Source organism: Polyodon spathula, chromosome 4 (genome assembly GCF_017654505.1).
Source record: "Polyodon spathula isolate WHYD16114869_AA chromosome 4, ASM1765450v1, whole genome shotgun sequence".
Lineage (NCBI taxonomy): Eukaryota > Metazoa > Chordata > Actinopteri > Acipenseriformes > Polyodontidae > Polyodon > Polyodon spathula.
This window is the reverse complement of record NC_054537.1, coordinates 73,606,196-73,750,374: the sequence shown is the minus strand read 5'-3', so window position 1 is coordinate 73,750,374 and position 144,179 is coordinate 73,606,196. Positions and strand designations below refer to the sequence as shown.

The 144,179-nt window shown below is 36.7% G+C and overlaps 2 protein-coding genes and 1 long non-coding RNA gene across 6 annotated transcripts in view; 2 read left to right on the top strand and 1 right to left on the bottom strand.

The window, feature by feature from the left end:
- The window catches only part of atp9b (ATPase phospholipid transporting 9B), a 189,814-nt gene extending 178,778 nt beyond the window's left edge, over positions 1–11,036 (top strand). The window contains 4 exon segments of the mRNA XM_041248556.1: positions 4,714–4,771; positions 6,374–6,577; positions 8,506–8,538; positions 9,383–11,036. Of these exon segments, the coding sequence (XP_041104490.1) occupies positions 4,714–4,771; positions 6,374–6,577; positions 8,506–8,538; positions 9,383–9,519 (432 nt within the window). The 3' untranslated portion in view covers positions 9,520–11,036.
- An 18,521-nt stretch (positions 11,037–29,557) lies between these two features.
- Positions 29,558–31,392, bottom strand: LOC121314842. Its single transcript, XR_005950165.1, has 2 exons — positions 31,309–31,392; positions 29,558–30,814 (listed from the first exon to the last, which is right to left on the bottom strand). It is a non-coding gene; the product is annotated as an uncharacterized LOC121314842 (long non-coding RNA).
- LOC121314840 (nuclear factor of activated T-cells, cytoplasmic 1-like) lies at positions 30,809–138,103 on the top strand. 4 transcript variants are annotated; one of them, XM_041248553.1, is made up of 11 exons: positions 30,809–31,241; positions 48,768–49,821; positions 54,495–54,654; positions 68,823–69,025; positions 74,615–74,787; positions 76,865–77,005; positions 87,146–87,201; positions 90,359–90,491; positions 106,664–107,043; positions 107,140–107,338; positions 135,521–138,103. In XM_041248553.1, the coding sequence occupies exons 1-11, from the start codon at positions 31,106–31,108 to the stop codon at positions 135,574–135,576; spliced, it is 2,691 nt and encodes an 896-aa protein (XP_041104487.1). In that variant the 5' UTR covers positions 30,809–31,105; the 3' UTR covers positions 135,577–138,103. The 4 variants fall into 4 exon arrangements, with proteins under 4 accessions (XP_041104487.1, XP_041104488.1, XP_041104485.1 ...); XM_041248554.1 differs by lacking the exon at positions 107,140–107,338; XM_041248551.1 differs by having other exon boundaries at positions 106,664–107,338.
- Positions 138,104–144,179: the final 6,076 nt, after the last annotated feature.

The window sequence follows — 144,179 nt, the reverse complement described above, 5'->3', positions numbered from 1 at the left end:
TTTTTTGTTTTTTTTACATACCTAAGGCCAGTTCATTAACATTGGCAGTTGCTTAGTGCAGTGTTACTGTACATATTTGGCAGTGGGAATTTTTTTTTTTCTTTTCATTAATATAGCAAATGGGAAGCAAAGGTATTTACAGATGCTCTTAGTTTGTCAATTTGCAACAGCTTTACAGAACTTGTGTCTGTGTAAGCAGTATGCCATGACAAACAAAACTGGGGTCACCTGCAGCTATGCTTCAAGTCGAATTAAATCTGCTGAATAATGTTACGTTAACAAATTGAATTACATGCCTCTTTGTAGTTTTCCATATACATAATAAAAAACTGAAAATTTTGAAAAATTGAAAAATGTGACATTTTGAAATCTAATGTGAAATACAGTACTATTATTATGGCTTCTGATAGACTTTTGCAGTATCATTTTGTATCATGAAGATCTGCTACATCCAGTGACTACTGTGAATAGTGCAGCTGGCAACAAGGGAAAGACCGCATGACAGCATGGAGAGACAGCTGACAGGAGGAAAGAGACCCCATTGGGGCTGACAAGGGTTAGCTACCCTGGTCGGCAGTATCCAGCTCTATGTTTTCAAAGGTAAACAGGATTCTGGAGACACCTGCCCAAGGCTTCTAAGAAATTAAAGAGAAAAATACCCCTAGAGTCTGCGAGAGCGGGGGCGGAAGATGACTCAACATTGGATAACACTGTTAACAACGTAGGAATGGAAACGGATATGAGAATGGAGAGTACTTCACAAAAGACTAGTTCAAGATCTGCAGTTAGCAAAGACATGGAACTCCACGTTTGTATCTGCAGCTGGAGCAAGGCGACAACGGTCAGGGGTTTGAAGATTCATCAAGGGAGAATGAAATGCTTGAGGGAGAAGGGACAAGGGCCTCTCATTGATCAGTACTTCTTACGAAGTCAGTCAAGTCAGTCGAATGAAATCCAGCGACAGGAAGCAAACCACAGTTCGCAGGATATCAGCACCCCTGTCATAGACGTGAGGAGGACTTGGATTCTAGTGGTGAATCTAATGATCCTTGCGAACCCGGTCAGACGAACCAGCGTAAGAGAGAAAAGAACCTCAGAGGACACAAGCCTGGAGTTAAATGGCCAAGAGCTTGTGAGAAAACTGCATGGGACACAGTAAACATGGAAAGGTTAAATGGAACAGTTGAAAAGAAGCTGGCTAAATTTGGGGACATCATCTACGCATATGGAAGCGGGAGGTTTGGGATTGAAAAAAGGAAGGAAAAAGTACAAACTATTCCTGGAAAGTCTAGGCGGCAGCAGGAGATTGAACGCTTAGTTAGAGAAAGGAGGCAGTTGAGGACGCAATGGAAAAAAGCAGAACAAAGTCAGAAGGAAGGACTCCATCTGTTAGAAAGGGTCATAAAAGATAAGCTTGCAACATTGCGCATAGCTGAGCACCTACAGAAACACTACAAAGCGAGCGAGAACTAACTTTTATAAAGAGCCATTCAAATTTGTAAAGAAGATATTCACCAGCGAGAAAAATGGCACACTAAAATCATCTAAGTTTGAGCCGGAGAGATATTTGGAGGAAACACATACAGATTCAAAAAGGCAGGAGCCTATGTCAATTTCTTCAGATATCCCACCTATCAATCCACCCGAATACCAAATGGAGGACTGTGCACCTAAGTGGAAAGAAGTAGAGCAAGCTATGAAAAAAGCAAGGGCATCATCATCTCCAGGGCCTATTGGAGTTCCATACAGAGTGTACAAGAGTGCTTCTGGAGTTGTTCGAATCCTATGGAAATTGCTGAAAGCGGCATGGGAAAAACCAAGAGCATGGCGCCGAGCAGGTGGAGTCTTTATACCAAAAGAAAAGGATTCTACAAGCATCGGTCAGTTTCGTCCTATTTCCCTATTAAACGTAGAAGGCAAGATTTTCTTCAGCATTATCGCTCACAGATTGTCAACCTACCTATTAAAGAACTGCTTCATTGACACTTCAGTACAAAAAGCAGGCATTCCAGGTTTCCCAGGATGCTTAGAACACATCAGCGTAATCTGGCAACAAATTCAATCAGCAAAAAAGGAAAGGAAGGAGCTCCATGTGACATTCCTGGATTTGGCTAATGCATATGGTTCAGTGCCACATGAACTTCTTTGGGCAGCATTTTATTTTTTCAGCGTACCGATGACAATAACAAATTTGGTGAAAGCCTACTTTGGAGAGTTACAATTTAGTTTTTCAACTTCAGAATTCAGCAATACATGGCAATGCCTAGAAGTTGGAATAATGGCAGGATGTACCATTTCTCCACTTTGTCTTTTACCATGGCAATGGAAGTAATTATAAAATAGGTAGTGGGAGGAGAGCGCTTGGCTTCTGGAATGCGACTACCACCAATTCAAGCATACATGGATGACATGACAACAATGACTACAACAGTAGCCTGCACTAATCGGTTATTGGGCAAATTAACCAATAACATTGAATGGGCACGAATGCAATTCAAGCCCACTAAATCAAGAAGTATCTCTATAATTAAAGGTAAAGTAGTAGATAAAAGGTTCTACATTAATGGTGAGGCAATGCCAACAATGTCTGAGAAGCCAGTGAAAAGTCTAGGGAGATGGTACGACAGGGATCTAAAGGACACAGTTTGTGTGGGAGAAGTTAGACAACAAGCAGTAGAAGGGTTGAAGAGCATAGACAGCAGTGCTTTACCAGGTAAACTGAAACTCTGGTGTTTTCACTTTGGTCTACTGCCGAGACTGCTGTGGCCACTGACTGTGTACGAGGTTTCCTTGACAACAGTTGAGAAGCTGTAAGCTTTAATCAGTTCATACATCAGGAAATGGTTGGGAGTTCCACGCTGCCTCAGCAGAGTGGGACTTTATGGTAAAGGAATACTGCAGCTGCCAATCTCTGCTCTAACCGAGGAGTTTAAGTGCGCTAAAGTCCAACTGGAAATGGCATTAGTAGATTCACGTAACAAATGTGTAAGGGAGGCAGCACCTCTGTTGAAAACTAGAAGAAAATGGACGGCAAAGAAAGCTGTGGAAGATGCTGAGATATTTGGGGCAAGTTCAGCATGGAAAAGGAGGTTTTGGTCTCAATTTAGCTCCTCCTACATGGCACAAGGCGACCCCGGCTCAACGGAGGAAGCTGGTAGTCAATGAGGTGCAAAAGCAGGAGGAGAGGATGAGGTGTGTAAAGGCTGTTTCCCAGGCGAAGCAGGGAGAATGGATGAGATGGGAGAGTGTGGAACAGCGCAAGATCGGCTGGCACGACCTATTGACAATGGAACAGAGCAGGATCAGTTTCCTCATCAGATCAGCATATGATGTTCTCCCATCACCACAGAACATAAACCTCTGGGTGGGGGAGGATCCCTCATGTCCTTTTTGTTCATTACCTGCAACATTAAGGCACATTTTGACAGGATGTAAGGTGGGTCTTAGCCAAGGACGGTTTACTTGGTGCCATGACCAGGTGCTGCGATGTTTGGCCTTAGCACTGGAAGACAAGCGTAACCTGACCAATAAGTTGCCACCAGTTCCATCAAAGCATTACACACAAAAGACAATATTTCTCTGTCCAGGAGAGCAACCACCAAGAAAAGGTGTTAAAATCAAGCCTCGCTCAGGACACCTGGAAGCTGCTTCGACCAGACATTGTCTTGTGGTCTGGATCAGCATGCCTTGTTCAGCTGGTAGAGTTAACAGTGCCATGGGAAGATGCTGTGGATGAGGCATATGAGAGGAAGAAACTTCGGTATGCTCAACTAGTTGCTGAAGCAGAACAACGAGGATGGAGTGTCCGAGTTTACCCAGTGGAGGTGGGTTGTCGAGGATTTGTGGCACACTCTACAACCCGGTTTCTCAGAGATGTCGGGTTCAGCGGCCAGGAATTGCGTCGCACAGTGAAGAACTTATCTGAAGCAGCGGAAAGGAGCAGCAACTGGCTGTGGTTGAGACGGAAAGATTCTGGATGGGGATCTCAAGCACAATAGAAAGAAAGCAACGCTGATGTACAGGTAAGTAAGCTGGGCTGAGCTGAGTGGGGGATGGAGGGGGGTGATGCTGGGATGCCAGAGTCACTGTTGAGCCCTCTTGAGGTGTCATGGGCTAGTCAACGAAACACTGAGGATGGAAGGTGCCCACTTGAAGACCCCAGAGATGTACCCTACTTAGCTCAATCGAGACGTTGTCATGCTGGTGCGCTCGAGAGACCGCGCTGGGTTGATCCCCGGAGCCAGCATCGGAGCCGTTGTGTGTGCTGATGCACTGGGGAGGCAAAATAAGCTGATCCCTGGAGTCAGCATTACACTTCAACAATCAACACCAGACAGAAGGTTATCTACATCATCAGATGGAAAACAACTCAAATGGATGGAGATGCAGATGGAATCACACTAGTTTACTGCAAAGCTACGTCTTAGTTGGTGCTTATCTTCGCGAGAGCCGAGTTCAAATCAGCATGAAGTTCAACATCTACTCTCATGTAATGGAAATCAAGTAGTTTCTTTGATTACGTGATGTTAAATAAAGTATCAACATTTTGTTCATTTAGTTGTTTTCTAAATTGTGTCAATAATAAAATTCTAGGTAATGCAAAACTTTTGCCCATGGCTGTGCATAGCAATAGTAAACATGCTTTGCAAATCCTTGATTATAATGTTATTAATAAAATTTCTTTGTTCTAAAACCTCTCCTTTTATTTCCTAGGGTCGATCGTTATCATTCAAGACTTTTCTCATTTGGTTTTTAATTAGTGTGTACCAAGGTATGTGCAACTATTTTTCCTTTGATGTTTTTTGTGTCTTCTTTTTAAATTTGGCAGTAATATATCCTAACAATTATTCAACCATTTTTGTCTGTAGTTTCTCAGTAGCTTAAATTTCCTCATTTCATCAACAGTTGCAGATTGCTTTTTGTCTATTGCGTAAATCGATATTTTAGCCTATAAACAGACTTTTGCAGTGAGGACGTATTTTTATTGATGCGTAACATATCAACAGTTCTGTTTTTAATTAAAGGCTAATAGTAAAAACATTTAAAAAAGAAACAAAAAAGAGCACAATTTTAAACGACCTGCCTATCAAGTTTCATTTATTACATAGTGTTTGCCTCTCTGGAATGTGTACAGTGTTCGAAAATGCAATTATGTGATCAGTTAGAGGCCATTAAGCACAATTTATGCAATGTTATAAATAAATGAAAGACTGTCAAAATACATTAAACATCATACCAAGATGCATTTGGTGGAAAGCTTGGGGCTGCATTTTCTTTCAAATTCTTAATTGCTGGGATCACATTTCCCAAATTTCTTGTGTCCCGGTGTCTATTGCCAGCTTGGAAGGAAACGATTGTCAGAGTGGATTTTAGAGCCATTTCTTCTACGTATGAAAAGTTCAGAACCAGACAGATCTGTTTCTTCCATGTTGGGTAAAGTTTTAGGGCTTTTGTTAAAAAATAAACATAGTCAACTTCAAGCCACACCAACTTTCATCAAGGTAAGTGTGGTTATATATATATATATATATATATATATATAGATATATATATATATATATATATATATAGATATATATATATATATATGAAAGATGACAGTACTGTATATTGTATAGCAACTGCTTAGGTCTCAGGTATGCCTTTGGGATTCAGTTAACTTTTCAGGATAATTAACTGCATTTTGGAATCTTAATAATTACCCTATAGGTTTCTGCTCAAAGAGCCAACTTCCCAACGTTTCAATATGTTTAACATACCTTATACACACACATTAAAGGGTTTTACTGTTCACATCTGTTTTTTTGGGTTTTTTTTTTTTTTTTTGTTTTTTTAGTACAGGCTAAAGAATCTTACAGAGTCAAAAACAGAACTAAAATTTATAACAATTCAGTGTGCACTATGGTTTAATTATTATTATTATTTTTAATGGTTATTGTCTTATAAACTCATGTTGAATTGATAAGCTTTGTAGATGTTTCAGATTACATGCATACTGGGTCCTTCCTGCTTCTGCGTGTAGTAGCAAGGGCTTGTTTGTTTAGTTTACAAGGTAATGAAGTGGCAGGAAGGCTTCAAGAAAGGAGGGTTTACCTTCTTTTGAAGCTACACCTTCCTCCTTTCTAACCACACTTACTTTTCAGATAGTTGCGATTTGACTTACATCATAAGAATTATCCAGAGAATACTCTTACTTTTCAGTTTTCATTTTTTCAGTTTGTTACAGTAAACTGAAAATTATGTTTGCAAATATTTTTTACATTTTGGTTTACGAAACAACACTCTTAAAGTTTCTGATGTAAAGAATCACTCAGGAATGATATGATACTATAAAATAGAACATGAATACCTTGTGTTTTTCTTTTCTTACCAGGTGGTATTTTAATGTATGGTGCGCTGCTGCTGTTTGAGTCAGAGTTTGTGCATGTAGTGTCCATTTCCTTCACTGCCCTGATATTGACAGAGTTGCTGATGGTTGCACTGACCATCAGGACGTGGCATTGGTTAATGGTTCTCGGAGAGTTCCTCAGTCTTGGCTGCTATGTGGCCTCCCTTGCCTTTCTCAATGAATATTTTGGTAAGTTTTTACATAGTAAACTGGAGTAAGTTTATCATTTATCTGTGTATTTGTTGTGAATTTAATTTGAATTATAGGTAGTTACATTCAATATTTTGTTAATCACGTATGCACGATAATGCATTTATTTTGTCATTAAATGTATGTATATAGCCACAGGAAATGGCTATACCATGAGGTTTGGTGCATAAGTCAACTTTCCAGAGGATTTTCAAGTTTCAAGTTTATTTATTTATTTATTTATTTTTAGAAAATGGGGGACAATATATACTGATACCCAGGAAACTGCAGAATAAAAAAAAGAACATGACCCACAACACTTCAAAATGTGACCCACAACACTTCAGAACGTGACCCAAAACACTTCAAAACGTGACCAACAACACATCAGAACTTGACCCACAACACTTCAGAACTTGACCCACAACACTTCAGAACGTGAACCACAACACTTCAGAATGTGACCCACAACACATCAGAACCTCACCCACAACACTTCAGAACTTCACCCACAACACTTCAGAACATGACCCACACCATTTCAGAACTTCACCCACAACACTTCAGAAAAAGTTATTCCATTGATAATATAACGCAAGGATTAGGTTATCTAAAGAAAGTGTAATTCTGGGTTATCAAGTTTTTCCAGGAACCCCCTAAAATCTGTTCATTGCAGAATACTCTTACACATCAATACTGTTTTTTTTTTTTTTTTTGTATATGTTTCTGTGTATTGTTCATGTACTAGAATTGACTTAATGCTTATGTTTATTCTGAAATTGGAAAGGAAAAGACATTTTACTTTATAGTTAATCAAAACTGGCAGAATTTCATGGAAAGTATTAAAACTATAAAACACAGACCTGTTTTGCAATTTTAAATAAAATAAGCTAATTCTCTCATACACATTTGTCAATAATATATACCAGAAATCAGGAGCAGGTGCAAAAACAAAAAAACAACATTCCCTCAAAACCTTAGTTTCATAAGAATACAAGGTTCTTGTTTGAATAGTTAGATCCCTGACACTTATAAAAAGTGAACCTGGGCTGTGTCTTGCTGCTTAGAATGTGCTGCATGATTTGTATTGCACAGAGCGCTATGTTTCTGCTTTCCTTTTTACAGTTTTTCTTTTCCGTTTCTTAAAATCTTAATTGCTTGTACATTCATTTCAAATATGAAACTTCTTCAGTGCTGTCTAAGATAATTACGCAATATCAAATTCAAAATCTACTGTTTACTATGAGTATACAGAAATGATACCAAAAAAAATAATAATTTTGAAAAGAAATATTAAAGTGGCACAGTCTGTTACAGCATTATCAGTACTTACTGTTACTGCCTTACATTTATTTTTTTAAGTGCTTTGATAGAATCTCCAGCTCCCATGTAAATGACATATAGCTGCACGTTCCTCTCATCATTGTTAAAACAGAGAAAGCAGCAACGTGGCTAAGAGTCTGATTTGGATAAAAAGCGGGACATTTTTGCTTGAACTGAATGGTAGTTTGTGAAATGACTTGAAGACAGCAGGAGTGCAGTAAAGATCCCCACTGCATATCAGTTTCAACCATTATAGCTTTTATGTAGCTTTAGTGGGCAGCTTGTTACCTTTACACATGATGATAAATTAAGTTAATATTAAAACCTGTAATGGATCAATCTGCTATACAATAGGACTATCAATGGATAGGTGGATACATATATCAGAACACTTGTGATTTACATTATGGTGCAACAACACATATAGTAATAAAGTATACTAAAGGCTGTAACAGTAAGTACTGAGAAAGTAAAGAAAGGGGTGTTTCCTAATGCTTAAACAGTCACAGTAGGTGTATAGACTGTGTAGATCTATTGCTACAGCAACTCTTTTTAAATCTATCTTTTTCTTTCATGCTTCTCCTTGCCGTTTTACCATTGTAAAGGTATAGGCAGAGTGTCATTCGGAGCTTTCTTAGGTAGGTGGTTTTATAAAGGAATGCTTTCTCGTTTAATGTTGATAAATTATTGATGGGGAAAAAGGTAGTGAAGCATTCTTTGAAAAAGGAAAGTTATTATGGTTCTTTTAGGTAAAAACGTAGTTAGAACTTTATTGTGTACTTGTTACATACAGCTATGATTTTCGAGCAGCCTATTTAATTTGCAAACCATTACCATTTCAAACAGTGAAACACAGTCATTTTAATTAATTTAAAGTCCGAACAGTTTGGCTTTACTGTTGAACGTCATATGTCAGTTCTACATGCTGAAAACATCTTAGAAGTAAGGTTGTTCAGCAACTTTACCTCAAAAGAGCAGTTGTTCTTTAGTTTTACTCTAATACCGTGGGATGAAAAACCGAACTCCAAAAATAAACTGTGGAGTCTGTGTGGTGAAATGGCACTGTTATCAACGTGTTATCAAAACTTAATAGCAGCTTGTGGATAGTCAATTCATTGATTCTTCTTTCTCTTTTAAAGTGATGTATTCATTTAAGTTGCGAGTTTAAGTCAAGTTTGGTAAATATGGCCATTTTCTCTTTTGTTTTGTTTGTATTGTTTTATGTTTTTTTTAGGCAGTCAAAGAAAATTGTATAAAGTAACTCATACTGTACCATATCTACAGTTTAAAGTGTACAGAGTTATAATATATGAACAAATAGTCTCTAGTAAGATATATTGGTAGCATGTAAAAGTGGTTCTTGATGCCATGAGCTAGGAATATTTTGTTGACAGTAGCTTCTTTTTCCATCTTCATTTGAAACGGCACAGGATGATTTTGCATCCACATTTACTTATCCACCATGTCTTTCATTTTTCCTAGATGTCGCCTTTATCGCAACCCCGACCTTCCTGTGGAAAGTGTCAGTGATAACTGTTGTGAGCTGTCTTCCACTTTACATTCTCAAGTACTTGAGGCGCAAGTTCTCCCCTCCAAATTATTCCAAGCTTACCTCATGAACGTGACAAGTTTCCCTCTTCATGCCCCTTCAGTTGAATTAAGACTCGGCACTTTGAGAAGGCACCATAATGCAGGGACCGCTGTTGTCAATGGTCCATGGACCAGGACTATGGAAACCAATGAAAACATGTAAACAGAGCACAAAGAGAGAGAGGGTAAAAAAAAAAAAAAAAAAAAACAAACATGCAAGGCACTTCGAATGGACAGGCACTGCCGACATTTTTTATTGCCTTCAGAATTTCTGATTTATCACCAGTGATATAGTTTCTACACAACTTTGTCAGTTCATCGACATTATTTTTTGTACTTAATTCTTCCATTGAACAAATCTTATTTTCAAACATTTTTTTATTGCTAAAACATTGATTTCGGTAGATTTAAGTTGATTTCAGATTCTTTCCATTGTTTTTTGTCAGTGAACTCATTCCACGATTCCATTGTAAATAATGATTCATAACCGCAGCTTATTAATGTCTCCAGACTGTATACTTTGTACAGTAATTATTTACTGTGAACATCATCTGTACAATAGCAAATATTAACAGTAATGCACTACTAGAATTAAGTGCAGACTTATTGCAGCACAATATTATTTGTTCTGGGAACAATTGTTTAGATTGCTTTTCCCAACACTGTCCTTCGTATTCCGATTTAAAAGTAGAAGAACTTGTACACAAAAGCCAAGTTGCACATACCGAGTAATCTATGCTTCATTTCTTTGCAACAATGACAAACTGAACTCATTTTAAAAAGCCTTTGCCCGTAATATACTGTAGTTGTGTTGGGAAATACAGTTTATGTGTACAGCAGTTCTAAATTTGATAAATGCTTCCAGGCTAAGTAAGAGCACCACATGTACCTGTATATGTCCCATAAACACATAACTGAATGCTTGCTTTGTAATTTAAAAGCCTTGAAATCCCTGTTTACTTCTGTTACTCAGGTAAATTACTTATTCTTAGAAAAAGGAAAACAAATCCCTTTACAAAGTCAATGGCTTCTGGACACAAAACATGCCTAAATGCATATATACTGTGTAGAAACAGCCTGAAACTACAGTACTTCATTCAGGATGTCAACATTCAATACACCACAATCCAGTACAATGTATTACAGATGTCTAAAACATGTATTATGCTTTTAAGTGTGCTCAGTAATTTCTCTGGACATCTGAAAGCTCTCAGCACTTTTTCCCATTGTACAATATTAAAAGTAACAATCAGCTTTAATGGTTTAGTTGGCTATGGTCTACCTTTCTATAGTGTGTACCTTATTAGTGTATTTTAGACAATGTTAGTTTATACAATCTTCCACAATGTCTTTGCCAGCCATTCCTGTGGAGCATCAGACCCCAGTATAAAGATGTCTGAACTGTGCAACACATATCCTTTCTTCAAGATCCTCGGTTGAAATTGTGCTACCATTTTAAGATTGTGCTATGCTTTATTTGCTACATATTTATACCATTCATTCTTGGTTAAAGAGCAATAAATAACATTTTTACAACAAAAAAAAATGTGTTTCTCATTTACTGATATATGAGAGGTTGTGCCTGCCTGTATGTGTTGTGCATGTGTGTACAGTTGCTTCTTTTGAACTACCAGCTTGTTTCCACAAGGCGTCACTTTTTCTCATTTCTGTAGTCAGAGGCAACTTTGAAAAAGCCAAACTGTTAACACTATGTTTACCTCACTATGTTTTTTTTTGTCTGACTTAGAACAAATGTGTTGAGGCAGTCGTTTGTTTGTTTATTTTTTATTTATTTATTTATTTATTTATTTATTTATTATCTGTATTGGTTTATTTTCCATTAATTTCTTGGTTATATAGTAGGTATACGTTTTTATTTTTTGTGATTTGTTTTGGGTTAAATGTTGTATTGGTAGCATTAAAGACTGTATTCCTTTTGTAATATATTTTCTTAGCATTTCATATAAAACCCCCTTATTTCAATAGTTCTACTGATTTCCAGAAACTGAACTAAAGATCCTCAATTTTAAATAATGCTTTAAATAGTCAGCTGAGACAGAGGAGAGAAGGATTATATTCTGTGAGTCACTGGTATGCAACACAGGTACACACATGAAGGCACTGTACCTGCAAAGGGGATTTATTATTTAAAATGTGTCCTATTCAGATTCTATTTATGGTATAAATGTATATTCTTCCCTACTAAAAGTGCAAATGGTGGAAGTCACCATTGCAGAAACCCATTTTTGGGGGTAAAAGAAAGAATAGATATCCCACCCATTTCACTAGTAGTGAAAGTGGAGACAGTTATCTGTTCATGTTTTTCTCTGAATAACATTTGATGTACCACTGCACTTATGGGATGTGTTGCTTTTTAGTGTATAAAAGTGGGTTTACACTATCTATGGATATTTGGCACTTGTTTCTTTCAAACCTTGCTTCTCTTTTAGATGTAATTGGTGGCAATAAGGTTTCAAGAAAATTCACTGATCTCTCAAAATAAAGTTTTGATAATGTCTGCACTATAGTTATCAGGGTCCTTTTTTGCCATAGAAGTAACATTTTCCCTGTGGAGAAATTCACAACTTTACCAGCAGATGGCACTCTGAACCTGCACATAAAAAATGGGACAACTGGGTTCTCTAGACTTATTCTTCCAGTTTGATATTATGCTTGCTTATTAAAAAAAAAAAAAAAAAAAAAAAAAAAAAAAATCAATTAAGTGACAGAAATCTTTCAACTATTATTAACATTAATATTATTCTCAAACTCATACCATCGAGCGAGCTACAGGCCTGTGTTGGACAAAGGCCAGCCCTGCAGGTGTCCGCTCTGAGCTCACTGGGTGCCTGCCAGCAGGGTTCACTGAAACTAACCAATAAAGTATAATACTACAGTTATACAGTCGGCGCTGTCTAATCAGATACTGGTAATCAGGATTTCTGTTTAAATGGGTTACAACTCGGGGAGACGGTTCTAACAAATGTCATTTATGTTGTTTAATTGGGACGTCACTTTGTTCAATTGGTATACAGTATTTTCAAACGATGAACGGAAAGCGCTTCTCAGAGCAAGACAGGTCGCGTCGCATAGTGCATTGAGTACGTGAGTGCGCTGTGTAGTCATAATGTGATGTGATTTCGTTTTTTTTTCTTTTCATAAGAAACAAAAAAGTGACAGGTTTTCTCAACTGCGTTGATGGATTTTCTGTTATGGACTGAAGCAAAAACTTTAAATCACTAATGATTGATTTAAGGGTGGCTGAGGAAATTACTTTTTAATAGATGAAAAGGTGACAGATCTGATGTACTGCTGAGTTTGAAAGCATGGGACTGACTCACTGGCACAGCATTGGTCTTTTGTTATGATGAGTAGTCAGGTAACACTGTGTGTAAAGTGAATGATTTTGCGCCTGATAGCTGATGTGTGGTTAGTGACACAGTCATTTTGGTGATGGTACTATGACCACTAAAAGGTCTCACTAAAAAAGTCTATAAATGGATGCTGTCACATTATTCTTTCCTTGAGTGAACTGTTAGCAACATAACCAAGAAATGTGATTTCATCTTTACAACGTGATAGTGTGTTTAATAATGCAATAATGTGTAAATTGGGAGCACAATTGAGATAAATAAACCAGAGCATGCACAGTCATGGGGTGCTCCTATTAGCGTAATAATCGCACGCAATATTTGTATTATTTGCAACAAAATATGATTTGAAACATCTATACAAGGATGACGTTTTATAAAAGTTTGGTGAAGATGAGTGCCAAATTAAGCAGTTATAGTATTTACCATGTACAGTATGACAGATTGACAGGCATGAGCAGAGCATGAGACTCTCCCTTTTTTCGTTTTTAAACAAGGCAAACACTTTATCAGCAACAACAAAGAAACAAATCATTGTAAGCATTTTATCCTGCTCTCTCTAAATCTAAATGATCCTTCTGTATATTGTCATTTACCTATCGATATTAATTCATTTTTAAATAATAACATTTTTGTCATATAACAGGTACCAAATGATCTCCGATTGTTATGCAGTGGTTCTGTACTATGGTACAATAGTAGTTCAGTCATTTGTAGAACAACATTTTCAGATTAAAACCAATCATATAACTGGTTATTGAGACAGTACTAACATCAGTTAACAATATCCTACCACTGCTCCTTATGTGTGCTAAATGTATTTAGTTACAAATGGTGTAGTCTACAAATGGTTCTGCCTGAGTTTCTTCATGATATAGTGATATACTAATGTTATATAAAGGTGTCCCAGTGGTATTTCCAAACACTGTGCATTGGCTGATTGTTACAAAGAGAAAATTGAGTTCCCTGCATTTTGCCAGTCAAATCTGCTCTCCCAGTATTCTGCACACCCAATCCATACACTTCTGTGCATGTATATTTGCCTTTAAGATACAAGGAGTCACTATCATTTTGTGTTTCTTTCACAAATATAAAGGATGGATCTTCATTTGATCACAGCATTGAAACCTTCATGTAGTATACTGAGAATGCAGTTAATTAGCAATGTTTGATTACATCAGAGAAAAGGCTATTCTGTCATGGCAGGCTGTTATTTCTTCATTTGGATAAATTCAAATTATACAAGGTCATTTAAAAACCCTACTATATCCTCAACAGCTGCATTGATTTATGAAGCTGCACTGTCTGTTTAGCTGTTTTAAATTTTTTTATTCAAACATTTTTTGCGGCTGTGCTATTGAACCATTGAAGTCTCCTACATTTAAACTGGGACTCTTCTGTGTCAAGCTAATAAAGATCTTTACAGTAAACAAATATATATTTCCAGTGTTAGAAACTATGTCATTTCAAACTCAAACTATTTTTTTTTCAACAAATCAGACTGGGTTACTTTATTAATGTCTTCATTTTCCTCTGTCATGTCTTGAGTAGAATAAAGTTTGCTTGAGTTTTGCAGTTATTTGCAATAACAATGGGTTTTGCTTCAATTTTCAAAATGAAGGGGGGAAAATGTCTTGCATTCTCACCCTTTTTTTGGGCATAGTAATGATCAACCAGCACTTTCGCTTGAAGGGTGCAACTTTCTGACACTTTTTTGTAATAACTATAGTGTATCATCAAAAAGTGGAATTAGCTTTCTACAGTTCCAAATAAATTACCATATTTACAACAAATTAATTTGTACTTGGGGATTTAACTGCTACTTTAGGCCTGTCCACAATATGACTTTAAACCGTATTATTTGCCTTTAAACTGGATTAAAAGTGCTCAGTACGGTTAATGTACTCCATACTCGAGACCACCTCAGGGTAGTCTGGTGTCTGCTTCTAAATTAGATCGCATCGGGTAGTGCAGGTTGTCAGAAGTATGGATGCTCTAATGCCAAACTACATTTTTTGTGTATCGTCCAATATCCCAAAATGCTTTCTGATATGTTTTGGTGTGTGGACATTACAAGTACAGTACTCAGAACAGGTGCATGAAGGAGTTGAGAACGACTATCAATACTGCTGAACCATTTTTAGGCTTATATTGTAAAATGGTGGATGGTGGAGCAACGTGGTCAGATGCCAAAATCAAGGCACTTATTGATATCTGGAGCGATGAAATTGTTCAAAGGAGAACTTCAGAGTTCAAAATGAAATGCACATGTTTATGATAAAACGCAGGCTTTGAAAGAACACCTAACCAGTGCAGGAGGCTATGCAAAGCTTGCCTATGGCGAGACCGTTGCTGCCTTCTCCATCGCTGATACCTTGTGTTTTTAAGAAACAAACCCATAATGTTCATGCTGAGCAGCGTTATGTTTTCTGCGGGCATGGGCTCCATATTTGCAAGATTGTAAACAGGCAGTGCATGATGGGATACTGTCGTATTAAATCCCACAGTCCATTGCACTGCTAGGAACTGTAAACAAACTATTTTAATAGTGCTCATTAAGCCCCACTAAACATGAAATGTTACTTTAGTGTGAGTGCTTTGAGCTGGATTAATTAAAATGTTTTTGAGTGCGGTTCTCGAGATCAGTAATGTATTGTGGACAGAGTTATCTATTACCATGCTTATCTGGTCATTATCATGTTGGTCTGTGCTTTAACCAACCACTATGGACCAAATCCTATGCATTTGTCATGGTATACTGCTTTTAACTTTTATAGGAATTAACTTTGATAATTTTTCCTTTTTATAAAAGTAAAATAACCTGTACAATAACATACCCTCCTCTGTAAAAAGTTAAAGTAAGCTTATACATATCCATACATTATCTAAAAGGGAAATAACCTATTATCTAAGTTTGTGACCTCTACTTAACTACTTTGAGGGTTATAACTAGTTGAAACAATTAAATGTGCTACCTACCAACAATTAGATGTGCAAACTTAACAATACCCAGCCTTTTTCTATATTCTATTGCCTTTACAATGTAACAAATTGAATTCTGTACCCATTCTTAATAAAAAAGAATTTAGTGCAATGCTGAGCAGCTTAGCAACCAGCAGCATCACAAATAGGCTAGACAGGCTACATTCCAATGAAATAAAAATAAGTGCAGTACAAGTCTTGTATTGTTGATACGTATACTCTCGTATCGTTAGGTACACAGTATAATATCACGATAGGCTAGACAGTATATTGTAGGTTTCAGAACATATATATATATCATATATGATATATCATAATACATATATATATGAATACATGTACATATCATACTGTAGTGTTGTCACTGTTTACACCTTATATCCCTGTATTTTGCTCCCTACTTAGTAATTTACGTGGATACTAATATCTCTAATATGGAACTGATATTTATCTCTCTCTTATGTAATATATTTTTCAAATACATAGAATCCGATATTATTCTTGGTGTTATAGAGCAGGCTACCCTTAACATGGAATGAAGGAAGTAAGTATCACAAGTAAGAAACATATATTATGAAGAGATCATTTTTTTAATGTACCTGTACTGTATGTTACAATATTTACTTCCCATCCATCTAGAAGAAACATCACTGCTCATAAGTGCAGGATACAAAGACTGGTGCCCAAATGTTTCTTTTACAGCAATTTATCATGAGGCAGAAATGATACTAGCTACTCAGTTACTCCTGATCTTAATTAATCACAGCCTAGAGGACTTGAGTCACCTAATTTCTATAGTCATGGATACTTTGATCCACCCAAACCACACTTGACTTACACAGATTTGAGCGTCTCTCTCTTCAACTCCATTCTGAAGATTCCTGTTGACAAGAGGCATTTACCCATCTGAAAAATGGGACTTGTGGTTCTCTGCTTGAAACTCCTGTTAAATGAAACCATCTGGGATAGCTCATTCTCAGGTTTCTCTGATTCAATTAATCACATCAACATGCCAAATGGGAACCTTTTTAAAATTGATTTTAAATAAGATATAAAGGACAGACTACTGGGGTGTGTAGGTTTGTTGTATCCACTGCTGTCAGGTGTGTTGCCAGACCTCCAATAATACACAGACAGTTGGCTAGTGATGAGGGAATAAAGGCCATTGAGTTTCCCAGAAGTGTAATAATCTGCAGACCACATTCATGACGCATCACACGACTGAGTAAGAGGCATGCTGGCACCTTGGCAAAGGGAAGCAGGGTACTGTATTCATCTAGAAGGTGGAACAAGTGGGTAAATTCAGAGAAGACAAGGAATTATAAACTTGGTTGCTTTCTGGAAGGAGAATCTGCACCTCACCAAAATGTCATCAGCAAGCGCATAAAAGCTCTATATGTTATTCTTTCTTGTCGCTTCTTTTTGTTTCGGCTGCTCAGTCAAGCGCTGGGAAGCCGAAACAGAAGTAGTTAACCGCTTAGAGCCTGGAGGAAGGGCTGTCCTCAGCCACAGATTTCCTGAGGTTTCCCCCTAAAAAATAAAAAATATGTGAGTAGGTGGTTTTCCCTTATCCGAGTGCTGAGCGGTTGGTATTTAGTTCTGTGGAGTGAGTTGTCGGGGCTGGGCTCTCTCCTTCGGTGCAGTCATGCTCTGGGGGACGGGCCATGTCTCAGCTGCTGATTTTCATTAAATTCAATATTTGGGGGATAGGTGGCTGAGTGCCACTGTGGGACGCATTAATTATTTATTATTCTCCATTCATGGTTTGGTGGCCTCGTCTTTTCGGGGGGAGGTGGCCACAGCCACTTTCAATCTTCGGCACTGGGATGCATGTAACTGTTCATGTTTTTATAGCCGGCCTCGTGCAGGTAGCAGTTGGGCACCCACGGAATTTATCTTTGACTCGGCCCCTGAGTGCCCTCAACTGTTCATAAATCATCTGCAATTGCAATCATCATCATTCATTCATTGCCATTCATTCATAGCGGATTCTCCGTGCTGAATGCCTCAATGTGCTCTTTTTTTCCATCCTTGAACCAATCCCCACCATTTTGAAACTTATCCTAAACAAGCAACAACTTTAAAATAGTATCAATCTGCCCCATATTGGGTAAGATCAATGATAGTACTGTTTCATTAACACATGAATTAGAAACAGACTGGAGTAGATGATTCTAGAGGTAATGGGGTTAAACGTGGGGTATAAAAAATAAATGACCTTAACTGTACAGAAATGGCCAAAAGTTTTGCATCACCTATAATTTTAAGATTGAGACATAATTAAAAACAGAATTATCTTTTATTTAACATCATGTACAATCTGGAACTACTAAACAATTGGTTTTGTTGTAAATATTGTTTTTAAATCAATAGCCTTTCAACAGACATAACTTAATTGTTTGTTTCAAAACTTAATTTAAAAATCCATTATGTTTTTTTTTGTGTTTTTTTTTTTAATTGGTGCTGTTTCAATAACTTGAAGAGGTGGCAGAAGCTAGACAAATACTGTAATACAGTCAGCACTCGGATATCCATTACCCAGATACACGTCAGTCACGTTTTACCGCCCTTGTATTAAGAATAAAATCACATATATTACATTACATACTGTATATGGTATCGTGCACGGGTAAAGGCAGCAGCAGGGCTGGTAGGTGACATAGGCACACACAAAGACATAAGCCCGATATACGCTCCTTGCAAGGGAGCCGGCTCTTTTGTACAGCGGTAGCTGCGCTACACTTTAATCGGAGAGGTCCCAGGTTCCGTCACTAGTTTTCTGATACAAAGCTCATCTATTCAATGTTACAATTAATTATCCATCACAGCCCGCGTTTTTTTTCTTGCATGTGCAAATCAGTCTTTATTGTGCATTTACACAACGCTGCCTTCAGTTATCACCTGACGAAATTGCAGCCAAAACAAAGTGAACAAGACCAGCTATGGTAATGTAAAAGTTAATCATTAAACAGTTTTAGATACTGTGATGAATCTGTCATCTTTAGTTGCCTTTTTGTTCATTTTCATTTGCAAGTGCACTGTGACATTAGGGCCTACTGACTGGATACTGTTTTAACTCTGAAAACTGTTGCTATTTTCTTTTTTTTTAATCTTTTGTTAAATTGCACTGCCATTTATGTTTTACACAGTTCTGTGTATGGGTAACATTTTGATTTCATTTTGCTGTTGGGTTGTTAATGGAGAGTTTTAGGTACTGCTACAACGTAACTAGATGTTCAGAATCATATAGTTCTAAATCAAAATACTATTTCTGCTGAAAATATAGTACTGTACCAACAAAACCAACTGCAGTACTTCAAATAGTTAAACATTCGAGACAGATTGCTGTCAATAGCCTACCCTGACTCTGCTGAATCAAGTCTTCCATGAACGATCTACCATCATCATGCTCCATCTCTTGGGATATGTCAGATATAAAAAAATAAGAAAAAGAAAACGGCAACAGTGCCAAAGAAAAGAGAAATACTCGCTACAGTATACTTCTCCCTGTACATTTCCTCAAACCCATGTCATATTTTTTATTTCCGTATGAAATGTGTGTGTGTGCAGGGCAGGGGGTTGTTTGGGTGATAAGGGGCAGGTTACAAAGTGCTCACCTACATACATGTCGAATCAAATGAAATAATCAGATATGCATCACTCTCGTTTAACCGTCACTGAAGTCAAAATTTTATAGAGGCTGATATGTGACAGCTTACCTACAAATAAAGCAGCTTACCTACAAATAAGGAAAAGGTTTGATTTGTCAGCTGCAACTGCTCTTGACGTTTACGCTACAGCTTGCTATGTCAATGACAATTCTATACTTCCACCAGAATAGGGCATTGTGATGTGGTAGTTGAACTTTTGTTTTGTTTATTTAAGGCCCAATTTTGAAGTGTATAAAGGAAAGGGGTCTGACAGATGAGAATAGTAACTAAAAGTAAATGGCAAAAATGAAATATTAACTTTTTAACATTTTGAAATGTTGCAAATTTTTAGGTAATATTTTCCCGGTTTGCATCATTTGTTTTTTTCTGTGAATATATCTTAAAACAATTTTAGTCCTCATTATGTCGTAGAGCACTATGCCTATAGAAAGTCTACATCCCCTTTCAAAATTTCACCTTTTGTTGCCTTATAGCCTGGAATTTAAATTTTTTTTTTTTTTTCATTTATCTACACATCCTACCCCACAGCTTTGAAGTGAAAAAAATATTCTAGAAATTTGTAGAAAATTAATTAAAAATAAAAACTGAAATAGCTTGGTTGGATAAGTGTCTACCCCCCTTGTAATAGCAATCCTAAATTAGCCCAGTTGTAACCAATTGCCTTCAAAATCACACACCAAGTCAAGTGGCCTCCACCTGTGTTAAATTGTAGTGATTCACATGATTTCAGGATAAAATCAGCAGTTCCTGTAGGTTCCCTCTGCTGGGTAGTGCATTTCAAAAAAAGACTCAACTATGAGCACCGAGGCGCTTTCAAAAGAACTCTGGGACAAAGTTGTTGAAAGGCACAGATGGATGGATATAAAAAAATATGAAAGGCTTTGAATATCCCTTGGAGCACAGTCAAGACCATTATTAAGATGTGGAAGGTGTATGGCACCACCACGACCCTGCCTAGATCAGGCTGTCCCTCCAAACTGGATGACCAAGCAAGAAAGAGACTGATCAGAGAGGCTACCAAGAGGCCAATGGGAACTTTAAAAGAGCTACAGGCTTTTATGGCCAAGACTGGTCAAAGTGTGCATGTGACAACAATATCCCAAGCACTCCACAAATCTGTCGTGTATGGTAGGGTGGCAAGAAGGTAGCAATACTCACCCATCTTGAATCCCGTTTGAAGTATGCAAAAAAAAAAAACAAGGAGATTCTGTAGCCATATGGCAAAAAGTTTTGTGGTCTGACAAAACTAAAATGGAACTTTTTGGCCTAAATGCAAAGCATTATGCTTGGCACAAACCCAACACAGTGCATCACCCAAAGAACACCATCCTTACTGTGAAGCATGGTGGTGGCAACATCATGTTATGGGTATGTTTCTCATCGGCAGGGACTGGGGCACTTGTCAGGATAGAAGGGAAAATTAATGGAGCAAAGTACAGAGAAGTTCTTGAGAAAAACCTGCTGCCCTCTACAAGAAAGCTGAAATTGGGACGGAAGTTTACCTTTCAGCATGACAATGATCCAAAGCTCACAGCCAAAGCTACACTGCAGTGGCTAAGGAACAAAAAGGTAAATGTCCTTGAGTGGCCCAGTCAGAGCCCCGACCTAAATCCAATCAAAAATTTGTGGCTTGACTTGAAGATTGCTGTCCATCAGCGCTCCCCAAGGAACTTGACAGAGCTTGAACAGTTTTGTAAAGATGAATGGTCAAATATTGCCAAATCTAGGTGAGAAAAGTTGGTAGAGACCTATCCCAAAAGACTCACAGCTGTAATTGCTGCCAAATGTGCTTCCACCAAGTATAGACTTATCTAATTATGATCTTTCAGTTTTGTATTTTTAATATATAATTTTTTTTCTCAATAAAAAACTCTTCCATGTTGGTTTTGGTACAGTTTCTTTCTTTACTGACAGAAAGAGTTACTTCCCAGTTGAAACTCCACAAAACACATGCTGTGTCATCCTGCTTTACTGGAGCCGTGAGGTTGGTGAACAAAACATTACATCATTATAATTAAAGTAGTATCTTGTAAGTGGGCAATATGTAGATCAATATGTAGTTGCTCTGTACGGTTGTGCCTCCAGAGATGCACAAAGGAAAATGCATTAGAAACTGTTGGAAAGGGTTTTGATGCTTTTTAAAGGTAAGGACATAATTGTAAAGTCTTAGCTACTGTAGCTTTAAGGAAACTAGGTGGTGCTTTTCAGTATCACGTGGCATGTGCCATGCATCGGAGAAGGGCAGTACTTCTTGTGAATGGGGTGAAAGGTTGCTTTCTGGGGGGCACTGAAAAATACAAAAAAAAAAACAAAAACAAAAAAAAAACAAGCAAGCCAGTGAGCTTTACATGACTGAGCCAGCTGTCATTTACCAGACCCTTGAGGAAGGCAACAGCGACTGCCATACTTGGAATAATTCAAGGCAAAACCCCTCTGTAAACCTCACCATTCTTTAACCAACAGGGGATTCATATTAAGCATCTCTCAATTTGTATATTAATCTGTATATCAAATATTTAAATATGATTTCTAAAAATAGAGCATAAGTCAAAGTTTGTATAGTTTAAAATAAAGAATAAAATGCAGTAGTTATTTGGGTGTATCACAGCATTTTTGTTCTAAATATAACCCTATTTTTTTTTTTTTTTTGTTTGGGGTTTTTTTTCTGTATCTTATTGCTCATTGGGTTTCAAAACTAAAATCCAACATAGGGGCAGACGACCACAAGTAGTTTCAGTTACAAACTTAAAAAAGAATAAGAAAATGGAGTGCAAAGGCTAATTGTTGTGTCAGAAGCGATTGGCCTAAATAACAACAGCATCTGGAGCTGTGTTTGAGAGAGAATGTGAGGAGGCCGGTGCTATGAGACTCTGGGGAATTGGTGCTTCAGAAAACTCCCTCAGAGCTGGAGCATTGCCATGGTGGTCCAGGCAACGGCATTAAACATCAGGAAACAGACTGGGGATTCCGTCATTTCACTGGAGAGAAAAAAGGAAAGCATTGAAGAGAGACAGGAAAGGAAAGTAAAACGAGAATGGGCCCTCCCAATCCTCCTCCCTGATCCCCTCCTTGTGCGATTAAAAAAAATCTAAAACTAAAATGTACAGTAAATAAAAAAGAGTTTCTTGTACACAGCCCCGATGACTCGTTTTCTTTCTTCTCTGTTTCTCTGCACTGTATTACTACAAGTGAATAGTTAATGGGATAGACCTGATAGATTGTCCGGGCACTAGCTACAGTCTTTAACATTTGCCTGCTGTATTTGCAACAATATGGAAATGCATTTACACTCTATTGGATATCTCAACACTGTAATCTGATCTGCACTGAAAGCTTTTTAGCAACTGTCAGTCTTAGAGCTTTCACCAATATGCTTAACCCTTTCATCTCCTATGTGGATCTAATTGTATGTCCAGAACAAAGCCATTTAAAAATGGAATAAAAGCTGTATCAATACATTTTATTTAGTGTCTATACCTTAGAATTATTCATTGAGTGTTTTTTAGAAGTTTAATAAGGACAAATAAATTAGTGTGCACAGAGGAGGTTTTCAATGGGCAATTTCCATATATATATATATATATATATATATATATCTATATATATATATATATATATATATATATATATATATATATATATCAGTTCCCCTTTATTCAGTTTCATAGTCAGACAAATACATTTATATGTAAACTGCCTTGCCACTGTATAAGGACCCATCTACATGACTGGATTTGGCATCATCCTGCTGTGGGGCTCATGGTCTCCTGGAATAATCCCGGTTCCTTGATTACTCTGGAATGCCAAACGAATGCCGTAGCTTCGAGTCCACCCAGCACTGCTGCACTTGATGGCGCTATGAACTTCCAAGAAGATAGAGCTCCCACCATGCCAGAATTGTGCGTGAACGGTTTGAGGGAAATGACAGAGACATCAGGCATCTTCCATGGCCGTCAATCCCCAAATCCAATTGAACACGTTTGAGAGGAACTTTAAAAACCTTGAGAAGTCTAACTCGTGTCGAGTCAAGGCTGTGATCAGGGCAGCCGATATTAGATACAGTACAGGTCCTAATAAAGTGTTGATGCAGAGACTATAAATGTATATACAATACAGTATGTAGCTGCAAATTACAATCAATTTGTCAAAAATTGCTATCAACACTCAAGAACATGCGTTTCAATTAAAACAAGAAAAGAAAAGGACAGTTTGTGAATTTATGCAGCAGTATCAATTTAACCAGTGAATGGAAGTTTTGATTTTTACTTATAACATCTGTTATAACATGAGCAGTTTGTTATAACAAGAGCAGTTACTCATCAGTGGGCAAATAAAAACAAATGATACTGCAAATAGGTTTGTTTGAATGTTGTATATACTGTATTTATATAAAATAGCATTTTAAAAACATGACTCATAATAAATATTTGTTTTTAAAAACCACAATACATGTAATTGTTTATATATTGGTCAGTTAGTAATAAGGTCCCACAGATAAAACTCTGTCACAACTGCTATGGTACAGATGTACCAGGCGACATAACATATGTTTAGAAATTCACAACACAGCCCTATAAAAGTTTCCCATGGCAAATGTGAAACTGTAATTTTGCAGTTTTCCAATGCTTTTTCCATGGCTATATTATACTTTTACCATAGTTTGCCATGGTGTTTAATAAACTCTTTACTATACCCCTCTGGACTGTACAATGATTGCCTATGCTTTACCATGCATTCACTATCTTTTGTTACACTTTGCTATGTCATGGGAAATCTCTTAAAAGGGAGGAAAAGGAAGATTGGTACTGATGAATTAAACCATCTGAATAAAATATATATTGCTCCACACAACGAGCCTGTAATGGTAAAATGGTTTTGGATTTCATACAGCTATCGCCAAAAGTTTTGCTTCACCTTATAAAATTAACTCATTTTGCTTCATAAAGTCAATTGAGATAAAAATAAGAATAAAAAACAACAATAAAGGTCGCTCAAAGCATAAATTGAACCTTTTTCAACAGGGAGGACCAAAACAAAATTTCCATTTTAATTGCTCAAGGTACAAAAAAACAAAAGAGCAATTCACAGTTTAGTTTTGCAAACCAACTCTGCATCTTCCAAATATTTTTTCTACAAATGACATCACTCAGGATTCATCAATCAAGTAAGTCCGCAATGTTTTAGTTATATTCAGCTGCTTGCCTCATGTGCTGCGTATGCTATATTACTATATTATATTTCAAATACGAATAATGATATAATAAAAGAATAATTAAAATTATTATGTCACTGTGTATATATATATATATATATATATATATATATATATATATATATATATATATATATATATATATATATATATATAGACACACACACACACACCAGTACACCCTCGATATAACAAACCAGTTGGGGTCCAAGCCTTTTGTTCGTTATATCAAGGGGTTCGTTATAGCGAAAAAACAATCGAAATGAACGATAAACTATTGGAGAAAATAAATGAGATGAGATTGTGAATACAAGTAGAATTACATTTACCTGTTTGTCTCATGTACGCAGTATTCTGTCATTGCTTTACCCTATCCATTACTGAATTAAAATCCAGTACAAAAAAAAAAAAAAATACAGAACTGAAGCTGAACTTTTATTCCAAATCAAAGACATGAAAAGTTTGACAAGAAAAGTTAGAGCCTCAAGTTTTTTGTCATTGTTGTTGTTTTTTAAAATCAATTTTGCTTTGCCGCATGGTTAATATATTTAATATAAAATAAAATCAACCAATAGAAGATTTGTATTTTCTTCAAGGCAGTCCAATCATAAGTGAACAGAGGCAGGACATACTGTACACCATTGAAGGTATTCTCCATTTCAGTTGAAGGTCTTGTGAGTTTAAGCAATGTGAAAGCCAAAGATCTGCCCTGGTTTTGCAGCTGTCCAATCATTACTGAGCAGAGGTGGGTTATAAATATGCTAGGGTATGCGGTGTAAGAATAGCTAAATTTCACGCGACATTGCTATTATAGAGACCTGTGTTGAGAATTATATTGAGAATTTCAAAGTAATATTTAGAATTGCTTTTTACAAATTAAAAAAAAAAAAATGTCATCCGACAACTGAGACATTGTAGTAGATTTGGTTGAGAATCCATTTATAAGAAAAACTCAGAAAAATTGGAGATTGTTAAAAGGAGGTATACACCACAAATACTTGAACTGACACAGGAAGGGAAGGGATATACTCGCCACTTCCAACATTCAAATTATGAAAGGTATCCATGGCTTACCGGTACCTGTCAATTAAAAAGGGAAACATGCCAACAGTTCTTATATGATCAGGACAGTCCCGATATCCTAGCAAATGTCCCACATCCCAATGCATAGGAAGAAAATCCCAATAGTTACCCATAGAAAAATAAAAAATGTATTCTGCACAGTAGAGTTAGTGAAAACCACACGCTGTGCTCTTCGTGCGGCTGACCCATCTGCTGATCACTTACTTATACAAAGGTAAGAACACTTCATTACGTCTATTTTTATTGTCATGATGGTCATGTCAAGTTGGAGGGGATACGTTTATTATAGAAAACGATATTCTTCAGACACCCCATATTAGTTTGATGTAATAACATTATGTTAAAACATTTACTTAAATTAAACCACTAATAAACCTTTATTAAGTAAGCACTCTGTATTTTGTATGTTATAAACAGACGTGTTGTGGCTGTTTTCGAGTGATGCCATTTCACCATCTGAGGTACTATAAATGATGTCTCTTGGGAAATATGTTATTACATGAAATTACAATTATTGCTGGGATCCTGTATGTATATAATAATTAGCAAATGCTTAGTCTGTGGAAGAGTACTGGATTGAGATGCTGTAAATCTAAATCTATTTTAACACATATATGAGTATAAAAGAGTAGTTTCATGTATGCTCCTGCCATGCCACTTCCTCTAAGATATGTGCCGGTAACAGAGCCCATGTTGTTTCCTGCTTTAAACTTTTCCTTGTACATAATTGTTGTTTGTTTTCCTAGAGCATATAGGCATTCTATAATGTTTTAGCACATTATCACAGACCCACACCTTCAATTAAAAAAAAAAAAAAACCACCTCAAGTGCTGTGGCTTTCCTGTTCTGTCCCACACAGTGTGTGATTTATCAAATTTCCAGCGCGAGGGATAAAATAGACAAACTTCAAAACATAATGGCAACCCTTGAGAATCACTAAGTTACTTATTTAGACCGAATCAACCGATAAAACATCTTTAGGTATAAACACATTCTCCAAATCTGCCATCATGCTGTATAAGCGCAGCTATTACTATTTTTATGAATATGCTATCAAAAGGAAATAACACGGGGTCCCAAATCTTGAATTTTAGAACAATACGAGCAGATTACTAAACTGCTAGAATTAGCCTGTAGCCAAGTACAGCTTGCCTTCCACTTCTCAAAGCGAGTCTGCCCTACACAGCCTCCAATTAACACTGCCTGCTCTTCCAAGCCTCCTGAGCTCTCCAGTGTAATGTCGGTACACGTGGTCAGAGGGTGACTCTGTGGGTAACTTGGCAGGTAAAAGTTCCAGTCTTTGGCTGTTTAAAATAAGCTACTATTGATTTTTAGTGTCCTCTCTTGATTTCTTTTTATCTTTAGTATAGCTGCACTTTCGATTAATAATAAATAATAAATAATAACGGTTTGAAATCCCGCAACTGAATGGCATTGCCATAGTTGATTTTCGTTGGTTAATCTGCCTTGCTACAGTGCGTACAGCACTACTGTTGGATGACAAATCCGAGCCTGATCCACTTTATACAGCCGAACTTCATGATTCAGCTCCAGTGAAACCTAACTCAGTTTTTTTTTAAATCATTTTAATACAATGTGCCACTGATCTTACGGTCTGAAGTGTTTAGATTCAGCTTGTGCAGAAATGCAGCATACATTTATCATTTTTAATATCAGATGTTTAAAGTAAACTAAGAAAGTAATTGGGTGGGGGGGTATCCCCCTCAGGATGACAAATGAAAGTGCAGTGATAGGGATAAAAAAAGCAGAGCCAAGTAAATCCCCCTCCCCCAATCAAACCATAACCTGGTCCCACATCATGGATCGTTACTGTTGTGTTACCTGTTTGACAATGTGGGCAATAATCCTTACACTATCCGTGCACTAAAGCGGCTATTTTGAAATTGACTATTAAGGTATAAGTTTAAAACGTTGTCAGGATGTTAACAATGAAAATATAAATTACAGGTATGTTATTTAAACAGTTGTAGCAACACATGGGGACATGTATTGCTATATTTCTCGAAACTCTGCAACTTACTCTATAACTGCAAAAACACAGGCTTTCAGGCAATACTGGTGCCCTAACAAATGCAACATAAGAAGTGAAAGCATGAAGCTAGAAGTTTATTAATTTAAATCAATCAATCAATGAATAAATAAAATAGAAAATGTTGAGTCTGTTGTGCTAGTTAGAACTTTAAAAGTGTGCTGTAGTTATACGGATGCAAATTAAACTAATGATGCAAAAGTACTGAAAAAAAACCAATAAGGTAGTTGAGTTCCCGAACAAGAGTGAACCTGGCTGGAGAAATAGGCAGTGAAGTGAACGAAAATACAGAACAAAGAAAAGAGATGCAACAGACATTGTCAACCTCATCCTAAAAACAACCCCATGTAATCTGAGGAAGACCGTGTTTACTACCCGGTTTAAGTCTTAATGCAAATATCTGGAAGCTATGTTACAGTAAATCAGGCCAGTTTATTTGTACTAAGCAAGGGCGATGTCTGATTAACTTGTTTTCAGATTTGTTTTCTAATCCGATTTTGAAATGAAACTGAGTAGTATTAATACAGTTAATGTACAACAAAGAAATAACAACATATTCTGACTGGAGCAATTAGCCTATTTTCATGTAAATTGTAAGTGGTACTGTAAACATCTACCATTAAAACTATCGCCATGATATTGACTGATTAAACATTTACAGTACATATGAATATCTGAAGCTGTAAGTGTCATACCCACCCATCCCCAGCACACGATTTCAAGAAATGCTTATAATTTTGGACGGACCCTTAAGCCAAAGGAACACTAAAGCAGAAGGGAGCAAGTTTTCTTCCAGGACAACCTTGTACTTGGCTTGATTCATGCCAAAGCTGCCCGATTCCAGCCTTGCTGAAGCACCCCCAGATCATCACCGATCCTCCACCACATTTCACAGTGGGTGCGAGACACTGTGGCTTGTAGGCCTCTCCAGGTCTCCGTCTAACTATTAGACGACCAGGTGTTGGGCAAAGCTGAAAATTGGACTCATCTGGGGGTGCTTCAGCAAGGCTGGAATCAGGCAGATTTCTCTTTGTGAAGGGCGCGTGAATCAAGCCAAGTACAAGGTTGTCCTGGAAGAAAACTTGCTTCCTTCTGCTCTGACAATGTTCCACAACTCTGAGGATTGGTTTTTCCAGCAGGACAATGCTCCATGCCACAGAGCCAGGTCAATCAAGGTGTGGATGGAGGACCACCAGATCAAGAACCTGTCATGGCCAGTCCAATCTCCAGACCTGAACCCCATTGAAAACCTCTGGAATGTGATCAAGAGGAAGAAGGATGATCACAAGCCATCAAACAAAGCCGAGTTGCTTGAATTTTTGCGCCAGGAATGGCCTAAAGTCACCCAACATCAATGTGAAAGACTGGTGGAGAGCATGCCAAGACGCATGAAAGCTGTGCTTGAAAATCAGGGTTATTCCACCAAATATTGATTTCTGAATTCTTCCTAAGTTAAAACATTAGTATTGTGTTGTTTAAAAATGAATCTGAACTTATTTTCTTTGCATTATTCGAGGTCTGACAACACTGCATCTTTTTTTGTTATTTTGACCAGTTGTCATTTTCTGCAAATAAATGCTCTAAATGACAATATTTTTATTTGGAATTTGGGAGAAATGCTGTCAGTAGTTTATAGAATAAAACAAAAATGTTCATTTTACCCAAACACATACCTATAAATAGTAAAACCAGAGAAACTGACAATTTTGCAGTAGTTTATTTTTTCCAGAGCACACATTTTATGCCAGCTGCCCTGATTTATTCTACGACGTAATGTTGCGTCTACAAAATCAACAGTCCTTTGATACAGTTGCTTGCAAGGCAGTTGCCTTAAACTTGTAGCTTGCAGGTCACTTTCTACAAAAAAAAAAGTATCCCTTTCTACATTTTTTTAGCAACATGTAGACTACTGTCCCCTAGGCATTATATCCACATAATTTTCACTTTATTCTTAAATATGTATATAGGATTGTGTTGGTAATATTTATCATTACCCTCATCATTTTTGTTGTGAATCTGTTATATGCTAATTATGCCAGGTGAGGATTATTTATTTATCTTTCTACAAATAAGATAACGGTATCTGTTTAACAATATTTCAAGTTGCGTCTGCCGAACTGCAATGTTCAAACGACTTTAAACAAAAAGTAGGACTCATTTTATCCATTACTAGCTGTATCAAATGTTAATATTAGACTATAATGCCAACACAACATTATGTTTAAAAATGTTCATAACAGTTTTTTTTTTTTTTTTTTTTTTTTTTTTCCCAAGGAATACAATATTCATAATTGTCGACTTTAATTCCGATCCACTACATCTCGTGACATTAACTGACAAATTGGTCATTATCTACCAGGATGGACCGATTAACACGTATTTACTTGCCTAAACCATCTGTAAAAATAAAAATAAAAATCACACTGTCTCTGCATTTCTCAGCCATTTTTCTTATTTTTTTTTGGGCAGCGAAGAAGGGTCACATGATTTTTTTTACATCACTTTCATTGGCTGATTTATTCTACGCTATTACGTTGCTTCTACAAAATGAACAGTCCTTTGATACAGTTGCTTACAACTTGTAGCTAGCACGACACTTTCTGCAAAAAAAAAACTATCCCTTTCTACATTTTTCAAGCGACATGTAGTGTCCCCTCGGCTTTTCTTTCTCCAAGGACCTAAACAGAAAACATTTTAGTAATAAAATAAACTGTGACTATATAAGGTGGCTTGGCTGGGGTTGCGGTAGTTTTAAAGCATCAGTCGCATTGTCATCTCTTGCTCTCAGTGCAGAACTTAATTGTGCGGCATTTTAAAAATCTGTATCCTCACTCTCATCACGGCGAGGAGCTGGCAGGGTGTGGGTTGCGTCACCATGAGGGCGGAGGGAAGGTTCGGAGGTGTTTTCCAGCTTTAAAAAGACAGGAGCCACGAGTCCCGCGTCAGAGAGAAACCCTGAGTAAATGAAAAATTAAATTACATTACCATCAGAGACAGCCAAAACACCAGCCATTCACTTTCTGTAAAGAAAGAGAGCCAATCATTCATCTAAAACTTATCTTATGCACACACATCGTTCCTTTCTACCATTTCAGTCAGTCACTGTTACTTGGACTGCTTCTTACAACTCAGAATAAACACAGTTGAATCTTCTTTTTTCTGCAAAGGAAAGCAAACCTTTTTTTTATTTTTTTTTATATAGATATATGTAATTATTATCAAGTAAGGAGAAAAGCCGTTGGTTGAATGCAGAATAATAATAGCCTTAGTGTCTCAAAGTTTGCATTTGGACCATTGGTTTCTTCAGCTCTGGCAAAGGAATTGGAAACTTTGGAATTGCATTTATTGTCTTCCTTCACCAACATGAAATCTGCAGAAGAAGGTAACTATTTTATATAAACATTTTGCATGCATTATTTTTATCGGTTCTGGCGGCTGTAAAGTAATACCATTTTGTGTGTAGAGCTGTTTGTAGCAAAAGGCACAGGAATTAGCTCGTCAGCCGGAAAACCACTGATGTGATGTTGACTCGAGTCTCCAGCAGTTTCCCAAAGAAAGGTATCCCTGCAGGTTACTGCCAATAGGTGTCCCCTCTGCATGTTGTGCTTGCTTTATTACATTACAGTAAGTAATTCTCAATTCTGCGCAGTTGCACAGATTAAATACTGGCACTGTTCTACTGTACACCACATGCCCTTACCCTTTCAGTCAAGTCGTATTTTAATTAGTATTTTTTATTTTCATTTTTTTTAAATTGTATTTATTTGTTTGTTTGTTTGTTTATGTATGTATGTATGTATGTATGTATGTATGTATTTATTGTAAAAGTACGTTTCTGCTAAAATTGAACCAGTCCAAAAGTTAACACAGAGAAGCGTTATAAAGTCGAATGTTACCTTTAGGGATAGTGGGTGTAACTAAGTGGGTGTAAAAACTTTGCTTTGACATTAAAGTGAGATTTTGTCTTTTTTTGTGGAATAAAATTGAAACAATAGTTAATAGCCTTGTAAAACTGATAGCTATTGAAAAAAAAAAGTATCCGTTATATTGACAAGATTTGTTATACACTTGCATACCGAACTGTTTGTGAATAGTCTGATTTATAATTTTAAGTGACTGGATTGAATGCCAAAGCATAAGAAGTACCTGGTCGTTTTTCAAATATCAACTGGAAATGAAACCATGTAATAGTTTCAGTGCACAGTACACCTGTCAGCCAACTCTGAAACATTATTCAGCCTAAGTAAATCTAAACATAATATAAACTGTAGTTCTTTTTGTGTAAAATCTTGGGGGGATTTTATGTATCCATTCTAGGAGTAAACCAATTGCTATACCTGGATAAATCAGGTAACTAGTCCATTCAGTGTGTAAAATAAATAAATAAATATGGTTACTCACTTACCAGTTTGTATTCTGAGCATTACTAAAATCACTCCCATCATGCCATAGCCATACCATGGTATGATGTGGCAGTTGTAATTATATAACATTTGACTACCTGCCAAAGAGTGATGTATCTTTCAGCTCGATAGTGGCTCTTGATCATTTCAGATTTAGAAAGTCCTATAAGATGTCTTCTTGTGTTAGGTTGCATTTATTTAAAAAAAGAAAACATTTTGACATGGAAAAAGTAATTTTGATGAATCATATATTTTTCAAGTGTTCTGGATATTTGATTTTTCTCATATAAAATACTAAACAAAGAGCATATTAATTTCAACAACCAATTAGATACCAGACTTCCATAAAAGTGTGTAAAAGAAAACATTTCTGATATACATAATTATAGAATTTACCAAAAAAATATTAATAAAAAAAATGTCAAGTGACCTCCACCTGAAAGCTTGCAATTCCATGATATACCTTGAGAATTCACTTTTGTATATGAATTCATAAATTAATCTAGAATTACATATACATCATTTAGAAACACATGTGTTATTGTGTCCATTTGTTAACAATATTTATTACAGAAGTTGCTGTAATGGGCTGGTGGGAGAAACTTGTTATTTAAAATTTCTTAAATATTGCCTTATAAATCTTCTAATTGATAGCAGATTGGGGAACTGGCGGTTGTGCATGTACCCTTAGTTGACTGTTGGTAACACATAACATTCTTATATTACCAGTGTGCTGACTCTAGCAAAAATGCTCATCCCCATTTTTTTCTGTGGTGACTTAAGGCTGTATGAAAGCCAAACTTTGGTGGTTAATCCTGTCCTACAGTCAATATTGTCAGAGCTACAATATCTGAAAGCTAGAATCCCACTTAAGTCAGAAGATTCCTGTTGTTCCAAATCAGGGATAGTTTAAAGCTGTAATAATGTTGTAGGTCATTAAGTGTAATGACCGCTCTTGTGATTCCTGTTTATTGGCAAAGTCGAGCTTTAAAAAGTCAGTTCAGCAAAAAGTATTTAAAAAGCTTGGTGTAAAGCACTACGTCACTGTGGAAAGCAAATAGCCAGAAGGGGGTGCCACTAATACATCATAGTGAATCGTAGTCCATGTTGGATGGTATCTTATGGTCATTGTCGTGTGACTTGTCCTACGACAGCTTGGAGAACTGCCTATTTAGTTTTTACTCATTCCATACTAAAGTTACTTTAATTTATTTAGCAGTTTCCTGAATAATAACTGATTTACCCATCTATTTCTAAACTGTGTTTCTGTGCCTGGGATCACCAATTTGTTGAATACCAGGGATTACCATCTTCATCAGTTCTTGTTCTGCAGAAGTAACCCCAGGCTTTTAGTGTTTCCATGTGATGATTTGATTAAAAAGGCATTTATTGGAAACCAAAATTACTAGTACTGCTATGGTATAGGAATCTGCTTTCTGGGCTCAAATAACTTGGTGGAGCCATTACATTATGTTCAGTGTTTCTCACAGTCCCCCATTAGGAGTCATACCTTATGTGGGATTGGTATTCAGACTACCTGTGTTTAAGAAATAAAAAAAATGTCTATTTGTGTTTGCTTGTGGAGGCTAGTTCAGACTTAATGGTGTGCTCTTGAAAACCCTACAAATGAATAAACACAAAACAAAGCATGCCTATTTTAAGCTGATTATATGGAAAGTATTATTAAAAACTATATTTAAGTAAACGTTTGAAAATCTGGCCTTTGTTTTTTTTTCAAAGTCATTCCAAAATATTTCAAAATATATTCATTGTGTGCAATGAATTGGCTGGGAATTCCTTCCCATTTTTGCATCACATAATGACAACATCCAGCCAACTCAATACTCATATGAGACTTAAACTCGGTGAGGTATATCCTGACTACGACCACTAGAAATAGGTTTTTACAGCCCTTCTTTTGTATCAGACATAATTAATAAATGGACTGTTCTGGGTATAGCTAGTAGGAACAGTTGTGGCTGCTCTTAGCGGCATCTGAGGTTTATTCATATCATAGATTGTTTTAAACCAGTGATCACTTTGTACATCAAAAACTCTTACCTTGCTGTGCAGCCTACTTCAAACGCCTTTCTTACAGTACGAATCTCAGGGATTTATCTGAATTGTGAATCTACTTGAAGAGCATACCGCTGTTGATGATCCACAAATATCCAAGTTTTAGTGATTTATACCAAGATAGTCTACTGTAGTTTGAATTGCACTCTAAAAAAAATCAAGCTGCCAAATAACTGCTTCCAATTCATACTACAGTACACACAGAAAAATCTAAACAGTACATATTAGGATATGCAGAATCATTTAAATTACAGGATTTTAAGATTTGGTGACCTGTTTTTTTTTTTTTTTTTTTTAAACAGTGTGCCATGAAAAACAAAACGAAACATTTTGAGTTAATATAAATTAATCAAATAATTGAAGATGTGTGGTGTACAGCAGCTGTTCAAAGTTGAAGGTGTAAAAAAGTCTAAAAATCCACAATGACACAAACTTTAAGAAAAGATTACCTCCTTTTCCAGTTTTTGAACAATTTATATTTTAAGGCATACTGCAGCCAGCTGGCAGAGTGAAAGCAATGTATCAACATTTTTATTTTTCCTCCCAGGTCTTGTTCCATATTGCTTTCTTGGAAAAAATGGCCTACATTAAAGTGGGGCTATATCTACTGTACCCTGTAAAGGTTTTTATTGGTACACTGTCAAACTAGTGTAACAGCAATTAGATATCCTAAAGACCGTCATCTAAAAAATAATCTGGATGGTTGAGTGAAACTTATATTATTTTTCCATTGTCCATTCTTTCCAAATTATTATGTTTTCTGTTATGGACACATCAAGTCCAAAAAACCCAAACTAGTGTTGTTACACACAGCAATTTCACTCGTCAGTCAAATGAGGCAAGTTTATTTAAGATCGTACCTCTTAACCATGTCTCACGGCGCATGTATGAATCTGTTATTACAGAATTTTCCCATTGAACCCACAAATAAAAGTACCGTAATTACAGTATACACTCCCCTCCTGCAAATGTTAACATATTCAGTGTGGTTCAGGGTTGAGAGCTAGGCTCCTCCCTAACCTTTGATCTCTTGTCATCAATCAAATCTACTTCCTATTTAAACCATTAGTCACACCCTATACCTCCATCTTGTGTTTTTTCATTATGGTTCTGAACCTAAGCAGATTGCAAGACCCCCAGGGAATTTCCTTCAGTGTAAAGATTAACCCTTAGCAGTCCATTTATTTAGCGCTTGTCAGGTACACCAAGTCCTATTTATTTTCACACGCGCTGTTTAAATTTGTTTTTTTCAGGGTAAAACCGGTTCAAAAGGCATTGAATCACAAAAAAACATTCAGTACTGTATCTACAGCCAAGCCCCACCCCTTGTTCACGGTATTTTTCACATACCTCTTTATAGACGTGCATACTGATAAATCCTCTCCTGATCACTCGTTTTATCACCAAACCTCAATAATGTGATCCAAGTCATTATTTTATTACTATAGCATCTCAAAAAGCTCTGCAAATGTCTGTGATATTCTTTGAGGCCTGGATGCAGAAGCAGCTACCTCCTTTTTTATTTGTGTGTCTGTAATGCATGGGGCTATGAGAAACTGCCTTTTTTAATTTTAATTTTTCGGTTTCATTCGGCTCCAATTGGTCTCACTTGGCCGGGGGAAAAATGGCTAGAGACCTGTGTTTTATATCTTTTGGACTAGAAAGAGAAAATTGTAATGTCGGACCTGGTCTGACATAGTACCGCAAAGGGTTAAAGAAAAAATTAAACATGGAGTACTTACCTCACAGCTCTTCCTTGGATTCAGAAGTTTTCAAAGAAAACTTCTTGTCTGGATCAGAATATTCTCCGACAGCTTCAACCCGGTGTCTGGTCAGTCCACCATTCTTTCCTCTATCTGGAGTCTCCACAAAATATGAGAAGGGCAGCGAGATCCCAGCAGGGAGCAATCGGGAATCTGTTCATTTTTTATTGTAATTCCATCTCGGCACAAACAATTTATCCACACAAGAAAACACCCCAACCGTGCTTGGCTGTTCAGCGGCCCAGGTCAGATAGCAGGCAGAGGAAGCTACTTCTGCAGCCAACACATCAGGCCAGTAGGCAGCCGCAGCAGTCAGCGAAACTCAGCAGGAACATTCTCTGTTTTTTTATGAAGTAAAAGCATTCATGCAACCATTCACAGATACCTTATCCTCAGTCAGTACCAAACTCAGCAGCTTGGATAAACGGATGTCCAACATTGAGCAAGAGAAGCAAGGTTCTGCAGTTACAGTATTTTCCTCCGTTCCTGCAGTAAACTCAGCCATCGCTCTAGCAGCTTCCACCAATACCGGTTTTGTACTAACCCCGGTCCCTACAGTCAAGCCTCCGATCTACAACCTTTCAACAGCCACAGAATATGGTTCCGCCGCCTCAACCACGGCCCATCGTCACTCAATATCCCCTATTCAGCGAAACGTAGTCGAAGATTTCCAGATTTCACTATCTGGTTCCTATAGCTCTGCCAACTCTAGCAGTAACACCCCAGTTCAACCAGCTAATTTTCAACTGAACCCAACTATCAGTGGACAACTCAATACAGCACAACAACATGGCTGCAGCACTTGCTCCTTCCACCAGATCCTCTTATTCCACTGGCTAGACCACTTATTTGACTTTCTGATTAATCCAACCCCATTCAACCAGGATTGGATTATGGCTTTTGTAGTAGAAGCAACTGACCCATTACATCTTGCACCAGCTCCCAACAAATCCTGTCTGTTAGGAATTCAATACAAATTTTGCTTGATGTCCATTACCTCCACTCTCCTATCAATACCAGCTGTCCATCTCTTCCTGCGTGGAATCCCTACGAGCTCTCCGACCACTTCTCCTTCTCATCTGCCTATCTCTGTAGATATTCTGGGCAATTTGATTTCAGTCATCTGCCAAGACTGTTTCTCTACATTTGATGACCTAACAATGGAAACTATATGTTTAACTGCATTTTTTTTTTTTTAATATGCAGTTCCTTCTATTGCCAGCTTTCCTATGTTGGGTATTCACTGCATGATCTTAGATTTCCACTTTATCCTCTTCCTGCGCATTTCCAAAACAGATCAGCGTCGGCAAGGTAAATTTATTCAGCTATCAAAAATTGACAATGGTCTATGTCCATATGCTTCCATGCAGAAATATGTCACAAAACGCAAACCTATTTTGAATTCTGACCCCCTGTTCAAACAGGACTGTTATATCCAGACATTGGTTCACATCTCATCTGTCCTCGTTGGTTTCCAGAGAAGGACTTCCTACACAATGCTATACTCCTCGTTCATTCAGAATTGGAACAGCCACATCAGCAGCAAGAGCAAAGATTAACCAGCATCAAATATAAAATATGGGGCGCTGGTTCTCATCAGCAGTTGAATCATATATGTTTTTCCCCATCTGAGATATCTTTTGCACAACAGTCTATTGTTAGTATGCCCGGAGTGGGGACGACTCTACCGCCCTGACCACCAAAGGTTTCCCCCTAATAAGAACGTTTTTTTTTTCCTTTCCACTGAACGTTAGTAGTTAGTAGGGAGCCAGTTACTAACCTTCTTTGTTGTGTAAAATGTTTTCTTTCTTTCTTTGTATATGCATTGGCAGTTCTTTTGTTTGTCTGCACTCGTAGGACTCTTTAGCGGGGAGCCAGGTGGTCCATCTTTTGTGGTGTTAGTGAGTTTCACTTCCCTAACCTTTATGCAAGCTATGCTTCTTTTACCTACCATGAGTCTGAGGGGACCCCCGACCAAACCCGGCCTTTTAACATCTCATGGGCTATCGTGCCCCTCGCAATCTGTGGATCTAAACTTATTCTAGCTAACCTCGCAGAAGGAGCTGTTCTTTCATAACACAAGGCTCTCTTCTCGTTTCAGCTTCTCTGGGGGTGCCTCTCCATCCCAGCTTTGGAAGTCTATAATTCACTTCATTGAGGGCAGCCTTGAAAGAGCCAGAGTTCCACTTTCTTTCTTCCTTTCAGGTTCTCAAACCTCTATTTATGTGCAGGGTCCCCAAACGAGGGGGACTCCTCTTTCGTGTGTCTGATCTCCCAAACAGCAGAGACCTCTCCTGTGTGTCGGATCCTCCAAACGGTGGGGAGCCCCTTCTATATGTTGGGCCTTTGCAAACCGCAGACCCTCTCCTTATATGTTTTCAATCTCCTTCCTTCATTTTCCACGCTATGCTGCATTGTAAATCATTTCGGGAACAATACTAATTCTATGTCCCTGAGGGTGCCAGGCACTCAGGAGATAGCCGATGGTTTGTTTTTCATTTTCATATGAAAGCCGTTTTAAAATGGAGCCGCACATTTTGTGGGTGTGGCGGTTGTATGTAGCCCGAATTCTCGGCGATTCTAGTGTTAAAACACCACTTTTTGTATAATAATGTTGGTGTACTTGGGTCCCTTTTTAATCATGACCTGAAATAGATTGTAACACCAACATTTTTTAACTAATTCTGTATTTATAAAGAAGATAAGAAGATTTATTTATTTACACACCTGATTAATATATTGCTGCAAAAGCAAAAATAAAATCTCTGACACATAACCTAATAATTCCTTTCTTTCTTCATCAAACACTCATTAGTTATTCTCAAACTGTTTGTATGTATAGTTTACTGTAATTGGAAATTAGGCTACAAGTTGCCATTTCTGGTAGATCCTAGGTATGTGAAAATGTTTATTGGTGTGTCATCAAAGCATGCAGAAACTAAATTGATTACATCTAATTTTCTCAGTCACTCACATTTACTAACCATTCTTGCAGGGAGGGACTATCACTGGAATAACATTCTTAATTTAGAACAAACAGATTCACACAAAAAACAGAATGCATTTTAAATCCTAACAGCAACCTAGAAAAAAAAAATTACCTAAATATTTTTGGTTAGATTCAAGCCTTAAGACTTTAACTCTTTGCGACCAGGTCTGACATTACAATTTTTCCTTTCCGGTCAAAAAGACATAAAGCACAGGTCTCTAGACATTATTTCTCCAGAAAAAGCCAAGAATAGCTTTCAATGGCCGCATGAGGCCGATAGAATCTGAGAGAAGCCGGAAAAGGTGGATCTGAGCAATACTCATAGTCCCTTCACCACAGACAAACAAGATAGCTGCTTCCACATGTATACAATTATTGAGGAGTTTGGTGATAAAACGAGTGATCAGGAGATGATTTATCAGTATGCACTACTATGAAGAGATATGTGAAAATACAGCGAACAAAGAGTGGGGCAGGGCTGGTGATGCAGCACTCAGTGTTCCGTTGATATGCAGTGCCTTTTAAACCTGTTTTACTGTGAATAAAATTACTTTTAAACAACGTGTGTAAAATAAACAGCTTGTGTGAAAATAAATTAGACCTGACGCACCTGACAGGTGCTGAATAATTGGACCGTAAGGTAACTGTCATATCAAATGATAAAGAGCAATTCCTGTGACTGCATCAATACTTTTATTGTGCTTATTACTAAGCCCATGTAAAGACAAATTACTGAACTGGCAGAACTATTGTCTGTATTAGTTGTTCTTGTAAATAATTAATTGCTAGAGAGGCATGTGGTGCTCAAACAGTCAGTAGTAAATACAAAAGATATACAGACCAGCTTTCCATGATATGTCAAAAAAAAAAAAAAAAAAAAACAGGTATTCAAAACCAATATTAATTATGCATGCAAGTACTCTGAGGTCTTCATGCAAAACAAAAAAACACTGAAAGACAAACTTGTTTGTACCTCACCAGGTGCAAGGGAGAATTTGCAGTCAAAACTAAAACACATATTGCTTTTTTAAATTATTACAATAAGTAATATTCATTTCAGTTTCCTATCCTGTAGTGATCTTGTCATAGGCCTGTTGTGCATGCCGGCTTATTTGTTTAGGCTCCGCTGTAAAAATTTCTGTCCACAGACAGAAACAAATGAAATAATTGCAGCATTTTTTTTTTGTAGCTTTAGAGACTGTGCAGACCTACATTCTAGTGCAGGTACAGTGTTCTTTATTCCTGTGATTTAACCATAATAAACAGACCCACAAAATGTAGGAATGAAATACATTAAATAAGACAGAGATTCCACAGACCTTTAATGTACCAGCTAAACAACTGAGCTTAGAAAGGAGTGATGATTCCAATATGTTTGATTAAACTACCAAGTATAGTGTATTCGTTGGCTCAGTATTCCTCTGTTTAAAAAAAATAGAGATTTTAAGCAGATTACACAGTTTATTTATAGTATCTCTGTCATACTAAACGTTGTCCTTGTACAAAAACTATACCACCCCTGCTTCATTTATTTTTTTAAGGATAAGATAAGAAACTGTTAAACACAAACTCAGTCAAGGTAGTGCCATTATAAGTGTATATAATAACTATTCTTAAAACTTTCAAACTGAAACCAATACTGTTTGGCGTTCCATAATACAATATCTAATACTATTTCTCTTGGTTTGGGGGGGTGGGGGTGGGGGTGGGAGTAGAGCTGTTGTGTGGGCCACCATAACAGTGATATAGATTTACTCAAGCTATGAGCCAGTAAACCAATTCCTGTTAACCATAAATTAAATAACTCAAAAACGCTTTACCTAATTTAAGAATTAACATAATCACCTTGTTTCTTATTAGTGCATTTTGAACTGTACCAAGAATTGAATAATTTCACCAGAAGTATTTATAGTTACATATTATTCATAGACCGTAGAGCTCAATGATTACATATTCCTATATTTAGCATGCTGCATAGGTTGCAAATATATTTGTATTGTAAAATTAGTAAACAGATACAGAAAACAAAAGTGCCAATATTCGTTAAGGTAAAACACAAATAACGCTGTCTCCAATTATGGACCACAACAACCGTGTTATAAAGAGGTAGTAGTATACTTTTAAACATACATCCATTTTGTTATCTGATTGCAGTAATAATAGAGCCTTATAGGTAATTAAACAAAAGTAAATAAAGAGTGACTAACTAAATACTAAGTATTCTTTTAGTGTTCAGTGCCTCTCTGCCATCCATGTATACATCGGTTGAGATGATGTCTTTATCTCTACCTCTTTTTTGCTATGTGCTGTCTTTTGTATTCCTTTAAACTTAAAAAAACTGCTTTTCCATTCATTTTATCTAAACAGCAGATATGTACAGTTGTTCTTAGTTTTTATTTTTTCTCCTTTCAACTTTCCAAAAGTAATGAAAAATAAAATAATGAAAGCATCAGTTTTCTATTTGACTTGAAGAACACCTTCACAAAGTCTTCCATGTTTAGGCTCATAGTGCTAGCTTTTTCATGAGCCAAAATAACTAAGTTTCTCTTTCTGTCATGAATCATGGATCGACGAAAAGGGGTAAGTATTCGTGACAGAGTGGAGAAGGAATTTTCACATGAAACTATAGATACACCAATTATTAAGACTGACACATACATCTTATTGAGCAATGGAAATACATCTGCATATCCATGCAGAAGTTTACCAAAAGTGGCACAGTCTACATCTTTGTTGAGAGCTTTTTCAGCAACATAGCTATGACAATTTCACTGGCCATGTAATTTTTGTCAACAGCTGCTACCACATGAAGGGGCTCTTACAGGGTAGCATCAAGACATGTACTGGATCCGGGTAGGCGGCAAGACAAAGCCGTCATTAAATCCGATTATTTTGAGAAAATCTGTTTTCCGTCTCTGATGCTGCTCTGACTAGAATATTGAGCATAGGTCAGACTGTCGTCAGTTTAGCAGTACTTCCAGAGTCAGAATGTCCTAGTGTTGAAAGCACAACAGAATCAGCTGGCTGCTTACTCATGGTTCTCTGTCTCTTTGTATCATGCACATCTACAGCTACACTACAGTGCTCAGTCTGGAAATCTTAATCTTTACTGAGATTTTTCTAATTGTCTACTGATGCTTTTATCACCTAACCAGAAGATCAACAGAGTATGATTGAAGAACAGCTTTTGCTGGCTTTAAAATACCAGGAATATGGACGAGGAACGTTCCAAGAACAAAAAAGTCCAGATGCTTCTGTACATAGATCTATGGAAGCAAAATCTTCCTCTGTGACATCTAACAGTATATCAAGAATAAGATTCTGATTATCAACATTTTAGTGAAGAGCCATGTACCTTTGAATAATGTAGTGGTGATGAAATAATGCATACAAAGAATTATAAAGATCAAAAAATCTCTTTGCACAAGGTTCACTTTGAAATGCATGCACTACTACTAAGTGCAGCTGAATGCACAGTGTGTGTGGAATGTGCCTTACTGGTTTTCTTTGCAGCAAAGCCTGCACATCTCCATTAACTCCACTCATCACAGATGTACCATCGTAGCACTGGCTGATGATGTTGTCAGCATTAAATCCTACTTCAGAGAGGTGTTTTTGTATCAGAACTGTAATGTATTCTGCATCCAACTGATGTAATTCAACAAAATAATCATATGTTCCTCAGGTATAGAATCACAAACAAATCTTACCATGATGGACAGATTTTCTACATTGCACTTAACTCATGTCCCATCACTTTTGATACAGTTCCCACTAGATTCAGAATGTATATATTTGTCTTTAATTTGATTAAGTACCATTTTACTTCACCGTCTCTGCTAATGTAGGGTCTTTCTGTAGAGTCCATTAAAAAAACTTTAGGAAAAGCCCATTTGTAAAACAATCTACATCCATTTTGTCACTATCCCAACGAAGAGGGATTTCACTGACAACGAGAAAATGCTCAATGTTTTTACATAGTATCTGTTTTTCTCCACTTGTTTGGGGCCTAACAGAGAACCACTGGTTTCTCCCGTTGCCTGTCTCTGTTCAAACTCACTATAAGCAACAATAGCTTGTAAATGAGCACAACTCGTGACGTGCTTGTGAAAACCCCTTTCGCGTTCAAGAGAAGATTTCCAATTGTTAAACCCACATACTGGAAACACCATATCCCTGTCATTTATTATCCCGAAAATACGATGAGGAAAACAAAATCAGGCATCTCTTGTTACAGAATACTCAAGCCGAGGAAGCGTTTTATACCAACTAGCGTTTAAGCTTCTCTCACACTGTTCAAACATACATCAACGTGGATAGGACTTTAAAACAGGCTGACTTGGATTACACCGTGTAACAAATTTTTTATTTTTTTTTGGTTCCTGGGTAGTAAGTGTTATTTCCTAATTGCTTATGCCTCAAAAGTACAGAAAATGGCTATTATTCCCCACAAACTTTACTTTTGTGACCAGGACAGTGATATTTTGAAATGTACCTATTTTCCAGAACATTCCAGATAGATTCAGTGCTGAGTAAACCTGGAGTAACTTCTAGAACTTTGTAGAACTTTCCAGTAATATAAATAGTAGTATAAATACAGGGGCCTTAAGGCCACCAGTTCAGTTTAGTTCCAGCTGCCTAAGTGGATACATATCTGCATTTTTCTGAGATGGCATCAAGAGGCTGCAATGGTGGCATTCCTTAATGGGTCTCCTAGGCAGTTTTACCAAGTTTCCCTGCTATCTTTGCCTTTGGGACAGCAGGGACACCAAGGCGCATTACCACAGGCAGGACTGGCCTCAGTGGACCGAGTTCTCTATGGGGAGGAACAACGTCAAGTGGGAGCCACTGGTGGACCGACGGAAGGTGCTGATGCCACCACTGCATATCAAATTGGGCCTTAAGAAACAATTTGTCAGAGCTCTAGATAAGGAGTCGGCAGCCTTCAAGTACCTTCAAGACTTCTTCCCTAAGCTGTCTGAGGCAAAGGTCAAAGCCGGTGTCTTCGTCGGACCACAGATAAAGAAGATCCTGGAGTGCAATGAATTCCCCAGGAAGCTCAATAGTAAGGAGAAAGCGGCTTGGAACAGCTTTGTCGCAGTGGTTCGGGGCTTCCTGGGCAATCACAAGGCCGAAAACTATGTAGAGCTGGTTGAGACTCTGGTGAAGAACTACAGCACAATGGGCTGTAGGATGTCCCTCAAAGTCCATATCCTTGATGCTCATCTTGATAAATTCAAGGAGAACATGGGAGCATACTCGGAGGAGCAAGGCAAGCTCTTCCACCAGGATATACTGAACTTTGAACGCTGCTACCAAGGACAGTATAACGAGAATATGATGGGAGACTACATTTGGGGGCTGATTCGTGAAAGTGATTTACAGTATAATCGTAAATCCCGAAAAAATACTCACTTCTAAATCTTTTGTAGTCATATTTATATTACTTTAGTATAAATACATGTTAATTTGGATTCATATGTTGTTTTTTTCTGACTTTATGTGAATGCAAAGACCGTTTTCTCATTGGAAAATATCAAAATATCACTGTCCTAGTCACAAAAGCAAAGTTTGTGGGGAATAATAGCCATTTTCTATACTTTTGAGGCATAAGCAATTAGGAAATAACACTTACTACCCAGGAACAAAAATTGTGTTACATAGTGTTATCTTTATTAAGATCATCAGCAGCAGTTGCACAAGAACTAGAAGCAACAGCAGATTTTAGTTTATTTTCCTCAGTTTCTTTTTGCGACCGACTTTCTTTGTCATACCTGTCAACTTTTGAAAATACACAGTCGGGAGGGGATGGGGTGCAATCTGTGAAACATTTTTATTGTTTCCCCTGTAGAGTGGCTGCAGTGGCGGCACAGGTACGTGGCTAATCATGTGATCTTGCCTCATGCACTGAATGCATGCCTGCCACAGGGCTCCCCTGGGTCCTAAAACCTCCTAAGTACAGTCAGGCCACACACCGGCCATGACTTTTTCTGACATAAGGGGGTTTAACAGTACAGTTTTGAGTAAAATATGGAAGAAAATCTATCCCAGGAGATATGGGATACTCCTGGTGAATACGGTAGAGTTGACAGGTCTGCATTATCAGTGCTAGTGTGAGTCAGAGGCTCTTTTTCTCTAATAAGAATTGTGATGCAGAACTACGGTAAGATGGGGACCCGTTGTCAGCATTGATAGAACTAAACAAAATGAATGGGTGGCAAAAAATATGTATTTCCTTAGCAGGAATTAGAGATCATTTCAACTGTTGTACAGATCTAATTTACTATCCTTTTTCTTCACTCTTCGTTAACTTTCCTGAACTACAGTACTCTCTCTCTCTCTCTCTCTCTCTCTCTCTCTCTCTCTCTCTCTCTCTCTCTCTCTCTCTCTCTTTCATTGTAACAGCTTCTTAAACCAGATGAGAGCCTTTTAGTTTGACATATTGAAACAGAGTACTTGGGTATTTTTGGATGAATTTGGTGTGATTTGCGAGTATCTACATTCAGGCGTGTCAATCAGAAGAAGTATTTGTAAATACTGGTGACAGGTTGAAAAATGTATCAGGTAAAATTAGAAAATGAAACAAAGAAGATAATATACACTGTTGGCCCACCCAAATTATTATTATTATTATTATTATTATTATTATTATTATTATTATTATTATAATATTAATAAGTAAAATAACAAAAATTGCTAAGGAGATTGAACTTGGGTGGGCTAAAGGGACATTTGGTAAACCACCACGTCCCGTCCCCGGGTGGGGTCGTTGGGGGGGGGGGGGGGATCGCGGCCGTGATATCCATTATAGGGGCATAGTTTGAGTATCTATAAAAAAAACTTGTAAGCATACAATGTGCTTTGTGGTTAACAAGCATGAAAGTGAGGGAAAATGGTGAACAAAAATAGGACTTGAACTTATGCCATTTTTCTTAGAGCGCCTAATTTCAAAGAAGAAAGTTGACAGCTGACAATAGCAAGCAGCTTGCTAGTCGTTTTTTCGTTTCTTTTTGCAAACAAGGAAATGTGAACTTTTACAGTTTTAGAGATGGTGGCAGATAGTGGTGTGAATGAGAGTCACAAGAGTGAGTGTGGGTTGAGACACACACACCCACCTAGAGAGAGCGAGAGCCTGCATCGCACAAATACATTTTAATTAACCAAATTACCAACAGCCATTGTGCTTCCTCTGCCACGTTGTTGTGCCTGAGCTGTGTCTGCCTCTGTTTGAATCTGATCCATGTTGTACGAAAGGTTTAACAGGAGGATTTACCCATTTCTGGCATGACAGGTTTGCACAGTGTGTTGAAACGTTCTACAAAGACTGAAACATGAGCTCCTTAACAGAAGAGCAAGAATTTGATTTTGATTTTCTATTTGAATACAACCAAGGAGAAGACTCCACCAGTAATAAAGGTTTGTAATACTGTGTCATCGAGATGGGAAGTTGGAACCATGTTTATACAATTCTAAATTAAAATAGTGATTTCTACAAAGCAGTAACGATATTTAGAACTTTCTGTGGTCTAAAACGTATTTTTCAAAGAAAACTAAAAATATTCATTTTAGTTTTAGAATAAATAAGTTAAATAAACAGTACTGTAAAGTTATTTTACTTTGTAATGTGTTGGTCTGTATTTTATATGTTGTATATATACTACAAGCACATTTCTTACATGTTATTAATTCTAATCTAATTTAAAAATTGATACAAACTGCTTGGTGGCTGATTATGTTGGACTGGTGGGGAAATGGTAGCATGTGAACTATCTAAGCATTGTAAAGGAGACTAGTAACATATCCTGCTACATAAAGGGTTATGCGAGATGGACTTTGGTATACTGTACTTTGCATATGGCTGGTGCATGATATTGGTTTTTACTGTAGACAACTATATAACAACCTTTGTAGTTGCCATTCTAGAATATTTTTGTGGTCTGTTTTCAAACAACAGTTTACTAACTATTGTTCCATATACAGACCCTGCCCCTGTCACTATATATATATATATATATATATATATATATATATATATATATATATATATATATATATATATATATATATATATATATAAGGGTGCTGTAAAGCGATGAAAATGAATCATGATTAATCTTGTGATTAAAAATTGTAATCTTAGTTAATCTTGGTTTTAATCGCATATTTAATTGATACAATTACTGTATCCATCTAATTCATTTGTTTTATTGCTGATGTTATTATTATTATTATTATTATTATTATTATTATTATTATTATTATTATTATTATTTTTAAATTTCTTATTACCTATAAGGCCTTAAATGGTCTTGGACCTTCTTATCTTCAAGATCTGCTGACCCCATATGTCCCTAGTAGTTCCCCGAGATTGGAAAATGCTAATCTTCTGACAGTCCCTAAAATTAGTTTGAACTCGGTCGGAGCCTGGGAATTTAGTAATAATGTCCCTCATCTTTGGAACTTGCTCCTGATTCATATCAGGAATGCTAGCACAATGTAATCTTTTAAATATCATTTAAAAATAAATGTGGTTATTGAAATAAAACAAATCTACAATGGTAACGAGTCTGCAGTCGGTAGCTATCCAGTAGCACTGTTATACTTATCGTACTTCGCTTAATTCATGGGTTTGCAGCGATCCTGAATTTCTAAAAGAGTACTCTGTCGAAACTGATGGGTTTCATTTGTTGTTGCACTGTTGCTGTCTGTAGCAGAAAAAGTATTAGTGTATTTTGAGAAGTGAAAGTAAGTTTAGCACACAGGTGGTACAGCAGACTAGATGCACTTCTATGATGCTTTGCCAGTAGATTCAAGTAACCCTCTCTTTCTATCCAATGAACTGTCATGAAGTTTAAAAAGAAATAAACATCCCATTCACAGGTACTTCAGTTTGAGTGCTTTGCTACATAGTGCGGTTGCATGACTAATTTTGTATAAGCCAAGTGACCTTGGAGAACAAAGAGTATACACAAGACAGACCGTTTGCATTACCATGTTTTTTTCCTGCCCTGTGTTAAATTGAAAAGTAAAAAACCTGTAAGCTTAAAAACCACTCAATTTACGCAATTTTCTCTCTGTATTGGTGCATCCAGGGTAGAGGAGCATGATCAGTTTAAATAATGTATATGCTGCTGCTGTTTTTGTTGTTGTTGTTGTCTTCAACATCTTATATTTAAAAACAATACATTAATAAGGAAGTACAACTACATACTTACACAATAGTTTACTGTAAAAAATAAATATTGTATCACTGACAGGTCGCAGGCACAAAAATAAACAATGGCTGCTTATTATGTAGAAACAGATTCTAAAAGATATTTCAAACCGTGTTGGTCAGGTGTAGATTTACTATAAAAGTCAAAACCCTTATTAATAATAATATATTGGAAGCAATAAATGAACTAACATAATTGATTGAAATCCCCATAGAATTTTGACATTATTATATTGTTATAAGATACATGTACATATGTATAGCAAGGAACTTTTTTTTTTTTTTTAATGGAAATTGTGATATCAATGTACTGGGATAGCACCAGTTGTTTACTTGGCCTTAAGCATCATATGACTGATCTGAATATGATTTATTTTTTGTGTGCCGTTAGCCATTCAGAAATCATAGCCCATTATGATGAAATATGGCTGTATTTAAACATGTTGATCTCTTTTGCTTGCAGAAGCCTTCAACTATGCAACACCTAATGTTAGCATCTCCCTGCCCCTCAACATGGGAAACCCCTGCTTGTCAACATACCACAGCATCCATTCCAGCCAAGTTATGTCTTCCAACCATCAAGCCGGGTATATGGACAATGGTGCCTCGGGCTACTATCTGTCTCCTAACTTCAAGCCAAATGGAGCCCCTACCTTGGAAAGCCCCAGGATTGAAATCACTCCTTACATCGGGATGCACCATGGCAACAGCCAGTACCCCCAAGAAGAACGGATTGAAGAAAGCATCCCCAGTGCTAAGAGACCAAACTCAATTGTCACCCTGACCTTGCCCACTGCAGACAACTACAGAGATCCCAGCTGCCTTAGCCCAGCCAGCAGTTTGTCTCCCAGAAGCTGCAATTCAGAAGCCTCTTCCTATGAGTCAGGCTACTCATACAATTATGATAACTCCCCACAGAACTCTCCCTGGCAGTCACCTTGCGTTTCCCCCAAGGGAACTGCTCCAGAGGAAGTCTACCACCGCAGGCTGGCAGCCTGCACACTGCTCACCTCTCCAAAGCACTCCCCCTCCACATCCCCCAGGACCAGCGTCACAGACGAGAACTGGCTTGGCACACGCAACTCCCGGCCGACCTCTCCATGTGGAGGGAAGAGGAAGTACAGCTTTAACGGCGTCCCCTACAGACACCCCTCCTACTCCCCACACCATTCCCCGACCCCATCACCCCAAACCTCACCTCAGCTCAGTGTGACCGACGAGACCTGGCTGAACAACACCAACCAGTACACCAACTCCGCCATTGTGGCGGCCATTAATGCTCTGACCACCGACAACATGGACATGAACGACGGCATCCCTGTTAAGTCCAGGAAGACCAATGTCGACCACATGAGCCTTAAAGTGGAACCAGACGAAGAGGAGCATAGCACAGTAGCCCTGTCCTCTGAAGACTTTTCCAACCGACAGATGCCCTTCAAAAAAGAAAACTTCTGTGGGGAATTTTTATCAGTGCCACAGAACCCCTACTCCTGGTCCAAACCAAAGTCCTACATAAGGTAAGATGCCTTTTCTTTCATTTCACGCTGTGTTAGCACATTACAGAAGCCAATCAGACAATATCATCTTGCCAGAAACATCCAGAAAAAGCACTTGACAGACCAGTATACCAGCAGTCTAGCCTTATCTAGCATGGATTAATCCAATGGTTACTGAGAGGTTAGTAGAGGACTAAAAGGTAATGGGTTTGGTCTTCAGGCTGGGTTTAAAAAAAAAAAATTGTGCCTGTCTCAGAGGACCACTCCTGTTTGGTTTGGAAATAAGATGTTATGACATATAACTGAGTTTGAGCCACCAGTATATTTAGGTTCAGATCTGTGATGATTTGAAGTAGACTGATCTAAAAAGGTTATTGTGTGACAAAACCAATTCACCTTGCTGAGAACACCCAGCATATACAACTCTTGTTTGCTGCAGGTGCTGCTTTGTATACAGTGTGCTACACATTTTATTTGGAAATCTCATTTCCTCATTTTCTCTGTGCACAATCAACACCTTGTTTCCTTTACGTTTTCTCAAGCGCATTGGTGATGATAATGAGAAAACATGGAAATATTATAATTTCTTTTGAAGTTGGATTTTGAATCCTTTTAAGTCTTAAGTCTTTCCCAGCATGTATCTGATTTTATCTTGATGGAGTATTTTCAAATCTAATAGATATATTATTTAATATACTATCCTGAATTTCAGATAAGTTCATTTATTTATATACTGTATATGAAATCACATCAAATTTAATTTTGAACAGCAATATCTGGCATATTTAATCTCAACTACGGCCAAGTAAATTGTGGCAGAAGTACATTTTGTTAGTAACTCATAAAAAAATAAAATAAATAATAATAATAATTCAAGGTTACCAGTACATTTGTCACTTTCATATCAAACCACACATTTTAATTAATCACTAGCAAACTCTTATTCTAAAGTGTAGCCACGCCTTTTCACATTTTTTATGGTAACTACATTTATTACATACTGGTATCTCAAAGACACAACTGCCATGTATGTATTATTTTTTCTTACTACTGAAGACCTTTAAACAGTCAGCTGCAAGTGCATATTGAGTTGCCTCTTGAGCCAGTTGGTTATGAGCACCTTACTGGACTACTGGGTTATTTATGGCCTTGTTTCCACCTGTCATGAGGTAAAAGCAATTTTAAATCGCCCCTATTCTTTTCCATCAGCAGAAGAGTGATGTCAGCATGATTTGAACTGGGACTCTGATAGTACTGTATGAATTTGGAATACAGACTGAGAGAATCTCTTTGGGCCCAGTTGCTCTGATGGAGGAATTACTTGTAATCTAATGAATGCTCCCATGCAGAGGATGCCAGAGGCAGGTTTTAAAATGATGAAAAAACATGTATGATAACAGAGTGCTGTGGTTTATTTAAACTGTAATATTGAAGGAAAGTTTATTCATTTATAAATGGCAAACATACAAAATAGTGTAGCAGTTTGTCATTTTTATACAGGTTGGAAATAGAAAGAACTAAAATAAAAAATCACCAAATAAATATTTTATCCTGGTGGTTATAGATGTGTCTGGCTGGCTTATCAGCATTTTTAAAAACACCTTTTTTTTCAGTCTATTTGAATTACAGAGATTAACTCTAGCATAAACTAAATTACTAATTGTGCTGGGGGGTTTGCGATCCAGATTTGCACTACGGTTTTTGGCACGGAGTATTGAATAATGTGACCTAGATCACCCTTTTCTCATAGCCATTTTTCCTAAATATAATGTTCATCTTATTTATTTCTGTAACATAAAATGGACTTGATCTTCAAAGACCTGCACACCACTAAATCAATTTCAGTTTCTATGAGCTTCCTTGATAGTTATTTTTTTCAAGAACTTGATTTATCAAATGCTTTCATATTTACACAGTAGCTTTTTTTTTTTTTTTTTCCACTGGCACATTTTCCTTCAGGAAATAAAGTGTTTGATGGAGATAATCTTAAATAGGAAATGAACTTGACAGCCAAACAGAGGCAAACAGTTAGTGGAATAATTGTAATGCATTGTGCTTCAAAGCTAACATGTTATTGCTGTTAATGTGATGTCATACTATGGATATTGTGATTGAAAGGAATGCAAACTGGAAGTGTTAGGTTGGAAGAACAATACATGCTGGGGGTCTAGTGGTACATAATGTAATGTGTATATTTAGATATTTTCCAGGCTTAAGTGTTTGCTTGGGATTGACTAGTGGTGTGCCCGTTGGTGTAGAAACAAGTATTCATAACGAGTACGGCCAAATTGTAATGTTGTAAGTACTCGTTATTGGGAGATTTAAAAAAAAAAAAAAAAGATATGTACAAAAATGCATTGAATCAGCTCCTGGCTCCAATAAGGCAATTTCAAGACTAGCGATAGAGAGCCAGGAAGGAGGGACCAGTGTGACACAGACTCTATCACACAACAGAGCTAAGAGTCATTCACTGTTGTGTGAGGTCAGGTAGCTGGAATGTTCGGCTCATTTAATAAAATACACTTAAAAAAAGTCAAATAAAAAATCTTATTCTTTTTAGTTCATACTGGATAACTTGCCCTTTTCAAGACTAGTCCTTCACTTTGTGCTCAACGCTGCAAATAATTGTATTTTCATTTAATTTTCATCTTTTTTTCTCGCAATAACAACTAGCACTATGTTAATATTCACTGTATAGATGTTATTTATACACACGGTTGTAGTCAAAAGTGTACATACTTCAATGGAAATCTATAATTTCTAGAAATTTCTTGAAGGTAAAGAATTTTAGGAAAAATCTTTTGTAGCAAAACTTTTGCTTTTGTGGATGAGGAAAATAAAGTTACACGAAATAGATGTCTACAATGATTTTTTTCAGCAAATTTTATTTGCAAAAACTCCAAAAATTCTAATCCAAAAGTATTCATACCCTTTGATACTTTGATAGTATTGTCTACAAGGTGCTAGAAATTTCAATATGATAACGCAGAACCTAATTCAAGAAAATGCTGGAAAATAGGTGAACATTCTTAGAGATTATAAAAGGATTAGGTATAGGATGATTGCTGTCATTACCAATAAGTCAATATGGGAAAAAGTAAAGTGCTATCTGGACCTCAGGCAAAAAATGGTTTCTTGTCATAAAGCTAGAGAAGGATACAAGAAAATTTCCAAGCATTTGAGTATCCCAATTTCAACTATTGTTTCTATTATCAAGAAGTACAAAACTCATGGTACTGTCACAATGCTCCCTCGGCCTGGAGAAAGAAAGTTCTTTCACCAAGAACAAGTAGAAGAATTGTGAGGAAGGTTAATAACAATCTGAGATTGACTGACAAAGATATTCAAAGTGAATTTGCTGCAAATGGGACTGGGGTTTCCATTACAAGCATAGGTCAGGTATTGCATGGTGAAGGTCTCAATGGTCTCAAGTCTTAGGAAAATATCACATGGACAATTGCTTAAAGTTTGCAAAATGGCATTTGAATGATGGATATCAGTTCTGGTCAAAGACTTTGTAGAGTGATGAAACAAAAACCAAGCTATTTGGTCACACTGATACTTGTTATGTTTGGAGAAAGTCTGGTGAGGCGTAAAAAGAAAAGAACATCATAGATACTGTCAAGCATGGACGTGGTAATATCCTTCAATGGGACTGTTTTTCCTCTAATGGCACAGGAAATTTAGTTCCAATATATAGTAAAATGGATTCGATAGCATACCAAAAGATACTGGCCAATCATCTTAAACCCTCTGCTACAAAACTTGGTTTAAAGTGCAACTGGACGTTCCAACACGACAACAACCCAAAGCACAAGTCAAAATCCCAATCTAAATTCGACGGAGAATCTTTGATATGAGTTGAAGAAGGTTGTGCACAAGAGAAGTCCTCGGAATTTGAATGAACTGGAACAATTTTGCATTGAAGAATGGTTAAAAATCACTAAAGAATCATGCAAAAAGCTCATTGACAAATATCCTAATCATTTAAAAGATTGATTATTATTGCTAAAGGTGCCTCAACTAGCTATTCATTTCATTTTCCTTGTCAGGGTATGAATATTTTTAAATTTTTTAAATTTTTTAAATAATAATGCTGAAATAAATAACTGTAGACATCTGTTTCTTGTAATTTTTTTTCCTCATCCAGAAAAGCAAAACTTTTGCTACAAAATATTTTTTCTAAAATTCTTTGTTTTCAAGAAATTTCAAGAAATTATAAATTTTCATTAGGGTATGTAAACTTTCGACTACAACTGTATGTATGCATTAAATATTATGTCACCTTGCCTACATACTATATGCCACATCCCTTGTTTGCTGGGCAATATATAAATGTGAACATTTATTTGTAATATTGATACTTTGTTCACTAACTTTCTTGGTAAGCAGTTGTAACTGTCCATAGCATGAAGACAATATGGGCTGTATCATTTTTGTATTTCAAGCAACATCTCGACCCTTGTGCTGCTAATTCCTTTGGCCATTAATCTTCATAACACAGCCACTGCTTATAACAAGGGCTTTTAAATTACTTATGTCATGGTACAATCATTATTGATGATATTGCAAATGTTAGATGGTGAAGGATGAGCAGCGATTCATGGTCTTGAAAGTAATAGTGCCATTCTCAATTGTGGTGTATGCTAATCTACTTCTCATGAATGTTTAATTGGCACTCCCTTCCATTACAGTCCTTCTTTGCCTGCACTTGACTGGCAGCTACCGTCTTGCTCGGGACCTTATGAACTTCAGGTTGATGTGCAGCCCAAATCCCATCACCGCGCTCATTATGAGACAGAAGGAAGCCGAGGAGCGGTGAAGGCATCTGCTGGCGGACATCCTATTGTGCAGGTACCTTTAAAAAAAAAGAAAATCTAAATCACCATTCCAGCCTGGTATATAATTTAGCTACGCTTTTTCTGAGACTCAAAAAGTATGGTTCATTTTTTCAGTTACTATATACTAGAAAAACTAATCACACACTCAGACAGTTTTGCTGTGTGACTTTCAAAACATACATAAAGTAGCCCCGCAACATAAAAAACACACCTTATTAGTAACTTATCATCCATCTTTCTTTCTTTTTTTTAAATCTGTAAAGAAGAATTCTTTCTGCATGACTGCATGAGTCTGTCACAGATCCTAGCAGAATTTAGGTTTATGACTGACTTGACAGGGGTGTAAATCGGTTTAAAAATTGGTGCTGAACAAGCCCCTCTCCCCCTGCTGTTTGCGACCAGTTTCTGCAGTTAAACTTCCCACATGACACAAACCTTTTCTTCTGTGTGGGTGAGTCATTTGAGTAGTCCAGATACTCAATCAGAAGAAGTTGTGACTGGCTAATCTGACTTTTAAATTTTATGAATGAATCATGAATTATATTAATTATTTCGAGTTGTATGTGCATACTTGCTAGCAAGGTGCAAATCATTGACTAAAGATTTTGGCTAGCTCTGTCTAAAGCTGTGACATTTGTCAAATTATTGTCAAATTCTTTTAATGATTTTTCTCTTAGTATACGTTAATGCACACTTACTACTTGCACTGCTTAATAATAATCTTAATAATAATCTGGCTGTTATGCTGTATAATGTTGAACAGCTCTCTACATATAGGAAGTAGGCCATAATGTTTAGTAAGTCAAAGGCTGATAAAGTTTCTGACTTGCTTTATTTACTATGATGAGTGCTGCTTTATTCATCTGAACAACGCTTACCTAAAACAGTTTAATATTTGTTTTTAACTACAACTTGGACAGTAGCCAGCTTCATAAAAATGTAATATTTATTCACATAAATTATGCATTGTTAAAAGATGTAGTCTGTCATAAGGATGTTAATTGTCTACTTAAGTGATAACCTTTGAGTGGTTGAAGATAAATGGAAATAACCCACTTGAGATGTCCAATGAGGGATTATTTTCATTTATTTATTTATTTTAAAATTGGAATCGGCAATTATTTTTCTTATTTTCTCCCAAATTTTTGTTTATTTCAACACGGCTCCCCGCTGCCACCCCCGTGCTGACTCGGAGGGATGAAGACAGACACCTGTGTCCTCTGTAATGTGTGCCGTCAGCCGTCCGCTTCTTTTGCAGTCACTGCAGAGTTACAGCACCAGAGAACCACTCAACTCTGGGCAACTTACATGCAGGCCTGCAGGCGCCCGGCCAGTGTACAGGGGTCGCTGGTGCGCGGTGAGCCCAGGACACCCTGGCAGACCTAAGCCTCCCCCCATGGACGGTGATTGGTCAATTGTGAAACAGTGGCATAGGCCCCAATTCATAAAAGTATTTTCCGACTGCCTTAATGAAACACATTTTGTTTAAAACTAACAGAAATCGTCCACATTGATATTCATAAAATCTGAGAATGAATGGGCATATAGTCGTTCAAGAATGGAAATCCGCCTCTTATTGATGACTTCATCAGCATTATTAATGTTCCCTGGTTGCCATTGGTAGCTGTTGCAAAAAGAAAAACGGAATCCACCAACAGCCTACTACCCAAACCCGAGTCTGCAGCTGCCAGTCACACGCAGCTTGCAAAACCTGATTCCGATGCCCCTATCACGTCTGCCAGAAATTCAAGACATGTCATATTTTCGAAAAAAAAAAGAAAAAGTATTTTTTCAATAAATACTGTGTATTTTCGTTTTGTTTGGCAACGCTGGTAAACACTTTTCCAAACACACACACACATAAGATTATTAACTGCAGGACCTAAATAAATAAATAAATAAACCAAAAGCACTGTAGGAGGACGTTTGAATAATACTAATAGGAATTCAGGCAAAACAGCCAATTCACAGATAAAAGCTATTTGCAATATTGTAGTTAAACAAATGTAAACAACAAACTTTTCCCAGGTTTAACATTCAGTTCATACCTAATTGGTCAATTCTACAAAATGTTATCCAAGTCTGATCATCAGTTGTTACTACTGCCGTGACAATGTTGAAAACGGAGAATTGGCTTGGTATTCTGTGATCGTGATCTGGAAGTCAAAAGTCAAAGGTTCATCACAATCCTTGTAGCTGACCTGTGTGACAATGACCTCCATAACCTACTTTGCGAATTATGCGAAAAGCACAATTTTAGAATCTGCTACCTGCAGGTAATAAACTGTGCAGATTACAATGGTTATGTATAGCAAGACGTGGAATGTTTTGTATTTAAAAAGTCTACTATTAAGCACATATAAATGTAGCTATATACTGTAGCTCATGAATCAAACCTTCTGCAGGATAAACCTTATATTTCATGACATAGGGGATGACTGGTTTGATTTGGTGGATAGGATGTTGAGCTTAATAAAGCTTTACATAAATATGAATTGAAAATTAAAACATACCCAATACAGCTACAGTTTTTGTTGTGATAAAAAAAAAAAACTCCCACCTAATTGTAATAATGAACTAGATGAAACACTGTACTGTGAACTGATGAGGTTACTGTATATGTTTACAAAGTGAAAGTGCAAATAGTGGGTTCTTGACTAAGAACAAAGCAAAAGGTATCAAGAAATCAATAGCAAAGTGTAAGTGCAGTGCCAAATAGAGTTTGAGACTCAAAATGGATCAAAAACACAAGATCACTGGGGGATACTACCACAGACCTTTTTTTCTGTGGAGAAACATGATAACTCCCATATGTCTTAGAATAATTAGTTCCAGGTTATGGGTGCAGCATATGAGAAAACAAAATTACCAGAGAAGGATAAGCGATGTGGTTGTTTGCTCTGGGGAGCTTGTGAGTTCATGGGTACACCTGTACAGTAAGTATATAATCTTCACTGATTCATCAAAATGTATAACCAGCAGCCCAATCAGGGAAACCCAGGTCATGCACCTGATGCATATAGTGTTTCAGACCTTGCTGGAGTCCGCATGGCACAATCTTCAAATTTACTCATTTGCAAATAATTATTTTAAATGTATTCTGATTTGTAATAGAGTTTGTAGAACTATGCATGTCTATCAGGAGCAGTGTATGTCTAGTAGAGCATGTGTATTAAGAACACTGTGGAACTGTGACATGCATGTTTCAACAGCTAAATCTGAGAAAACAGAACTATAGAAGAATGTTGTAAAAAGATACCAATTCTATTTCAGTATGAAATAGAACATGATTGTGGTATATTGCAGTTTTAATACTGCATTGAAATCCAGCTTTCTATCCTTACCCACTAGACTGGATTGTTAAGATCATCAATCTCCATCTCAAAAGCTTTTTTGCTGGTGTAATAAATATTTTGTTAGATTCAACATGATGTTTTTTGGGGTTTTTTTTTGTAACTTATACATAGATATACCATATGTAATTTTTAACTAGTTTTAAGTGAGCTAAAGAAGACATGTGTGCTTTGTTGAGAAGTTACATTGATTTCATTTCATGCAAACTAGTGGTACTGTATATGAAGGGTAATCTAGGATGCCCTGCAAATCTTAAAGGAGCAACAACCTGCTCCGCAGCACAGACACACAGAAAAGGCGGTGGGGGGGGGGGGGGGGGTTGGCCATTTGCTAATTTTTGGTTCTGCAACATAGTTGCAACCTCTACAAAGAAATGTAAGATTTAATTTGGTGCATTCAGTATACAATTGTTAAAATTGAAACATCTAAGGGAAGGCCCCACAGTCTACAGATTTCTGGTATAGAAAGATTTCCACAATAATGACTTTTCAAAGTTTCAAGCTGCATTAAAATAATACGACGAAATATATTATATATATATAATATATATATATATATATATATATATATACTATATATATATATAGTTTTTTAAGAATTTATCATCCTATAATTGTAGTTGTTAAAAAACAAACAAACAAACAAATAAACAAAAAAGCCAACTAATTTTATCAGTAGACTTTTGAAAAAGTAACTTTCTAGTCCGATGTTGGACCCTGTCCGACATCATCAAAAAGACATTTAGCACAGGTCTCTAGGCTGAAAAAGAAGGGACGGGTCTGAGCAATAAACATAGACCCTGCACCACAGAGATAACACAGAAATAAACAAAGACTATCACAGACATTTGCAACGCTTTTTGAGACATTATAGTAATAAAATAATGACTTGGGTCGCATTATTGAGGAGTTTGGTGATAAAACGAGTGATCAGGAGAGGATTTATCAGTATGCACGACTATGAAGAGGTATGTGATAAATACAGCGAATAAGGGTGGGGCTTGGCTGGAAATGCAGAGTGTCCTGTTGATATGCAGTGCCTTTTAAACCTGTTTTACTGTGAAAACAACAACTTTTAAACAAGCATATATAAAATAAACAGCGCATGTGAAAATAAATTGGACCTGACGCTCCTGACAGGCGCTGAATAAATGGACCGCTAAGGGTTAAAACTTCTCCTTTTACCATAGAGTGGTACTACTTGTACTTTTCAATGCCCCTCAATCCTGATACGAAGGATCATCCCCCTACTTTAGTTCCAAGAACAGACTTCCAATTGTACCAAATTATTCCAAAGTGTGTCTGGTTTTTATATGTCTACTGAGGATTAAGATGAGATCACCACAATAATTTCACTTGTGACTGAACCCAGGCTTACAGAGGTGAAAGGCTAATGGTTACCCCCACTGCACCAATTAGCCTCAATAATGATATGACAGCTGGATGTGACTGGCAGGGTTTCTTGCATGTACTCATTTGTTTAGATTTAAGCTTGTGATGCTAAATTGGGGTCTGAGGATGTCAAAGTGCTTACCCATATTGAGTTTTCTTACACCTATCCTGACATACCGGTACTATTAATTTTAATTTGAAGATTGGAAACAGTTATTTTTTTAATTATTGGTAATTTTAGCATCACGGTTCAGTTTATTGCCAAAACTGAACTGTCTACATAGTTATTTCCTCTTTCTGGACACCCAAAAGTTTTGAATTAATTAATGAATTACCAGAGAATTATTCCTGCACTGCTTTAACCTGACCTGAACTATTTCAACAGAAAATCCTTTGAGATTGCAATTTTAGTAAACTAATTCCTGTCTATATATATTAGAATTAATGAATTATAATCTGATAAATTTTCCATGGTTGCCTCTAATCCTATTACAACAAAGCAACGTACACAAGAAAAATTTACATATCTACAAAACAAGAAACCTGCAATTTACCCCCTTTTCCATGCTAGAGGTTAAAAGCAGCTTATTTGCAAAACATCTGCTGATGTGGTTTTTATGACATTTTCTGCAAAACTGCATTACATTTTCACCACAAGTACCACATGTTTGTTCTCCGAAACCATTTCACCATTACAACAGGCTCTTTGTGCAGCAAAATAAGTTTTATACATGGACTGTATCTCGACTGGCTGTCAACTGTTGAAACTTCATTATACATGCAATAGGTAAACTTCACCTATCCCAGACTGTTGTTCTGTTTTACTTTGGCCTACACCATAAGTATAATTGCTGACAGGTGGTGTGTTCACACAGTGGTCTTTATACTAATCTCAGTTACGCAAGTATATATTGGTTGTTATTTTGTCCTGTTGTCACAGAGAAATAAGACCTCTTGTATTCAACCTGGTAATGACAACTGTGTTGGAGTTACCCTGGGATACATCTTCAAAGGTAAAACAAATTACGAGACATAAAGAGCTCAGCAAGAGTTGCACTCAACTGTGGTTGGTAATCTGCATCACAGCAAGGAGAACATGTTACTGTCTGCGCAATGTATAATAGATTTGTGGTCCTTGAGAGGGAAAATACTGATACTTTACAAAATTAGCCAAGGTCTGAGAGGCACAAAAAAGGTGAGCAAGCACTTGCTCTGTGTGGTCATGTGACAATCCCAAGACTAGTGTTTCAGCTTTTGGAACAATGATAAAATAAAAAAGGTAGTCTGGCTGATTTGTGAGTGTCCGCAATTTGCTGTACCTTGTAATCTGGTGGTTTCAATGGCTCTGCGGTTTGTAAAAAACTTTTACTACCATCCAAACACAACAACAATCTTTTGCACTTTGCCAAAGCTCATGCGGTTAAAGAAACTCTTTTTGGGATTAATTTCTACAGAGCAATGAGATTAGGCGTACAACTTTTTCATGGATAAAATAGGGCGGGGGGATTCAAGAATTAGCCTGTTGTCAAGTCTGGTGGTTGAATGAAATCCAAGTATTTTGGAGAGTTGGATCTTGGTTCAGGACAAAACAACATCGTCGTATGCAATAACACTCAAGATTGGATTCGGTTTCTTCATCTGTCTAAATGAAAATGTATTTGATCAGAAAATATTTAAAAGAGCAAACCGAACAGTGTTTATAATTTGTTGTAAATAGTTGTGTTTATTATTGTTATATAAAAACAGAACTATAGAATACAATTACACCTATTTAATGTGTGACTTTCAAAGTGTGTAAAATCAAAAGTGGTATGAAAAGGGAAAGGTTGTGTGTCTTTTTTTCCTATTAAAAAGTTTACAAATATTTACCATAGGAGGTCCTAAAATTGCCCTTGGAGAGATTTGTTTCAAAGGGTGGATAAATATTCATGACTTGTGATCAGCAGTTTTTTTGTTGTTGTTTTTTTTAAACTCTAGCCATACTGAGAACATGTAAAACAATGCTATTAATTTTACCAATACTCTATACAATATATTTTACATAATTCTTAATGTTTTGTATAAAAAAGTGAGAACTAAATGACAAAATCCAAAAGAATGCTTGGTCTTAATAGTAATTGAAATATAAAGAAGACAGATCTGTAGATTGGTGTTAATACATACATTTAGACACGTATTAGTAAATAGCAGAAAGTCTTTCCAATAAAAAAAAAGTTCCAATATTAAGTAAGTGCACCAGATGCTAGTTTATGCCCACAGAGTATCATTTTCATACCACCAGACACACAAGCTCTGAAGTTTAAAAAGAAAAAGAAAGATTAATCATAGAGATGAGAATCAAAAAGGCCATTGCATGGGTCTACTTTATGAAGAGAAAGCTATGCAAAATAATCTGCGTAAACTTGTCTGATACTTCAGGAGGAGGGAGAGCCCACAGTACATGACACATGTTCATTAGCAACCCATTGCCTTTGCCATCTCTGCCTATGTAGTCAGTATAGCCCATTTGCAGTGGAGGTGTCAGTTGCCTTGTCCAATTGTCAGACAATAACTCCCTGACCAAACAGATTATGACCTAGTTTAAATATAACATAATAAATCATATACATCAGTTAATACCCCTTTTTAGGTCTAGCCATTAAGCCATACTTCTTCTATAGAGCAGCTTGCTGCAAAGTACTGTGACGATCCACTACTGCATGTTCCCATTTCCAAGGTTATCCAGGCTTGTTATCCATTGGGCTGTTGAGTTCATTGAGTTAAATTACAACTTCTAACAATCAATTTTAAAACAATGTTAAGATAATCTGGTCATCTACATGACAGGCGTGAGTTGGGTTGATTAAACTGAGGTCACTGCTAGGGTTAGAATCCATTTAATTACTGTCATTTGTCTGTCTTCAGATAATTAATAATATATTCTCTGAATAAAGTTACACAGGACATTTTTGCACAATAGAATGTACTGTTTCTTGTCTAGTGTACTTGCTGAAAGAATTCATAAAAATAGTTTCTGAGTGACTATATGAAAGCATATATGTACAGTATCCTAAATAATTACTCTTTCAATAAATCCAATAACACTGGACTGTGTTTTACTCACTGCACTTGCTCACTGAGTCAAGCCACACCATGCAAACTGGTGATTTGTGGTTAAGATGAGGCTAACTAAGCATTTTTTTTATATTTAACAATAATTAAATGATCAACACAATAATAATGTATTTGTGTCTAAATTGTATCTCATTTTTCACACACAAAACACCAACTTGCACTTGAAGCTAGATCCAGCGTTTCATCTTTGTGATAGCAGCATCTCCATGGTACCAAGGTTGTGCTACATTTGTAGTGGCTGTGAGAAGCACCTGGAATTGTTGCATTACCGGTCATTAACAATTGCTGCTGCTTACTAGATTAGAACAAATACTAGAAGAATTAACTGACTATCCATATTTAGACAGAATGACGAGCAAAGGAAACGTTAAGAACACCATCAACACATGATGGCGATTGCTTGTCACCTAGCTAGCTTTCCATTTTGAAAAATAGTCAACGCCACCATCTTGTGCACTATCGCATTAGCCACTTAAGATTTTGATGAACAAGGTTTTTTTTTTTTTTTTAGTGTAGTTTACTGTACATACTGTAGATGTATATTCCAAGACATGCATACCTCTACCTTACAGCGCTAGCACCAGTCAGCACCACTCTAAGCCACATTAACATCTTTGCCTCGTTCTGACCAAACACCATGACTGGGCATTTTTAAAGGATCAAGTTTTTCACAACTAGGCAGGTAACAAGGTCTTCATAATATAGTAAAAAATAAATAAATATAGCGTTATCTTCCACAGAGTTGGCATAACATTCTATAATTAATACCATATTTATTCATAATAGGGTTTCGTGTCTCTTCAGAAATTTAAGGTAAGATTTCAAAGTCTAACTCAACTAATCTGTAATCATATACTGTAGAGTATATATGTGTGTGTGTGTGTGTGTGTAAGATCATTTGAGGACTGGGTTACGCACTGTGTTGCACAAACTATGAGTGCCTTGTTAGAAACCAGCTAGTAGGAAATAATAGCATTTGGATACTCTGTTTCAACCTGATAAGAATCAACTTGATTGTAAACCTGATGACCCAAAAACTTAAATAAAATCTAAATGTAAAGGCAATAAATCCTAGGTACAGAGATCAGTAAGCATTTTCTGCTCTTTCCACAAGTCGTAAAGTAACATGTTTTGCTTTTGTTGAATTTTACCCTTGCAAACAGACTGGCTTTGTTAGTTTTGAAGCTTATTAAATATTTGCATACATGGAATCAGATGCTAAAATATGGCAACCACAATGAATTATGCAATTGCCTAAAATGTCTGAGTAAAGGAAAGACCAGGGGTCATTACCTGAACCCATTGTAAAACAAATTATACAGTCTCCTGTATTACCAATCATTAGGCAGTTAGCAAATTAGCAGCCGGTAATTGTCTCGATGATAACTATGTGATTTAGAACAGGAAATTATTACATGTTTTTTTTTTTTTTTTTTTTTTTTTTATTTAAATTGAGAAACCTGAGACCACTTGCTAGGTCACTTATTTGGTATGCATGCATGCACTATATATTGTACAGATTCTCTGCATGCTTTAGAACATACATAATGCTTCCATTGTTGCAAAAATGCCATCAAGACTGATTAATTACTAATTGTATTTTTGATAGGTCTTTCTATTTCATTGCACATACACATTTTATGCTATATACGGTACTGTTTACGGCAACATAAAATTGCTTTGGTTAATCAGGAGTCAGAAAAATTGGTGATAGCTGCACAGTAAATTTTACATACAGAATACAAAATAGAGAGAGAGGTGGATAGAGATATATGTTGGTTGATTATGTACCAGTCTGGTGAGCAAGAAAACACACATTTCAGTAAGATATTTTCTATGGCCAATATAGATTGCCACATTCCCTGCCCAGATGGTACACATTGGCCCCTGTGAAAAAGGGCAAAGTATCAAATGTGGCCCCCATTTTTTCGTTCAGAGGAAAACCACACTCTACGTATTGCCGAAGTCCGGATTTTTTATTTATTGTTGTTGCCCTGTCTACAGTATCAGTTCTGGGATACAAGCTGGTGATATTTTTTTTGCATTCTATTTATATAACTTATACAGAAGGGACAGCAGTGCAAGCTACATTTACAATGTTTACCTGCTGATCAAGCGCTGTTGCAAAGTTTTTAGCCATGCCTTGTATGGAGCATCCTCTGTTAGGAGAAGTGGGTGAATGGTGAAGGGAAATTACTGCTATATGTATTTTATACATACATTTTGCCTTGGTTAACTTGTATGTCTTTTAGTATATCTTCTGTTACTTAACAATAAAAAATGTCTGGAGAGTGAGATTGCGCAAAGTGTACTTTGTGGACGACGGACATTCTTACTGCTGACTATATGGAGGCCCCCTTCTAACACAGGACAGATGTAGGCAGGAACAGCTGCATCAGTGGTGACTTTAAGTAAAGTGGTTATTATTCAAAGTCATACTGCTGGTATCTCAATTTGTTTTGGAATAACTTACAAAGTTAATAATTCAGGAGACAGACATATATTAAATACATGGCTTTGAAATGGAGGCACTTATCAAAAACAAGCCCACTGACACCTTTACTTTTGAAAGCGGTATGGTTTTGAAAGAAACATTAAAGGCCCGAGAAAGAAATCCTGCACACATTTTCAAATAAAAAAAAGCATATTAAAAGCGCATTTGAAACAGGTTTTTATCCTGCTGGCCAACTGATCAGAGCCTTACTAAGTAAATAGACACCACTTATTATTTACTTACGGCAAACATCTATTTGTTTTTTAAATTAAGTTTCGTTGGTCCTCCTAAAAGAACTACATGAATTTCAGCTTCACTCTCGCTGTGTTACTTTCACTTTTATCACAGAAAAGCACAAGGACCACAAAAGTTAGTGTTCATTTGCGAATCCGTAATAAAAAAAAGGGCTGCTACAGTATCTCACTTGGAACAGCAGCTTCATGGACTATTGTGTCTTTTTACAATCCATATGCCAGTGACTTGGTTTGGGTATTGGGTGCTATGAAACATTGTGGTATTCTTTCCAGTACCCTCCCTTGTTTTGCATTTCCTGAAATGTGCTTGCATCTGACTTAATAACTGAAGCATCGACTGTGCAAGATATTTATCAGAGTGGTGTAAATTAGCTGATGCTCTTGTTGCTCCAGCGCTGACAGATACAGTTTTCAAGCCAACACATACATGAACAATGCTTACCTAATTAGTATCTCAGCTGTCTATTATGAGACATTTTAATGAACATGTCTGAGATCAATCAATCTTTATTTTATATAGCGACTTTCATAGTGGACCCCCATCACAAGGCGCTTTACAAGATACGTGCATAATCCATTAAATACAGTGAAAAGCAATGCATAATACATTTAATACAAGGCTAGAATGTGAAAATTCTAAAACATTGTGGATGAGTATGTCATATAGAATCATAAGACGATACAGTGAAATACCAGAAGTAGTAAAGACAAAACAGCTAATAACAGATATCAGACCGAGTGGGTTTTGAGAGTTGATTTGAAGCGAGCGAAGCACCAAAGCTAGGAGAGAGTTCCAAGAGTCATAGCCATGAAGCTAAACGAGCATTCTCCAAGTGTGGTGCATTTTTGCTTGGGGATAACAACACCTTATTGTAGACTCTATTAACACTCAATGTATTTATTTTTCATTTGTAACATAAAACTTTCAATACAATGTAAGTAAATTACCAATATTCAGAATAAGTCCTATACTGTTGTAGAGTTTAAAGTGTGATGTTTTCCCACAGTGACTTTAGGATCTTTAAATACATGTTTTTCATCTTCTTTTGGTTTAAGTTCAAATACAGATGTATAAGTGTGTGGATTTTAACAGAGGCTTAATAGTGGTATAATGGGCAGAGACTCTATGTAACCATGGCTAACTTGCAGGTGTGACCTTATGGGGCATATTTCATCCTGCTGTACAATGAGAATCACTATAGCATTATGTCTTACATTTGACTAGCGTCTTATAGAACAATGCACATTGGGGGTAAATGCACATCAGTATTGAAATTCAGGTAAGCATAAATTGTGTGGTAACTGTACCTTCTTCCTGTAGTTTAGCTTAGGATCACACTTACTCCTAATGACCTGACATAATGCTTTTTCTTACTTCTTATTTACTATTTCCAGTATTGTAAAGTCAACTTTTTAAAACTGTTTCCCTGTGTGAGAATGGGTGTGGGATTATGAAACTGACGTAAAACATTTGCTTCTGCAGCTACGTGAGCTGCTTTTGCAAATGAGTCATTTTTTTTTTTTTTTTTTTTTTTTTTTTTACCTGCTTTAAAAGGAGGCGCATGTACGGTAAAAGATAGACAGCTGCTCAGGGAATTTCCACATGTTTGATCTGATGATGGCTTGGGAGTCCCTCACTTGGCAGAAACATTGACAGGGTTTTTACCAGCTGAAGAGTGACAGCCAGTTTGGTTACTCTTGGTTACTCTAAAATGTCACATTTCTGTCATGTGCACCCAAGCCCTGGTGTTTGAATGTAACACCCTCCCTAGCACCATGAATACACTTCAGTCTTATTCAACATGTTTCACTCAATAATGCTGTTAATTTTTGGAAGAAGACACGGCTATTTACATTTGAAACATCTTTGCTGAAATAATTTGTGGAGTCCCTCAATTTGGACTACCAATGGAGGGAGATCTCCAAGTTGAAACTGGACTGACAGTGTTTATTGTGTTAAATTCATAAAAGGAAGTTTAGTGTATTATAAATGCAGTTGTTTTAACTTAAATATGTGCTATTTGTTATTTATTTTTCAATTTTATCTGTCCGGTACTGCATGTCCTAATCAAATACAGCATGAAAAAAATGAGCTGATTACCTCAGTATTTAACAAGGCAGGACAGTAGCTGTTATTAGTTGCCAATCAGTGTTAAACGCAGAGTATTGCTTGTTTGAAGTGACTCTCTGGTCCTTTCATCTCTAAACCATATTAACGCAGGCACCATGCCAGAGGTTTACAAGCGTTAATGAAAATCATAATGCATGCAGTAAGCTTCCGGATAAGCTTCTAGTTGAAAGGGGACTGACAATCCTGTCTGCATCAAACCAGAGAGGCCCCAGGTTCTTTTGCATGTGTATACTGAGGGGTAGGTCTACTAAGATGGGCCAGTCGCAGTGCAAACATACCGGAGTTTGCATTTTCGTTGCAAAACTTAGCAAAGTATACATTTTGTCATATATACAAGAGAAAATATGTTAATAGAAAGCCTCAATGTACATATTAAATATTTAAATATTTGTTACGTCTTCTTCGTGAGATCTCTATTGTAAGAGTTGTATGACATTGTTCAAATAAATAGCAGCAGTTGAGTTATGGTTTGCTGCATTAGAGGGTGCCCGAAAGATAACGTCTATACATGCAAGGGTGCAGGAATTCAAATAGCATTGTTTTTGTTAAATTTAAATGTCATCTGTACAATACATTCTGTTCCGTCTTCATTTTACCTTTTTTAATACTGTTATATACAGGGTGATTAGAAAGTAATTTTACCAAAGAGGCCAAACTTTGCTGGGGTCTCAAAGGGGGCGTCACATTGCCGCTGACACTCCCGGGGTGGGGGATGGGAAACCGGTAGGGATTCCTTCTCCTCATCGTTTGACAGCGAACCCTACTGACCAGACACCAAGCACATTCAGAGTGGATAAAAAGCAGGGCTGATCTCTGTTCTCTGGGATCAGTAGCCTGCCCACCTCTCCTCTGGATTGCTCACAATAAAAGCGATTCTGGCTTTAAGCTTGTGGGATTGGAGGATCACACGTCCTCAGAATGACTGGTTTGACAGGCGCAACACTTTAGCACACCTACCCCTTAGTGTGTACAAGACAACACACATAGTACAATGTCACACATTCAGTCCCTCTCACCTCCACTCATTAAGCATCTGAGTGAGGGGAGTTTGTATGAGTTTGGAAATCTGCTGCCACTGCAATATCTCAACTATTTCAGCTCGCAAGTTTATATTTTCAGTGTTGCAAAAATGTCCTAAGACGGTTGCCTATTGGAGTTCAGTACACTAATATATATATATATATATATATATATATATATATATATATATATATATATATATATATATATATATATATATATATATTTACATTAAAGTTAATAAACCATTTTACTGTGCATATTGTAACACTTTTCAATGAATATTCTGTACCAAAGAAAAAGCTGTCATTAATTTTCTTTCTGCCTTTCTTTTTTTCTGAATAAAGGTCCGTAAAAGTTGAAATTGGTCTTTAGCAGTTTACATGTATGGTGCTCAGCTGGAGTTTTCTGTTTTCTTGCCAGCTCCATGGTTACATGGAAAGCGAGCCGCTCATCCTCCAGCTGTTCATTGGGACAGCAGACGACCGCCTGCTGCGACCACATGCCTTCTATCAGGTCCACCGCATCACTGGCAAGACTGTCTCCACAGCCAGCCATGAGGTCATGCTCTCCAACACCAAGGTGCTGGAGATCCCACTGCTACCTGAAAACAACATGAGAGCCATGTAGGTATCCTTTATCTTCAATTTGAATCTAACAGACATTTCTAGTATACTCCTTTTGGATTTTTTAAAATAAATGACCTCATTAGTAAAGATAAGAGTTCTACTGTAGTTGTACATATTTTGTAATACAGTGAATGAATCTACTCTAATATAAATACGAATTGCCTACAGTGTAACGGTCTGTTGGGGTGAAGCATTGTTGGTTTAAGCATTGAATAATAAAGAATGGTCTTACTATTCACACACAGTACATAGTTCACATATACACATACATACATACTGTACAAACATACACAAATTATATATAAATATTCAAATTAAAATCCTTTGAAAAACATTAAGCCGTTAAGACCTTTATATATAGTTCACTGCAGTACATGTTTTTTTTGTTTTTTTTTCCTAATGTTTTAATGTTTTAATTCAGGCAGAACTATAGTATTTTTTCTCATGGGTATTCACTTCCACATCCACAAACACACATAAAGTACCCTCACATGAACAGAAGCACACAGTGTTTCCTAAATTGCTGCTACCCTGCAGGGCATTTTATTTGTTACTCCAAAAGGGTTTTCCCTACCCACCCCTACTGTGCTTCTAATCAGTGGAAAAGTCTGAAATAAACGTTATCCATTTCCATAGCAATTGATTAGCTGTGACTTTATTGTTTCTATTTCTGGCACCAGAGTTCATCTTAAAACTAGTAGCCCCAAACACACAGCAGTAAATGTCTGCTAATAAATTCATGAGCTCAAGTTCCAATACACCCTGTTTCGTTCTCAAAGGAGTCATTACCACAGGACTGTTTGATTCCCTGAGTCTCAGGCAGCAGTCTAGAATGGGCTGGAGTCTTTCTTTCCAAATTCCAGAGCAGCACAGTTGGCCTTCATTCAATATTGTTTGTAAGGCATAATGGTCCTTCTAATATAATTGTAGTAACATAAAGGCAACTCTTAGTGAGATGTTTAGTATTAGGAGAGACATACAGTAGTCCCAGTTAAGAATTGTGGCTTCACTTGTGTTTCTCCGAAAATTGAAAAATGAACAGTAATTCTAGGCAGTAGAGCTATTCATGTAGAGGAAGTCTCTGAGAAAAAAAAAGAGGGGAAAGTTTTATGAAAATGGAAGATAATAAAAACAATATTAATAAAGGTATATTTGGATGATAAAGGTATATTTAGAGGATATTTTGTAGCACTGTAGCCAGTTACACATGTTTCATTATGCAACTCCACACATGTAGCACATCTGTTGCACGTAATAAGGTTTACCATTAATATGTACTGTTATATTGCAGTTCACCTTGCTTATACCATACTTCTCTAGCCTTTTTCATTCTTCCCTATTGTTTAAAAGTGCTTCGCTGCACATTGTAGAAGCTTTTTTCAATAGTATAACACAGTACACTTTTCTAAGGGTTTAGAAAAAAAAATATCACTTTTTTATTTGGTAAAATTTTCCAAACAATCACACATGGAAATACAACACATACTGTCCTTGTGAAGCTGATTGATGCCACTGTTTATATGATTTGGAAATGAAAATGATTTTCAACATGTGGGTGTTTTTCTTTTTTGTTTCTGGTTACTTGCGTAACTTTTACTGTGTTTTATCTTGAAAACATCTAAGAACATACCGATCAGCTAGTAAAAATAGGTGATCAGGAATACTGTGTATATGAATATATTGACACATAAAATAAATTAAATCTCACTTAACCTTCCTAGCAATCACAATATATAAAGCTGTGTGTTTGTGTTTTGAATGTGTTGCAATAGTAAGCAGGGGAGTTTATTTTTAAGAGTAAGTACCTTCAAAAATCTTGCATAGAGAGCTATCAACTGGCAATGGACATTATGGTATGGTATATGCCAGTATGGTATAAGAAGGTGAACTACATGTGGTAAAATAAAATGGCACAATTTTCCACTGTGGTAAATTGCCCATGTAATACATTTATAACAGAGGGGGAATTTGCCCGTGGTTTGAGAACATATAGTCCAAAGAACACAACTTGGGCATTATCTGGAAAAGAGATCCCAAGGAACAAAAAATACCATAGGTTGAATTAGGCAGTTCATGTGTAACTGTCAGGAGCACAGTTTAGGGGGATTTCTTAAGTGGGGTGTTAATACTCTAATTAAACGTTATGACTGCACGAAAAGAAACCTTAAACTAAGGTGTAACTATACATTGTAAACTCAAGTTTACTGGAGAGCTTAACTGAAAAGTAATGTTTTAAAACGTGAAGTTCTTTCCTAGGTTTCTACAGAAAGGTGTGGGCTGGAAACAATGCATTAAAAATACTGGTGCCTAGTGGAGAATTTCCATAGGCTGTAAATGACACCCAGATAGTATAAGCAGTCTGACGTTAACTATATTGTGGTATTTCCATAATTTACAAATGAATACACCACAAATTCATTTAAAATAAGGCTTCTTAAAAGAAAGGCAGATTCTAAAATAATCGTCCATCACCGTGGTCCCCATTGAACTGGCAAATGAACAGCAGCTGATTTAAAAAAATGTATCATCTGACACAACTGATTAGATAGAGCTATATCAAACATCAACTCGAAACTTGAAATCCACTTTCCGGATCATAAACTTAATAACATGCTGTGACAGGGTGCTCGTGTCACGTGTGTGGGTAGTCGCTGATATGCATGACAGAGAGACATGGAGTTGGAGTTGCAAACGGCAGCACAGGCATGCAGGATTTATTAATACAAAAGAAAATAAACAAAGGGGTCATGTGACATTACCAGCCATGGTATTGCACAGAGGACACATACAGCAAGCTGTACAAAAGGCATGTACAAAAACTACAAATAAAAGGTGCCACACAGGACGAGCGCTAGCCTTATAAACGAGGCGTCCCGCTCCAGGAACCAGCTACACTACGTAACCCTCGCTGTACATTACATGGGATCACTATCCCCTGAACTAACCTACTGATGAGCCGGTATTCATACAACGACTCCTGTTGCTTCATATGGCCTTGTCTGGGCAGTGCCTTCACAAGTACCGTGTTGCAGTTTCAGGGCTGCGTAGCTGTCTTTCCTGCACAGCGGACGCTCTCCTGAGTATGCACAGCTCTTCTCTGTAGCATGGCGTTGCAGTCGCCCAGAGTGATCGTCTGGATGTTTTTATGTTGACGGACACGCAGTCGAGACCCGCCCACCTGCTATTTGAGGACTGGCACAGCCAATCACTCGCTGCCCTTCCTCTGAACCAAACCTACCAGGCAGCATGTCTCAACTGAGCGCCCATCTATAAACAATAATTTAATCACACACAACAACTCCAAGAAGCACACAGAACAAACTCATGTCCCCATACAAGTACTAATTTCCCATTGTGCAGGACAATTGCCCTGCTACACATGCGTATGACTATACAAAAGTACTGTCATTTTTTATCTGTTTAACACTATTTACTGTTACTGTTTGAAAACAATAAGAACAATTAGCACCAAAATGTTTGCAAGAAAAACTTTATACTTTATCAAATAACAAGAATGAGTTGAAACAAATTTTGCTCTTGTTGCTTAGAGTGGAGTTTGGCCTACATGATATACTGTAACAACATCATCTTAATCTTCCCAGCTGCTGCTTCGTGCGGATTTATTTGCAAGCAATAGAAGTCACTTATAGCCGTCAAGTTTGAGATGCATAGGGTCCCATAGGACAGCAAGCACACATGTACCCATTTCTAAATCAGACATATTCATTATAAACAATAATACAATCTAATGATTCTTTTAAAATAAATTAATTAATTAATTTAAAAATTCTATATTATTTATGTGAAATCAAAAAACATATGTGTGCTCTGACTGAGTTTCTTTTGTTGTTTGTGTTTTGTGGGAAACATATTAGCCTTGCACAGGTTTTAGGGCTTTGCTTGTGGGTTTCTTTGCACAGCTCAAGCTAATATGACCAAATCATAAAGAAATCAACACATATTATTGAATATTAAACAGGTACAAAATCAAATATTATATGTACATTCTGTGAGGTATGTTGTTGTAGTCTATTATCTTTTAGATCATACTAATGTTTCTCTCCTCCTTACTGAATAGTGAATCAGACAGACTTTACTGCAGTTAATAGTCATTTGACTGTATGATCAACACCACTGTAAACTGAAAACTTTCAGTCTACATTTACTGTAGCAAAACTATAGAATAAAAGGTGTACCAGAAACATATTTACATGTGGCTGAGTCTTAAACTAATCACCAGAGCCCTGTAGTACCATACAAATAATACTAACAAACAATAAAATCCTAAGTGTTGTTTTGAAATCAAAATAACTAAATCATCTACCTTTACTTTTCTTTTAAGAGTGTCTTTGTACATTAACTACTCTTTAAGCTACAAAAAAGCCTGTTCTGTCAGCACATGTGTTATTTATTGCTGACAGTGCACTCACAATGCACTTAGAACCCACAATGCACTTGAAACCCTGAAATAACTTCAGATAAATATTATAGATGGTGGATGTTTGATTTGATTTGGTGATGTACACATGTGCTGCACCTGTAGAACTTCCCAGAGAACAGGGAAAATATATTTTACTAAATCGGTCCCTGAATGAAAGAACACAAATATTTTCTTTTTAAAAAGGCCACAAATAAAAGCAAAAACAAGAATTTTCCACTGAATATTCCACCACAGGACTATTTTAAAAATCCAGACAAGCTTTAATGACAAAATGTGTTGCTAGTTAGAAATGCTGAAATCAAGTGCTGCATCAGTGTTACTGAGGGAGCAGCAAAAACAAAGTTTATAAATTCCACGTTGCATAGGAAAAGACGGTGTTAAAAGTAGATTTTTGGCCAACATGCTGTTCTGTTGGAAAATAAGAAATAAAAGATCTTGGCTGACCATTAAAGTTATATATTATATACGTTTTCTATGTTTAATGATTTATGGCTTTTCATATCACAAGATGTTGATACAATATTTTATTTGTGAAACCTTATGTTATACAGGGGACATGTCTGTTTAATCATTTGAACTCTGTTGAATAGGTGCAAGAGATAATTCTTATAAACTGTCCTCTCTCGAAAGTCTAATCTGATGGACCTTGAATGATTATTATGATTGTGTAATATTAGTCAATTACCATATGCATCCAAAGTGACTTACAGAGACTCGGGGGTGAACTGTGCATCAACAACTGGTGCTGCAGAGTCACTAACAATAGAAGGATGGAGTGCAAGGTTAAGTAACTTGCTCAGGGTCTCACACATTAAGCCAGTGGCTGAGCCAGGATTGGAACTGGGAACCAGTGGTTAAAGACAAGGACTTGCTACCTGGAGGTTCCCAGTTCAAATCCCAGCTTAACCAATGACTCACTGTGTGACCCTGAGCAAGTCACATAACCTCCTTGTGCTCTGTCTTTCAGGTGAGATGTTTTTGTAAGGCAAACTTTCTTTCAGGCGCTATCGTTTTCCGCTAAGAAGTTTTTATTTCTTAATGCGATTATTTTTATTTCTAATATATAAAGATAATTATATATTGGAATATACCTTTTTATATATATATATATATATATATATTATTTTTTATTTTTTTTCCAACAGAATTGACTGCGCTGGTATCCTGAAACTACGGAATTCCGACATTGAGCTGCGTAAAGGCGAGACAGACATTGGCCGAAAGAACACCAGAGTGCGGATGGTCTTTCGCGTGCACATTACTCAACCCAACGGCCGGGCCATCTCTCTGCAGGCATCCTCCAACCCCATTGAGTGTTGTAAGTAACCCGATTCCTCCCAGATGTAATTGAATCACAGTGTGATACTGCACAGGGATTGAAAGAAAAGTACCCACGGGTTACAATTATAATACTTGTGTTTACCCTGAAGAAACTCAGGGCCACTAACAGACTAGCAATGGCCCGACTATGGATTTAGAACACATACTGCACAATGGTTTTAGTCAGTCACACAGTGGTACTGACACTGTGTGATACCAGGTCCTAAAATTGATTGCCAGTCAGTATCCGTTCATTCCATTGATATAATTGTCTCAATATGAAAATGTTTACCAATGGCTCATACTTTTGTAGCTGTTACTGTACTTAGTACTGAACCATTGTGTTCACATTCTAGTGCCACTGCACTATGGTTGTATGTGTTTGTGTTTCTTCATTAGCTTGTGTCAAATCCGCCTATCGGCAAATAAGAAAAAAAAAGTCATGAGTGTTGGAGAGTAATTATATTTGTGGTAACAAGAGAAATTTAAATGTCTGAGATAAGTGAGACACTTGCACAGAAAATATTTAGTTCGGCCAGATTTTTCCTGTAACACTTCAAGTAAGTATTATATTATAGTATAATTAAACATCCCTGTAAGGCAACTTAGATGTTTTGCTACACTTTCCAGTCCTCTGTTGTGAGTTTTTGAGTGGTTTGTCCTTTACAGGGGTAAAATATGATTTCCAAAAAGTTCTTAAATTAAACATACTTTGGTGTCAATTTGGATTCCCAGGTACAACAACGTGTTGGTTGATTAAATCAGCCCATAAGTAACTTTATAGAAAGAGAATCTTAGAATAACTCGATATATAGTCTCATGGCTGGTTTCATGGTGTACAATTAGGTATAATCTTGGACTACCTAATGTTACTTTAGATAAGATAGGCTAGTGTTAGTCAGGGTCTGCAAAACCATACATCAGTGTGTTTGTATAACTGGTTATGCTCTGTATTAGTTTATTGGTCTGCTTTCTTTGAGGGGATTTATCTATACCACAATAGCAGTGCACAGTTTTGAGTTAACTTTCCTAGACCTTTGTACAGAGCAACAGTGTTGAAACTCCCCTCCCCTTATTATAATGCTGTGACATTGATGACGTCACGGGCCAGCAAGCAGTATGGATATGGGGCTTAAACTGCCATAGCAGTGTATTTATTGAAGAAGAATCAAAGAAAAACAAACAAAACAGATTCTTAGACACGAAATGAAAAGGCACGTGGGATAAACAAAACCAAGATACAAATAAACTGGACAAACGAATACCTTCAGCAATACTGCCACCGGTAGCAACCTTTACTTTCTTTCTCTCTCCTCTAACCCTCTCCTACAGGTCAGTCTGAGCTCTTTTATATTATGTGGCTGGAGCCCTAATTAACCATTAATTAAATCATTACCTCATTATGGCTCTAGTCACATTCCCTTGTATTTTGTCAGGGAGGAATGAAACTAACCCCTGCCACAAATGCACATTTTTTTTTTTTTTTTTTTTTTTTTTGGCAGTCAAAGACAATTAAAATTTTTAGGCAATCATTTGCTGTAAAAAAAAAAAAAAAAAAAAAAAAAAAAAAAAAAAAAGTTTCTTTACCAAAAATCTTTAACTAACTCAGTGACTCATTTGCTCTATTAGAAAGGTAAGACTATGGTAGGACAAAAAACAAACACAGGAAGTGATGTACTTGTGGGTTTAATGTTTAAGCAGATATATGCAATAGCTGAAAGATGTTCTGAAATAATTACTTTTAACAAATTCTCCCCAATAAATCACTTCTAACTGTTGATTATTCAACAATTATTGACAATGCAGTCCTTTTTCCAACTCATAAGTGACCACAATTGGCCTAATATCCCAAAGCTTTTATTTCTGTTGGTAGTTACTGAAACCAAAGCTATGGGACCTGTCAACAGCTATCCGCTATAGTCAGCAATAACCAGATTGATGACATTGTATTGCTGGTGCTTTGTTCTTGACAGACTGAACAATGGATGTAGACGGTATGTCAGAAATGCTTGGAGGTTAAAGAGTGATGGGAAATCCGTTAAAGCACATGGAATATTTGTTTTCCTTCCACACAGCTCAGAGATCTGCCCAGGAACTGCCGCTGGTGGAGAATCAGAGTATGGACAGCTTTCCCGTGACAGGAGGAAAGAAGATGGTGTTAAGTGGACACAACTTCCTTCCTGAGTCGAAGGTCGTCTTTGTGGAAAAGGCTCCAGGTAAGAGCAAGGGTCTGATCTGACAGCAGGCTGAGTCCTTTGCTTTCCTTTCCGTTCACAACTTCAAAAGCACAGGATGCCTTTTCTCCCTGCCGTCAAAATATTGCTCAATGCGCCAGCAAACCACATGTGGTGCACATTAAGGCTCTATATTTTTAACCAAATGTATTTACATTTGCAGAAGTTTCCATTGCCTGCTTTTTGACAGTTGCCTCAGGTAGTGGAATGAATCACAAACAGGGCATGTGCAGAGCCTCTCGTTTGTTGTGATTTTTTCCCCCTTGGATGGGAAAGAAAAGTGACTGCTCCAAGATGTTGATATTAAAAGTTTACAAATAGTGATTTCCTTGATCAGCGGTAGAAACTTAAACAAATTACGGCAACAACACCAAAGTATGTAAACACATCTGAGTGCTTTCAGAGCTCTGCCTTCCTCTTCAGGAAAGGGAAGCTCATAAATATTTCAACCTGTGACATTTATGGTTTTTGGAAGGCAATTAGAACAGGACGAGCCAATTAGACTATTTTATATGTGTATGTGTTTTTGGGGTGCAGGGGATGAATTCTGAAAAAAAAATGAATTCTGAAAAAAAAATACAATTACATTTATGAAATTGATGGTTTGATGGCATCATTGCACAATACAGTTTTAAAAACTCCACATTACACTGCTTGTCGCTGTTCACCTTGTCAAATACTGTGTTTAATACATTCCAAAACCTTTTGGTTTGTGGATCTTTAAATAAATAAATTGCACTCTTGTAGGATGGCAATCATGCTGACATTCTTTGTCAAAATGAAGGTGTTTATTACAGTACACAAAGGGTTAAAATGTTCCCCTACGAACACAACACATATTGACAGCGACTTCTTGACAAAATGTTTGTTTAGTTTGTTTTTGCGTAGTACAGTTACTGTGTATCTTATGATTTAAAGTTTAAACTTATGGATGATGTACTGTGTCAACCCATGCTATACAGATAAAAAGCACTGTGAAATAAGTGTTAAAGAACAACCAAGCATTGGAAAACCATGGGGAAACAACTTCAAACAGCTGTGTGAGGATCTCACTCAATGTGTAGCTTATCCAAAGCTTTTGCTCAAGTTTGCATGGAAACTATTAAGGATCAATTCTAAAAGGTACAAAACAACTGTAATATTGTCAAACAAACAAAAATACCTTAGTTGTAGGAAAGATCAGTTACCATAATGTTCTGAGTTATTTCTTTCTCTGTACAATTTGTTTTATTATTTAGAAATACTAAAAAGAAACTAGTAAAATGTTTCACAGAAAAGAAATGTTTGTCAAAGAATTATACTAGTTTATTTTTATCATGACTCCAAAATGACAGTGTTATAAATGTACCTTTGTATTTGCTTCCCTAAGCTAACTACTTATAATCAGTAGATACACCTTTGGAAGTTTTCAGCTTCAAATCAATTACCATATCCTTTTTTTGATGCTCTGCTACGAAAATGGATATTAAAACCTTACTTCTAAGTTGTTTAGAGCATTCTAAGGCCACAGGTCACCCTAGGCCCTATCATATTTCGTTCGAGTCTCCGGTAATAGTGGGCAGGTTTTAGGGCCCTGAGGCAGGGCTGGCTGAGCTCTGTTGTTTTGGAAGAGGGTTTCCCTGAAGCTGGCTCAGACCCCGGAATCCACAGCAAGCCGTCCATGGAAGCACCCCCGCCCTTCCACCCCCTTCTTCCAGTCTGTCTTCTGAGAAGCAGCACTCTGACATTCTGACTGATTAACCCTCAACATCAATGAGTTCCAGAGAGTCTGCAATAGACTCTCCCCTGTTCGCATTAATGCGTGGAGAGCCGATCTGTGTTAACAGACTCTGACTGAAGGAAATCCTCCAGAGAACGGCCACTTCAACTTCTCAGTTAGCCAGCTAGCAAACCTGATTAGCTGAGCAATAGGAAAGCATCACGCATTAAGGAATCTGCTGTTGATATTTCATATTCATGTTTGTGTTTATGTTATGACTGTTGCTGGAAGATGTACCGACTGTGAAAGCACTAAATCTGCTTGTCGGCATCCATTAGCCTATAAAAAGGCTACTGACACCTCAACCCTTAAACTGCTGATGTCACAGCTGGATGGATCTTTAGAGTGATAGACAAAAAGAGCAGATAATGTATAGACAGGTAAAGCAGGTAGCTAGATGATAAAATGTAATAGAAAATAGATAGAGCCCAGTGAAATTCAGTTATTTTTTTATAATTTTAATTTAAATTTTTCACAAATTTAATTCTATTTCATTTTATTTTTCACAAATTCTGTTATTACAGATACACATTAGTAAAACAACCCAAATAGATGTATATCTATAATAATATAGTATACATCATGTTTGAACTACTTTTTATTAAACATTATCTGTTTTGTTTCAACATTTTGACAAACAGACCACTCACAGAAAAATAATTTAGTTACCATAATTTTCTCATTAGCGGCAGTAACACTAACGTAGTCCCCCACTCTTTTTAATTTACTGCCTGTTTACAGTAAATACTGCCCATGCCCTCTATAAAAATACAATAAGATAAAAAAAAATGTTATATATGATATATATATATATCCTGTCCTACTATTGTGGGGCTGTCATAATAATGGCACATACACCAATCTACCCATTAAAAAAAATGATTTGTATTGCAATCCCATTGCACTGAAGCAGGGCTCCAGTATACAACAAGCTTGGAGTGTCACAGTATTTAAACACTAAGCAAAGCAGATTCATTCATTCAAATTCATTCAAAACCAAAGCAGCATTTGCTCCAGTGCAAACTTTGCACCACTTGAAATACAACCCCCAATGAATTTGCATACTAATACAAAATATAAGCAAACAGACCTATTTTCCACAAAAGGAATAAACAGCTAATGCTTAATGATGGTATCTTTCGACTCCCATTCCAGCCGACAGTTGCAAAATCTGCACATCATTATTTTGTCACCATCAGCTGCATACATCCCCTCATGCTCAAATTCTTTGCAGCATTGTTTAATTGTTATGCGTGGTTTTGGCATTTAGAAAAAAATGTTTTTTCTCTTCCATCACAATTTGAATTCCCAAACGACTCGCTCAAAATTGTACATCTGCTCAAGCCATAGTGCTTCCGTTTCCCTTCAGACCATGTCTGTGGTAACAGCTGAGCCTTGACAACTACGATTGACTAAGTAAAACTAAGTATTTATTTAAAGTATTTTTTGTATAAACCTCCCAATTTAAAAAATGTAATTTTATGTTTGCTTTATAATGATTTTTCGTTTTATTTCATTTTGTATTTGCATTTCGTTTTATATGTTGTATTTCATTTTTTTTGCGTGCTGTTTCGTATTTGCGAAAAACATGGGGCTTTAAAAATAGAACTTGTTAGATAGAGGTTGATAGAGTGTAAAGCAGACCTAAATGGAGGAAAGCTCTTCTCTATAAGGGTGTGTACACCAGCATCAGAGAGTAGTACTGGATACTTTTTTTTTTAATTCGCTAACTTTAGCTTAAAGTGAATTTATGTTGCATTTTTGTTTTGTAGTATTGTGGGGTTTTCTATTATTATTTTGAGGGGGCTATACTATTGCAAAAGTGAAAAAAAATCAAACAAAAAATATTTTTCTTTAGGAGTTTTATGTCATAAATCTGGAATTCTATTACTTTGGAAAGTGCATGAATAAGACCAATAAAAAGCCGGCACTCTGCATAATAGTGGAAAAATATATTGTGTGTTACTGGAATACTTTACTATTCCACTGTTTTTAAGCAATTTTCCAAGATGTAGTCCAATAAACACCCTCCAGAATATATATAATATATATATATTCATATATAAATATATATGATAATATATATTATATATATATATATATATTATTAGCAGCAGGCGTGCCTTGCATTCCAATGTGATGTAGAGTTCTCTGAAAAAAATGGCATACTTTGGAGAGCGTACAGAAGTGCCCATATGTATTGACACCTTCTATTAATTTCAGTGTTGCTCTATTGCCCTGAGTGGCATGCAATAAATGTTGATTTTGATTAAAATTTAAAACAATGAGGAGGAAACATCAAGGTTCTTAGTCCCTGAATCTAATCCAACTGAGCATTTTGGGTTCAAAGTGAAAAGGGTGGTGAAAAGAAGACAAGTATAAAACAGTTGAAACATGTCTGTTGTGAAGTGTCAAAATATCCAACAAAATACCAAACGTCAATAAAGATATAAAAAATGTGTGTTGTTACTTATAATAAATACCTTTCATTACTGAACAATAGTGTATTTGTTCTAGTAGTATAAAAGATCTTTGATAGTTATGTCATTAACTACAAACAGTACATCAAAGAATGATTATCTGAACACATATGGCCCCCATTGTAAGCTGTACCATGGCTTAAGTATGGTTAAAAGTTAAGGATTAATAGTCTGCAGTTTCATAGCTTTTCACTATACTGAAACTATATAGGCCCGATTCTGTTTGGCAAAAGTAGCAAGTAGCAGATGTATCACCTAATCCAACCTTAAATGGCTGCACAGAGGGTTCATTGTGCTTTGCTTTCTTGCAGTTGAGACCACGATTTCCATGTTACAGGACTGGATCAAAACAATATATAACACTGTGGGTGTTATATAACAGGTGGGTGTTCTCCCCCACCTTGGCACGCTCATTGTTTTGTACTTGGGCATGTATGCACAATGACTCTGGGCGTGTGAGATTGTGTGTGGGTGGGTGTGTTGGGGAAGCCTCTGTGTGACTCACACAACAGGGAATTCCCTTAGGACCAGGGACAGTTTTGCATCTGGACTGACTGGACAGCTGGCTTAGACTCTTAAGGAGCAGTCTATACAGTACTGTACTTGTATCCACCGTAAATACTTTGACAATGCATAGCATAATGCGCACAACTTTTCAGTCATTGTTTCAGGGCAGTTTTAGTTTAGTATCATCAGGAAGGCTGTTTACATGAAGCAGACATAGACCAAGTGTCACTCTGAGACTATGATGAATTGGTGGCATGTGGTTTCTCCTATAAGATCCAGATTTGATTTGAAAGATTCTGATTATGAGTGTGTGCCAGGAGCCTGCTAGATTTTTTTTTTTTTTTTTAAACAATAATAATTTTAAAAGGGAAAAAAACATATTTTCTGTAATAATTCACAAATGATTTACTATTTCATGAATAAGCATTTCCATTTACAAACCACTGTTTCAGACAAACCGGTATACTTCATGAAAGTAGTTCTTTGTGAAATACTGTAGAGATGAAACTCATTCTCAATAAAGGCTTGGGATTTAGTGAGTATCTATAAAGCACTGCTCACCTTGCAAACTATGACCCAAGACAAGATCAAAACACTCACGTCTGCAGGCTGACAGATTTGGACTCATAAATGTCCTGTTTTTGGAACAGCAGCATAATGTGAGCGTTTGAGATGATGAATTCAATCTGTCCATAATAAATGCTTGGTTATGGTTAACAGTAAATCAGAACTGGGCAAATATAGTTTAATATTTGTCTGATGGATAATTTAGGGGTGTGTGGAATAGATTAATGTCACTCTAGTTTTCTAGTGAAGGCACAAACTACTTCAGAAAACTGCTTTTATTATTTAAATGGAACATAATATATATGTCATGATTCATTATCAGGAGATACTTTTTAAATCCTTGTAAAGAAAATAATCGCAAGTCTGTCTTAAAAAAATAAAAAAAATGAGCACAGCTGGCAGACATCAATTGGATTTTGAACGTGCTTACACTGGTGTTCCCACAGTTTAAAACCCTCCATCTATTAAAGCATGCAACGTTGGTACTAAATTAAATGCAGTAAACACCCAAGTGTAGAAAAATTATATATCACAGTCAACCACTTCTGGTACAGATATTTTCCTTAGGGGTTTCTATGATTTCTCCCTGATGTTTGCCCTATCTCCTATAGTTTCTACATCATACAGCAATTAAAAGCATACGTGGCTATTTAATTTCCTTTAATTGCATACAGTATGAGAAATGCCAGAATTGTATATTTTCAGCAACCCACAGACGGCCATTATATGAGCACACATGTCTGTAGCTACTTTATGTTATGTCTATGAGGATAATTATTTGCATTAAGAAAGGTAGGAGAAATGGTGTTCATCTGTTTGAAGCTGGACAGCTGCCAAGGCTGGGGGAGTTGCCTAGTTTTTAGAATTATAGAAGCATTCTGCAGATGTTACTGAGAGCCAACAGAACATTTTGTGGTTGTCAGTCCTCAGGCATACCCTGACATGAATCCCACACGTGGCAGGATCCCAATTCATGTGGATACTGGAAGATTTCCCTTTTCTTTCTTTCTTTCTTTCACTTCTTTCTTCTTCTTTTCTTTTCTTCTTCTTTCCTTTCCCTTTTCTTCGTTCTTTTCTTTCGTTCCTCGTCCTCTTTCTTTCCTTTTTTTCTTTTCTTTTCTTATCTTTTCCTTTCTTTCTTTCTTTCTCCAGCACAGTACTTTTCCTGACCAGGGGCACCAAACAATTTGTTCCATTGCATTTCTTAATTTTGACTGCATAAAAAAAATTGGGAAAACATGTTTACCCCAGACTGGTTGACGTAGTGTTCTAAGGTTTCCCTCTTGGAGTGTTTCCCAGTGCGGAGGCGGCGAGATTCCCTCTTGGTTCTCCAGACGTAATTTGAGGAATCATCCACTCTTTGTCTCTGCCACATAACAGCCTGAGCTCCAAACAGCGTGTCACTGCCTCTTAATGAGCTGTCTGCTTTCCTAGCCTATTCTTTTCTTTCAGCACAGATCTGTGATGTCTCGGGAGGCCTTTACAGACCCTGTTGTGCTGCTACTAGTGAAAGACTAAATACATTTATTCAAAGCTGTTTTAAACTGTTTACCATCTGTGTATTTCACTGGCAATTATAGATCTGGGCTGTCAAAAAAGAATGCCTTATCGTTTCCACTGCTGTTTATAAAAGGTTTAGGCTGACGCCCCCTCCTCAAAAGACCACATTTTGCTTGGCAAACAGATTATAATATCCTCAGATTGTCAAATAACTATTTATTTGTACATTGACTCAAAAGATTTATTGGAGCAATTCACTGGTCGCTTACAAGGGCTTGAGTAGAGTAGTATAAAAGGGGGTTGATTTGGGAACAGGGGTGCTTGAGTAACAAGGAATTAGAGACATAAAACTGGACAGCTTGAGAAGAAAATAGCTGGACAAGACGTACGATGTAAAACACTCTGAACTCTCACGTCTCACCGGGTCAGGACTCATAGGCAGCGCTGAGCGGCTATTGAGAATGAGAGACGGAACAAAGATAAACCTCTCAGTCCAGGTCGTTAGCCAGGCAGCGTCTCTTAGCTGCTGGTTGAACAAGGAGAATGAGAAGACAAACATAAAAGACACTCTCGATGAGAGACATAAAAGACAAAGGGATAGATCCGTCCGTGCAGCATCCTCAGGCAGCATGGCTGGCAGCTGGGCAGCGTGGAGAGTTAGGATAAAGTGTCTCGGGTCCGTGTTGGAGAGACGAAAATAGAGAACACACACACACACACACACCCCCCCCTCCCCCTTGGCAGGGCCCGGCTCGGCAGGTGGGGACTTGGGGCCAGAAGGGGCAGAAAGGTGCTCGGACCTGAAAAGAAACTAGGGAGATGGGATAGCAAGGTTGTGGCCTTGTTGAGGCTAGCGCATGAGCTGTGACAGGATAGTTGTGACCGGGTGTCCCCTCTAGCCGGCGAGGAACCGCCGGGGACGGCAATCACTTGGGCAGGAGGCCGACCCAGTCAGTCGGAAGAGTGAAACTCACTTCCCCCCCAGAGGAATCCCTGTGCGGACGGAGCGGTATTAGAAATAAGAGGAAGTGGAGGAGGAGGAGGACAAAAACAAACACAGACGGAGGGTTGAAGCAGTACTGAGTGTATAAAAAACAAAGAAAGAGATTGACAAGTGAACAGGAATATCTCTTTGGTTTTTACTGACAATCTATAGGAAAGACCATATTTACCACCATAACCTGCAGCTAGTCTCAAACTACTTCAGATACAAAGACTTCAGTATGTTATGACTCACTTCAGACAGTACTAATGAGTCACAGCCATACAAGTGCAGCAGTTTATGGTGATTGAATAAACAGAGCAAAATAAAAAAGGGTTATTCATTGATATGCTTCATAAAATAATAAAGAAAACGCAACATTGTGTGAGTTCAAACAAAAAAATACATTTTTATTTGCTATTTGTATGCTGTGTGCTATGGCAAGTATTGAAGTAGACATAAAAGAAAACCATGTTAACACAATGCGGGCAAGTACATTTTAATAAGGTTTAAATTAGAATGACAAGGGGCTGATGCATAGTTTAAAAAGGCAGCATTTTTAAAACAGCAAAGAGGAAGAACATGTGATATGTAATTGTTCTGTAATGCAAAGCACAGTCAACAAATCTTTATTGTTGTTGGTTTTATTACAGTTATTTATGGCTGTTCTAGGCCAAAAGTTTTGTATTGCCTAGAATTTTTGGATTGAGGCAGCATTTAAAGAAAAACAACCTATAAACGTAATTTAGATATTTTACTTAACATCATGTAATCAAAGAAACAAAATGATATTGCAAAAGTCTACTGGAAGCCATAATAGTAGTACAGTATTTCATGTTAGATTTCTAAATGCCACATTTTCCAATTCTTGTCAGTTTTTCGTTGAGAATATGGAAAACTGCAAAGCAGTATGCATTTCAATATGTTACATGACATTATTCAACAGGTTTCATTTGACTTAATGAAGAAAAATGAGTTAATTCTATATAGTGATACAAAACTTTTAGCCACAGCTGTAGTTAAACTTCTTAAAAAATTGTGGGAGGCACTGCCCTATCAAGTAATGGTTAGATTATTGAGATCCTGGGTTTGAACCCTAGCTCAGCCACTAACTAACTGCCTGGCCTTATCTAGATTATTTCTTCAGAAAGCTGTCCAGTTGGGTACAAGCACCAGCCTATACAAAATCATAGTTTTCAGTTAAATACCCCAAAAGTTGGTTTAAAATATAAGGTTATAAGCAGGCGAACCTTAGGGTATTAGGGACTATGAGCATTGGTAGAATGAGTGATATAGTCTATGCACACGTTTGCCATTATGTTTGCTTTACCATTAATACATACGTTAAACTAGAATGTTTTTTAATCATTAAAAAAAAAAACTTTAATTTTGTCCATTGGCACTTTCACTCAAAAGAGGGAAAAGGTTTGTGAAGGGAATACTGTTAAGGAGTTGAGGTACTTACATACCTGATTGTGATGCCTCAGGATGTCAAAATAATGCCAAATGGACTTTGACCATATCAATAATAAGAGTAAAGTATGGTAGCATTTCAATACGGTACAGCTGATAAATGGTGCTTTGATTGGCTTAAGTTTGCAATTTTAAGCAATGAATGAAGATGTGTTTATTTTGTTGTTGTTAAAGTAAAAAAAAAATACATATTTGTGTAAAATTCTGAAAGTTTAAGTTCAGAAACTTATGTGGGCGATGTTCTAAATGTATTCATGTGTAGGGGAATTCTGAGAGTGAGATGTTATGGAAGCAAGGCTGGGAAGTGTATACTGCTAAAACTAGTTACAGAATATGCCTGTGGGAAGTACTTCTATGATAAGGTCAGCAGTAATATTATCACGGTACAACACCTACTAAAACATTTCTTGTTTCGTAAAATACATACTTATACAGGAATCTGTGTGAATTAGCACTAGAAAACTTCCCTTGCGTACAGGAATTGAACAAACTGAGGATGCTCAATGCTATCGCTGCAATACATGTTTGAACAAAATCCTGTTTGTGCTGATATTTCTTAAATGCATGTCATGGGTCCGAAGTCAACAAAATGTTATTTTATAAAGATCACAGTGGTAGTGCTAGGATTCAAATTAACATAAATCAAACAGGTGACCTGTGATTTATGACCCACAAAGTTAAATAGCAAAGTTAAAATAAAAGTGTTTATTTTTGTAACACTTTAATAATGAGACATTGTCATGAATCAAAATGTTTAATACTAGTTCTGTTAGTTTGTTAAATTAACATTTTTTAGGCTGCAAACTGGTTTGAGTAAGACGAAAGGAAATTTATTTATTTTGTTTTTTTTTAAGATGGCCACCACATATGGGAGATGGACGCAAAAGTTGACAAGGACTCAATCAAATCTGTAAGTACAGCTAAGATTAATGTACAACAGGATAAACTACAACAACTTAGTCACTGGGGTTAGCTGGGTGGGGTGGGGGAGTGAAGCTGGCATCACTAATGGTTTGGTTCATGACAGTTAAACACTTATGTTCTGCAACTAGAGTTCATCTTTCCTCTGACTTCAATGTCAGAAGTTCACATCCTGTCGGCTGGCTTCTTTGGAACACTGCTAACACTGACAGGCAGCGGTCATTAGAAGCACTGCTGCTGCTGCGGCCCGGCCTTGCCAGTGCATGCATCTCCTGACCTTACAGAATACCCTGCACTGGAGATACTGCAGCCTAATACAAGTCAGCCATGAAGAATAGTTCAGTTATTCTGTAGAATAAGTCCAAAGAGTTTAACAATTAACATCAGGCTATGGAATGGAATGATTAATTGTGTATCAGTTAACTGTGATATACAAACAAAGGCTGTGGCTTATTTAAGTCCACCAAATGGAATGATGAATAAATGTTAAGTACTGTTATGTTCCCCCATCTCAAATAAACGTAGCCTTTTAACACACTAGTTACTGTATCATTGTCACTAGTTGTGGTATTAAAATTTTGCTTGCTGCTCAGCAGCTACAAGTGTTCAATAAAATAAGGAACATCTGATGGCTAACTTATGTTTTGATAGAAAAGCTATGATTCTGTTAGTTACAAAGTTCTTGCTCTCAGCCAGATCTACTAGCCCATTACACAACGAGTAAGAGAACATTATTAATACACAGCTCATGTTGATAACAAGTGATTACAGCTTTTTACCATGATTATCACTCTGAATGTTAGTGTTAGTTGTGTTAGTCACTGCCCAGTTAATATAAAGCATAGCCATCATCTTTGGCAAATGGATATGTTTCCAGAGTTATAAGTATGTATTTTGGCACATCATTTAAGCAAAACTGCTACTGTTACGCATAAGTAGCATCTCATTGATAAAACTAGTACTTGCAATCTCTCTGAAAAAAAAAAAAATCTCTTCAATCTTTTTTTATTCTTTAATCATTTATTATTTTTACTATATGCCATTTAAATCATGCATTAAATTCCAAACAAGGGGATGTAAATAGTTTTTATATAAAAGAGGATAATGTCCAAATTCCCATGCGTTCTGGACAAAAAAAAATTACGCAGACCTTTTTTTTATTTAATGCGGTATTTAAAAAAAAAAAAAATAAAAAAAATTATATATATAGATATTATATATTCAATATAATTATAATATATATATATATCTTATGATTTTTTTATATAGATATTATTAATTTTATATATATATTAATATTATTTTATATATATATATATATATATATATATATATATATATATATGATCTATATATATATATATATATATAAGTGCATACAGCCCTTTAAAAGCCCTCTGTTAGAAATTAGAACAAATAAGTTTTAGCTCATCTACAAATTGGCCTTTATTTTTTCTCTATTGATTGTTATTATTTGCAGTAGCAGGGTCTCTGTTCCCTGTTGCCTGTATGTGCCAATTACAAATATAAATCTCTTTCCAATCTGTTTTGAACTTAAATGTTTAACTACATGTGTCATCATTAGGTGCAAAACAGTGTTTCCACGACACCTTGCTTCTTATCCATCGCTGAACAGACACTATTTGAATAGACTGATGTATGTACATACAGGGATGGGCTGATAGCAAGAAATTGTGTGGGCAGCACACTCACACACTTGCTTCCACCCAAAATCCCAGCTTCCCATGACAGTGTGTAGAAGCACATAGCTTCTAATAAAATCTATTAGTACATGCTGGGAAATAATGATGCCTTCTTGGGCCACCCAAGCTGGGGCACAGAGACATTTTGGAAACAAGCTAGTAAATTCAAAGGCCTTGGTATCTTGATGCCACTGGCCAGCTTTTCTCCAAATATGATCTTATTTTTTGGTATCATTGGTAACATATCAGAGTAGTGCATTCTGTGAAACAAAAAAATCTGAATGTGACCCTTAAATAAAGTATGTCTTGACATTCTTTTGATATAAACAGCTCACATTCCTGTCAAAAATGGTTATTCTGACCTCGGGTTAAAGAAAATAAAACACAGAGACTAAACCAACACTATGGAAAGTCTTCACAGAAACTTTCTCTACAGAACAAAAATAGAAATAATCAGAAACAATAAAAGGAAAGCACTACTGGATGTTAACACAGTTGATTAGTCTTGTGCTAAACTAAGACTCTTTAATTCACGCTACTCAGTAAAGAAATGAGAAATCAAGAAAAAAGGAACACCTTTTATAACATTATTATAGCATTATATTGAATACTGTATATTAATTATAATTAATATAGAAAATGCAATACATATTATTATTTAAATCATCATATTTAAATCAAATTTAAATCATCAAATCATTTGAAATAATGTAATGAACAAGAAAATGTACTCTAAATAACTACTATAAATACTATATTCACCCATTAATTGTTTTTCAATTCATAAAAAGAACTTCAACTCCTGTTAGTGAGATTATTCTTCTATAATATACAATAATACAATTAATCTCAGACTTGATTAACAGTTTCTTAAGTTGTTGTAGTAAGTTGTTGCAGTGTAGTCTTATGAATATTTTATAATGATTTAGAACTTGCCTGTTTTTTTTTTTTTTTTTTTTTTGGGGGGGGGGGTGTGTAATTAATACAAAGCAAATAATAAATCCTTAGGATTTATTTATTTACCTTAATTTTATTTATAACACATAATAATTTTGTTTTAGACATAAGGAGTTATATATTTTATACATTATGTACACATTAAATTATTCATACCGGTATATGCAGGGTTACTATAAAGTCAGCTGGCCATGTTCCACAGGTAGAAAAAAACATTTTCTGCCAGAGTTTTTAAAGTTGGATGGGATGCTAGGACCTTATAAAGTAGCTGCCATCGAAAGTGTTATCAATAGAACACAGAATTTCTACAGTGACAAACAAAACTGCCAGCCGACTTACAATCATCCTAATCAGACAGATAGTTTGTGTATTAAACTGTATATCTATCAAGTGGTCTCCCTATAAATCTCTAAACACTATGCCTTCATATAGACCATTGCTACTGTCTTGTCCTTACTCAGTGAGTATGTATGTTTCTTGTTATAGACTTCATTAGTGGTTGAAGTCCCCCTGTACCGAAATCAGATGATAACCAGTCCCGTCCAGGTGAATTTTTATGTCTGCAATGGAAAGAGGAAGAGAAGCCAGTGCCAGCGCTTCACCTACCTGCCAGCTAATGGTAACCTTACCTTTAGATCCTGCTTCAGCACTTAGACTTTTTATTTTGTTTCTTTATTCATCATCAGTGTCCTGTTTTGAATCATTGACTTTGTTTCTCCATTACCTTTTTAAAAGCATTCCAAACAATTTATTTGGGATAACAGGACAATTAACTTTTGCATTCTAAAGGCTTGTTTTGTACATTTGCTTTTGTCTTCAAATCTGCTTAGTCACATTTGTAAATCTGAAAGGGGATGGATATGCATTCTTATAACTGTGTTTTTAACTCTTCAACACAATCAGCAGCACATAACCTTTATCTGTGTAAGAGCATTTCCCAAAACATTTACCCAAAACAGTTATCTAAATCTCTTTGCTTTAATCGTACGCTTTTGTTAATTTAGTCTTCACCCATTCATCTCTGCATGGGCGTGGAAAACCATTGTGCTTGTAAAGCCTTTTGTGTTCTAGTATTGTCTCTACCACCTGCTAGGTGTGTTATTTATAGACTGCTAGATTTTTTTTGAATAGATATTTAAAAAGAGAGAGAGAATTTTGAACTCTTCTAGTTACGGAAGTGAACTTGGAAAGCAAACCAAATTCCATTAAATTTCTTTCAAAACACAATTTCCAATGTAAGTATGCAATTCCATATTGTACATGACCTACATTTGCCCTTACAATTACAATGAGCAACACTGTGACAGTTTCCACAAGCTGCAGGAGAAGGTTTTGGTGATTGACCTTTGTCCCTGGGTGTGCTAATATTAATACCTGCAAGTATCCTGTCATATCCTGCAGTGTGGAACCTATTATTTAACACATTGCTTGTTTCAGCCTGAAAATATGTACAGACACCTATTATTATCGTCCATACCACTTCAGCTTTCCAGCTTTTAACAGCCTGTACTAAAGAGGATTGTTTTTAATACTACAGTTGCTTTAATCTATAAAAGACATGCTGAATATATTTATCTTGTACCTCCCTATGATAGCTGAGCTTCTTGGAATCCCAAACCTGAGGCTAGGATTAGGAAGATTTGCAAGCAGTGAATTTGCAAGGAGTGATTGTATTTACCTGTATGTCTAGAGCTAGCTTTATATGGCTGGGGCGCCTTGTATGGTCACCCCAGCCATAGCAGTAACTATATGGGTTTGAATTAGAGGTGTGCAGAGAAACTGAATAGTTGTCCCCTTTAAGATGTAAGTCGATTTTTAAATAACACCCAAGGGATTATTCTGTGGAAACTGAATAACTAATTAAATAGCTCTACTTTTGACTGACAGCTCTCAGACTCAACAACAGAGCACGTCTTAAATCAAAATTAGTTTCCTAATGAAGGTGAAGCAGATAGGTGTTCAACAGTGTGTAATTTATATTAATTGCAAAAGTCATTAATGATTGTATTGATGCTTACAAAACCACTACATTGAAATAAATACTGTTTAAAAGGGTTTACAGGAAAATCCCTAAACTTCCCCCAAACATTTTGCTTGGTTTCCTTGCAGTTCTGAAACTCCAGGTTCTCTCTCCATTGTCATGAGAATGTGATGGCGCACGCACATACCACGCACACACGATAGGAAGTGCGCTGCCAAAACATGGTTCGTCTGAAAGGGATGGATAAATTGCCTTCTAACAAGCAGTGCAAATTAACTAAACAGTATGTTTTATTTGAATGGCAACAAGTTTGAAAAGCCTTACTTTGTGTTCACGAGACTTCTGTAGTGACTATCTCGTTTGTAACCTTGTTGTTAAGATCAGCTGAAAGTAGCCCTGACAAGCTTCTTTGTTCAAATTGAAAAACTATAAATAATAATAAGCATACAAGGGGTTTAGAGGCCTCTTCACTCACATTCAGTATGTTTGTTTTTTGTTTGTTTTATGTGAAACCATTTATTCAGTGGTTCAAAGTATTGTCATTGCAGATGACTCCTAATAGTGCTTTATAATGTAGTTGTTTTATTAGCAAAAGTATACACACATGCTGATAGCTTTAAGTTTAGACTTTTCGGTTCTTTAGCAAGATGCCATTCATGTTACACTACTTAAGTGGCATGCATCATTGGCACCTACAAAGAACAAAAAAAAATAAATAAATAAAAGTCATGTTTGTACCCCAAAATATATTAAATTAGCATAGCTGGGAATTCATGGCTGTGGTATCCTATATTATCACTGGGGGCTTCCGACCTCAGAACCAGCTTGAGCTTGTATAGAGTTGAAGTAAAATCTCTTAAATCTAATTTTTAGGGCAAGATTTGTTTCACAAGACCGGAACAAATATGGGGCTTAGTTTCAGCTTGTTTCAAACTTACAGATCAAAAGTTACAAAAAAATGTCTGGGTGAATTTACATCTACTGAGGAATTTGGATATCCAAATAACAAAAAAAAAATATAATAACATTTTACTGGCAAAAGCCTTGCACTGTCCTTGTGGATTTTTGGATTCAGCTATTGTAGATTTACTACCAGTATTTAAAAAAATGTACTCTACTAAACATTTTGAATGGAAAATGTGTATATCATTAACATACATGGTGTATTTATCTAGGAAACCATATATATATATGTGTGTGTGTGTGTGTGTGTGTGTATATATATATACAGTCAATTTATTTTTTGAAAATAATAACATGGATGCAAAATGTTCTCTTATGGAATGTTGGTAATTTTTTTTTTGGTATTTCTGCAATGCTACGTCTGGGTTTTTGTTTTGTTTCTCTCACTTTATTACTTAACTTTTTTGGTGACCAAATAAGGCAGGCTTCACTTGATTTGTGTAAACAAGTTTAAGAAAGCTGCACAATATCAGTAGATGCACAAGGCCAAATTGGAATACTGATAATTTCTCTCCATAAAAGAAAACCCAAATTGCATGAAAGGTATTACCAAAATACCAAGCCAAAAAAGGTGAGCCTTTATTTTTGCACGCAAACCAAGCTTTTGCGAACCACTCCCAAATGCATCAATTATTTGGACTTTCATGCCACAATTTTGATACATGATTTTGATTACCCTCATTTTGACAGATAAAGGTGTTTCTTTTCTAGAGAGAGAATAATCTGAATGCTTACAATACCTGGGCCCTATGAAGCAAGTCCTTGATATTGAACCTTGCACAGGAAACCAGCCCATCTCCCTCCATAGCTTTAGGGTAACCATGAGAAAAGAGAATACAAAAGGTGTTATTCTAAAATGGAAAACTAAAGGGCAAAGATAAGATAAAGCAGTACTTTAAGTGCTATGATTCAATAATTTCAATCAATAATTCAGCTAAATCATAGGCATTAAATCGTACATGTACTTTACTTTTCTGTGTAAGGAGCCTTCACTAATTCACTACCCTCAATATTTCCCACTGTTGTATGTGTAAATCGGATAACAAAATAATGATGGAGCACTGATTTGTTAAACATCTCATAGCTAAGACTATAATGCATTTAGACTCCCACTGTGGACTTCCTATCTACTACTTACTCAAACACAAACACAGCTATCGTCTGAAGATTCCACAGTTCTGACAGTTTCTACTTAAGATGTTGTGGCTTTTCAATTAAAGCCCACGCTTTGGAAAATGCAAAACACCAAAAGCAACAAAAACTTGAGGGATTACTGTATTGCCTATACTAACTATTCAATCTGGATAGCAAAATACCCCTTTTGTGAATTGTAGGATAGAGTCATAAACTGTTGCTCTTGTGAGATGTCATGCACTGATGTTTGTAAACTCATTAAACATATCCTAAGATTTACTTTCTAGTACATACACTTTATTCTTGTCAAGTAAACACCTTTTTCTAAAGAAACCTGTCCATACCAGTCTTAACCCTAACGATGCAGGTAAAAACAAAGTTATTTGGAACAAAGGTGAATAGGAAGGAGCAACAGTAAATGGTAGAATCAACTGTTATTCCTTTAACACTATTTAATTAAAGTACTCTATTTTGGGGATTAAATCAATCTCTTAGTGGTGAGAATGTTATAAAAGTCATGGAATGTTCTAAATTTAAAAACAGCAACTGAATGTTAAAACATTTCGCAGTGTTGCTGGGTTTTTTCCAAATGTTATGAATGTACTGTTAATTGTATAATTTTGAAAGTAAAACAGTTACTTTTTATTGTGTGATTGACAAAGAGGGGTATTTCAACGTTTTTTCCATTGACATTAGTTTCCTGTTTCAGATAATTAATACATCAAAATGTTATATTAATATTTGAAAAACAAAAGCAACCCTGTGTTTCCAAATGTTTATAGTTCCTGGTGCTGAGAAGTCATTTTTAATAGATAAAGTCTCTGTTCTAATGAATACCAGTTCAGTCTTCTGTGAGCAAAGTATTACTACTGTGAAAACATGAATTTCCAAGGCAAAACTCCTGTATTTATTATAACAATAAAATAATAAATCGCTCCCTCTACCAGCAATGGTATTGGAAGCTAAGACAGCGGGTGTACAGACACAAACAGAAAATAACACAGTCCAATACTTGTAATCCCCATGGTGCACAAAACGGTGCTCTTCAAACAGGGGATGGTGGTGCTGTGCTGTGCAGTGCAGAGCAATTGGTGCTCAATGTGGTTGTGCTGGATTGTTGGCTGTAGCTACCTGGCTCCTACTCAGCTGTAAAACACGGAACCTAAAACAAAAACAAACAGCGCTCTGGCTTAGAAGTTCAGTATAAAGGGCAGTACTCACACAGCGGCGTCCCCTTTGTACTACCCAACTTCTCCCTTTGATCAGCCCAGCGCCACAGTCTATCCAATCGCTGCCTGCCCCGCAGCTGACCACAATGGAGTTGTTGAGTAAAATCGCAGCTACGCGCTCTGTCCAAAATGTCCGACTTCCAGTTGCTACCTACCATCAAGTCTGCCCATCTATGGGAAAGTACATAACCCACCTTACACAGCGCCCTTTCTGTTCGGGGAGAGATTTGCAGCTCAAATTTCTTATCTCTGTGGCACATCCATATTTGGATTTGTGGTTTGTAAAGTTATGAGACTCTGTGGGTTAATGTCGTGGGATTGTTAAGTGTCTGTAGCATCTGCCCACATGGAGGTGAATAACTTCCTATTGCTGTTCCTTAACTGCTCATGGTACCTGACCAAGGAGATAAATCTCAACCAAGTAATGTCTACACATTAAATCTGCTTAACTGTGAAATGTATAAAACATACTAAACTGTTTCATTTTGAAGATTTTCTGATTGTGTTGGATTTTTTCTTCCATTATAAATATGCACAAATAAATTACTGTAAAAGCATAGCACAGTGTAGTAAGACATAGCAAATATAAAGCATAGGAAGATTTATAGCAAGACTATATTAAAGGGTAATATAACTATGGTATGGTAACTATGACATTGTATAAGATTATGAAAGGCATGGTTACTGGAGAATTAGGGCTATCCATAAAGTTTTGAAAAGTTAGCAGTTTTTAGCTGGACAACACCAAAGCTTTTGCAGTGTACAAGCAGGTTTGTCAATAACCAGATTGCCCAAGCTGAACTCTGCATGTTAGATGTTGAGGTATCATGTTGTTCAGGACTGCTGTGAAGTTTACCCAGCCTTAGCATTTGTTTATTCCAAGTGACTGGCATTACCCTAAAGCCCTTATCCCCAAGGGACCAGCTTGTTGATATAGTTGTTAACTAAACTGAAACATTTAGTTCAAAAGATATTTAGACTGGGGCTCTTTAGTTCTGCATGCAGCTTGTTTCCATAGTTGTCATCTTACCTTCCGGAGGTGGTGAAGTTAATCTTTTGAGGAGGGTATAAAAGAAAAGCAGTGAGGTCAATACTTCAGTTTTTCTTGGACAATATCCAGGCAATATTTAAAGCAGTTGTACTGCTTATGGCTCATTCCAGTCCAGAACTGTGCTCTGCCCAAGTCCAGGTGAACCTGGCAGGTTCTGTTAAATAAGGAAGGACCTGGACAGAGCACTGTGATAGACTGGAATCCACATGTGAGTACCATTGAGAAAGTATAATAACATACTGTGTGAATTTTACACGTTAACTCAAAAGTTCAGGAACCGTGCCAAAGTTAAGTAATGCCCAAGAACATTAAAATAAAATAAAATAAAAAAATTTAAAAGTTAAATGTTAAAAACAAAACTCCAGGGATAAGTAGACTACAACAAACTTGCATTTAAAAAAAATGTAGCTGACAAAATTGGAACCTGGAAGGTGGGTGGTTTATCTGGCTCATTACCTGCTTTTATTGTTTTGGAAAGCTGCATTTTTCTGTATGCCAAAGCTAGTTTATGTGGGAAACACCAGTAAAAAACATCCTACTCATTCCAGTCATCTTCCTTTCATTATGATACCATCATTCCATCAATAGCAGTTTCCTATTAAGTCATTTATAGAATATATATATATATATATATATATATATATATATATATATATATATATATATATATATATATATATATATAGAGAGAGAGAGAGAGAGAGAGAGAGAGAGAGAGAGAGAGAGAGAGAGAGAGAGAGAGAGAGAGAGAGAGAGAGAGAGAGAGAGAGAGAGAGAGAGAGAGAGAGAGAGAGAGAGAGAGAGAGAGAGAGAGAGAGAGAGAGAGAGAGAGAGAGAGAGAGAGAGAGAGAGACACACACAGTGGTTGCAGAAGTATTCATTCCCCTGCAAAGTTTTCACATTTTGTTGACTCCTGCGCTTACTCCACAACGCTTTCAAATTAGACTTTACCTGTAGAATCTACACAAACTTCTCCACATTGATAAAGTTAAAAAATACATATAGAATATAAATAAGTAAGATTTACAGAGAAAAACAGATTAATCTCAGTTGCATAAGTATTCAACCCCTTTGCTACTGCAGCCCTAAATTAGCTCAGGTGCAAATTATTTGTTTGAAAGGTCACAAAATTAGTGAAATGGTTTCAGCCGGTTTCACTCAACGTGTTTTAACTTGTAGATAATTTCCTTCAGGTATATAAAGAATTTCAAGTTGCAACTCACATAGTGATCCAACAAAGCAACCATAAAGACCAAGGATCTTTCGAAACCAGTCAAGGATAAAGTGGTAGAGAGGCACAGAGTGGGAAAAGGGTACAAGAAAATGTCAAAATGGCTGATTATCCCTCTAAGCACAGTGAAGTCCATCATTAAGAAATGGAAGATGCATCATACCACCCAGACACTACCCAGATCAGGTCACCCTCCCAAACTCAGCAGCCAGGCAAGCAGGAAACTGGTTTGTGATGTCACTCTGAAGCCAACAATGACCTTGAGAGATCTGCAAAGTTCAGTGTATGGGAATCAGTGTTCACACATCAACAATAAGCCGGTCCTTGCACAAAGCTGGCCTGCATGAACGGGTGGCAAGAAAGAAGCCATTACTCAAAAAGCCTCATCTTAAAGCACATATGGAGTTTGTGAAAAAGCATGTAGATGATACTGCAGACATGTGGAAAAAGGTTTTGTGGTCAGACGAGACAAAAATATAACTTTCCGATCTAAATTCCAAGCGTTACATCTGGTGCAAGCCCAACACTGCACATCACCCAATCAAAACCATCCCAACTGTCAAGCATGGTGGTGGCAGTATCATGTTATGGGGATTCTTCTATTCAACAGGGACTGGGAAGCTTGTCAGGATGGAGAGGAGCATGGATGGTGCTAAGTACAGGCGAATCCTTGAGGAAAACCGGTTTGAGTCAGCCAAGACTCGGAAACTGGGGAGTAAATTTACATTTCAGCAGGACAATGACCCGAAGTACAAAGCCAAAGCCACACTGGAGTGGTTGAACAAGAAGAGAATTAATGTTCTTGAGTAGCCCAGTCAAAGTCCTGTGTGTGTGTGTGTGTGTGTGTATGTATGTATGTATGTATGTGTGTGTATATATAATTTGTATACCAATAAAGCCAGTTCACAAGGAGAATGAGGCTTGTCACTGTCGTCAAGTATCTTGACTTCCTTCCTGCCAGCTAAATTTATCCTGTGATTATTCAGCGTGATGCTTAATGTAGTTGGTGGTGATGACAATCTGAATGCATGTCTCTTTATCACCTAAGAATTATTGCATTCACTCTTCTAAAAAAAACTAAAACAAAAAAAAGCTTCCCACAAACAATGAAAGGCAGTACAAAAACCTAGATGTGAAGCATGTATGAGTGATATATGGAATTATAAGTCTAACAGGCAAACCCATTCACAGTCTTTGTGCAAAGTTTATCTTCATAATCCCAAGCAACTAATTTATCCATTTATTTTATGAGCAAGACCATCTAAAGCAGCCAGCATTTTAATTGTACAGTTATCTTATTGGAAACGTCCTGTTTCCCTATCTTTAACTACACCAGTGAATCTCCTATTGTTCAAACAGTGAATCTCTTCATCACGGCTCAATACGTCCTGTCAATCCTGACAAGAAATTTGAACACAGCCTGCCTAGTACATTGTTGGTTGTATTAAATAAAAAAAATAGCTTTTTTTTATTGAGCTTGTCAGATGTAGATAAGCCTGAGTGACGTTTACATAACCTTACATCTTGACTATTCTATATACCCCCAGCAATAACAAGACTTTGCTTATCTTGGCATTGTTTCTTGTTGTATTATCATGTGAAGTGGGTTTGTTTTTCCTTATATTTTCAAGACAAGAAATACATTCAATAATAAGGAATGCTGTGCAGATTTGCAGACGCGTGCAGACTCTGAATAAAACCTATACAATAATTTTAAATTCTATAGTTATTATTTGCAATGTAAAGATTTTTTAATTAAAATTCTGGCCCACACAGTTAAACAATGTACTGTAAAACTACATGTTGCTATTAGCAGAATGTATGATTAGCTAATGTGTGTGTGTGTGTGTGTGTGTGTGTGTGTGTGTGTGTGTGTGTGTGTGTGTGTATATATATATATATATATATATATATATACACACACACATTGCCCCTCAATGTATCCGATGCATCTCTTCCCAAAATGATGATCAATACAGCATGCTCACTAATTGTACTTATTGACTGATGCTTTTCAGAAGTCACACTCCTTTTCTGGCATCTTAGCTTAAAATGTTTTAACCATTGTCTCACGTAAAAGAGCAGACAGCATGGCAATTAGTCACTTCATGACAGGTCAGTTTATCCCATATAAAATCAATCTTTACCAGACAGTGTATACAGTCTGGACATAAGTAACACTATGCTACCTACCTTTCTTTTATAAATTAACCTCTGACACATGACACAACAACAATTGTGCAACGTTTTGCATAACGCCACCCGATGGCCAAGTATACCATTCCACTGTCTGGTTAAGGAAATGTCACATCTGAATACACTCAGTTCCAACCGGATAGTTGTTAAGCATGTGTAAGGGATAGTCAGTTGATTTCACAACCTCTAAACGTTTAATCATGTCTAGCTATCCTCATCTCACAGGCTATGTGAAAAAAAACAGTCGGGCTCTGCTTGGAGAATGCACAGATGTTTAAAACAGGAAAGCTCTACTGTCAAATTGAGGATATCTTTATTTCCCTGTGATGCGGAAAGTGAAAAAAAAAGAAAATATCTTTCAGAACAGTTATCCTAGTCTGTTTTTTTTTTTCTTTTTTTTTTGCTGGCAGCAGTAAACTGCTGCTGAAGTCAAGTTGAGGAACGCTTTGCTTTTACGGGTTCCTTGACAAGATTGATTACATTCATAACACCACTTATTATTGGAAGGAATGAGCAGAAGAACCAACATTAACAATATAAAAAAATAAATAAATACAGTATATGTGTGGATGAATTAACTGATGATTAATTGATTCAGAAGATTTTTGGATAACGCTGTATTATATTTTCATACTTTAATTATTCATGTATTTTTTCTAGTTCAAGAGATTATTTACTTGCCCATTGTTAGGTTGTTGAATAAGTCAATTACTGAGCTATAATTTGAACCCAGGAACTGCCAATTTCCAGTTGGAAAATATCCGATTTACTGGCAGCAGTTTCATTCATGATTAGGTCTCCTGATAAATCTTTATTGAAAGCAAAACTTTTCTTGATATAAGCAGTAAGCAGGTTAGACAGAAAAGCAAGCATTACAGGTTGTGATTATTTAGCAACAGAGTATAGCCAGATAATTGCTATTTGCACTTTTTGAAGATGGTTAAGGAGATTTGAAGTCTGTGATGATCAAATATATCCGGTACTTGACGTTAAGTAAGAGCTCTCTTATACTATATATATATATATATATATATATATATATATATATATATATATATATATATATATATATATATATATATATATATATACGTCTGTAGAACAATACTAATCTAGTGGTGCTAGAAGAAATTACTTTTTTTCTTCTGAGCCTCCTAATTAATTGTGCTTATTGCCCTATCACTTAGTACAGTCAATCTGCTTAAAGATTTATATCAATAAATATGTGCACTGCATTCATATGCATTGGCCAGTGCTGCTTTGTAAAATATTTTGGGAATCTTAGAAGAGAGCCTTTATCTATACCTGCTATGGTTAAATTGGCATGAAGTGGTCATTCAAAAAGAAGTAGATACCAAAGAGAAAATAAACATTAACAAGAAAGGAAATTAATACTATGAAGTGATACAGTAAATGTATAGAATCATGCATGTGGCCTTTTCATCCCTTTTCCGGCCTATCTTTGACCTTTAGTTTTTTATTTGTGAATTTATTAAAACCTGAGATTTGACAGTATTTTGCAATTATGAGTGTTATGAAGAACTGTGACACACTGCCAGCGCTGCTGCAGTCGCTTACTGTCACCTAACACCTGATAAAAAGGCTTATGTAAAAATTCCCTTCATATCTCCCTGTCCAAGAATCAGGCTGTGCTCTAATACTATTAAAAAGTATTCATGAAAGTCGTATGTTGCTTTTCTTTATATTTAAAACTGTTGTTTACAAAGGAACAAAAGGTAAATATGGTCAGGTCAGATTTTCTGTGGGCCTGGATAACATTCTGTAGAATTAACATTTTCCCAGTGGAAGCCAGAGCCAGCCACTGGGACTACATCCTCATTTGTGAGGCAGTTCAGTCCCAAACCAGACAGATGTGACGTAAATGCATTTCCAGTGAAAGCCCACAGCTTTATCAGCACCGTCGCTGGTGGCTGCTTGCCTCAGTGTTCTAGTAAAACAGCTATTGTTCTGTGAATTTGTGATTTTAATAGCGGATAGCTCTCTGTTGTTTATTCATGTAACCTCATGGGTGTTTTTTTAAGAACTGCACAGCCTTTAATTTTAAGATTTTTTTTGTGCTAAAAAAAAAGAGCGTCACAATATTATTGATGATAATAATAATAATAATAATAATAATAATAATAATGTTGTTCTTTTTAATAACGAAAAATAAAAAATAAGAACTAGCTAACAAAGCAAATCAATTAAATTGACGGACAACAGTTTGATATTACTATTATGATTTTCTTATGCATTATACAACAAGATAGCAGGGTCTATTCAATTGATCTTAACAGTGACAGATCCAAATGCCTTGTCTTTTCATTCAGATGCAAATGTAAAATGCCAGTGTGGGTCTTGTTTTAATGATTTAAGCAAAAACAATTTGAATCAATTGAATATACCCCAGTATGTCATTTTATGAACCAGAAATATTAGTAACTGACCACTGAAAAATTTTGAATGGCACAAATGGGCAGTTTCATTATTTATCTGCCAAGCTGGTCGCAAGAAGATTTTAGAAAAGCAAAAACATTTTAAAAAATGTGTTCTGAAATAATATACAGTTGTAGCATGTTCTGAAATAGACCAGAAGTGTCTTCTATATAGTTTGATTAAAGAAAACAAATAAAATTGATCCTTAATGTTTTCCTAATGCCAGTGAGAAGTATTCATTAGAGATCAGATCAGTCACACTGTTTGCCACACTGTTTTTCATTCACTAGCGCCCATGCTCTTAATAATGGAAAAATACTGCTATTAATAAACACAATAACATGTGTCTGCTTATTATGACTAGAGCAAACGTTTGCACTCCCACTCAGTTTGCATTGAATAGCGTGTTTACATAACTGATAAATATACTTCCTCTAAAGTCTGATATAAAAATAGGAACACTATTTTTAAAAGGCTATTTTCAGCTAAGCTGCATTGACTTGCATCATAAGCACTGTTGAAATATTGCAAGTGGAATATGATTTAAATAGCTGAAGTTATTTAAACAGTTACAAATGAACTGTTTAAAGAACTGTTCCTGGGCCTGGCTAGTCTGTGTGTGTGATGAGTCTCTTGCTCTGGCAGTGCTCAGTTTACACAGTTTAAACACTGAGACATAGCTTTGATAGATGAATAGAAAGTAGCAAAGAGTGGTTAGGCAGGTGGGCCCAGGGTCTACTGCCCAGTCCAGAAGGAACTGCCTTCAGCCTAGGTGCCACCTTTAAGATCAGTCAGAGATTAACAAAGACCGGGTGATGGAGGACCAGGAAGGAAGGCAGGGAGAAGTTGGAGGAGAAAGACCTTTTAAATGATTGAGTTAAATAATAATAATAATAATAATAATAATAATAATAATAATAATAATAATAATAATAATAATAATAATAATAATAATTTACTTAAATCATTTAATCGTTAAATCTAGTCTGCACATCCCGTTACGCAAAGGTGAACGATTGACAATATGTTCAATATCACATTTTTGTTCCTGTTTATAATTAATTAATTGACAGCAGTCCGTTCTGCAATTGGGGGATTATCACCCACCTCTAGACACCTTAAATTCAAACATTTTGAAACCTGTTAATTTTCAGTTCCAAATCCACATCTTGTATTACATGCACATGAATTTAAAACACTAACTACAATAAAAGTGTCATAAAGGAATTTGCTTAATATTTTATGTTTGTCTTAAAATAACAAAAAGACAAACAAGCGACATTTAAGTGACAAAAGCTAAAGCTGCACTATCAAACAGGTAGTTGCAAAAAGCTTTTCTACCATTTTTTATTTGTTTTAAAATGGTAAAAATTATTCAGCATCCTGTACTATTCTGAGCAGGCATCTACCATATAGAATCTGAGATAATCTGTGAGGGACACACTACAGGATAACAACACAACATGATATGTAATGAAGAAGCCCAGCTAATGTTTAACAATTTAATTCAGTATATACAGTACATACACATTACTGTAAATATACCTCATACTGTGCACCAAGCAAACATGTAACTGCATTTAAGGTACTGGCTATTGTAGATGTAGTATATGACATACATGTTTGTATATAAATGAAAAAGATTGTTGTTGCCTATTCATTGGCAACGGAGGTACTTTAGACGTTTAGAATAGAAAAAAAATGCAAGTTGGTCCCAGACCGAAACACCTTGTGATTGACATTGACTAACTGTGTGTCTATAAATAATTAATTTACTGAGACCATAAACAGCAGTGGATTACCCAGTATAACCTAAACTTCATTTACTGAGACCATAAATAAACACAGAGGATTACCCAGTATAACCTAATCTTCATTTTTGATTCTTCTTTTTGGAGTTGGCCCCAAAAGTGTAGCCAAATGTTGGAAAGCCAAACTGTTGGTAGCATTAAAAAAAAAAAAGCATTATGGGCTAATGTTCTTATTTGTAAACTCTGTAAAATATGTGCCCACCTGCTCAGTGTTGTTTCATTTACAAATGTTTAAATATGTTTTAATTGATTTTAAACTGTTGCTGTTTTTCTTCTCGGTACATTGCTCTTTATGCATGTGTGCTCTTATATTTCATTCTGTATGACAGCTTGTGTATGCTTGTAATTGTGAAACTTTGCCCACTGCCAGTCACTGGGGTCTACAGGAAAAAAGACACCCCGTCATTAAAATTAGACAGGTTAACTTGCACGGGGGCAGACATATGCCGAGATAAAGATTGTCTGGCTGGGGTGTTCGGAAAAATGTGACCTTCTCTTTGATCTGCTTTCACCAGTGACAGTAGTCAGATACTTACTGTGCTATGTTAAGTAGGCTGCAGTTACAACAATTAGACACAGGTGTGCAATGCCCAAATGCTTGTAAGTGTATACTATGATTAAAACATGTTTTTATTATGAATGATGTGATGTTTGTTTTCTCAGGGCATCACTATGATGTTCAGGGTTGAAAGGAACACATATTCAGTTTTTTTGCACATATTGTCTGGAGAAAAACATATAGGCTGTCTTGAATATCATTTTTGTGTTGTATGTGTGTATCTGTGTTTTAAAATAAAGGTTATTAATGCTGTAACTTGTTTTACTGTGTTATTTTTTAAACACTGCATTTTTAAAACAGAACGATTCGATCTAACACACAGTGAATCTTGTCTGAATTTGGACTAATTTAGCCTGTGCTGTACTACCAACCTGAGATTCACAAAGCTTTAACTCATTGGTTAAAAGAAAGTCTTTTTTGATGTGTCGAATAATGTATATTATTGAGACTTTTATAGACTGTTGTTGGCAGTCTAGAAGAGTTTCATCATTATAAAACTTTATTTCATTCATAAAAACAGACTATGGAAAAAAAAAAGTTTTCAAATAGCTCATGAGTTAAAGCTGAGTGAATAGTGCCCAATGATTCATTAACTACCGACTGGGGTGTCTTTAACAGAAATTCGAGACAAGAACAATGCTGCCACATTAATGTAAATTAAGCTTTGTTATTTGATTTAAAAAAAAGAGAAGTATATTACTATATTGCCAACTTCACATTCGTTTGGATGATATGATGTGTGTGTGTGTTTTGAACTGTTTTACACATTTGACATACTTTATTCTTTTCTGCTTTCAAAAAGAAGATTTATTGTGTTTCCTGTAATGCCACACAAATTATGTATTTTACAATTAAATCTTTGCAAGTTTTGTTTATAGCACACATTGCTAACTGGTGGCAAATGTTTGTAATTGCAGAGCAGTTCTTGCAGAGAAAGGCAATGCTCTTTCTCTTTACACATATGTCATTTGGAGTCATCTATGGCTCCCCAGAGAAAGTGATGTGTTTGTGTTTTTTTTTTTTTTTTTTTTTTTTGTTTTTTATCATATTATTTTGAAATTGTGTCAACTGTTTTACCACAGTTTTCTTTTTAATTATGCCTTTTTTTTAAATACCACTGAAATCAGCTGCTTGTTTTAACCAATTCAGTCTCCTCTGTAAAGCTAAGGTGTAATTTAATTGTCTTAAGTGAATCTGCTTCAGTAGTTATCTATTATTTAATTAAATCTTCAATTAAATCTTCGATAAAATGAACTATTTCAAAAAGGCCAAATATCCTTCATAAATGCCATCAGTGCTTTCACTGCTAGGAACATCTGTTTGTACAAGAAGGCATGCTGTGGTAAAAACAATCTGATAAAAGGAATGAATCCAATTGATATGCTGGATTTTGTGTTAAAAAGGTACTGCCGCAATCTGTTCTTGCTTGTGAGAATAAAAATTTCTCTTGCTAAGGCTAAAAGGAAAAGTATTTAAGTTGTGACAGTAATGTGAAACTCAAATTGCCTCAAAGAAAAACATGAATGTGTATATTATAAATGTGTGTTTCTTGCAACCACATTTTTTTCCTGAATTAAGTAAATCAAATTCTTTGCAAAAGAAAGTGTAGCTTTTGGCAGAATAAATATTAGTATAAACACATGGCAACTTCCCCATCCCCCATTAATTTAGTAAATGTAACATCTGCTCTGTTTTATTTACAATTAGCTCACCTACTGTTCCTTTGGCCTAAATAATGGCTTGTGCAGCCTCTAGTCAAATAAACACATGGGTTGCTCTGAGAGTGCAGAAGCATTTTGCAGTTGAGTCCTTTTGCATTTTGAAAGCAAATAATTTGTTTTAAACTGTGGAGCCCTTGGGTCTAAGGCTCCTACTGCAGCAAAATATTTTAAAAATATGTTTTTTTTTTTTATATGAGATTAGTGCAGGCAAAGAATCCAAAGTAAATAGGCCTTTTCAATATTAGAACCAGCTGTGAGCTTTCTTGCGCTGATGAGTCATCGATTTAAAAAAAAAAAAAAAAAAAAAAAAAAAAAAAAAAAAATGTTGTAACTTTTCTGGGTGGTTGAGCCAGGCAACCAGCACACAGAGTCTTATTCAAGAAGTTGTTTGTTTTGCTGAGGGTAGCCTAGCCACAGGCCCACTCAGTCACATAATGTATGTTTATTCTATTTTTTCTTTTTTCTTTTTTTTCAACCAGTTCCAATAGTAAAAACAGAACCTACTGACGACTATGAGGCCATAGCTCCCGGACTAAGTACATTATCCAAATCTTACTACAACCAGCAAGTCCTGACCTCCATGATGCCTCCGGATCCTGGCTCCTGTCTGGTGGACAGCTTCCCTTCCTACCAGCAGAGAAACATTGTGATGCCATCCTCTTCGTCCACCTCTAACTCAAGTCCTAAGCTGCATGACCTCTCCCCTTCCACTTACACCAAATACACCGGTCACAGTCCGCTAGCCAGTCTCCAGCAGCCCACAGTAGGCGTCCCCACAATCCAGGAAGTGCCCAACAGGTCTGTGGTTGTGCACCCCAACTCCCCTGACCAATCATCTCTCATCATGCTGCAGTCCCAGGTGAGTCAGCATCTGAGCAGTAACTGTTCCCATGGTTACCAACAAACACTCTATCCCAACAGTCCCACTTCTTCTCCGGTTCCCTCTGCTGCCCAGGAGACACTTTATGGGCAGACCTACAGCCCACCTCACCCCTCCCTGCCGATGGGGCAGCTGAAGAAAACTCAGCAAAATGGGTCTCCCACAAACCAGCCAGGGTCACTGCTGCTCTTGCAGGAAGAGAATAGTCAGACCTCATTGCCTGTCGTTGTCAAGCAGGAGCCTCAAGAGCTGGACCAGATGTACTTAGACGATGGTAAGTGGAACGCAAGATAATGAGTTTTAAATTGCCTCCAAACATCAGTCCAGACTGGTGTACCACCTCACCTTGTAATGAGCAAAATAGAAAAACAAGATCAGAAAGAATGAAAAAGAATCAGTGGCACACGCATATGTGCTAAAAATAATGTCATGTTTACATTAGGGCCTTTTGAAGGCAGCAAAACAATGGGAAATAATTTCCTGCTGTCTAATATGAAAGGGTTAATCTTTTGATAATGGCTGCCCAATTACAGGCTTATGAGGTGTATTAGCTTATCATCTAAAGTAACTGGCTGTTGTATGTTTCTTTATGGTGGTAGCCATTCAGTTCACATTGCAATACCCTGTTGTTCAGATGGCTGCCAAACAAGTAGATCTTTACAAAAGCTGATGCGGAAAAGCTTTCTGTACATGGCTGGAAAAAAAAGACATAAGGTTCAGAAGGACATATTATTGCTACATAAGCACTATGTAAATAATGGTTCATGTTGTATAAAACCCAATTACAGGTGGAGCCAGCTATTCTGAACCCAGTTTATAGAAACCCTGAATAATCTGACAGTCCTGATACCCCACAACGCAGTACAAACTTCAAAGCATGCTGACATCACAAAGCCTCTATCTTTTAATGCATGAGAAACCAGTTGGTGTCCTCACAAAAACATGGGCCAATTCGATCAGAATATCAAGGTCTGGTTTTGGATGTCAAGCATGCATGTTTAGTCCAAAACTCATGTACAACATGTGCGCACATACCACAGACCAAATGATGCTGGTGTACATGATAACCATCAGTTTCAAAGTACAGTACATGGCTTTACTCAGACATCAACATGGTTGCTGTCTGCACATCTGTCATTATTCTGTCAGTATCTGTCAACAACTGTCAAGTAGAAAATAGACCAAATGTTGAAAAAAATGTCTACTCACTTTTTGGAGAGTAAATTAGACACAGTGATTTGCTGGTGTACCTGTAAAAGAATTAACTGACCAACTGCATTCCTAAAACACAGAGGGTACTGAATTTGCATCAGAGCTTATATATGGATATGCCATTTGAGCACTGTTGGAATCACAGACATTCAGTCTAGGCTGCCTCTAGCTGACTGCAATAAATGTTATACTTGCGTCATCTCATTTTTAAATAAGGATCCTTGGTTAGTTCCTGAGCCCTTGTAACTATGTGGTGGTAACTGCATATGTCCAATGTATCTTCCAAATTAGGCATTCCCATAGAGACCTCATTGTAATATGAAAAAGTAATCAGACATGGGTTTTCCTCTGGATTTATTAGTTATATGTTAGTAAGGGATCTTCTGAAATGTGATTATGTGACATCATTGGACTGTGATTTAGCACTCACCACTAAGTGTCCCGATAGAGCGGAGATTCTTAGTTAATGGGATACATGAGCTCCCTCAAGATAAGAAATATAATGTAGCCTCACTATATTACAGAAAAGGAAACGTCTTTCAAATGTCTACATGTAAAACAACTAACTGGTCCCAGACAAAGAAAAAAGAAACTCAGACATGTCTACCATAAAATAGTGTGATAGGGTTCCTTTGATCAGCAAAGGAATCTGGTTGTTAGCAAAATGACAGAAGCAGGAGTTTGTCTGATCATTGGAGGTTAATAATACTCAGTTACCACTCAAGATGTATGACCTGACAGCTTTTCATCATTTGCTGCTGACATAAGGAAACACATACTAGACAGGAGCTCACCTTTTGAATGCTACAGTATGTGTCCTTCAGTCAAATTTATTACATGATTGATCATCTCTACTTTTTTTTTTTTTTTGACCCAACTTTTGAAATATTAACTATCACAAATATACTGGTGACAGCCCTCTTGAAAAATCTTAACTTAGCTAAAATATAGCTATTTAACAGCAGGTAAACCTGTTCCATATTGTTTTTAATTGGAGTCAATGGGAAGCAGTCTTCTTGTCAAGAAGTCATTAGATAACAGGCAAACAAATCTTTATTCCTGAATTAAAAAAAAAAAAAAAAAGATTCCAAATATCTACAACACAAGAAAAGGGTGATGGGTATAATAATTTGAGAAAGCAACAGACACGAGCTGTGGTTCTCCTGAACAGACATATAGACACTGCCCAACAGTGCAGCGTATTGTTTAACAGTTCACGTCTGCTGTTCGTTTGTTTTCTTGGGGTTTTTTTTACAGCTGGGAGTGTGCCTTGGTCACTACTGATTGATAAAAACTCCTTGGCTGGCCTGTAATGGGCCATGCGTAACAGACCATAAAATGTATTTCCATCCTTCACACACAGTCATTATATTATGCTTTCCCAATGTTAACAATTCTAGCATGGCCCGTAAAGGATAACTCGACAGAGGGCCGTGAGCTTCTGTTGGTTTTAGCTGGAACAATGTCTTTCTGTATCGAAAAAAACAAAAACACACGTCTGGCTCTGGATCTATAATCATAACAGCAACATAGCAGTTTTAGGCATAATAGCAGATGATAAAGTTCTATATTTTTTGGCTCTGAGGCACAACTTTATTGGTGATGATGAGTAGCTATTTTCGAAGCTGAAGTTTGACACCCTGTTGATGTTAATTGCACCTCAAAGCAGTAGCTGATCCAGTTGCCAACAACAATCTAATGCAGTCAGCCCTGGATTGTTGAGTCCATTTCATTCATTTTTCACATGTTTTAGTGTGATGGTCTTCATTCTTTTCATTCTAAACAAATCATAAATGTTTGTTTTATAGTATGAAAATTACCTTATCTATACAGTAATAACAAGGGGGGTCACATTTTGACAGCAGGTTCTGCATAGTATATTACGTAAAAAGAAAGCAAGTAATTATAAATTGATAGTCATTACAAAATACAACAAAGATGTAAACACTGGGAACAACACAGTACTGTAGATAATTATAGTATGTCTACAGTTTGTATTCTTTTATTGAGGAAAGCTTTTTGTTGCCTTTGAGTTGCTGTGGGGTTTATTTAGAGCCCTGTAAAGCATGGTACAGTTGTTACAAAATACATTTTTGCTTAGTTCATTCACTCTTTTTTCTGATTCTAGTAGGAGATGTGTCTTTATCTTTACAGCATTTAAATGTGAGTTAACAGTTCAGATAAAATATAAGTAGAAGATCCAAAATATGAAAAACAGCTGTACTCAGCCTGGACTACAAACCTAAAGACTGTGCTATTGGCTGACAGTATCATTAAGAGTATAATTTTGTTACCATGTCAAACATGTTTGTGTTTGGAAGAGTCAAGCAGATCTTCAGTGAATAAAATGATGAATTAGTACTGGTGTTTTTATACAGTTCAGAAGCTTGCCATGGCCTTTAAGTATCTGGGCTAGCTATATTAGCATAGACTCAGGAAGGATATTTAGATCACAAGATTGCAGGTTTGCATTAAAACTACTTGATCACACCTGAATCATCTGACTTTATAAAATGTTCTGTATAAAAAGAACTGGCTTCACCTGTCTATAATTTACCAGAGAATGAATACCTCTCATTGAATAGCATAAGCTGTTCTCTGTTCCATTGTTACAGTGTTTAAGAATGGAAATCATTAACAATACATTTACTAGGACAATGTCCATTTTTTTCAAACAAGATGCTTTACCCTTTAAAATAGAGCCAAGCAATGGACGATTTCAGGAGGTTCAGATATAGGCAGAGCACAGATGTTTACAAAAGGAACTTTAATAGACAAAATTATTCTGCTCAGAATTCTATTCTCCTTTTTACATAATAGTTCCATACAGCAATTACAATGATTTGGTTTAAATCCCTCTAGTTTTATCTAGCACTGCCATAATGATGTCTTCCACATTTTTATATGTGTTTTAAACGGCAGACTGATTTTTCAGTAGTCCAGACGTAACTGGAGCCATGGGCAGGTTGGGTGTTCAATTTTAGGAAGGCTGTCTCCCTTTCTCTCTGTCTCTCTATTTAACAATCCTGACAGCTAACATTTCTAAACAACCCCATCTACTACTACCACCACCACTTTCCTCATTGGAGGAAACAAAAAGCTTTCCTCATGGAAAGTTTTGCTAATCTGGCTCCATGCCTGGGACCAGGCCCTCTGCATTTGTAATGATTGAGAGCATACATGCTGCAATAAAACATGCTGAGTCTTTAACATTTGGGGTCTGGAGGTTTGCGTGGTGGGTACCAATTAGTTAGGGAAAGGGGGATAATTCATTTGGGTCAGAACTTTAATGGACGTGGCCTAAGAGCTTCGGAAGTGGTAGACCATTTCAAAGAAATTGGTGCGACTGCAGTGAGAATATTGCTTTTACACCATTCAACCTGTGACCTTAAGTTTCATCTTCAGTGGGAGAACCATCACCAAAATCTAATTGGTGCGGACAAGCATGCTTTCTTCTGGTTGTCTTCTCAAAGCCCCATGTCAAGTATTGCAGATGTTAATATACCAGGGGCTATAAGTTGCTTGTTGGTTATTGACAGGTTCTCTTAAGCAAATGGCTTTATAGTTTATGATTTTAAAATGAATATAGATTTGTTTTTCTTCTTCTGTAAAATGCTGAGCTCACCTTTTTCCTAGAGAACTCTGTGAACTTGCCGGAACATAAGTGTACAAAAAACCCACTTAGGCCTTTGGGGGGTTTTGAAAGTGTGTCTGAAAACCAAAATCAGTCTGCAGGGCCCCCCAAAGGATTAACAAGGGTTTCGTGCACCATCAAGACTCTACCAGAATAATAGAATGAGTTGTAATTGCAAAGCTAGTCACAACCTATAATAAATATTAACAGATGAGAAATATATTACAGAATGGTAGTTTGTGGACCCTTAAACAAGAGTCATTGTGTACAATATTTATAATTGGCACCTAAAAAATAGGAAATATATGGAAATGCAGATGCAATGCAGCCTGGCCCATCAATAAACAGTATAGTCAGAATACCATAAATACTCAGTGTGTAACAGAGCATGCACAATCCACACTTTCTATTCAACACCCAATCTTTGACCAAATATGTCAGAATTTAAAACTAATGGTCTTCAAAATGGAAATTCAGTCTGTACCAGTTAAGTAATATTTTAAAAGCCTTTCGGTTGAAGCCAAGCTTGGTTGCTATTGGCTATTCTTCAGAAAAGGAAAGTTATAACAAACATAACCTTATTTTAAACAGATCTTCAGTGAACAGTCAGCATCATTAAATTAATCCACTAATAAACTGAAAAATAAGAAACTGTAGAATATGCAGCTGGTTTGAATTAGAAGCAAAGCAAGCACTGATTTAAATGCACATCATATTAATGAATGCTATCGCTGGCTTGTTGGTGCTTGCACTCATGCCTACACTAATAATGTAATCCAAGAAAAACACAATTAGTAGAGAAGCAGTTCTGGATAAATACAGTAGATTGGAGACCTCATTCCTGGGAAAGATGGTGTGCTATAGTAAAGGCTGATACATTTGTATCATGTAACTATGTATAAGGTTTTCAGTGTCAGGGAGGTCCACATCTGAAATTATATAAACCTAGTAAGGAATAATTTAGATGGATTTTAGAGTCTCTATAAATTAACACTCTAATTAGCTTCAATTTTATTATTTAGCAAAATAGTGTAAATAGTCAAAAAATATTTTTTACACAAATATTTCAAAAGTGGAAAATCTACTACCACCCAATAATTTATTGACCCATCGCAAAAATACAGTGAAAAGAGAAATGCAAAATTTTAAGGTGGCAGGGATAAAGCCCTAAAAGTAAATTGTATATTTGCATGTGTTTGGAATATAGGGTTGGCAGGGAGGGGGTTAAAATCCTCCCTGCCATAAGTAAATGTGAGAATGTGGCTGGAGCCTTAATTGAATGATTCATGATTAATTAGGCTCCAGCCACATGGTATTTAAGGAAGAGAACATCCTTTGTTTGGAGCTTGCAGTTTACAGTGCTTTTGCGCATGTTTAATTGAACAAAAACAGGAACAAATAAAGAGGCACAAGGGTCAAAATAAAAGGTTTAAATGAAACAGTACAAAAATTGATTGTAGGTTGGGCATTCGCCTTCACTACAGACTTCCAAACTCAGTATACACATAGTTCCAAACTCAGGTTACACACCAAGCCCCAAACAAAGGATTTTCTCCTCCTATATACCATGTGACCACATTCTCTCATTTATTTATGGCAACCCTATATTCCCAACACACATACACAATTTACATTTAGAGCTTTTGCCCTGCCACAAGCAGTATTAAGATCTGTCTCAGTTTGGATCATTAAAGTAGACCTTGTTGTGTTATCTTTATTTGCTCTGTGAAGTGAGGATTATAATGCAATCTCTTTTACAATCACAGTTTTATACTGGTTTATAAGCATTATCTAAGGATGAATTATGAGGCCAAACATTGTTTTTTTTTTTTTTTTTGTTTTTTTGTTTTTTTTTGTAAATAATAAAATAAAAATACAAAAATTTAATCTTTTTTATTAATTAGATTGACCATCTGTAGTAAAAACAACCTCACTTTTTTGGTACTTATCTTTGTGCTGCACAAAATGGCTTCAGCACATAATAAACCAATTTGCATCTTTCTGCTGAAAGGCTTTGGAAGTGACAAACTTAGAGCAGCAGAAGTAATTCTAATGTTATTAAAAGAACACCATAGTGTCACCCAAATAACTTGAGCTCTGGGGACATGGGGATAATAATTGTATTAGTTATTACAGTAGGGCAGCAACTGTGATTAAACCCACCTTTTACCCTGCTGCAGTAAACAGTTTGAGGATTAACATTCCCCTGGCTGTTTTTGTTTTTCCTGGTAGACAATAACACAGATTACTTACAATGCAGGACTATCACTTTGAGCCCCCAAGCTGATGCAGTGATCTGGTATCAGTTGCCTCTTAACTGTCCTCCTTTCTTTTTTTTTTTTCCTTGCCCATCTGCAAGTGCCTCCTATCGGGCCCCTGCAGCTGCTGTTAGCTTAGATAGAGCAGGAAATAGGTTCCGGAAGGTAATGAGGGTTTGCACCGTGGCACAGGGAAAGATGCTAAGTTAACTTAACGTTTTTTTTTTTTTTTCTTGTTTTTTTTTTACTTGGTAATGAAATCACTGTTTTAAATCAAAAACAGTTGCAGAGCTCCAGGGACAGTGTTTGGTTATGTCACTGTAAAAAAGCAGGGGAGGAGGCTGTGGGTTTTAAGCAATCACCTTACACAGAGGTACTGTGGGGTTATTTAATACCGTTGTGTAAATTATGAGGCGCTTGGCTCCCAGAAAAGTTCCACTTGAATTAATGCTGCAGAGGTGGAGCTGACACGTGTGCAGTGAAGCAGATGCTTCTGTGTGCACTAGGAAGCCAGTTGAGAGAACCCCTTGCTAATCTTTAGGGAGCAACTGTTAACATGTTTTTTTTTAGTCATGATTATGTACCTGTGCTGACTTCTGTAGCTACAAACAACTCTGAATGTATGCCTTTTTTATTTTTTCAAACTCAGTCATTTAAGGGTGCACTATCATTTTTTTCTATCTGGATTAGAATAAATAAACCATAGAAACAGTCACAAAGTACATTACTTCTTTGTGGTTTCTGGTATACATGCACATTTTGGGTGAAAATTTCCTGTAAAACCTTAGTTTTGAATTACATTCAAACAAACCAGAAAGAGACATGTAAAAGTGACTCAGGAAATGTTTGTGGTTCTCTCTTTTTTTGTGAGTTTTGGCATATCTATTATGATTTATATATATATATATATATATATATATATATATATATATATATATATATATATATATATATATATATAATAAAGACCTCTTTTCATGAAAAACTAAGGGTAAGGGATTTATATATTTGGCTTCCTTTTATATAGTTACCTAATTGTGGAATGGCCACACCTGTGATTGTTGGCAGGAACAGATTTAACCCCATCCCTGCCAACCTTACATTCCCACACACACACTATTCATAGCAGCAGGGGTTTCACCTGGCCTCATGCATTTTTGTAAAAGCCTGCTTTCATTACACCTCTCTAATGTAGACATTTTGAACTGGGAAATTAGACATGGCAGAGCTGTTACAATGATGCTTAACTTATAATAAAACTTTACTCAAAAGTAAAGAAAATATTTTCTTTGAAATAGTTTATTTTTACTTTTTTGTGGACACAACAAAACACTTTAAAAAGTTATTTTAAATAAAGTAAACATTTTGTGATTAGGGCACATCATTAAAAAAATTTAAAACAATTTTGATGAATTTTTTGTTATGTTTATAAATTTAACAACAAATCTATTGTTGAACTTATTTACAATACAGTGGAATGAATATTGGTAATATTAATCTTTTAAACCCGTCCCAGTGTCCATTTGAAACTCTCATGTGAAATGAGTTCCTTCTGTGCTCCATGAATGGAATTAACATTTCATAACTGGCAAAACAGAACCTGAAACCTGTTCAATCATAGCAGCTGAACATGTTTTAGAAAGTCAGAATGTCCACACCACAGATAATGAATGAGATATGTCCAGTTTTTGGTGTTTAGCGAGTAAACTAGGTATCATCTGTAAACATTTTCTTTCTTTGGAAACAAAAGTTTTTTGTTTTTTTTGTTTTTTTAAAATTATAACCACCGTATGAAATTTGTTAGTGCTGTGAAATGTATCCCATAGCAACGTATGTCACTTGAGAGCAGTCTGTAGCCAGCAGGATGGGGAAAGCCATGCTGTTTGCTGCTCTTGGCAGTGGTACAGTGTTCAGACAAGCAAAAGCCCTTTAAAAGCCCTAATTTCTTCACAGTAGCGATGGTCACCAGCCTGAAAACTACTGTATATCAACAAGAGTTAAACATCTCAAACTTACACAAATCATGCTTTTGTTGACATTAAAACAAAGGGCAGAATATAATTGAACACTTAAGCAAAGGAGCACTTAAGTTTCTATTCTCTCCTACTTTCTTTTTTTTGTCTGTCTTTGCCAGACTCCCAGTACAGAGAAGCTATTTCCTCTTGGCAGATGACTGCCAGAATGTTTGAATGGAGAAAATTATGTGGCAGACACTGTTCTGAGACCAAGCTGGGGGAAGCTATGTCTCCCCATCACCTGTATATATTCAGAGAACCGGCTTTGACTTATGAAAAACAGGCTTATTTTACAAGGTTACAAAGTAAGTGTGGTGTGGTCTGGCAGGGGGGCCGCGGCGGGAGAGTTGGTAGAAGCACACAAGCTTTGTGCAATGTCTTGGCAGCTTGTAGTTATTACTTAACAGCAAGTAATGGGGTAGGGAAGCTGTTTCTGACTTCACTACCAGAGCTATTACATTGTCCCACTGTTGAGTAATATGCTTAACATAAGTACAAAATTTGGCAATACGCATTACATATTTATGAAGTATGTCTACCACGACATGGTTAGAAACTACTAACCATCATGTAAGGGGCTAAAAATATGCAGCTCAACTTCTTTATGGAACTGGCTGTTAACAATGAGATCATACTCATCTCCTTCATGTTGAGCTTATTCTAAATTGAAACCTGATAAATATAATAGGAAAATAGAGCAGATTTGATGCAACTCCCAGATCCGTAGTTTGTGGATAATCCTGACAAATGGTAATCTGTCACTGTAGATAAACTTTGAATCTTCTTGGTTAAGAGCCAAGTTTCCATTTTCTTGAATCTACTAAAATTCACTTTATAGCTATTGTATTTATGATGAATGCAGGTGATACAAAATGTAGTACTGAAATAAGTCTTTGGAAACTTCAAATGTTTTTTGAACCACTTCAAAAAGGACAGCTATAGGTATAATAATGATGAATATTTAATACATCTTAACATTTAGGATTATAAAGTCATATTATTCAAGGACCCTTTTTTTCTTTCTTGGTGTGTGTTGCATGTTTTTAGGATGCACATATTTTTTTCTTGGATAATAATCCCAGAGTACAAAGCAAAATATTTGTATCAAGTCATATGAGTCCAATCTTTTTATGTGTAATGAGGTCTGTCAGCCAACCCACTATCATAGCCTAGTAGAACAATGCCTCTCATGAGAAATCAATCAATTTATCATAACTACAGTAGAGCTGCAATTATGTTATTAGCTCCAGAATTGTGAATGAGACAAATCATACCCAGTAGAAACTATAGCCATATGGTATGATATCAGATGGAATGATATAAACCCATTGTTAAACATTTCGCAAAAAAGGTTGTACTTCCTGTGAGATAAGCATTCTGGTCACTTTCTGTTTACTTGACAAGTCTTTACTTTCAGCTGGATTGCTTTGAGTGATTAACACAACAGCAGTGAAATCACTAATGTATTTCTGAAAACAAGGTACATTTCAGGTGCCAAGAATGAGACTGATGCACAGCAGTGTATTCATAGATAACAGTTTAATTACACGTGGCAGAACTCCCCTGTTTATTGTATGTGGGATTTCCTAGCCATACTCTACATCACTACTTATCATCATGCATGCTATTCGTTTTTCAATTGTCCTTTTCCCTAATCCATGTGCATACTGGCACCCAGTGAGCATGCTTGGCCCAGAACTGTGGTTGCTACATACCTCCAGGACCTTGGTTGCTACATACCTCCGTGGCTATGCAGCTGTTGGAGGATATTGAATCATTTTTTTTTTTTTTTTTTTTTTTTTTTTATGTTTTTAATGCTTATAAAATTTTGGTGTGTGTTCATTATTTTTTATTATTATTATTATTATTTTATTTCTTAGCCGACGCCCTTATCCAGGGTGACTTACAGTTGTTACAAAATTTCACAACACAAAATATCACATTGCAAAATATCACATTACACAATATCACATTACAGATAAGAGCAGTTATAAAGTATAGTAAAATCAGTAGAAAGTAAGATCAAATTAAAGTAAGAGAAAAATAAAGAAAACAGTAAATAATTACATTTAAGAGAAAATTTGACTAAGAGCAGTAAACTTATAGTAAAAATGTTTTGCTTATATGAGTAAAACCTGGGCCTGAAAAAAGTGTGACCCCCTACTGAGCCACCTACACCACTTCCTGCAGCATCTGATTTTCCCATCCAAATCCAAACACGAGCCAGACCTAAGCCTTGTTTAGCTTCTAACTGCTAATGAGATCAAACCTCAAGGTAAAAAGACTGTAGCAGCTAGTTATACTGTAATCACAGGGCTGTCAATAGTAATCATTTAGTTCCTAAATAATTTATATTTGAACTAAAGAGTCCTGTTCACAAAACTTCATCACTCATTTTTTTTTTTTAAGATTTTTTTTTGTTGATGAAACTTCCTTTGCAGTCTTTATATGAAATAGAAGATAAAGGACCCCTACACATTTACTGTAATGTTCAGAGTATAATGGCAATAATTACTGTAAGTTTGTGGCAAAGTGGTTTGTAGTGCACAGGTGTAGAGGTGATGCAGTGCTAAATAACAACAGTCCAACAACACTTCCAAGGGTAAATAACGAAGCTTTATTAAGGCTTTTAAATAATAACACTGACTATACACAATGATGTGTATAGTCAGCAAAACCATGGGGTTCACACACTTTAAAACACCTATACGTTCACCAGTCCAACAGTGAGTGCTCCGGGTGCAACTGGTGTTGTGAATGTCAAACAAGTTCTTTACAGTGGTACAGTTCAGTCCGGGTTTAATGTGGATCTTTGGCCGTCTACAGTGACAAACAAGACACAGTTAAATAGATTTAAGTCTACAGTTACAACACTAAACACTCACAGTTCTCTTTGTTCCTCACGGTCAGTCCATAACCATAACAGAGGAATAGATCACTGGGGCCACTTCCCCTAAATACCCTCCTTCACGCCTTCTTTTGGTAGCGCGGCCAATCACGTCTCCTCCAATCTGTGACTGACACATCACCTACCGCATTAAGGTGCTGACTTCTACTATGGTGGCCCCACCCCCTTCCTGGATGGCCGACTTCTGACTGACCCTGGAATGAACTGCTGAACCATCCATTATGGGTGGGCACACTGCTCCTCTTAGTTTGGGGCGCAACCTCTGAATCACTGCAACAGTGATGAATTACAGTAATAAACATAATCACTTATTGAAGTACATGTGCAAAAAGTGAATGGGCGCAACAGTGCCCTCACAGGTCAGGAGGGAGATTGTTGATTAGGATTCATTCATTCTCTGTCACAGTTATATGCAGGTTGTATGATTTATACTAGGTTTATTATGTTATATAGTATTCTACAGTATTATGTATTAAGAGAGGTTTTCTCTGCTACATTCAAGTGTATTAGCAAAAAGTTATGTCTAATAATACTAAAGCAACAGTGATGATTTACAGTAATAAACATAATTAATGGGTGGTGCAGTACATGTGTTCTTAGTTTGGGGCGCAACCTCTGAATCACTGCAACCTCTGAATCACTGGAACCTCTGAATCACTGCAACCTCTGAATCACTGCAACCTCTGAATCACTGGAACCTCTGAATCACTGGAACCTCTGAATCACTGCAACCTCTGAATCACTGGAACCTCTGAATCACTGCAACCTCTGAATCACTGCAACCTCTGAATCACTGCAACCTCTGAATCACTGCAACCTCTGAATCACTGGAACCTCTGAATCACTGGAACCTCTGAATCACTGGAACCTCTGAATCACTGGAACCTCAATTGAGCATATTGAATGCACAGCAACAGTTACGATGTAATTGAGTTTTCAGTACAAATCTTATGAGAAATATGTATCTTTCTATGATTAGTACAGTGTATGGCCTTCATGTTTGACTACTACAGCAATCCCTTGCAGAAATTTCAGTTGAATAAACTCAAGCAGACCACTACAATGCCAGTCATGACAACACTGATACGATTATCACTGGTGCCATCACAGGTATGCCAAAATATGAAAATGTTGGTAACTGTGATGCCATTGCTTTGCGATACTTTGAAATATGAAATTTGCAACAAATCAAGCTGGTATAATTGCTTGTGTTGAGTAACAGACAAGTAGACACCAACCGATTAAACCAGCTGTTAACCCTGGTGTGTTTCCACACGTATACTGAGGGTAAGCTGGCCCTGGTATTTCAAACTGAGAGTACACATGTACCTTAGTTAGGGGAGCAGGTTGTCTCTTTAGGAATTCCTTCCAATCTGTGCCTTTGGAAATGAACAGAATTGACTCATTTCTGGTCACTCTTTTAATTGATTTATTTTTCTGTTTTCCCTGGAGAGTTACTAGTAGCAAGGAATGTTGATTTATATCTGAAATCCTAGTAAAGCAGTTCCAAATTGATTCTATATAAACTTCATGAAACCATAATGTGGTGTTGTGACGAGGTAACCCAACCCCCCCCCCATACACAATACTTAGTTTATTGTGTATGTTTTAAGTGTTGTGTTATTGTTTGTATACATATGTGCGTGCATGGAGTAATGCACGGAGTGTGGGTGATGTAGCACTAGGGTTTCAAATGTATATTTTTATTTAGGCAGAAATATACAAATGAGTTCACATGCAGACTGTGCCATTATTCAAGTGAATGATTGGTTTGCAATTGAGTCCCGGCACAGCTGGATATATAGAGGCACGAATCACATCCTTAGGGCTGGTGTGTTCAGAGGCAGAAGGAGAGTCGGAAGGTTAAGAGACAGATATAAATAACAATTGTTACACATGCGATTTCGATCCCAGAACAATACTTGTTTTGTTCTGTGTCTGTCTGATGAGTATGACCCTTAGCTCCTAACATGGATTCCATCGTTATTTAATATGCTCATATTCATTGCTTGCTAATTCAATTTCATGATCTTCTTAAGTACCATTTCAATGGTTTAAATCGCCCATTTAAATCATAAATCCCTGCTGAGAAGCCTAATAAAGGTTGATAAACTGCTTCATCTGTCTGTTGTCTATGAATCTATCTTAAGAAGTAGTAATTATATAGTAAGCAGGGAAAATGTAATTTATATTTTTAAACCAAGCAGTCACTTGTGAGCTCTGAAGCTTCTCTTTCAGAGTAATTGCTGGCAGCTGAAAGCATTGTGGCATACATAACTATAATGTTAAAAAGTGACTGTTTCATTACTATAATGATTGATTTACTCACAAAAGAATCTTTACCAAGGAGACACAGATCCCTTTCTAATAGATGCTTTTACAGTGCTGGCCATAAAAACGATGTGTTACTGAAAGCCCTTTGCAATATACTGAACCATATAGGATTAAGGGGGCTTACTTTTTGTTCTGTTTCTTTAAGGACATGACCAGTTATCCACTGAAAAAATAGGACTGCTGTAGAATACACATGTTATCCCCCTGGTTATTTATTAAAAAAATATATATCCAAAGACAAGTAGTTAAATATAATGAATTATTTATATGGATATGTTTGTAACAGTTTTAGAACACCACAATACAAATCAGTACGGGCAAACCAACCTGAACTAACCTCTCAAGTTAGTGCAGTAGAGCTCAATATTTTTTTATATATTCACAGATACATATGATATTTCTAACAAACTACATGTTCCTTATACATGCTTGGATTTACTGGAGCCAGTAAGATATTGTCACAAAGGGTGGCTTTAGTGGTGTGGGTGGTGACGTCACAGACCAGGAAGGCGTGCAAAAACAAAAGTTATGGGGCTGAAACTGAGGCACATTGGTGCTGAGTGTTTTATTTTAATAAACAACAAAGGTAAATATTTAAACAAAACAAAAGACTTTACTTGAACTACACAGAAAAGGGCTCGTTGGCCAAACAAACGAAACATGGAACAAATTAACAAGTATAAATCTAAATATAGCAATTGTTATTCTTTTTACGTTGGCTCTTTCGACTCACGATTTGGTCTCTCCTCCGACACGGTCCTCCTATGAGCCCGGAGTGGGTCTCTTATATTGGTGGCTAGAGCTTTAATTACTCATTAATAAATTACTTTATTAAGGCTCCAGTCACAGGCGACCCCAGGTGAAGCAGAGCTGGCGACCCCAGGTGAATCAATCTCAGTAGCCCTGGGCGGTACAGGACAGGGTAGTAGCATGTCCTCAGTAGGCGATTGCTCTAGACCCCCCCAGACAGCGGTTGTTCCAGACCCCCAGACAGCGGTGATTCCAGATCCCAGGCAGAGACAGCTCTGGGCCTTCCTGTAATAGAAAAAGGAGAGACAGAGGCAGCTGCAGCCCCTCCGACAGCAACAGCTCCAGACCCTTCTATAGCAACAGCCCAGGACCCTCTGGAGACGACGGTAGGAGGGGAGCTCCTGGCCAGTAAGGAGGCAGCAGGAACTCCACTTCTCCCCCTGTTGAAGGAATCAGGAACAGGCATGGTGCAGGGGCTGGTTTCTGCCATGCTCCACTCAACAGCCTATGCAGTGGCTGATAAGAATGCCTTCGTCTCCTAGCTGTAGTGGTGTACTCGGGAGGGAAGCCCCTGGCCATGGCCCCTTGCTCCACTTCTCCCTCTTGCTCTGTAACTGAAGGCGTCATTTTCCTTTTCCGGCCCCAGACTTTCCAGTGGCGTGAAGGCTGCTGCTGGAGTTAACACCACTTCGGGCAGCATCGGGGCGACATCCTTAGGTGGTGTCATGGAGGCATCCCTGGGCGGTGACTTGAAGGCATCCCCGGGCAGTGTCATGGATGCCTCCAAATTGCTACAGTGGCAGAGGGAGTAGAAATTTCAGCAGATCGTCTCTTGTAATTTCAAAAAACACCTCAATTTAGAAATTCGGCTTTTGGAGGTTTTCAGAAGTGGTTGAAAAAGGGTATCAACTAGAAGACTTGGTAAATAATGATCTAAGCAGAAACAACAATAGAATAGAGAAAAAAAATCTCTCTCTCTCTCTCTCTCTCTCTCTCTCTCTCTCTCTCTCTCTCTCTCTCTCTCTCTATATATATATATATATATATATATATATATATATATATATATATATATATGTCACATTTTGTTGAATTACAAATAATGTATGCAGTTTTTCAAATTAACTTGTTTTATTCAAAGCTGTAGTGGTTAAACTAAACACTGTTATATGAGGAGGAGGTTAAGTGTCAGCAAAAGAAAATGTACAAAATGAAATTTAGTGGTTGCATAAGTATTCAGCCCCTTAAGTCAGTACTTGGTAGAAGCACATTTTGCAGCAATTACTGCTATGAGTCTTTCATAGGTCTCTACTAGTTTTTAACAGTAGAATGGTGAAATTTTTGCCCATTCTAGTACCCTTCTCCTGCTCTGTGCCTCTCTACCACTTTATCCCTGACTTGTTTTGAAAGCTGCTTATTCTTCATGGTTGCTTTGTTGGATCACTATGTGAGTTGAAGCTTGAAAGTCTTTATATACCTGAGGGAAATTATCTACAAGTTAAACCACTTTGAGTACACACAGGCTGAAACCATTTCACTAATTTTGTGACCTTTCAAACAAATCATTTGCACCTGAGCTGATTTAGGGCTGCAGTAACAAAGAGGTTCAATACTTATGCAACTGAGATTAATCTGTTTTTCTCAGTAAATTTTATTTATATTATATATGCATTTTTTTTACTTTATCAATGTGGAGTAGTTTATGTAGATTCTACATGTAAAGTCTAATTTGAAAGCATTGTGGAGTACGCTCAGACGGTTGTTTTACAAAATGTGAACAATTTGAAAGGGTTTGATATAATATTATATATATATATATAATATATATATATATTATATATATATATATATATATAAAAAGATAATAAGCAATTCAGTCTTATAAGACAGTGTGGTTTGAAATGTACTTTGATGGCTTCAATTGTTTTTTTTTTTTAGAAATAAATAGAAGTTCAGTTTTGTTAACCTGGCTCAAAATCAAGGACTGCACCTAAGAAATAAGTGAAATTTTCATAGCCATAGCAACTCAGTTGGTGAGGCCTGTGACTAATCTAATTTGTCCTCTCCCTATAGGATTAGCTGTGAAGTAGAGTACTGATTTCCTACAAGTAGAACAGACTTTTATAAGCAAGAGGAATAGAAACCAATGTGTCTTTGTCAAGTTAAAGGCTGTGAGGCACAATAGTTTGGTTTCAAATCTCAGTTCAGCACAAGTGAATGTTTGTGTAAGTTTGAGAGAGTGTGGGAGGGGGGAGAAGGGAGGTTGGTTAAGTTATAGCTCCTCCTCATGACCAAAGTCCTACCCTGCTCCCACTTTGAATGATGACACTTTCGAACACAAGTGCTTTTCATTATGATGTAAGGTTTGGGTCATGGTTCAGAACTGTCAAAAGTCATTATTTCAGCATTTGTGTAGATTTTTGTTATCAAGTACCCAACCTGGTCACATTTAAAGCTATTGACAGTAAGAAAGTAGTTCACCCTTAAAGTAACGCTCCTGTTCATGACAAATGAATGTTGAGGTGAGTGTCTTCAGATTAAATCTTGCCTCCAGTGTTCAGTTGTTTGAGAACAGCCATTTCGAAGGACGGCCAGATGAAGACAGGTGGCTGGCCAGACTGCCTGTCTGTTTTGGTCCTGTCTGCAGTTGGTGTGTAGGTTGGAGCATGGATGACATTGAAATGAAGCATTTTTATAATGCACGATGGGGCACTCGAAATTGAAAAGAAATGAATAAACAACGGATGATACAAATAATCTGTTATCATCGGTTAGTATTTAATGTGTAGGGGGTCTCTTATTCATATGGGATGTTATCTTGTGCAGGACTACGAAGCTGAGTGATTCTTGCTGCTCAAAGTGTGAAAAATTATTTCTGTTAAAAGACAACCAACACACAATGTATTAACTTATTATAGATCGCAAAACAAAATAAAAAATGGTACCCTCATATTACATTTCAAACCCCCAGAATAGGTCTGCTGTGGAAACCTGACAGTGCCCATGCTTGCAGTAGCGTGGAAGAACTGCTATCCAATCCATGCTGCCACAAGGTTACAAAGGTAGGAAAGATAGATAAACAGAGAAACAGGCACTGGAGTTAGGAAAATCACTCCACCATTGTCGTGTCTGACAGTCACTTGTAACAACATTATTCATCTTTGGCAACAGAACATATTCAGCTGAGAGTATCATGTTTTAAGCCTGCTACTTGCACTCAGTCAGTTGCTGTCCCAGGCACACGTTCCAGAAATAGAATACCCTGTAGCAATGGCTCGTTATGATTAAAGAGATACAAGTCCTGGGTTTGAACAGATCACAGGCACTTGAAGTAAAAATTATATATGATTATTTTGTTTTGTTTTGTTTTGATTTTTTGTGAGTGGAATGTGTGAGGTTATATTTTCCATTACTTCACTGTTTTTAGCCCAGTATCTTGCGCAGATTACTCTTTATTTCTGTTATAAACTACAACTGTACTAACTCTCCCTCTGCAATATTTATTGAAGTCATTGCACAATAATTGTTGAAACTCTTCTTATATCACTATAACATCAATTATCATCATCAACTTTAACCACTAACATATGTATAGTATTTTATGTATTGAATCTTTGTGCATCACTGCACCATGAGTACTTATGTCTTAGAAATTTAGAAAGGCAATACAGTAGTCTCCAGCTAAGAGAACACCCCACGGGAAACAAATAAAGTGTTCTTATAGCCGGTGTTCTCTAGACAGAGTTAGCCACCAGACACAATATGAATCAATAAATAAAAAAATACATATGTATTAGTTATCATGACACATGTGCATCAACATATGAAACAAATTGAATAAGTAAAAGCAAAACAATAGGCAAGTGTATGTTAATAAACTGTAAGAATAAAGTAACAGACAAACTAACGTTAATAAAACTAAAGCAAAACAACACGGTCAAAAAACTTAAATCACTATGTGCTATGAAATTAGCTGGCAGGTATGTTTTGGTCTATCACAATGGCAGAGGCAAAAATAATGGGTGTTTCTTGGGGTTAACTTAATGTTAATAAACTGACTGTAAAACTAAATTAACACAGCACCCCCACACACGTTACAAAATGCAGCAGCAATATACAAGACATGTACATTATTTAACAGAATGGTGAAGCAACTCGCCAAAACGGGAAACACCAAATTACTCGGCTGATTCAGGTTGTTTTCGAACAATTTATAACTTTGTGTAGGAAGAGAAACAGCGGTGCATTTTGTCATTTGTTTACATGCCATTTTGTAGTGATAAGGTGCACTTGTGGAAATCAGAATACAAAATAATTCAATGATATGATGGTGGTTCTGGAAAGATTTAATAAACCAATCAGTGTCCCTCAAGACACTCTCACGATGACGAGTCACTTTTTTACAAAACAGTACTGTATCAATTGTGAACAAATCGCTATCCGTGCCTAGAAGGTGTTTATTTTTCAGTATAAGTCACTGAATCAATTTAATTCATTATCCAAGGATGGAAAAGTTACTGACTGTTAAAATTGTCTCATACTTTTTTTAAAGGAGTCAATTTAAATGAATAGTTACGTATGCTGGCTGAAGTAAATTGCTGTTTGCAAAAGGAGAAAAAACACCGGTTACAGTTACAAAACTAGAACAAACACAGCAGGCATTTCATTTATGGCAGTTTAAGTATTTTACATTGTAGATTTCTCCTTTTGTAACTCAAAAGGTTTTTTGGTTTTTGTTTTTTTTTTACCCTTTGATCTGTTAATTGATTAATCCTACGAATTTTCTAACTGAAAGTGGCTGTGGGTCTTTGAAGAGAGTGGTGCAGGTTTGTTGATTACTGAATGCACAGAACAATTGAACAGAAAAGTGCATAGCAACAATCATTTCAACAGTTAGTTAATTATAGTATTACACGTTTCAAACGTAACACTTAGAAAAGGGCTTGCAATTTAAATCCACAGTTTCCCTTGCCTAACAGCACTTGAAAACAGTGAATTATGTTTACTGATTTAACACTTGTGTCGCATATCTGTGTCTGCTTTACCCCAATACTCCACTAGTGGGCCAGAACCCTACCCAGCAGATGGTGGCTTGTTTACCATGCCTATGCAACCCTTTGCTTCTCTGAGAGGCTACTCACAAAGGTGCCAGCTCCAGTGCCAACTGTGATGTCAAGCAAGATTAATACAGTTCATTATAATTACCAATACTACAAACGGGTACATTAAAGCATACTGTTGAATTTATACAAGGTACTAGTAATAAACAAGTTGACAGTATTGTGATGATGGTTTGGTGATTGGAACGGGGCTTACTCAGCCAAAGATTATTTCATATGGGCCGATCATTTGATTTAAATGGCTTTTGATCTCTACAATAAGATCTGACTCTAGAAACAACTTCACACCATTACTAATCAGCTGTGCCACCTAGTCCCTTACAGAAAGTGACTGATATTTCTTAGAACATCTGTTTGTTTGTTTTTCTACAGAATATATTTTTTATTATTATTATTATTACTGAATTATACTGGCTCATTTTCATGCACCTTCTCGGGTCTGTTTTTGGTTTACTTGGTGTGTATTTCATAAAAACTTCAAGTCAAACTTAAATAACAATGTCTGGGATCTTTTAAAAAAATAATCTTGATAAATTTCATGAATCAGGCCTCTGTATCCTTTTTACATTAAGCACCCTGTGCAAATATAGATTAAGGTCAGGGATCATGTTCGCATCCAATCTGTGAAATCCCAAAAGCTGCAGCAGCAATTGTCAATGGGAGTCCTTGTTCGCTTCTGGTTGAAGGCCACTGTAAAGTCATGATTTCATTCTCCATGGACCTTTGGAGCTACAGTGTGTTTTGTCTTAAGGGGATTCTTGGTAACCTTAATAGAGATAATACAGCTAAGGCGATATTTCTTTTGCTACAAACTGCCTGTTCAATGTGGTCTACTGTAACTCAGTACTGGGAAAACTAGTAACTAGGACCTTTAACTGTAGGTGTTGAGATCCCAGACCATCTTCAAAGTGATGGGGCTAAAAGCACTTTGCTTTCTTTAGCAGCATACTATGTCATACAAGGAATAGTTTACTCCCAACTTTACATAATAAGGCTGTTTTTTCAAAAAGGGTTTCTGGTGATATAAAAACAATGAATTGAAATTAATGTTGTTCATTGTGTTTGCATTCTTTTAGTTTTTTGCTTAATAAAACCTGAACTCTGGAGCCCATTGTTTTTTTTTTTTGTTTTGTTTTATTTTGTTTGGTTTTTTTATTATTTGGTACAGTAGCAATGCTTGTGTACTTAATACGTGTCTATGTTAACTTTATTCTATACATTATTAAAGGTACAGTAATTGTTATTAATACCTGTTTGATTATCCATACAAATCGATTATGCAAATTAGTATCGGTCCCAATTAGTTTGGATAATTGACTCTACTGTTTTATGTCTCCACTGTTTCCTTGAAGTAATTACCATGATCGACCTTTTCAAAATTCCACTTATAATTGATCTGACTGTCACAGAAACCTTGTGTTGTTTCTTGAGTACTACTGTATGCCTACCTGCACTGTGGCACAAATAAATTAATTTGTAAACAATGTAACCTGAGAATGCTTTAGAACGAATTTAAATACTGAACCATATTATAGGGTGGTTCCACCAATTGTGGTTGAAGATACATAAACGATATAGGATAGGTGTTTGCATGCAAATGAAGAGACGTGTATCTCATGCCCTACATGGTAAGAATGTGTCTGAAGCTTGCAAAAATGCCAATTTTTATGACTTTACCTGCGTTTTTCTCAATTTAGGGGTTGTAAATTACAGTATAACAACAACAGTAGTAGTATTTTAAAGTGTGTTTCAAGAACAATTATCGAGCAACCCCCTTTGGTCCTTTTTTAAAATATATTATAGAGTAGGCCTATCCAAGAGACAGGGCCATTGAAAACTAATTTACCAAGTATGGATGTTAATTTACCTGTAAAAATCTTATCTTACATTATTTAGATGAGTAGGAAAGCGATTAACAACTTTCATTGACTTTTAAGAAAAGGACATTTATCTTTGAACAGTTCACTGAATAACAAACAAGGCATCCAACATGAGTACAATCTACGACCCAGTCATAAAAACATTATCTCAGGAATCTATGAAATCTCTAAATTGCTGATTAACACAGATGGGAAGCTGAATCACAAATTGTGTACTCCTATTTCTCCTTAAAGACAGATGATGTGCCCACCCACTGTTGTGATGTTAAGCACAAGACTAGCTTTGGACAAACATCAACATTTAACCTTCTGCAACAAAGAGTCTCTCCCTTTGAAATGCCAGCTGTTTACAGTTGCAAAACTGCAAGAAGCTGCCAAATCTGTAACTACTGCTGATTTATAGACTGTCAAAAGTTGATGTTGTAAAGGGTTTTATCATACAACTTAAACGTCATTGTTATTAGCCACATTTGATCACAAGTTTTTAATATTTACTTAAAATTCTATTTATAACAAATTTAGTGAAAGTTTACTTTGGAGATTTGCGATTTTGTTTTTCAAATTCAGCACTACATGGCAATGCCTAGAAGTTGGAATGATGGCAGGATGCACCATTTCTCCACTGGCTTTTACCATTGCAATGGAAATAATTATTAGGGCATCAAAATGGGTAGTGGGAGGAGAGCGATTGGCTTCTGGAATGTAACTAACACCAATTCGAGCATACATGGATGACATGACAATCATGACTACAACAGTAGCCTGCACTAAGCAATTATTGAGCAAATTAACCAATAACATCGAATGAGCATGAATGGAATTGAAGCCCTCTAAATCAATGTCAGTCTCCGTATTTAAAAGTATAGTAGTATATAAAAGGTTCTACATTAATGGTGCAGCAATACCAACAGTGTCTGAGAAGCCAATGAAAAGTCTTGGGAGATGAGGATCTACAGGACACAGTTCGGGTGGCCGGAGTTAGACAACAAGCAGTGGAAAGGTTGAAGATCATAGACAGCAGTGCTTTACCGGGCAAATTGAAACTGTGGGGTTTTCAATTTGGTCTACTGCCAATGCTGTTGTGGCCACTGACTGTGTACAAGGTTTCTTTGATAACAGTTGAGAAGCTGGAAGCTTTAATCAGTTCATACTTCAGGAAATGGTTGGGAGTTCCACGCTGCCTCAGCAGAGTGGGACTTTATGGTAGCGGAATACTGCAGCTACCAGTCTCTGCTCTAACCGAGGCGTTTAAGTGCGTCAAGCTCCAAAACTGGGAGAAAGTGGGCGGCAAAGAAAGCCATGGAAGATGCAAAGGCTGCCCTTCAAATCTGTGATATTAAGTTCAGCATGTAAGAGGAGGTCTCGGTCTCAGTTCAGCTCCTCCTACGTGGCACAATGCAACCCCAGCTCAATGGATGAAGCTGGTAGTCAACGAGGTGCAAAAGCAGGAGGAGAGGATGAGGTGTGTAAAGGCCATTTCCCAGGCCAAGCATAGATGGAAGAGTGTAGAACAACGCAAGATTGGCTGGCAAGACCTATGGACAATGGAATACAGCAGGATCAGTTTCCTCATCAGATCAGCATATGATGTTCTCCCATCATCACAGAACCTAAACCTCTGGGTGGGTGAGGATCCCTCATGTCCTTGTGTTCATCACTTGCAACATTAAGGCACATTTTGACAGGCTGTAAGGTAGGTCTTAGCCAGGGGCGGTTTACTTGGCGCCATGACCAGGTGCTGCGATGTTTGGCTTTAGCATGGAAGACAAGCATAACATGACCAATAAGTTTCCACTAGTCCCTTCAAATCATTACACACAAAAGACAATATTCCTCCATCCAGGAGAGCAACCACCAAGAAAAGGTGTTAAAACCAAGCCTCGCCCAGGACAACTGGAAGCTGCTAGAGACTGGAAAATGCTGGCAGATTTTGGTCAACGGCTTATTTTTCCACCTGAGATTGCCACCAGTAACCTTGCAACCAGACATTGTCTTGTTGTCTGGTTCAGCACGCCTTGTTCATCTGGTAGAGTTAACAGTGCCATGGGAGGATGCTGTGGATGAGGCGTATGAGAGGAAGAAACTTCAGTATGCTCAACTAGCTGCTGAAACAGAACAGCGAGGATGGAGAGTCCAGGTTTACCCAGTTGAGATGGGTTGTTGAGGATTTGTGGCACACTCTGCAACCTGTCAGGTTCAGTGGCCAAGAGTTGCGTCGCATAGTGAAGAACTTATTGAAGCAGCAGAAAGGAGCAGAAACTGGCTGTGGTTGAGATGGAAAGATTCTGGCTGGGGATCTCAAGCACAATAGAAAGAAAGCAATGCTGATGTACGGGTAAGTAAGCTGGGCTGAGCTGAGTTGGGGATGGAGGGGGGTAATGCAGGGATGCCAGAATCACTGTTGAGCCCTCTTGAGGTGTCGTGGGCTAGTCAACGAAACACTAAGGACAGAAGACCCACTTGAAGACCCCAGAGATATACCCTACTTAGTTCAATCCAGACGGTTGTCATGCTGATGCGCTGGGGAGGCAAAATAAGCTGATCCCTGGAGCCAGTATTACACTTCAGCCATCAACACCAGGTAGAAGGATATCTACATCATTAGATGGTGGAAAGAAACGCAAATGGATGGAGATGCAGATGGATCACATTTGTTTACTGTAAAGCTTATTTGGCGCTTATCTTGGCGAGAGCTGGGTTCAAATCAGCATGAAGTTTTAACTTCTACTCTCATGTAATGGAAATCTAAGTAATGTATTTTAAAAATGAAGTCGCTATTAATAGAAAAACACAGAAGTAAAAAAAAAAAAAAAAAAAAAACAGTCGAAGGTTTAACTTTCATTCTGTGATATTTCTTATAAAAAAAGTTATAATATAAATATAGCTTGAGATAGACAATAGATTTGCCGGCAGCAGCAGTTAGCTATAAATAACCCTAAAGTACCTAATTGCATGTGGTCTAACAGTTTGCCACATCCTGTTTCAGTGGCTTAGTATATTTCATGAGGAGTCTTTATCTAAAGCATCAACAGGTAAAGTCAAACTATCATTTTTTTATATTTGTGTCAGTGGAAACATTTTATATATGAAAATGGAAAGTATTAGTTGATAAAAAACACTGTGGTTTATGTGTAGGTTTCAATGTACAAAGCAAGGAATTGGTACAGTGAGTCATAAACAATGATAGTTCAAGGCACTGCTTTGCCACAATTTTTGTCTTCAGCAGCTGTCATTTTTTAAGTTAGACACTGTCACAAAGGCATAGAAAAGCTTAAACAAATTTCAAACAAATGTAGCTTAATAGGACTCTATTTTTAAAATGCAAGGTGTCTATAAATAACCCTGCAATAGCAGGTAAATGCTAATTTGTCTTAAGGCAGCAACAGATATTAAAGAAATAACTATGTCATAGTATTCATTTTTCCGATGGCCGTTCACCAAGCATTACCCAATAAAAGGTGGTAGGAAAGTAATATTTGCATCACTATAACGGTAACTGCTTCAGAGGATTGTTGTTTATGTGGGTCTTATAGATCTGTGGGTTTTTTTTGCCATCTTGTGGTTTAACTTTTCAACCAGTACCACATTGAAAGTCATTGAATGGTTAAAGCACACAGATTAAAAGACACTGGAGAAACAGATTGTAAAAAATGACCAACAATAAAAAAAAGCTAAATAAACATACTAACAAAGGTTTCTTTTTTGGTTGGAGAGTGATTTTGACCATATTATTCAGATTTGTTTTTCGAGTGTACAAAAAAGTTTTTTTTCAGAGAGGGAATCCCCCTGAACGACTTGAAAAAGCCCCTTAAAAAAAAAGTCAAACTTCAGCAAAGTTATGCAGTATGCTGAATCCCCCCCCCCCCCCCCCCCTCCCCCCCTCCCCTCCCCTGAGAGATGTTGTGAAAACTTTCATTTTGTTTCCTTAATTACTGTTTTCCATATGTAGGGGGTAGACTAGACAAACTGAGTTAGGTTGTGAACCAAAGTCTATTCAGTGCAAATGGTAGACACTTAAACGTTTGACTCTCTGAGACTTTTTCCCAACCCTTTCAACACCTGGGTTTTGTTTTTTTGTTTGTCATTGGGAATTAATTCCCAAATCTGGCTTCTGCCTGATTCGCACTAATGACAGAATTCCCCTTTCCATCATCTGTAGCTATAGGTTATTACACCCACCTGAGCAGAAAGCATCTGTCATAACAAGAGAAGACTGTACTTTACTTGTATTTTTGGATATACTCTTTTCAAGGGGGTTCAGAGTCACTACTGAAGACTATTGCTTGATTTGTAAGGGTTTTTGTATCCTTTTGAGTGCATTATTTTTAAATGTTATATTCATGAAACACTTCTAGACTGTTAGGTCAGCTACATCACCAGGGCTACCATGTGAGCGGTTTTAGTGGAAGCTTGCTTCTGAATATAATGATTGCTGAACGTTCTCAAGTGGTATTAATCTGTAACTGAGGGGAAATGCTCTTGTGTCGCGGCCCCACAGGTGATGTAGCCAGCAGTGTCACTGAGTGGTTGTCAATGAAATCGAAAACAAAGACATTGGCTTTGCAATATGTTACCACTGGCTTTTGCGCAAGAAACATATGTCCTAGAAGGATATGTGATATGAGCAGACAGGGTGGCACAGCCAGTGGCATAAGAAAATAAAGGTTTCCTGTGCTGGCTCCATGAGGCTGCACTGTTGGGTGCCTGATTAATCCTTATTTTAGATAATAGATTGGATGCGTAAACAAGTTGCTGCCTCAGCTGTAAGATTTTCACTTATCGGAATGTGCATCCAGGGAAATAGATGTGCTGCTGTTTGTTTAGCTTTGGTTGGTCCCTGCCATGTTCAGTCATTTCCTGTTCATCTGCCAAAGAACACAACTGATAAACGGACATAGTTTCAAGTGTGGGAAACCAGTGGGGTTGACATTTTGCAGGAAAAAGTGAAAAGAGAGTCATCTCTAAGGAAAATACGATTATCACTGGCCATGGAGTTTCTCACTGTCTGATATTGTGAGATAATATATATTTTTTCTCAATTTGAATTAGGAGGGTTCACTTCCGGACACCATGTAGGCTTGGGAAGAGATAAGGCTTCCTCTATATTTAGAGTTGACGTAAAAGTCATTCAGTGCAAGAGGTAGGCTTGATTTTAACGTAGGAGGAAGGTATAAAGTAACATTTTGTTCTTTGCTGGCTTTTGGACAAGGCCATTAAAGCCTCTTGCTGGTTACCTTTATGTTAGCCTGCAATGATAGTTTTACTTCCATTTATGAGCTTGGAATTAAAGCTACACTGTAGCCCCCACAATATTGATAAATTAGTTATAATTAAGTAGGATTTGTAAAAGGTGGTCAGTCATTAGCAGAAAGGTGAACATTGTCTACAAAGTGTACAGATTATTATTATTATTATTATTATTATTATTATTATTATTATTATTATTATTATTATTATTATTATATAGCCACCTGATTTCCACATCTATGTTGTTAATTCCAAATCCAGAATGCTACTTTGTTTACCAGGCTGTATGTTAAAAACTAGCATGTAGCCTTTGTTTTAAAACAAATCTTCATAGGTGCTGTCAATGAACCGTGAACTGTTATGTCTACAGGATATATTTTAAATAATTCAAAACGTTTGTGATCAGATCTTTTTTTCTTGATTATAGCTCATTGAAAACATTGGTTCATACTCAGATTCAACACTTATTAACATTGGCCCTTTTCAAATCTGTGTCAAAAAATGGTTTGGCAATTGCAGAGGATGTATTGTTAAGCTACAGTATTTCTGTAGAGCTGGTAGAAGATTAAATTATAGGCTATTTTGTAAGTTACCAAGAGTGTCTATTATTTGCTTTTTATCCACTTTTTATAAACATTAATATTGTTTTTGTTCTGAGAGTAAACACCTTTTGCAACCAGTGGACATATTATATTTCTGTGTGTGTGTGTGTGTGTGTGTGTGTGTGTGTGTGTGTGTGTGTGTGTGTGTGTGTGTGTGTTCAATATTTTGTATAATGGTTTTACTTTTGAGCTCCTATGTTTGCCTATGGTGTGGAACAGGCTTATGAGATATTTACCCAAAGCTATTCTTTTAATTTCATATTAAATGACTGGTGTCTGGTATAATAATATATAATCTGTGTATAGCACGTAGATACTTATCCAGTAACTATCCTAAAATGTATAAAACCTTACCATAACTTTTACTATCACTGAAGATGGTTTCTCTTGTGCTTTTATTCCCTTATACACTTCCCTGTGATCCTCAAGAAACATGCTACTTTTATTTATAAACTATGTGTCATTAATTCTGTGCTTCTTTTCTTTTTCTTCACAGTAAATGAAATTATAAGGAATGATCTCTCCAGCACTTCCCTCCATGGCCATGCATAGCCACATATAAACTACAGGATTGAAAATTAAAAAAAATAATAATAATAATAAAAACAAAAACATTTTAAAGCACACTGTCATTGGAATGGTTCCTGAATGCCCCTCTGAGAATATACTCCTAATTTTAACTCTAAGTGAAGTTATCTGGTGAAGAAGATGTTAAAGAGTGGAACACTGATCTTCCATTGTTGTTCAATGTTAGACGAAGACAAAGCAGCGAAGCACCCTTCTGCCTTAATAAAGCAGTATCTCCCTGGGACCACTTTTTGAATTGTTTTATTAAAAACTGATTTTTTTTTTTTTTAAAGGTCTGATCTTCCATCCAAAGTAGTTGCTCCTGAGTGGCACTGTTCTATCTTGGTAGTAGTTGGCACTGTCTGGTCATCAATAAAGAATAGCCGTGGATGTGCCTTATATATTTATGTAATGAAAACAGGATGCAATACAACATAGAAAAAACAATTATATTTTCTTCATAAGAAGTGATGTTTACAATGCAAAACCAATGTTAAAAAAAAAAATGTTAGTGTTATGCCTTTATTCTGCTTTCCTTTTTTGTCAACATACAAAACCATAAGGTTTCTTAATGTATCTTATGCTGTATCTCATACTGAAAAGAGTAAGGTTTGTTATTTTTCTTTAAAGTGGCCTGTTTACTTTTTTTTAATGATTAGATGTAGCACACTGATGTACAGGACACAATGATTATTTCCATCATAGTGCACTAACTGAGCTCTCAGTGAAGAACTACATATCATCTAAACTAGTATGTTGTTAAATTACATTAGTGAGATATTGCAGAAATCCATGATGATTTCCCAAGTTTGCTATTTTAAATTATATCGATTTCTGCTAATCAACAAGTATTGACTTGTCGTATACAGTGATCAAATGTGAGGGTACTTGCCTGCCGGGTGACAAATAGAGATATACAAATATTGATAATTGAATAAAGGGCAGGGCTTCAAACACAAAAACAGATTGCATATATGTGTGCATGTAAATACAACATTTTATATTATGCAATTAATATATAACCGACAATCATGACCTTTTTTGCCTTTTTGGAGAAAAAAAGACTGAAGCTAGCAATAACATATCTGTGGATACCAAAGCGTTTTAGCTAGTGAAGTTACAGCTTTTTACTTTAATCTTTTTGGCTGTTTTAGAAGATACAGTAGCTAGCTTGTTTATGCCTTATGAAAGTATGCACTTTAGATAGTGAAAAACAAACTACATCAGTTTGTGCATTTTTAATGACCAAATGTCAGTGGATTGAGGGAACTGATAAATCGAAAAAGATTGACCGCTAACTGTAACCTCCTATAAGATTTTTAAAACCAATTATTTTAATGGAATCTAAAAAAAAAAAAAAACTGTTCTACTTTCTAGATGTATAGCTTCCTAGAGCATGTTATGCTTATGAATAGTCATACTAGTTCTGAGTATAGTCTATAGCATGGTTTGATATATGAAATTAGTACAATATTGTGCCTTAGTCAGTCATGGTCTTTTCTAGACGTGACTGTACTTTATGCATTCATGTTTTGTCAGGGCTTACAATACAGAGGCACACATTGAAATGTATTGCTTCTGAAATATTACATATTTATTGGGATTTTAAAATTATGTTTGATGTATTCATGGTGTCGTACTTTAAAAAAATAAACAAATCAAATAAAAGCCATATCGGTAATATTTGCACAGTACTGTGAAGACTAGAATATAGTATGGCTTTAAAGATATTTGTACAGTTTTCCAAAGCAACTTGATCCAACAGTCCATGCTAATCATAGTTGTGGTTTATTAGCTGTTTTGTCCATATATAAAGAATAGATTTAGCATGCCATTTTTCTTTTAAACACTCTGTGCTTATTGTTAAACTCTCCAGCTTCCAGTCAGAAGACAAGATACATCATTAAATGTGTGGCATTCAGCATTTCAAACCAGGCATACAAATCTGCTGTAACACCATTTTCTATGGAAAGCAGCCTTTTTGATATAAATAAATATATAGATAAATAAATAAAAGAAATTAGCTGAGAATCAAATTTCTTGTATCGCATCATTAGATCTTCTGCAAATTTCCACTTGCAACTAGTGTTCCGTTTCTCACGACACCACATACTTCAATGTTGTTTGTTCTGATTTGTATACTGTATGCTTGACCAGTGACATGTGCTTATCTTGCTTTGGTGTATAACGAGTGCCTTCATTTTGAATCTAAGACCTTATCTGCATGTGGGGGTGGGAATGTGGCAACAGGAATAAAGTGAAATGCCTTGAGCTGATTTGTTAGGAAAAAGACAGAAGCTGTTGTTTAAGATTCCAAAAGAAAACGTGGGTCTCTTTATACATGTGTTTTTGCTGTAATGAGTACGTTGCCATCATCAGATTGGACCTGGGTAGTACTTGTTATGTTGCATGTGGATGGCTGTTATGTTGAAACTTTCCTCCTGCTTTGCATTCAATCTATTCCAGAAAAAAGGGAAAAAAGTAGAAGCGCGCTTTCTGCATTTAAAAATGAAATCCAGGGGGGGGGTGGGGGGTGGGGAGGTGGTCTCTGTTTTAGACAAAATCCATGGGTGGGGTCTGGTATTCCCACCCAGCCCTGCAGTCTTGGAATAACTCTTCTATTAAAAGATGTAGCCAAAACTTTTTTTTTTTCTGATGTTCTTTCTGTTGAGTTGTTGAAATATTTAAATGTTAAGGTGGTTTCCCCTAACTCGTACTATGTAACATTTGCAAAATATATATTTTTTGTTTTGTTTGTGTGTTTGTGCGTGCGTGCGTGTGTGTGTGTGTGTGTGTGTGTGTATATATATGTATATACAATAAAAAAGCACAAATGGAACCTTTCAGTATGGAGAATGATGTATTTCTTTTTTCTAGCTTTCTTGTTTTTTTATATACATTTTGCATTTGTTCTTCATGTAAAAAAACACACACAATTAGGAAGCCTTTTATTGGTCTTCCACTTTGGTGTATTTGGCACCACTCTATGTTAATACAAAGGTTATTTTGGTTTAGTTATTCTTAACATCAGTTTGCAATACCACCTTAAGTAAACTGTGTGTCAATACGGTAATTCCACCAGGTAATAAATACAATAATACTCAAGAAGACCTCCCTCACTGGGGCTTACAGCCACTGCTCTGGAGCGCCTTCTTTTTCTTAATTGTTCAAAACAACTCAGCACAGAGGCTGGGATATGGTGTGTGTGTGTATATATATAGATACACTAATCATCTTTCATTCATCTGTTTTCATCAAGCTGTAAGTCATCCAAACGGATGCAGGGTGCATGAATCCTCGGATCGTGTAGGAGCTGGGTTAATCAAATTATTCCAGCTTTCAGATCCTTTCACACAACCAAGCAGACTGTTATAGATCAGGCACCTTCATCCTTTCTTGTCCCCTAGCTGCTGCTCTTGTCTTGAAGCAGAAACACGTTCGTAAAAGTGAAGCTGACAATTCCAAGTGGTGTTCATTCACATTAAATCAGCTCACATTATTGTTTGTTTTGATAGTGGTGTTTGGCTAGATCCCAGTGGAAAGCTATCTGAATTGAGACCTATGAAATATATGCGAAAGATGAGCTAGCTGTCTCATGAGTGCAGTGGTATCCCAGATATTACACATTTACTACCAATCACGAACCACTGCTAAGGGATGTTTGTTCTTTAATTTAACCCAGCATCTGCAATGGTTGTTTCAATGACTGGTACCACACTACACTTGTGGGATGGAATGCTTATTCAAATCTTTTGGATCTATTTGGAGATGGGTTCATCATTTCTTCACAGATACTAAGGTATAGCAAAGTTAAAACGAATAATAAATACAACACCCTCACTCATTCTGCATGTATATTGTCTGTCCAAATAACTTGTTCTAGGGCAGTGTATGCTGCACCCACCCATCTGTACAAAGACAGCCATACTCTTTTAAAATGGCTTTTAATATCACACATACATTGAAAGTATAGGTTCCAATACTAAAACAGGAATCTTTATAAGGAGTATAAATGCATAAGTGCCCTTTTCAGTGTGAAACAGCAGGGACAGAAACAGTCTATCTGAGTGGTAGTCAAAAGCTAAAACAACTTATCTGGAGCTATTTATTCTTTAAAGTGCTCCATGCTGGTGGAGCAGAAGAGACCGTTTAGAGATTATTCTCTAAAGATTCATTGGAGGGACTTAGTGAACAAGATCTCTCAAAATCAGAACATGCTGCTTTCACTGATAAATAAAATTGGTGGTGACGATGTAGTGATTGAGACATTTCACACTTTATACTTCATTTAGCTTGGACAACAGGAAAACAAATCTTAAATAGCTTCCTGTTGCTAGAAGAGCAACTTGGCATGGCTATAAAATAGCAGTTATTTTAACAAACGTTTTCTTCTAATAGTGCTCAGAATCATTAGCACCTGCAGATGTACACACCTTACACACTGTGCGTAGGGGAAAGTGGGGCACAGTGAGACACAAAAGTTTTAAACAGGCACAGACCTGTAATGCTGAGAGATTTAAAACACCTTTCAGCATCAGGCTGTAGGCTATGAAGTTATTTATATGTAAAGGGGACATTAGGTTTGGAAAACAAGGAAGCTGTGGCCACCCAAATGAGTGACCACAACTTGTCTCACTGTGCCCCACTAGTGAGGTACTGTACATAGGGCAGAATGAGACAATATGTGTGAGAGGCCCAGATATATAGTTATTGCTTAAACAGGACGCCATCAGTTTTATTTATTAAACACAAAACAGTTGACAAAATTTACAAAAGTTAGATTAGGCTACCACCTTACATTGCCTTAGATATAACTTTAACTCAATTACAAAATCAAAGAGTCAATTAGCCAACTGGTTTTCTGACTGGCCTAGAATTCTACTATTCCAGTAAATCTCAGTGCCTTTTAACAAATGTCAGGGTTACAAACCTCTCTCTCAAAATATCAATTCACCAACTGGGATTTTTTCTGGCAAAAGAACAATGGCTATAATACATGAACGGCCCCTTCACTGTGTTTAGCGAATTTCAACGTTTCCAAAATCAACTTCAAAAAAGAAGTTTCCCATCTGGCGTCTTGTGTGGCCAGAGAACACTAGCCTTGGCAATATGGCCCTAATGCTTTCTTCATTTACTGATGAGATATCTGGAATTTCTGGCATTAGAAATTTACCAGACATTTTTCTGCTAGCACGCTCAGTACTTTGCTAATGTAGTAAACTTATGCTTACTTTTATTTGTGTTGCAGAACTCAACAAGGACATAGTCACCCTTCTTTTGTTCACTTTCTAGCTCTTCATTAAGTTCAATAGCTGTCTTCAAAATCATCATCAGACTCCTCATCAAAATATGTAGGTCCACCTGTCAATACTGAACCATGATCGCAGAATATTTTCCACCGTTGTGTCGATGAGGAGAACAAAACATACATTTGTTGTAGAACTCCAAAAAAATAAAATAGCATCACTGGAAGAATTGGCAATGTCTCCAAGAAGCAGGTTCCAGCTATGACATCCACATAGCACAAAGAAAGCTCTTGGATTTAGCTGGAGAATTCTAGCTTGAACCCCAACTCTGCTGCTTTTCATATTTTCTCCGTTATCATAGCTTTGACCACGAAAATCCTTAATTCTCAATCCGAGGTCATCAAGAGCATGCAGAATAACTGAATCAATCCCAGGCCTGTGGTATCATCAGCTTCCAAAAACAACAGAAAATGCTCTCTTATTTGAACATCAACATGTTTTATTGACACAATTTGAAGAGTGATTGATATCTCCTCAACATGACTGACATCTGGTGTCCAATCAAGTACAACTGAATAGTACTTTTCTGCCTGTATGTCCATTAAAATGGTCTCTCTAATTTAGTCATCTATGATTTCAAGCAATTCATTCTGCAAACATTTTCCAAGATAGTGGTTGCGAATTTTGTCATGTTATCCTTCTGACGTGCTCTTGCATATCTCAGTCAAATTTGGTAAAAAGCTCCACCAAACCCAAGAAATTACCATTGTTTTGTTCATAAAGCCTGTCACGGCTGCTCCCAAGTGCAAAGTTGTGCTTTGCTAAATATTCTGTAATCACCATCTTTCTAACACAATGCCAATGCTGCTTCTCTGCATTTTGCATTTTTTGAATATGCTTGTCAATAGCCTCTTCTGAGTCTTTTCAGCTCCAGCCAACAGTGTAGATTTTTTATGTGGTGTGAAGAAGATTCATGCTGATTCAAATATTTGGCAGTGATCCAGTCACTAAAACCTCCAGAAACCAACAGAATAGTTGAAGTGGAAAGGAATTTGCAGCAAAAGCAAAATATAGAATCGACAGCCTTTGAGTAAATAAGCCATTGTCTGTCAGTCGTTTCACCATTATTAAGCCGCTGTGTATAATTAACTGGTGCGACTCTTCTGTTGGTTTTGTCTTTTAGAAACTCTTGATGCAGAACTCTCACTGGTCCTTTTTCGACCAGAAACAAACACATTTGTTCACCTATTACTACTGGCCAGAGTCCAGGATCATCCCATGAAACCAGCTGCGTAACTGAATCTTTGAACTGTTCAGCATTAGGCGTTGCAGCCAGCTCTGATTCAGAAGGGTAACTGGCAATTTCACCAGTGTCCCTTTCTGACTTGAAATTAATTCCTCAGCCTTAGCTTTTCTTTTTCCTTTCTGGAAACCTGATAATTGCCTTCTAGGTAACATTCTTGAGGACAAAGAATGTGAGTTCAATTTAGACTATATATAGACTATATATGTTGTAATCGACATGATTGGAGGTAAAGTTGCCCAGAGAATGAGATGTTCTGCTTTAACAATCAGCAGACTAGTCAAGAGAAACCAGGAAAGTGGATCTGTGAGGGACAGGCCATGTCCCAGATGAGGGTCACCACACCGGCCCAGGACCGTCACATCTGACTGATCCATCTGCTTAATCATTTTCAGACTGCAGCGGCTGCAGCACGAGAAATTCCAGGAAGAAATAACCTGCGCATCAGCAGATTGACTATAGCTTGCCATCTACATGGAAATGATTTGCGTGCTCGGAGACCATTTACAAGTAACATGTTGACAGCTGAGAGACAAAGTCGCCGTCTTCTGTGGGCCAGAGCACATCTGAGGTGGTGGCAGAGAGCGGTGGAGTGTTTATTCACTGGTGAATGACGTTTTCTCCTTGACAGACCTGACAGAAGACAATGTGTGTGGAGACATTGTGGTGAGTGTTATGCTGACTGTTGCATTGTTCAAACGAACCAGTGGGGCGGTGGAAGTTTATGATGTGGGGAGGAATCTCCTCCTTTAACAAAATAACGCCTTTGGTGCAGATTGAGGGAAACCTTACTGCTCAGGGATACGTTGATGAAGTCCCTGAGACCACAGTTATCCCGTTTCTGCAAGCCAATCAAGGAAGTGCCAATTTTCCAACAGGACAATGCAAGACCACACAGTGCTAGGATTACAATTGCACGACTTCAGGAAAACAATGTCGAGGTCTTGTCGTGGCCAGCTTTTTCTACTGACCTGTGTCCAATAGAACATCGGTGGGACCAAATCGCCAGTGCCATCCACAGGAGACAACTACGACCAGCCAACCTTCACCAGCTGGCTGCAGCTGCACAGGAAGAGTGGAGGAACATCCCACAGCAGTCTATCCAGAGGCTGATCAGGTCTATGTGTCAACACTGCTAGTATTGTGTTAAGGCTCAGGGAGATCATACCCAATACTAACTTTGTAATGTTTTCATATTGACATGATGTCGTGTTTTATACTGAAAACTTATGATTCTTTGATCTGTATTTTTGTTCACATTTCCTGTGATTTTGTTTGATATCTATATTTAAAATATTTGATTAAATCCATTAGACCTGAGTGTTTTTCATTTCTTTGTGCATATATATATATATATATAATCAGTAAAGGATTGTAACACTCCCCTATATGCTAATTATAATATATATATATAGTACCATAGTTTATATATATATATATATCGAATTAACGGCGCCTTCAAAGTAACACCTCACTTAGATATGAGCTTTTTAATAGTCCCAAATAAATGCCACTCTCAATAAATAAATGTAAAGGTATATTTTTTTACCCCTGTTCAAAAAAGAAAGAAAGAAATGCGCAACTGTGTGTACATGTGACACCCCAAAGAGACTGCAGCCTCAATCCACCATGTAATACAAACTAATGTACACACACCTTAGTAAGCACATTGTATTTTATGGTACAGTACCAACAGACAACCCAAGATGAACTTCTTACAGCACAGCAATCTTACATGTCCATTCACATGTCCGGTCACTATCCGCTATCCGAAAGCTGGCCAAAGTTATCTTTTTGTAGGGGGTTTAGTTTTTTTTTTTTTTTATTCAATTGGAATTTTACTCAGTCCTGTACAATTATATTTAAAAAAAAACTACATTGAGAAAAAAAAATAACCAAGTAGGCTATATTTTATTTTTAACAGAAATCAAAACAGGTAATATTTTGCATTAAGAAAAACAACTGCATTACAATCAGCTACTGGTCACTCTCCTCTTCTTGTCCCGCTCCATAGCAACCAATACACACTCCTTATTCGC

Excerpts from the sequence above, each read along its gene's own strand:
- LOC121314840 (XM_041248551.1), top strand. The coding sequence starts at position 31,106 with ATGCAGAATAATAATAGCCTTAGTGTCTCAAAGTTTGCATTTGGACCA. Across the intron at positions 74,788-76,864 it reads CTCCAACCCCATTGAGTGTT|CTCAGAGATCTGCCCAGGAA; the intron begins GTAAGTAACCCG and ends CCTTCCACACAG. Across the intron at positions 90,492-106,663 it reads CACCTACCTGCCAGCTAATG|TTCCAATAGTAAAAACAGAA; the intron begins GTAACCTTACCT and ends TTTTTCAACCAG.